The sequence below is a fragment of the Hemicordylus capensis genome, chromosome 4 (genome assembly GCF_027244095.1).
Source record: "Hemicordylus capensis ecotype Gifberg chromosome 4, rHemCap1.1.pri, whole genome shotgun sequence".
NCBI classification, from domain to species: domain Eukaryota; kingdom Metazoa; phylum Chordata; class Lepidosauria; order Squamata; family Cordylidae; genus Hemicordylus; species Hemicordylus capensis.
This window is the reverse complement of record NC_069660.1, coordinates 243,312,082-243,456,260: the sequence shown is the minus strand read 5'-3', so window position 1 is coordinate 243,456,260 and position 144,179 is coordinate 243,312,082.

Below are 144,179 nucleotides of genomic sequence, written 5' to 3'. Positions count from 1 at the left end.
GGATTCATCCGACCTTCCACATCTCCAGCAGCAGCCCCCTACCTGTTTGTCAAAAAGAAATGTGGCGAATTACGATTATGTAATGATTACCGGGCCCTGAATAGGATCACAATCCGGAATCGCCATCCATTACCCCTCATTCCAGAGTTTCTGGAGTGTCTCAAGGGAGCAACCAAATATAACAAGCTGGACCTACGGGGAGCTTACAACTTGATCCGCATGAAGGAGGGAGATGAGTGGAAGACCACCTTTCCAACCCGATTCAGGCATTATGAGCACACTGTTATGCTGTTTGGACTATGCAACGCCCCGGCAGTATTTCAACATTTCATGAATGATGTCTTTCAGGACTACTTGGACCACTTTGTAATTGTGTACCTTGATGACATTTTGATTTATTCCCTGACCCCATAGGCCCATGTCAGCTATGTTCGAGCGGTTCTGCAGAGGTTGCGTGAACACCACCTCTCTGCCAAGTTGGAAAAATGTGCATTTAACCTACACTCTGTGGACTTCCTGGAGTAGCGGATATCCCCAAGAAAACTGGAGATAGATCCAGCCAAAATAGAAGCCGTAGTCTCCGGGCAGCCACTCCGGAATAAAAAGGAGGTACAGCGTTTCCTGGGGTTCGCTAACTATTCTTGTTGTTTTATTACCCATTTGGCAGACCTGACGAGTCCGATAACCAACTTGCTTCGCTCTTAGAGCCCTTTTCATTGGGGATCCACCGCTCAACAGGCCATTGAGATCCTCAAGAAGGCCTTCATGTCGGAACATCTTTTGCAGCACCCTGATCCAGAGGTACCCTTCCTGCTAGAGGCAGATGCATCCAACATCTCAATCGGAGCCATCTTATTGCAACCCTGTCCGCCACAGGGAGCCTTATTTCCATATGCATTCTTCTCCCACAAACTCTCAGCCTCGGAATTGAACTACACCATTTGGGAGAAAGAGCTCCTTGCCATTAAAGCAGCATTTGAGAACTGGTGGCATCTATTGGAAGGCGCTCACCATCCTGTTGAAGTACAGACAGACAATAAGAACCTAAAATATCTACAAATGGCTTGTAATTTAAATCAGAGACAAATCCGATGGTCTCAATTCTTTGCCCGTTTTGACTTCTGAGTTAAGTACATTCCCAGTTCACGGAACCAGCAGGCTGATTCCATAAACCTGAGTAGTCAGCTGACAACACTCCAGCAGTGATGTCCACGGTTCTGTCGGCCTGGGCCTTGGCAGCCTCCGCCTTACCGAAGCTCTTTCTAGACCAAGTGCGACCGACCCAAACCCAGGATTCCTTTGTACAAACACATAGTCTGGCACTAAATACTGCTGATCCAGAGGCCTACTCCCCTTTTGCGGTTAGAGGTGGCCTCCTGCACTATCGAGACCGGCTCTACATCCCTGCTGGGACATTGCGGGCTGAAGTATTACGACAGTGCCACAACAGTCGGCCTGCAGGCCATTTCAGCTTATACAAGACTTTTCACCTGATCAGCCGGGACTTCTGGTGGCTGCAAATGCGAAGTGAGGTGGAGGATTATGTCTTAGCCTGCTCTACTTGTCGGCGAGCTAAGAGTACCCTAGGAAAACCTGCAGGTTTGCTACAACCCCTCCCTACCCCAGAAGGTCCCAGGAAAATAATGTCACTGGACTTTATTACCGACCTGCCCCCGTCACAAGGTAGCACTTTGATAGTGATACTGCTTGTGGTGGATCTATTCACCAAGATGGTACATTTCATACCCTGCTCAGGGACCCCAACAGCCCGGGAGACCACCAAATTGATAGTCCACCACATATTCTGACTTCATGGACTTCCCGATGATATAGTATCCAACGGGGGTGCAATTCACCACCCGGTTTTGGAAGGCCCTGTTCCAGCTCTTATACATTAAGATACATTTCTCCACCGCATACCACCCCCAGTCTGATGGGCAAACCGAGAGAACCAATGCCACCCTTGAACACTATCTCCGTTGTTCTGTCAACTACCAACAAACCAACTGGAGAGAACTCCTGTCCCTGGCCGAGTTCGCTTATAATAACTCCATTCATGTGTCTACAAACCCCATTTTTCGCAACCTATGGGTACCACCCTCATCTGTTTCCGGGTTGTTGTACATCCTCTTCCCTTGTTCCAGCTGCAGACCAATTCCTTGAGGAACTCAAAGCAGTTCATGCTGTGCTGAGGGACCAATTGACCCCGGCCAAGCTAGACCAGAAACGGTTCGCAGATCCCAAAAGACGGGCAGGGGCTCCATTGAAGGTGGGAGATAGGGTCTGGTTGTTTACTCAGTACCTTCCTCTCCGTAGGCCTTGTTGGAAGTTGGATGACAAACACCTGGGACCCTTCCCGATCAAAGCCCAACTTAACTTGGTTACCTTCTGACTGACCTTACCGCCGTCTCTCCAGATACATACAGTATTCCACCATTCGTTGCTAGAACCAGCCAGACTGCCCCACCCGTGGCAGGGGCAGGAACCCCCACCACCGCCGACACTGGTAGAGGGGGAAGAGGAATATGAAGTAGAGGAAATCCTGGACTTCCGAACCCGCCGCAGCCGTATCCAATACCTGATCCACTGGAAGGGATATGGTCCTGAAGATCGATCCTGGGAGGACACGGAGGATGTCCATGCCCCTCAGCTAGTGCGCCAGTTCCATTGCTGCCACCCTGGTAAACCTTGCCCTTCCAGTCCGTGGACGGAGGACTCTGGGTAGGGGAGTAATGTCATGGGCATGCTCGAAGACTCCGAGGAGGAGTTGGAGATTGAGACAGAGCAAACAGCAGATGTGTGTGGGCGAGGACCAGATCTTGCTAAGGAGAGTGGATCTGCCGTACAGGGAACAGAAGAAGAATTACAGCTGGGTGAGGCAGCTGGATGCACAATCCCAGCTGTGGAGAGGCACCGATCCAAAAGACAACAAGAGCTTAAAAACTCGCATGCGTAAAACAGGCAAAACTGCTGACTCAGCAGCTCTTAATTGACAGCACCAGGGGGCTCAGCCTATTTAAGACGCCTGTAACAGAACTTCCCTGCTGATAGCAACAACATTTTCTTCCGTGCTACTTGGCTGCGTTCCTGTGTTTTTCCTTGAAAGTGTTTAGACCTTGGACTGACTGACCTTGCCTCTGGATTTCGCTTTGGACCTTGTTAAATTTCGGATTGACGGACTGGTTTGGACAATTTATTCCCATAGAAGTTTGTTATTCTCCTTATGCTTCTGGCTGCATCTGGCTAAGCCCGGCAGATTTACGACAAATTGATTCCAATACAGATATTTGGGGGAATTTACTGTTTCACTGACTTCTCTCCATTTTGCACCAGGAAGGGCTGGTCCCACCTGGTGTAGAAGGGAGCAGTGTAGGTCTCCAAACACAGGGAGTTTAAATGCTCTGTGTTTGGAACCAACTTTACTTGCTTCTGCACTGGGCAGGTCTGGCTGCATGGCACACTAGTCAGGGCTGACTTTTCTAAGGCACAGTCCTTCTCACATGTAGAAATACTGTCTCTGATTAAACCATCTATATATTTAATTCTCTAAGGCATACCTGTGGCTAATCCCATGTCTGGCAGCTCTCACAAGAGTTTGCGAGCAACTGCCATGTAGCCACAGGTACGCCGGCCATGGGTGGCAATGGAAAGCGCCACCGGTGGGCAGTGAGGGGAAGCGCTGCTGCCAGGCAGTGAGGAAAAACTGTCACCATACCCACTTTTTCACAGGGTTTATGCCCCCCCTGGTGTGGGCAAGATTCCAGGGAAACTCTCCTTCTTTACCAATGGAAAAATACAGAAAACTTACCATGTGCAGCTTACACGTGAAGAGAAAACTTGGTAGTGTGAGTTGCTGAGCAATCAACATTGAGGCATGTTTGCACCAGAGTAGAACTCCGTTTTTCCTGAGTTAAAAATCCACTCAGAGGCAGGTCAAAATACAAAGAACAAAAAGAGAAAACCTTTATTCAAAATACAACACACTGCTTCAGTCTGAGGCACTCTCAGCTTTGAGTTACAGGTAAAAATAAATATTCAGTACTTTACAAGATTACTTCCAAAGATCACTCCAGCTGGTGTTTGGAGTGGCACACTTTAAAATTGTGGTTACCCAGTTGTCCAGTTGCCAGGATAATTCAAAAAACACCCCCAGGTGCAAGAAAAAAGCCCCACCGCCTGCTAAGATCATCTGGAGAGGTTTGCCTGCAGCTGCCGCCAACTTGTCTGGCGGCTACTCGGGAACGGGCCTTCTCCGTTGCAGCCCTTGTACTTTTGGAATGAGCTCCCTGTTGTAATAAGAGCCTCCCCATCTCTGGCAACTTTTAAAAAGGCACTGAAGACACATTTATTCACCCAGGTATTTAATTAGATTTATAGTTTTAAATAATTTTAATACTGGGTTTAAAATGTGTTTAATCTTTTAAATAATTTTAATTGTTAATCGATTTAATGATTTTAATTGTAAATGATTTTAATTGTAAACCGTTTTAGGTGGTATAGAAATATTATAAATAAATAAATACATATATACATACATACCTTTACAGGGTACAGAGACTTCTACAGAGTCCTGATTGGATAAAAAGGCTCAGGCTCAGTTCCTCTTTGTTACATTACAGATAAAAACATAATAAACCAATTGTAAGGATTTGCAAAAGCACAAAATCAAAAGAAATCTAACACAGGGTACCTAACACACAGTTCCCTGGCTAAACCTTTCCCTGAAGCCAAAGCCCTGGATTCCCTCCTGAACTCACCAAATCCATGGTAGAGACTTCAGGCCCCTGTAGTGCTCCTAGTTGCCACTATTGCCAGGCCAGAAAGCCAGGTCCCAATTGAGAACAAAGACCCCCTTCACTTCCTGCCTCCAGGTTCTCCAGAAGCTGCCCACCGTGTGTTGAGTGGCTGATTCCTAGAGGTCACTGTCTGACAGACAGGACAGGGTTCACTTCTGGTTCACTTTTTAGGGGAGGGGAGGGGAGGGTTGATCACCACATGAACCGTGATCACCAATTCCTCCCTGCACTATCTACATGACACACAATGGTCTCAACATTCACACCAGGCAGACTTAAGTCAACATGCCTTTCACAAACCCATCTCTCTCTATATTCCTATTGATCAAAGCTACCACTGTCACAAATAAAACAAGAAATAAGGAGAACTTTAAAAACATAGTATAATGAATCTGACTGTTAATAAGTTTCTTTAAGATCTCTGTAGTTTCTATATAGGTAAAATATAGGAATAGCCCAATTAAAAATAAACAAGCATATAAATACTTGGGGTTTTTTAAAAGGGTATCGTTAAAACCATGTGGCCTCACTATATTCTAAACTTTGCCCTGAATACTGTGCAAGAGTGACCTCTCCAGCTGATTAAGACCAATCTTGATCATTGCAAGAATAATTCTATCTGGTTGTCATGGTGGCAGAAAAACAAGGCCTGACCTCAGTGGTCAAACAAAAACGCAGTTAAGAAACTGTGTATGTCTGGGTATTCTGATAATAAAATAGAGTGTTCTTGGGAGAATATAAAAAGATTTTGAGAACAAATTATATTCTATTGTATACTTTAGGACAACATTCTTGCTGGACTTTGTCACAGATACTGCTTTTCTGAGCCTGCTACTTCTCTGAGGAAAAATGACACTTTAGTCTGGTAGCATAAAGGTAAAGTGTGCCCTCAAATCGATGTTGACTCCTGGTGACCACAGAGCCCTGTGGTTGTCTGGTAGAATACAGGAGGGGTTTACGCCTCTTCCCGCGCAGTAGGAGATGATGCCTTTCAGCATCTTCCTATATCACTGCTGCCTGATATAGGTATTTCCCACAGTCTGAGAAACATACCAGTGGGGATTTGAACTGGCAACCTCTGGCTTGCTAATCAAGCCATTTCCCCGTTGTGCCATTATATAGCTGGCAGTCCTGTAGCATACACAGGGGTAATCAGTACAAAAAATAGCTTTCAGTGAAACAGTTTGCCACATGTGGGTATAATCTACCCTACAGAAATGTATTCATTATAGAACATATAATTCATATAATGTATAAACATACTGTATCTCTTCTTATGTAACACTATGAATATACCTGTATGAATGTCAGTATGAGAAAAGAGAATTACCCAATAATTTCAGTCTAGTCTTCAAACAACAATCTGAAATTGTCAGTCAAATTTGGCAACTAAATTGAAATAATCAGGTGTTTTTTTAAAATGTATAGAGGATTATGAGGTTCTCACTCTGAAAAAAGCTCATCAGCTGGAACAATATAACCCAGTCTGCCAAAAGCCTCAGCTCATGGCCTGACCAGCCACTGAACCTTAAACAACGTTGGGTAATTGTCAACGTTGAATAAATGGGTGAATAAATGAATGAAGATTCTTTTGAAATAATATGCTTATGTACCATATATTGTTGCTGAATAAATCTATACCTTGCCTCTCACAAAATATCTTGACCACAGTTTTGTTCCAAGTTGCAGTAGCATTCTTGACAAGATCCATGGCCAAGATGCAGGCCAATCTTGAACAGTAGCCTATCAGTTGAAACCTTATTAAATTAACATTATTTATTTATTAAAACATTTTTATACCGCCCAAAACTTACGTCTCTGGGTGGTTTACAACAGAATAAAAACATTATATATTAGATACAGAGGATGCCTATTACAGCGGGCTCTATAGTGGTCTGATGAGGTACACCTGGGATGCATCCTGCCTCCATCTTCTGCCCATTGTCATTCTCTGCCCATCTTTTATCCCCATAATGCCATCGCAGGCATCAGTCAAAGGAATCGGGGGGCAATATAAACCACGGCTCCTATATCTCCTGGTACAAACTTTAACAGGGCTGAACAAATCTCCTGGAAGCACTGTTCATAAAAAAGAATGGAACACCAAAGCAAATCAGCTAAAGTATACCAAACAAGCAAGAGAAAAATGGGGAACATGCACTAGCAGACTCTATTAATTACACAAAAGCTGAAGCTTTAGGACCATATTTTGATTCTAATCACTATCAATTATAAAGGCAGTCAACTAAATGCTATAGAGAATTAAAGGCACAATTCTATACACACTTACCTGGGAGTAAGCTCCATTGAATACAGTAAGACTTACTTATGTGTAAACGTGCCTAGCATACATATCCCACAGTCTTATTTATTTCATTTACTTTAGAAATTTGAAAAATGCTTCTCAGCCATAATGGTTCCCAAAGTGGTTCACACAAGAATAAAATCAGATTTATAGGCAGATGATACTGTTCTCACAATGACAGATCTCATTATGTGTATCCAGGCATTGAAAAATATATTTCCTGAAGATTAAAAAAATGAATAAAATATGACTGTATGGCATTTCATTAGAAGGAGTAAGCTGACAATACATCTCCAAAGCTTATTATTCAGCCAGGGGAGTAGGGACAGTGGAACGGGGTGCGGGGGAGTGCCTCAGCAGCCAGGGCTGAGTGTCCCTCAGCCACCAAGGCACCCCCTTGCTCCTGACCCTCCTCCAGCCAGCCAATGAGTTTGCTAGCTGGGAGCATGGTGTGCACTCCTCTTCTTCCAGACAGCATTTCATTGAAACACTAGCAGGCTTGGGGCTTACCCCACCCACTGGCTCACTCTTATTGAGGCGGGGGGGGGGACCAAGCAAACCAGTGTTTCAGTGAAATGTTGTCTGGGAACGATCCCTTCTGGCCACTCCCTCTGCATCCACATCAGACACAGGGGGCTCGGTCTATGCCGGGACGTGGCCATTCAACCCCATTGCCAAGTTTCCCCACCCCAATCAGGGATTCAACAAACCACTGATTGGGGAGAGGAAACTTTGCAATGGGGCTGAATGGCCCTGTCCCAGTACAAACCACACCCTCTGTGTCTGATGTTGATGCAGGGGGAATGGCTGGGATGGACACAGCAGGCATGATTAGGATGAAAGTACTAAAGGGAATTGTCAGCGGGACCTTGTGCCCCAGCTGCTGGTGAGCTCCCTACAACTACATGACTGAATTCAGCATAAAGCTTTCAGGAATAACTCCCAATTCCTCACTAGATCTGGGGAAAAGGGAGACTTTGAGGCTATTCACACGACGGAGGAAAACCAGGCTAAGGGAGCCCAGCCCGGTTTTCCTCCATCATAAGAACCACTGGGCTCATGAACAAGCCCAGTTGTTCAATGGCAACTAGTCTGCCAAAGTAGCCCTCCCCTTAAATGAGGTTAGTGGAGTGAGCACTCCGCTAACCCCATTTTTTTTCGTGAGTTGCCGTGATGTGGCTGGCTCCACGGTGTAGCAGTGTGGCAACTCACGAGGAGACCCCCGACTAGGAGGCTACAACAAGCCTCCTTGTGTTGGGTGGCTCCCCAGAATGCCCCGCATACTTGTGTAGGGTATTCTGGAACTTCCGGGGGCCAGGTGGCCCCCGATTCCCATCGCTGCATGATGGAGCTGATAATCGTGTGGGTGGCTGATCCCCTCGCCCAGGGACGGCTCGGCAATCATCTGCGTAAAAGGGTAAGTTAACCTGCTCTCCCCACAGACCTGCTCAAAGCTCATCGCACTGATCATGAGAAGAGCTTCCCGATGCCTCTTTTTCAGCTGGCGAGACTCGAGTATCTTCTGTTAAGATACTCATTAAGAGCTTCTTTTTGTTATCATGACATTAAGTGCATCACTGAAATGTGCAAAAATCTTCAGAACAGTTCTACATGCCCAATGGGATGCTGGTCTATAGTCCTCCTGTTTCACACAACCTCATTCTTGTGTATTCAAAAATCAGTACAAACACAAGGCACTATCATGAAGCAGCAGAATGTATTTTAATGGATACACATTCACTAGCTCCCTTGCAAAATTAAATTATTGAATGAAACCTGCTGCAGCTGCAGCTGCAGTTGAACTTACAGTATTCATATCAGCTGTTGTTCATTCTGCTGCACTGCTGCAGTTACTATAAAACTGTATTTATTGTTCCAACTGCCCTAATTCCACACACGCTAATGGTTAGCATAGAGATGCCCATATACTGCTGGTTATTCATAGAGATAAAGAAATGCTAGGTGTGATTAATGTGCCATCTATGTATTATTTAGTTATTTATTTGTCACATATAGGTATGTAGTTGCTAACAATAACTTGAAAACATTCTACAAAGGAACCAACATATGAAATTATGCTGGGCACAGAAATGCGGAATTATTTTACTGGTCACTTCCAAAAAGAAATTGGGGCCCTGTAAAAGATAATGGATGCTGCTGAGGACCCATTTTCTCCCATTTTGCTCTGAAAGCCCCACATCCAAACTACAGATCGATGGCAATCAGTGTCACCAGCAATGTAGGGTGAGGGAGGAAAAACTGTGTAGTATTTTTAAGTGCATTTTTAAATATTTTTAAGTGCATTTTAATTCATTGAGAGCTAATGTGTTCCAGAGAACACTAGTATTGAACATAATGTTTTATGTATGGTGCTGAAGCTATTTAAAACTCTGCTTGAAAGAGTAATTGAGTTGGACAAGCCTGAAAATTTAAACTGTATTATACACCTCTTTGGGGCTTCCCTTTGAACTGAAATCAAGATTTTGTCTCCCCTCCCTTTTTTTAGATGCTTGAACTTGATTTTTCCTTCTTATTGCTCTAACCTAAAAACAGATCATGTATTTTCCCTTTGTAATCCATTCAAGCACAGGATGGATGAAAGGCCCTGTGGATTTAAAGCAATCATTATAGTTCCATTCACTTTAAGGGGATCTTCAATAATGAATAGACCAATGAAAAACTCTGTGTGCAGCCTTTAGAGGTGGGAGAGATACAATTAATACGTGTCCACAGTTCATCTGAAACTTTCATCTATTTCATCTGAAACTTTCTGAGCATCTTTAAAAGTATAACAATGACAGAAACCAGAAACAAACAAACACAAAATGAAACAGCAAGCAAAAGGCAGAGTTGAGCAGAAGCAAATATTAAAGAAACCATTGTTTTTGTGCTTTGCATTTTGCACAGGCTTCAGCCAAGGATGAAACCACACTGGCAGGTTTTTGTTTTTGTTTTTTTGCACTATCTGCTACTAATATTCACTCATTGGGCAAACCTCATCAGAGAATCTGTCCTCAACACAAGCCAGAATCTATCACGGCTCACTCTCCATTTCCTGCAAAGAGGGTGGGTTGTACATCATCTTGTCCTTATTAAAGAGATATAAACATTCTCATGATAAACGTGGACAGAAATCTTCCATCTTCCTGGCTTTGTCCCACTTTTCCATCTTCATTATTGGAACTTTTTAAAGTTTGTGAATTGGCAATGTTTCACCAGTGCACACATTGGACACATTCACACATAATGGGGAACTGGAGATGCAGGGATCTACAGATTCCTTACTGTTATGCATAAATCTCCATTGAGGAACCCAAGGTTCCACTTGGGAGGCTCCAATTTGAACCCTCGGTTTGTAGTAGGTTCCACTGCTCAAAACTGAGGGTTCACTGAGCCTCCATGACATCTGTATCTCCAGTGACTGTTGCTGGTGTCTATCTTATGTTTCTTTTAAGACTGAGCCCTTTGGGGATGGGGACTCATCTTATTTATTTATTATTTCTCTGTGTAAATCACCCTGAGCCATTTTTGGAAGGGCGGTATAGAAATTGAATTAATAATAATAATAATAATAATAATAATAAATAATAATAATCATCATCTGAGTGCAGCACTAGAGCCTATATTCAACCAAACTGGAGTTGAAGAAAGAAGTTTCTCCCTTTCTCCCTCCATGACTGGCTGTGCAGGCTGTTCTTCAAGCAAGAAGGAAGCCTGCACAACAACTTCCCCCTCCTCTCTGCAGTCTCACTGACTGCAGAGAGGATGCTCTCTCTGTCATCCAAATGCGGACAGGAGAGTGCGGAGGGGGAGCGGAAACATGGGCCAATTGGAACAGCGGTTTTGCGTGATGTGTGAATGTGGCCATTTAGTCAGACTCCTGTTTGCTTGTTAGTCTGCTAATGTCTTCAGGAGAGACAAAACCTGGCTACTTCATGACCCCAGAACCCAGCTTCTCTACAGTCTTGTTGAAACCCTTTCTCTCTTTCACTGAAAACTGTCTTTGGGTACCATTGCAGACATTCAACATTCATCCATTTATTTTCAACATACAGTACTGAAGAAGCTTCAATTTCAGGAGAACTGTGTATGCACAAGAAACATAGAAAGATTTGTTTGGGACTGTAAAATGAAACACAGAAGAAGAGCACTCCGAAATGAGGTACAAAGAAACATACAAGTAATCTTGGTTTCTTTGTGTCGGACAGTAAAAGACAAATTGAAATTAAAAATGGCAAGATTAAAAGTGGCAAGAAGTGACGAGTCTGGGGAACACTTTAGATATGTAGATTTTAATACTTTGAAACCAGCAGGGCTACTTATGAGTTAATGCCTTACTAAACAATTACTAAAGAATGTTGGTAGCTGCTCTGAGCCTTTGGGGAGGGAGGGATATAGATGTAGCAAACACATAATGGGTGGCATGATATCAAATTACTCAAAGTAGTTCCACTGAAATTAAAAGGAGAAGTTAGGCCTGGTCTAATGGGACTATTTTGAGTAATTTTATTCATGCTAGCCATTAAATGTTATGCAAATCAAATGTAATGTTTTTGAGTATAGGATGAGTTTTGCGCATATATATATCTACTAATTTGGCTTTTATAGCAATGTAACCCCTGCTAACTAGTGTAGTGGTTAGAGTGCTGGACTAGGACTGGGGAGACCTGAGTTCAAATCCCCATTCAGCCATGATACTAGCTGGGTGACTCTGGGCCAGTCACTTCTCTCTCAACCTAACCTACTTCACAGGGTTGTTGTGAGGAGAAACTCAAGTATGTAGTACACCGCTCTGTGCTTCTTGGAGGAAGAGCGGGATCTAAATGTAGTAATAATAATAATAATAATATCAACAACTTGGCTAAGAGGAACCTTTTAATATGGTGATTCTCTTTATTTAGCAGGGAAAGAGTAACTGGCCCTATCCACCCCCAGCACAGTACCTCCAATGTTTGTTGCTGGTGTCTATCTTATTTTTCTTTTTAGATTGTGAGCCCTTTGGGGACAGGGATCCATCTTAGTTATTTATTTCTCTGTGTAAACTGCCCTGAGCCATTTTTGGAAGGGCAGTATAGAAATCGAATGAATGAATGAATAAAAATCTGGCTGGAGAATAGGGATAGTTAAAGGCAGTCCATAGTTCTTTGTTTCAAACAGCTGGCCTTGCTTTTAACACAACCTGTCCAAGCTTTGATCAGGCTGGAGCTAATGAGGAGTATTCCATGAAGATTCAGCAGGTGGATATGGAATCTATGGAGGATCCAGTGTAATGTAAGGCTGGAAATTCCCAGGTGTCCCATCACCTAAATGCTGGAAAATGTTTTGTGGCACCAGAGAAACTGAAATATTTTCAGTTTATATATTTTTGGCATACTTGAAATATTTCTAGCACACATTCAGTTTAACTAAATAACAAGCTATTTTTTCAGAGATATCATCATCTCACTTCTTTGTATTCTCAGTGCTATGTCTTTCATCAAGCCATAACCGTAACAATCAATGAACCAACACATCCAATACTGTTTTAGTATCTTTTCATCAAACAACTACACAAGAGGAAGCATGGAACCATTAAAGGCTTCTTGTCTGCACTGAAGTTAAGAAACAGATGGGGTGTTCTACTCTGGGCAAAGTGCCATGTGGGAATCTTATTTACCTTGTTGCTAAAGCACTAGCATGCCACATGCGGACTGCATATCAATGGAACAGTTTTTGATAGCTCTGGAAACTGATCATTCTTCATTTAGTGATTTCCATTTAACTGCAGAAAGAAAGCCCCCTGCCTTCTGCAGCTAGGTATCTAATTACAGAGAATTGGATTAACCATAATTAGCCATTATTCTAAGTATACTTTAGAGAAAGGGCATTCCAGCAGAAAGAGTTCTGATACAAACCAAAATGTGGTTTTTGCTTTAAAGATATGCAAAACTGTAATGGAGGCTTGTCCTGAACAGACAGGTTAGCTGCTCTGCCTGCTTGCATCAGTCCTCTACTGGGTAGATCAGTCCTCTGAGGTGGGCTGATGAACTAAGTCCGGGGTGGAGGGCTGGTCTACCCGCCAACCCCTACTGCTAGACCAGCTCTCCCTAGAAAAAATAGTGCTTGAATCACTCAAATTGATTCGAGTGATTTGAGATCGATTCGTTGAAACAGCTGGCCAAGCCGGCTGTTTCATCAAATTGATTTGAGTATGTTGTGATTCTATTCTAGCTTGAATTGGATCACAAAATCCGATTTGTGCACATATCTAATGAAAACAGTCACCCCATGCTAACTTCCAGGTGTGAAGAGGCAGTCGTGTGCTTCTGAATTCAGCTTGTATTGGCTTTTTGGTATACTGTCATGAATTTTTGCAATAAATTTCAGTAACATAACTGCATTTTCCAGTGCAAATTTCTGAATTCCACAAGGTGGTATGCATGTTTTATTTCTTCAGAGGTGGATGCAGCTAGAAACAAGTGCTGCCAGGCAGTTATAGCTGCACAATCTGAAATGGTTCTAGGAGCAACATCTACTTTAGCTACCCCTATGGTCTGCTTTCTCACGTGAATATGTTCCTTTGGCCTGGCTCGGGTATTTCAATTTTGTCTTGTTCAACTATAATCCCCTTTATATGGCTATTTATTCAGTACACTTCCTACTTAGCATGGGCTTAAACTTCTTGCAGAGAGACAGGTTCTGAATGACTGGTAGGATCGGTTTTCTAAGCAATCTAGAGAAGATGTTGGATGCAACATGAAATATGGTCCAATTTCTTCATGTAATGTTTGATTTCTCCATATAATTAAAGTCCTGGCAATATTCTCTCTTTGTCTATCTCTGTCCACTAGTGGAGGGTGCAATTTTATTCAGCGTTTATTCAACATCTTTGATTTTTGAACTTATTTATTTTATTTAACATATTTTTATACCACCCAAAACTTGCATCTCTGAGCGATTTACATTTAAAATAATCTAAATCATTAAATCAATTAAACAATTAAAACCATTTAAACATTAAAACCATTAACATTAAAATCATTTAAAACCAACATTAAAAATTAAAACCATAAATCTAATTAAAAGCCTGGCTGAAAAAATGTGTCTTCAGTGCCTTTTTAAAGGTTGCCAGAGATGGGGAGGCTCTTATTTCAACAGGGAGGGCATTCCAAAGTCCAGGGGCAGCAACGAAGGCCCGTCCCCAAGTAGCCACCTAACGAGTTGGCGGCAACTGCAGATGAACCTCTCCAGATGATCTTAACAGGTGGTAGGGCTCACGGCGAAGAAGATATTCTCTTAAATACCCAGGGCCTAAGCTGTTTAGGGCTTTATAGGTAATAACCAGCACCTTGTATTTTGCCCAGAAACATAATTTTCTTCCAGCAAGCTCTTTGGCTTATAAGCGCATTCATAATAGAAAGACGTATTAATATTACAGTGAGTACATATTTGGAGGAGTATTATGTATTGAAGTAGTTTTTTAAAATTTGTATTTAGAAACCATACTCTCAAAGACAAAATAAAAATAATTAAGATGGCTTCGCTCAGGAATGTGTAGGACTGAAAGCTCTAATTGACAAATTGTACTAATTAATTGATTCATTTCTTGAATTGGTTAATTGATTAATTTATTGAATTAATTAATTAAAAATGTGGACTTCCAAATGCCTTTTAATCAGAATCGTGAAAGGTCATTGAACGTTGCTATATGTTTTTTGTCTTCTGTGATGTACTTTATTTGCATGTTTAGAATGTCTTTGCTACATTCTGATGATGGTGATGATGATAAACACAATTACTTCAAGGTAATTCTAAGATTTCTAAAGCAAGAAAGCAACTTTATCACCATTAAAAAAACATGTATTGTGCAGTGACAAACTAGTATTTTTTCTTTTCTTAGTTCTTTCAATAATGTTAGAATTCTTGCTCTATCATATTTAACTTTCTTATAAGCACATCTGTATGCAGGCAATTAAATGAACGTATTGCAAGTATACCAGGCCTCAGAGTCTGGAACAAGTTAATTAAAGTCAATCATGGGTGAGAAACACTTAGCACTGCTGCTTTCCACATTTGTCAGACATGTGAATGTGGGAAAGGTTAATTAGAATCAACCATGGGCAGAGTAAACATTAAAAGTATTTTCTGAGGTTCATTAAATTCGAAAAAATCCAAATAAGCAAAATTCAACGCTATAGCTATGACCTACATTTTTGCTTCCACTTCCTCATTCATCTCTCTTGCCCCACCATATAATTATATATGGGAAGTTCTGTTGAAGGTTTAGGGTTCCAGTGAACATGGACTTTGCTTAGAGAAAGGTCTTTTAATAAATAAAATGATGCAGCATCCATCCTCCAACCTGAATAAGACAATTGGAGGAGGAGGAAGAGCCTCCAGCCTGGATCCCTGATCCCAGTGACAGCCCTCCAGATCCCTCAGACCAGTCTGAGCTGGTCACCTCCTAGTGAGGTTCTTGTCCCATTCTTAGAACCCCCTACATCACCTACAAGTCCCCAGGAGTGGAGGCAACATTGCACCAAGGCTGAGCTTCAAAGGCGGAGTCCTTCCCCGACTGCTTGGAGCTTCCTTCCCAATGGGCCTACTCAGGAGGAGCAGAAGGCAAGCTCAGGTGCCTCCTCTAGACCAGGGCTGGCTTGATGATCCAGGAAGGGGTGGAGGTCTTGCTGGCTATGCTACAGCTCCAGTTGCACCAGCCTTTTGCTGCTCCAACAGTTACCACTATGAACTTGGGCCTCCAACTGCCTCAGCTGATCTGGGTACAGACACAAACCTCTAGATGAAAGAGGAAACAAAACTAGTCTTCAATCAAGTTTCATGAATAAGTGGAGGGTGTATGTCAGGGGATCTTCTTCAGGCATGTAAAAATTGTTATAAAGCTAGAGAAAGCTTTATCAAGCTTTTGACAACAACAGCAGCAGGAGGAGAAGAATAAGAAGTTGTTTGTTAACCGCATCATAACAAATTGTTCTCTGGGCGGCTCACAATACAACATTAAACCATTGAGTTAAAACACATGAAAGCACAAATCACCCCCCAAAACGAAAACCAAAATACAAAATACACTACAAAACAATTTTAAAATGTTTTTAAAGTCAATTTCAAATATAAAAATCAAAATTTACAAGTCCTGAGTGAACAGAAAGGTCTTTCCCTGGCATCTAAAATAACGAAGTGATAAAGCCAGACAAACCTCACTGGGGAGGCTGTTCCATCACAACAGTTATGCAACCACTGAAAAGGCCCTCTCCCTAGTACCCACCCACCTCACCTTGTTTGGTAGGGGCACTTGGAGCAGGGCCTCCAAAGAAGATCTGAAGGTCCAAGTTGGGACATATGCAGCTAGGCGCTCTTTCAGGTAAGCCAGTACCAAGCCATTTAGGGCTTCAATGGTTAAAGCGCTTCAGGGAAAGGATATTTGATGATTATGATTCTCCTGGCAAAATTCACCTGCAGATTGCATTCTGGCTGAATTGGAAGTTTTGAGCAGACAAGTTTAGTTTGACTGCATCCCTAAGTCACTGAGTCATTTGCAGGACAGCTGCATATGCCTGACAGTTCAAGGTGGCATATGATCCATGACAAAGTAATTATAGAGCAAACCTATAATGTACAAGGGTCAGGGAGAAAATGGGTCCCTCTTTCATTTATGCTGGCCATGTGCAAAGTCAAAATAACAGATAAAATGTATGGAATAACAGGATTACAAGTAAGATCTGACCTTTTGTTATTTTTGCCAGTTAATACTAAGGAGTTTAAAAAATGGACCATGAACTGGTAACTTTCATCATTATAGTCATCTGGACAACATATGTCAAATATTCAGGAAAAATTAGAACCCCATCCCTAAAAGCATGGGAGGGCAACATTTCACAAACAGTATGTAGAGATAGCTAAACCAACAAACTATTGGAGGGTTTAAAAAAAAATCAGATTTCAGCTTACTCTGTTTTCCTTAGAACCTGGGAAGATATAAAAATGCACCATCTGACATTTCACACATGTTTAGACAGAGCTGATATTTAATTGTTTTGTGAATGTCAGGTATACAGCTTGCCAGAAACTATTCATAGTTTATTGAATGTTTTGACTGGAATGCTTAAAATATTTTAATTTTTTAAGAATCTATATTTAAACATTTGGAAATGGAATTCTGTAATTTTTATTCATTTTTGCTTTTGAAGGAGTAGACTGAAAAAGAAATTGTCAAATTTGCTCTTTATGCCTAACTGGAAAAAACAGGAAAAAATAAGATCTCTGTTGATTCTGTACCTCCAAGTGAAAATCTTGTTTGCAAGTGTTCCTCACCAGAATAGCCTCTCTTTATTTTTTTTACTGAGCAAAAAGCAGATATTCCCGATATGTAAAAAGCCTTTTCAAGCTGTAATGTACATCAAAAGAAAGGTTTGAAAAGATCATATTTGAAAAGATTCAATCCTAATGCCTCTCACAATCTGCCATTGTCTTGTCAGTTGCAATCAAGAAAGAGCAAACAAAGGGATTTGAGGAGTCTGTACAGAAAAATGGCTATGCTATTATCAAGATAAAGTCAAGACCTATACTCATTTTAGAATATATAATACAGAATACACTTGCTCTTGCCCAACAATGATGTCATGATTATGGAAAAAAGACATGAGCTGAAATAAATGTCTTATAGCTTGACATGAATTGGGGGTGGGGGGTGGGGGTGAATACTGATGGACTGGAACTGAACTCAAATTTTTAATGTTTGACCTCCCCCCTTGGAATGTAGATGATAAATATTGATTGATTGATTGATTGAATTTATATACCGACTAATATAGAAGTCTCTGGGTGGTGTGCTGAATTAAAACATAATATAAAATATAAAACATTTAAAATACATAAAAGGATAAAAATCATAATAGTCCTGTTAGATTTATTGTCCTTTTCTAAGTGTGAAACGTTTCTGGCAAAAGATAGGGCAGGATACAGAATAATAGAATAATACTATTGGAGGTAGAATGGCAGGCAAAGCAGGAAATCCCAAACAACAGCAACCTCAATAGACGACAGTCCAACTTCTGCTTGAAGACCTACAGAAACAGAGAACCCACCACTCGTCCTAGATAATTGGTTACAATGTCAAGGGTGAGGCAAGTGCCTTGCCAAGTTTTGTGGTTTGTGTAGGATTGTAAAACGTAGTAGCTCAGCAGAGTACCACATTGGTAGGCACCCTGACCTCCACCTTAAGGTCAGCCCTGATTAGTTCCATTGTTAAACCATTCTTACTATTTAGAAGTTTTCCCTAATGTTCAACTGAAATCTAACCTCCTGTAGCTTAAATTCATTAGATATAGTCTTGCCTTCTGGGGAAATTATTTATTTATTTATTGTTCAATTTATATACTGATTTTCCTTAAAATAATCTCAAAGTGGTTTCCAACATAATTAAAACAAGGCATACTTAAAATGCAAAGGTACAGATGAACTCAAAAATTAAAATACATAATATAAAAGTACAGATAATATAAATATAAAAATAATCTCTTTATAAAAAATTAATAACCCATGAAATAATAATAATAATAATAATAATAATAATAATAATAATAATAATACCATCCCCAGTGAGGCACTACCTTGGTGTGGTTATGGGGCTTGCGTGCTCTGAGAAAGGTGAGAGCTGTGCCAGAGGTCCAACCATACTGGAGAGGTCTCACCAGAGGAGCCAGACAAAGTGTGCCTCTCCCACCAACAATATGGTGAGACGTAACTGGTGGCAAGTACGCAACAGGACTCAGGATCTTCAGTTGAGCAACCAGGGCTGAAGACAGCAAAGTTACTGGAAGAAACGTCGCTTAACCCCCCCCCCCCCAAATGAAAAAAATGAAAAATGCCAACAAGGAAATAATGATCTGCTATTACAAGTCTAGTCCAACTAGAAGAGGTTATTTAAAAAGAATGTACCAAATTTGGAAAGAGAAGCATCCAGATACAGAAATAACAGAACAAAGGCTAGCAGATCAGAGAAGATTCATAATAAGAAATGAAGTATTCACAGAAGTTGAGCTGGAAGAACTGCAAAGAGCAACACAGGCTCAAGATATGGAAGAAGAATTACTACCAACAGAAGAAATTGCTCAGGCGCAGGTGGAGGAAGAAGTGTTGGAAATAGAGGATGCCACTATTGCTGAACTGTTTCAAAATCAAAACCAGGCAACCTCCCCTTTGCCTTCACCTCAAAAACCTGAATGCCGTTTAACAGAAAAGCAACAAGAACTAAAGCAAAAAATAACTGAGCACATGAACCAAACAGCCACCAGGGTTCGACTTCCAGCTCTAAAAACAGCTGCCAAAAAACAACTAGTTTAGGCATTAAAAGATGTCAGTGCTGCACTTGCAGAAATAACAACCAAAAATTTGCAAGAAACAAACCAACTAATGTACAGTGCAGCAACAATAACAACACAAGAGCTCGGATATAAGATCAGTGGACCTGTAAAAAAAGAAAGTAGTACATCACCTAAATGGAAGATTAGATTAGAAAATAAAATCTCCAGGCTTAGATCAGATGCAAGTAAATTGAAAGATATGAAAGACAAGAAGCTGAAGAATGAAAACACCAAACAGTATTTGATCCAAAAATACCACCTAGATTCAAGGAAAATTAGAGAAGTCCTGGAAATAATAGAGCAGCAAATAACAGCAGTGTCAAAGAAGATTAGCAGATACGAAGCCAGAATTACACAACACAGGCAGAATCTCCAATTCCAGTCAAATCAGAGACATTTCTACCAAAGCATAGAAGGAGAAACTGCAAGAAACATAGAAACACCCAATAAAGAAGAAACAGTGCACTTCTGGGGGAAATTATGGGACAATCCAATAGATTATAATAAAAAAGCAGGCTGGATGAAAGAGGTCAAAAATGTAACCAACAAATGCAAGATCTAATAATAACACCAGAATTAATAAGTGAAAGAGCAAAGAAAATGTTGGACTGCTCCAGGCGACGATGAACTGCATGGCTTTTGGCTTAAACACCTAACAAGCCTTCATAAACAACTATCAAAACAGTTCAATCACATTTTGCAAGGAGGTGATATTGAACAATGGCTAACAACTGGGAAAACCCATCTCATCATGAAAGACCCAGCAAAAGGTGCAGTTCCAAGTAATTAATGACCGATAACCTGCCTGCCAACCATGTTCAAATTATTAACTGGAATAATAGCAGATGAAGTGATGCAACACTTATTAACTAACTAAGAGCTTCCAGTTGAACAGAAAAGAAATTGCCCGAACACCAGAGGCACAAAAGACCAGCTGCTGATTGACAAAATGATTTTAGAAAATTGCAAGAGAAGAAAAACCAATCTAAGTGTTGCATGGATAGACTACAAGAAAGCCTTCAATTCATTGCCTCACACATGGATACTAAAATATTTAGAAACAACTGGTGTCAGCAAAAACAGTCAGATATTTATTTTAAAAAGCAATGAGCATGTGGAGTACACAGTTAATAATCAATGGTGAGACACTTGGACAGGTTAGCATTAGAAGAGGCATTTTCCAAGGGGACTCACTATCCCCTCTGTTCTTTGTAATCGCCATGACCCCACTTTCACAAATACTCAACAAAACAGGCCTTGGATACCAAACATCTAAAAGATCAAGTCAAATAAACCATCTGCAGTACATGGACGATCTGAAGTTGTATGGAAAGTCCCAGTCAGAAATCGAATCACTGCTAAACACTGTCCATATATTCAGTAGCGATATAGCAATGGAGTTTGGACTAGACAAGTGTGCTGCTTTAATAATGAACAGAGGGAAAATAACAAAAACAGAAGGAATAGAACTGCCCAATGGAAGCAACATCAAGAACCTGGAAGAGAAAGAACCTTACAAATACTTGGGCATTCTCCAGGCTGATAACATCGCACACACTGAAGTTAAAAGAAAAATTGGAAGTGAATACATCAGGACAGTTAAAAAAATCTTGAAGTCCAAACTCAATGGCGGGAACACCATACAAGCCATAAACACTTGGGCTATACTGTACCTGTTATCAGATACACTGCAGGAATAATAGACTGGACCCAGGCAGAGCTAGAGATGCTAGATCGTAAGACCAGGAAAATAATGACCATCAATCATGCTCTGCACCCCCGCAGTGATGTAGATAGGCTATACCTCCCTCGCAGCTCAGGTGGAAGAGGAATGCTGCAAGTCCATCAAACAGTAGAGGAGGAGAAAAGAGGTCTTGAAGAATATATCAAGGACAGTGAAGAAGATGCACTTCAAATGGTCAATAATGAGAAACTATTCAACACCAATGAAACAAAGCAGGCCTACAAGAAAGAGCAAGTCAAGAACCGAGCAGAAAAATTGAGAAATAAGCCCCTGCATGGTCAATATTTGCACAATATAAGTGGAAAATCAGACATCACCAAGACCTGGCAATGGCTTAAGAATGGTAACTTGAAGAAAGAAACAGAGGGTTTAATACTGGCTGCACAAGAACAGGCACTAAGAACAAATGCAATAAGAGCAAAAGTCGAAAAATCAACAACAAACAGCAAGTGCCGCCTTTGTAAAGAAGCAGATGAAACAGTGGACCACCTAATCAGCTGTTGTAAAAATATTGCACAGACTGACTACAAACAAAGGCATGACAAGGTAGCAGGGATGATACACTGGAACATCTACAAAAAACACAAGCTACCTGTAGCCAAAAATTGGTGGGGCCATAAAATTGAAAAAATTGAAGAAAATGAAGATGTAAAAATATTATGGGACTTCCGACTACAAACAGACAAACATCTGCCACACAATACACCAGATATAACTGTAGTTGAGAAGAAAGAAAAACAAGTTAAAATAATCGACATAGCAATACCAGGGGAGAGCATAATGGAAGGAAAAGAAATAGAAAAAATCACAAAATACAAAGATCTACAAATTGAAATTGAAAGGCTTTGGCAGAAGAAGACCAAAATAATCCCAGTGGTAATTGGCGCCCTGGGTGCAATTCCAAAACAACTTGAAGAGCACCTCTATACCATAGGGGCCAAAGAAGTCACCATCAGCCAATTACAAAAAGCAATTTTACTGGGAACAGCCTATATTCTGCGACAATATCTATAATAACAGCAACAACATTGATAATAAAATTCAGCCATCCCAAGTCCTTGGGAAGGACTCAATGTCTGGATAAAACAAACCAGTCAATAACACCTGTCTGACTGTGTAACAACAACAACACCCCTGTTGGGTGCCATAGTTTCCCTTGCTGCAGCTTCTTCAGTGCCATTTCCTCTCATTGAATGCTGCTTCCTGATTCAGTCACATTGGAAAAGCAGTTTCGAATTGTGTACATAAATATGATTCAACTATAGTTGGCTTGTTTCTGCAGGTGTATTCTCCCAAGATAATGACTTTTATGCCATATGACATGGCTCTGCACATAGGAACATAGGAAGCTGCCTTATACCAAGTCAGACCATTGTTCCATCTAGCTCAGTATTGTCTACACAGGCTGGCAGCAGCTTCTCCATGGTTGCAGTCTTTCTCAGCCCTATCTTGGAGATGGCGGGAACTTGGGACCTTCTACAAGCACAAAAGCTTGTGCAGTACATCCCATAACATATGAAGGCACAATCAAAAAATTCCAAGGTGTGTCAGCTACCCTCCACAACAGCTACTGTGTTGCTTACAGGTAATTTGCTGGGTTTGGATGGATTATCTTCTTTGTACTACAAAACGTTTCAGGACAAATTAATTGGACCTTTAACAGAAGTAATGAATGCGATATTATCTCATTACACTTTACCGGCTTCTTGGCAAGAAGCATTCATTTCATTAATTCATAAAGAAGGGAAAGACCCAACATGACCAGAATCAAACAGACCTATATCCCTTTTAATTTAAGTGGATTGCAATTTTTTAACTTCAATCTTGGCGGCGAGATTAAGAAATTTCCTGTTTGAAATAGTCCATACTGACCAATCTGGTTTTATCCCGAAAAGACTTATGAAAGATAATATAAGATATGTTTTGAATGTAAGTGATAAAGTAACCATAACATGTACAAAAGCAGCTATGATTTTCCTAGATGCCGAAAAAGCCTCTGATAATTTGGAATGGCCCTTCCTGTTCTCAGTGTTGAAAAAAATGAACTGTGGCCCTCATTTTTTATCCTGGATTCGTAGTATATATCAACAGCAATCAGCAAATATTATTGTCAATGGATCCTTGTCTTCAGAATATATCATCAATAAAGGTACTAGACAAGGATGTCCGCTCTCTCCGTTGCTGTTTATACTTGCTCTTGAACCTTTGGCAGCTAAAATTAGACAAGAGCAGCAGATTCAAAGTATCAAAATAGGTGATTGTGAACATAAAATAAAACTATATGCTTATAATGTATTGCTTACTGTCACGCAAGTCAAAGACTCCTTGGATACATTAATGACACAGATACATCAGTATGGTTCAGTTTCTGGCTATAAGATTAAAATAGATAAAACTCAGATTATGGCATGGAATATTTCAGAAGAAGAGATAGAATACTTCTCTAAAGTTTTATGATTACAAGTAATGAAGAAGCCAATAAAATATTTGGGGATTAATCTTACGAGGAACAATAAAGATTTGTTTGAATATAGAACATAGAATAACTATGTTTCCATTTGGAAATCAATTATGGCTGATCTGGATAGATGGAAGGGGCTGACTCTATCTTGGCTTGGAAGAATCTCTGCAGTAAAAATGAACGTATTTACTTTCTTTTTCAAATGATCCCTATAAAGATAGACGACAAGATATTGATTAAATGGGAGAGAGCTCAATTCATTCATCTGAAACTATTAAAAAACCCAGGATTTGATTTAAGGTGATGCAAGATTCCAAAGAAAGAGGTGGTCTTGGAGTTCCTAACTTGAAACTTTATTATCACACCAGTAGCTTGACTTGGATCTCAAATTGGATTTTATCCCCTTACGGAAGTTTTACTTGAATGGAGGGATTTGGTCTTACTAGAGGATTGCATAATTACTTATGGATTTCTGGTTTGAGGAAAGATTTGGAGATACAACAACATACTATCCGACATACTCTTTTTTTATGTCTGGGATAATATCAGAAAGGAATACATCCTAGATTATCACCCTTGGCCTCAATACTGAATGTTTATTTCCATGAAGAAGAATTTTCTTCTAAGTATAATTTTTGGCGAGGCAGTCTATACTCCTTACAAAGTTTGGCCCAATATTTAGCTTTGAACAAATCAGTTTCCTCTGGGCAAACAACTCAACAACCATCCTGGTTCCAACAAGCTTGGATCAGCTCAATCGTTCAGAAAGAGTTACAGTTACAGGGTGGGAAACTTAGAGATTTGACTGGCTTTGAAGAATTAATCACCCAGAACACTGATCATTTATTAGGCAGAATTTACAAGCTATTACTGAAGTATGAAATGGAGACTGAGCAGATAAAAGAATGTATGATAAAATGGATGCAGAACTTGAATAGATCGATTGATATCTCTGATTGGGAATACCAATGGAAAAGGAATGTGAACTTTACATAGGGGGAAATCGAAGGGAAAATTGGTATAAGATGTTCTTCAGATGGTATATAACTCCTTTGACTGTTAATAAAATAGATGATTCTTTTTCTAAGAAAGGTTGGAAATGTAACTCATATTTAGGCTCATTCTACTATATGTGGTGGAGTTGTGGTAAAGCTCAAGATTTTTTGGAAACAAATTCATATGAAAATTGAACAAATCTTAAAAGTTAAGATTCCCTTTCTTCCAGAAATTTTTCTTTTAAGGATGATAAAACCTTATATTCCTGCCAAATTAAACGAATTGTGTTTATATATGATTACAGTGGCTAGGATTATATATGCTTCTAATTGGCGTATTTTGGAAATCCCTTCCTTAAACGACTGGTTTTTGCAAGTGTGGGACTATGCTTCAATTTCGAAAGTCTCGGCTTATGTACATGGTATATCTACTGAATCATTCATGTCTGTCTGGGAACCCTTTATAAATTATAATATCTGTTATGGTCAAACTTTGTTCCCATTTTCCGGATTTGACGTATAGTGTTCTCAATATGTAACTTACAAGAAGCTGATCAGATTTTACAGCTTTAAGAGTCTGAATTTCTTTTGTTTTGTCTTGTTCTAGATATCCTTTCCTTTACTGATGTAATTAATTAGAAAAATGAGGTTTTTCATTATGAAAAATGATTGGTTTTATATTGTCTTTATGGTGATTTGTCTCTGTCTCCTTTGGCTTACTTCTTAATAAAAATTCTTATTTTTTTTAAAAAACAACAACTACTGGATTGCTTACAGGTTAATGTGATCTCAGCACAGATTATAACTCTATTATTCTACACGATCACATCATTGGTGGGAGATGGATTAAGACCCATTGGTCTCTCCAGGAGTTTCAACTCATTTCAACATTTCATTCACCACCCAAATGTATAATTAAAGGATGAAAAAAATTCATAATTTATCACAGGATCATGAAAGATCCTTAGAGTCAATTCATATGTAATGAGTCAGTTCTGATTCACCCAGACCCGTTGAAGATAGGGTCATAGTACTAAGTGAAGACACAGTAGTAATTTCCATGAATAGGTCAAACTAGAGGTGAGATTTTTTGCTTACGAAAGTTGTCACTCAGCGTGAGAATTATTGTCCCACTTTACATTGATCATTCACATCAACAGTAGTTCATATAAAACTGCCTGATTAAGTTCACTCTTCATTTTTAACAACTCTGTGTTATGGATCTATTTAAAATGCAGTAGTTCAAGCAGGTACCACTGCAGCTGAACTGTATTCCTGTGCTTAGTTGGTTTTGCCCTGTTTGCAGGGCTGGACAATGGGATGTTTGGGGCCTCCTCAAATTAATGTGGTGCCACAGGCACTGCTGGAAGTTGAGTGGGTGCTTTCCTACACCTTCTTGGGGTGTGTGTGTGTAAAAAGTCAGGGACAGCAGGGAGCCCCTATAACCACACTCACCATGATAGCCTTGTTCCATAGCCAAACAGGAAACTGCTTTATACCGAGTCAGACCATTGGTCCCGCTAGCTCAGTAGTGCCTATTTTGACTGGCAGCAACTCTCTAGGGTTTTTCAAACAAATGTTTGAAACATCCTACCCTCCCTGCAGATGTTGCCAGGGAGTGAACCTGGGACCTTCTGCAAGCAAGCAGATGCTTTTCCACTGGGGGGAAAACAGGTTTTAAAACCATTACCTATTATCCATTTTGTAAAATCTTATTTTGATGCTAGTATAAGATCAGACCACACAATCATGTATTTTGGGTGAGGTGGGGGGAAAGGTTTAATGTTCAGCTTTGCGGTCTGCAACTCTTTGCAAAGAGTGAAATTAGGGGGTCCACTTAATTCCACCTCAGCTGCTATGGCAGTGGGGAAGCAGCTTGCCTAGGGTGCAAGAGAGGCTTTTAGTTCAAATCCCCACTAGTGTGCTTCCCAGATATATAGTAAATATATCTGTATCACTGCTGTATTGGGCAGCAGTGATATAGGAAGGTGCTGAAGTCATCAACTCATACTACCTGGGAGGATGCACTGGTCAACCACTCCTGTATTCTACCAAGAAAATCACATTGATATCTATGTGATTGCTAGGAGTCAACATCAACTTGACAGCACAATTTTTCCATTTTCTATTTTATTCCACTGCAAGCTTATAAAAGTCTCAGTTCCCCCCTGTCCAGAAAAAAGGTTGCCCCCTTCACACATTATGGTGAGGTCAACACTCTAAAATCTAGTCTACCCCTTGATTATTTAATTAATTCATGCCTTCCTTCTTCCATTCCATTCCACTCACACCTCTAGGAAGATCATAAGCAGGAGATTAGGCTATACCGTTAAGTTCTCAGGCCCAGAATAGGCTTTTTCAACCCTTGCCCCCAGAGATTCTTTTAACCTGAGTTTAAAAGAACACACATAATTGATAAATTAAGAAATAAAAGTACCTTGGACAGCACATCATAAAGCACTCCAACAACTTGCAACAACTGGAAATCTTATAGAAATTATCTCTTCTCATGGATCAGAAACTAACTACATAGTTTAGAACTCAACCTATTGATTGATATTAAATCTCAAATTGTTTGTTTGTTTGTTTGTTTAGTATTCAGTTTATACTATCTTTCCTAATGTGGCTCAGGGTGGTTTACAAAAATATAAACACATAATAGAACAATTTTAAAAACAACCATTTAAACCAGATTAAAATTAAAATTAAAACTAGATATCATTAAAAGCCAGGCTAAAAAGATGGTTTTAAGGCTCTCCTGAAGGCCTCCAAGAAAGATAATCCTCTTATATCCACAGGGAGTGTGTTCCACAACCCAGGGGCAACAAATGAGAAGGCCTGGTCAAGGTCGAAGGGAGGAGGCAGGGCTCACTCAGCAAATCTCCTGGCTCAGGCTCAGGAGATTCAGGTGGGGGGAAAGTCCCCAAGCGCTCAGCTAGCCCCGCTGTCTTCATACAAATTATACCTACAGAAACCAAAACATTCATGATTGGACAATGCTGCCTAATAAAAATAAGAGATGTGGGTGAATTGCGTCAAAACTTCCAAGGCTCAGACAATACTTACTGAAGAAAGGCTCCTCCAGTGCAGTTCTTTCAAAAATGGTGTGGTCTATGTAGGTCTGACTTTGTACGTAGTCCAGAAACTACAATTGGTACAGAATGCGGCAGCCAGATTGATCAGGTTAAACTCAGGTTGTCCCAGAGACCAATCTGGCTGCCACATTCTGTACCAATTGTAGTTTCTGGACTACGTACAAAGTCAGACCTACATAGAGTGAATTACAGTAGTCAAGTCTGGCGGTTACTAGCATATGCACCACTGTTTTAAGGTCATTTACTTCCAGAAATGGATGTAGCTGCCGTATCAGCCAAAGCTGATTAAGAAGTGCTCCTGGCTGCTGCCTCAACAGGAGAAGCCAGGGAGAGCTTTGGATCAAGGAGCACTCCCAAGCTACATAACCGATCTTTCAGGAGGAGTGTAACCTCATCCAGAATAGACAGATCTAAACCATCTCTCGGGTCCCAACCCCTCACAGTCAGTACCTCCATCTTATTTGGATTCAACCTCAGTTTGTCATCCTTCATCCAGCCCATTTACCACCTCCAGGCAGGCACTCCCAAGCTATGTAACCGATCTTTCAGGAGGAGTGTAACCACATCCAGAATAGGCAGATCTAAACCATCTCGCGGGTCCCAATCCCCCACAGTCAGTACCTTCATCTTATTTGGATTCAACCTCAGTTTGTTATCCCTCATCCAGCCCATTTACTGCCTCCAGGAAGGCATTAAGGAAGAAATGCCATTTCCTGATGAGGTTGACATGAACAAGTAGATCTGAGTGTCATCAGCGTATTGATAACTCCCTGAACCAAACCTTCTGATGATCTCTCTCAGTGGTTTCATGTAGATGTTAAAGAGCATTGGAGACAGTATGGAGCCTTGTGGAACTCCGCACTTTAGTTCTCACTTAGCAGAATAACAGTCTCCAAGCGACTCCATCTGGAATCTACCAGAGAGGTAGGAATGGAACCACGGTAAAACAGCACCACCCAATCTCACCTCCCTCAGTCAGTCCAGAAAGATACCATGGTTGATGGTATTGAAAGCCACAGAGAGACCCAAACGAATCAGCAGAATCACACTCCCTCTGTCAATAGCCAATTGGAGATCATCCATCAGGCTGACCAAGGCAGTTTCAACCCCATAGCCCACACGGAGGCCAGTTTGAAATGGGTCTAGATAATCTGCATAATCCAAAACTGCCTGGAGATGAGAGACCACCACCCGCTCAGTCACCTTGCCCAACCATGGGAAATTAGAAACAGGTCTGTAATTAGCTAACTCAGAGGGATCCAATGCAGGTTTCTTCTAAAGTAGTTAATAATAACCTCCTTAAGACAAGGAGGCAACCTCCCTCCCTCAGAGAAGCATTAATAATATTTATCAGACCCTCTCTGATAATATGATTACCGGCTGTGTTAAACCAAGTTGGGCAAGGGTCAAGAAAACTGGTTGTAGGACTTGCCTTGGTTTGCTTCTACTGCACTTTTGACATTGGCCAATAATTTAATCATGCACAGCATTTCCCCCCCCCCATTTTGCCTGAGCTCTGTTATATCCCCGTGATTATTCTGATTATTCCAACATGATCTTTCTCTGTACAGATTATTGCATATTCCATTGTATTTTATTATTTGTATTATAGCTTTGAGTAGCATCCCAGCTCAGACCAGAACTTTGATGTTATATGAACACACACACATGCACTCACGGCCAAACTGAGAAAATAACCCACATTACTTTATCCCCACAATATATTTTTGTGAACCATCTAGAATCTGTGGACTCAGGCAAGATATTAATTAATTAATATTGATTAATTGATATCTTGACCTCTCTTTAAAATCATTGTATGTTAATATATTGGGGATGAGGAGTCCTCAATTTAACTTGTGAAAAACAGTCACAACTCTATCAGGGGGTCTTCGTAAAGCAGGTACAGCTAGTATACATGAAGGTCATAGTCTGGTAGAGAAATACAAAGGCACAACTAGCTGTGAGGCTGAATTTCTAAGGGAAACTGGCTGATATACAGCACAGTGAGCTACACACTCAAGAGGAATGAAGGCTCACTGACTACACGGCACAGCACTCACCAATCCATCCCAGCTCCTAGTGAAGGTGAGGGAGACCCCATGCTGATGATGCTCTGCATAATCATTGCTGCACCCGACTCCGATTGAGAAATCATAGCACAGCAATCATGATACAAAATGTTATTGGCATGGAGTTTCTCAACCCTTTGCTAGGGGTGGGGATGGAGTGGTGACGTGGTTCTCTCCACTGTATGTATGCCACTGACTAGTGAAACTACCTGGTCTCAGACACATTTGCCAGTCATTGTCATTATAATCTTACCTGCTTTTGAGGCTGACATCCTGACTAAGGCGGTGACAGCTGGTCCTTCTGAAAAATTCAACTAACTCTGCTTCACTGCCGGCTCAGTGATGGGGGCAATTTCAATGATCACTTCCCCAGGAAGCACTACATGTCACCCAAAGATATGGTTGTACAGCCTTTAGTCCGGGACATATTTTCCAGGTGTCACAGAGAGCTTCCAGGGGAAGGGAAGGTTGCTGATATTCCCTCTTTCACATACAAGCACCAGTGCAATGTTGGTCTGGAATGCTTCAGAAACACTGGCACTACACTGGTGCTTCTCCCAGTGTTTTGTTAGGATATCAGCCAGTCAATTGGTTCACCTGTTTCCAGACCCCCAACTCACATATACTAAGGGAGCATAACTACAGCATGTCCACATTCTGCAGAGAGGGAGCAACAGAGCTGGAATCCATCCACTTGCTCAAGATTTATCACTCATATGCTTTGCACAGACAGTGTCAGCCAGTGGCCTCACATACAGTACGCGCATTGAACAAGAGAGAGGTCAAGATTAACTCTGCTCCAAGACATGGCATAATGAGAGGAATTGAAGTCATTATAGCCAGACACATAAAATACTGATTAATTAGCATTGCTTTAAGGATCACAAAGGATTCATTTGGATTACTCAAACAGAATTAAATAGAAGTGGTACTTTTTCTCCACAATATATTACTTACATGAGTTTTAGCTCAGATCAAATTTATTTCATTTTTCAATGTTTGTCACAGTTCTTAGGCAGGTGACCTCTCTTAGTTTTGTAGATGCTTTCATTCCTTCTATCACCTCATGTTGCATCACAGAGTTTAGGCTGCCATGCATACCACTAAAGCAAAGTTTTTCAAGTCTGCCTTTTTATTCTCTCTATAAAAACACCGGAAAGTTGCTATGTATTTTGTGCCTCCTAGCTAGCTCAGTGATTTCATATCTATGCATATTGCAAATTTATATCTATACCATTTAGTTGCCATGGCACTCACTGAAGAATTCTGGGAATTATAGTTTGGTGAGAGTAATGACAATGAACTATTAGTCATTCCTATCCCTCCTCACAGAACTTTTTCATTGCTGGTTTCCCAGGCTGCATTGCTCCCTCACAACTTCTTTGTGAAGCATCTTAAGAAGCATAGTATTTAGTTAAAAGAGTAAGTGAGTGTTGGGTTTTTGTTTTGTTTTTTTGACCAGTGTAGAGGGAAATTTGTTTTCAAAAGCTCTGACAACACACAGTTTATGAATATTACTAGTAATTTTAAGCCCGTTATAATATCGGGCGCTAGTTTTTTTCTTTGTTTGTGTTCTTCTTTTTGTGTGTCATCATTTCTTGCATTTTCTTCCTCTTATTGCTATTTCTTTTCCTCTCTCTCTGTTTTTTTTTTGTTTAGTTTGTTTATTATTCTTTTCTCTTTATTTACCTCTTTTCTTTCTGTAATGGGTGTGATCTTTGGCGTTGGTTTTTTGGTTTTTCCTCCTATATGAACCCCCCCCCACGTTTAAGGGCCAAATCGGCCCATGCACTTGCCCTCACGGCTGCTGCCGTCGACCGCCCGCCCGCCCTCCTAGCTGCCGAGACCTCTACAGCCCCAGACGACGTCCTTCGCTCGATCACATTTCCTATTTAGAGAAGGAGAAAGGAGCTCGCATGCAGAGCTCCTCTCTCTGCAAAGGCTCTGGCCGAACTGGCGCTTTGGGCGCAAAGGACGCCTGTTGCGTCCTTTGCATCCATAGCGCCAGTTCGGGAACAGGCTTTAAAGAGAGTGGAGCTCTGCATGCGAGCTCCTTTCTCCTTCTCTAAATAGGAAATGTGATCGAGCGAAGGACGTCGTCTGGGGCTGTAGAGGTCCTGTATGGGTAAGGAGGACTCGGCAGCTGGGAGGGTGGGTGGGTGGGCGGCCGGCAGCCGCGGGGGCAAGTGCATGGGCCGATTTGGCCCTTAATTGTTGGGGGGGTTCAAATAGGAGGACTCGGGGAGCTGGGAGGGCGGGTGGGCAGTCGATGGCGGCGGCCGTGGGGGCAAATACATGGGCCGATTTGGCCCTTAATCTTAGACAACATGGCCACCCGTGTCTGGGCGGCCGTATCTTTTTCGGCAGTTCTGAACATGCACTCCGCGCATGCTCAGAACTGCCGAAAAAGACACGGGCGCACGGGATCACACTCAAGGCTTTCATTATATAGGATACAAAAACTAGAAGCTTACTCTTTAGGGCTTGGTCTCCCTATGTCCTGTCTACATATTAGCTCTCCTGAGCAATGCTAAGCTACTATGATGAATATTTATATACTACTTTTCAGCAAAAGTTCCCCAAGTGGTTTACATAAAGACATAAGCTTCTCTCCACAGTTAAGGTCTGTTCCCAAGGCACAGCCAGCAAGTCTCTGCAGTCAGCCCTGGGGACCCAGAGCAGGCCACTAGGGATGTGCAAAACATTTCGGATACAAAATGTTTTGTACCCCAAACAGCCCGTTTCGGGTGTTTTGTAGACAAAACAAAACACCCATTTTCCAGATCCAAAAATTTTGTATACAAAACAAAACGTCCCTGTTTTGGCTACAACATGTTTTGTTGTTTCGGACCTCCATTTTGTGGTGATCTCTGAGTCAGTCTCCATTTTGTGTTTGTCATCTCTTTGAATTTCCTGCCCTTCCAGCCTTCCGATTGGTGACCTAAAGCATGGGCTGACCTGCTGACAATTCCCTCCTTGTTCCACATTGACTCTTTGGGTTCTTGCCACTCTTTACTGACCCCACATTGGCCAGGGGAAGGGTTGCTAACCCATGGGGTGCTGGGTTCTGTTGTTTCTGTGGTGTTCTGAGTGTAGATTCTCTGGCAGCATATGAGAGTGGATTCACCTACAACACAGCTCTCTGGGCCACCCCTTTCCCCTTGATGTGAAGCGATATATTTGCTGGAATTCCCATTATTCCCTATGGGAAAATTCTAAAAGATATGTAAACTTTAAAAATACACACACACAAATCAGCCCTTTGCCCAATTCCTTTGAAATTTGGGTGGTAGCTTACACCCATTGGACACTACCACCACCGCCCACTCTTTTTGCCCTGGGGCCCATTTTTAAAATCCAAATCGATTTGGATTTGGATTTGGATTCTGAAAATTCAGCTACAAAACAAAACAGGGGTGATTGGGATTCAGAAAATTTGGGTACAAAACAAAATGGGTGGTTTCGATTCAGATACAAATCAAAACAAGAAAATTCCCAAATGCACATGCCTACAGGCCACACCCCTCCATCCCCTTTATCAATCAGACTTGACCTCAACAGCTGACATGTTTGCCTGATCATTCCAGGGGAGGAGCCACTCAGCCTGCCTAGCCAATCTTAGAGGAGGCTATAGCCCCCTGTCCCCCTCCTGTTCCAGGGTCCATGATCATACTACACCATCTCCCCTTCTGCAAGACATCATCCTTTAGCCAATCCAGAGTGACTTTAAAACTTAATTTCTATGATGCTTAACTTTATGTTACCTATCTTCATTTTCCCATGTCTGAGAGCTATAGACCACCTCCAGCCTAAGAGGCAAGATGACTCTAAATACCAGTTGCATGGGAGCAACATCAGGAGGGAGGCCATGCCCTCACCCTCCGCCTACAGCTGCAGTGACCCAACTCCAAAAGCCTAGGCTGGCAGGGAAACAGCTCACAAGGGTAGGTGTTGGGGAGGAGGCAGCAAGCACATGCTCCACGGGACTTGCTGCAAATGCAGGATTTGTTAGCGGGTGGGGAGTAGGAAGAGCCCCCTCACTGCTGCCTCACTTCCAATTTTCCAGTCATTCTGTGCCCCCACTCTTTCCTCACCCCCATCCTGACTGGGCTGCCTCCTCCTCCACCTCCAGCTCTGAGTCCAACTGCAGGTCTTGTCAGAAGACTCACGAGAGTGGACTTTGGACTCTTGTGAGACTTCCAATGAGATCTACAGAGTCCAGATGGAGTGGGTGGGAGGTGAGAGGAGGAGGTGTGGGCAGCTGAGCTGATATGCTGCAGCAGCAGGGACAGGGAAAGGCAGAAGGAGCAGCAGCACAGTGAGGCTGCTGAGAGGAGAGGCAGGCTGCTTGCTCACTGCTACCACGGCCACCACCATGGGGCCTGTCCAGGCACGGGGCAATCGCCCCAGTTGCCCCGCCCTGCTATGAACTTCCCAGAGGCTGGCTTATGGTGGACCACTATGTGAAGCAGGATGCTGGACAAGATAGGCCTTGGGCCTGTTCCGGCAGGGCTGTTCTTATGTTCATATGTGCTATTTATTTATTTATTTTTACATTTTATATCCCGCTCTTCCTCCAATGAGCCCAGAGCAGTGTACTACATACTTAAGTTTTTCCTCACAACAACCTTGTGAAGTAGGTTAGGCTGAGAGAGAAGTGACTAGTCCAGAGTCACCCATCAAGTATCATGGCTGAATGGGGATTTGAACTAAGGTCTCCCCGGTCCTAGTCCAGTACTCTAACCACTACACCACTATTGAAAAAGAACCTGGGATATATATTGCAGGTGTCAATTTAATGCTCATCATACAAGGAAAAAATGCTTACTTGCAAGCCATCATTAGCACATTAAATAGTCCAAAGCACGCCAGTTCAGGAGTTATTGCAGTTACACATTGATACAAGCCAGCATTGGCCTGTAAAAGTGAAATTAATGGCAATGAGTGTTCTGCTATGGGCTCTATTCATGTAAAGCCCAGTCTGCATAGAGTTGTCTGTTGGGTCCTCTACGTGGGAGGAATTTCTTGGAGAAAATAAGTAGTTCACATACGTGAGTCAGTCTTCTGTGTGTCTGAGACATGCTGGTATATGTTCCTTTTCATTCCTTTCCTTTTCTGAAGGGAAAAGGAAAATTGTTATTTTCTCTCATACACAGGGAAGTGATCCTCCAAGAAATCACCCAAGTTTTCCTATTGTATCTGAAGAAATAGGGTTGTAAGAGGAATCAAATGACTTGAAAGTACAAAGGTTCAGAGAACACTGGCATCCAATAAGCCTGATGATTTATGAGGAGTTCAGGAGACTTACCACATTCTCCCTGCCTCTGCTCGTTTGACAAATTTCCTCTGGTCACGAAATTCTGACTCACTGTTAAAAAGCTCATTTGCGAAGCTCACCCGAGATGTGCAAATAGAAAATTATCCTGTTTACTATTCATGATGAATAGGAAACCACATTACTATAATTTCTCTTGTTAGTCACAGAATATGAGGTGCAGATTAACAATGATATCGATATAGAAAAACCTCCCCGTTGCAAAGGAACCTGATGTGAAGTTCACTTTTGCTGAAATATATTCTCAGCTGCCTTCATGCTGGTCTTTTCATTCCCCTGTCTTTGAAACATACAATAATAGAATTCTGTCAGCTAAAAGATGCATTGGACTCTTGCAAGAGCGGCTGGATTCCTTGAGGATCTTGGTGCCTGGAGTTACAGCATACCAGCCTTGGGATTCTGTTACCAAGCTTTTCCACTTCTGAACAAGAGGAGACATGCTGTGTAGCAGCCACTTGGCACAGAAACAAGCCACAGGACAGAGCTCAGGAAAGTCACTTTTACATCTCTCTGAAATATTTTCTTTTAGTAATAATAGTAATGGATTTGCGCCTCTCTCTCTCTCTCCCTCTCTCTCTCTCTCCCTCTCCCTCTCCCTCTCCCCCCACCCCCACCCCCACCCCACCCCACCAACCACAACTTCAGTCTCAATTAATGAAATGAGGAGCCTATATTATGGCGCCCCTTCAACTGCTGCAGTTTCAGAACCTTCTACAACTAAAACTACGAACCCATGTAGTACCATAGCCTTAATGTCAGCCTACCATGGAGAAGAACCAGCTTCAGATCCTGTAACCTGCCTCATGGAATTGTTTTGAGGATAAATTGTGGGGCCTAATTTTTAAATGTATTTGTGAATTTATATAACTCCCTTCATAAAAAATATATACCAGTGCAATGTGCAGAATAAATAAAACAACCATGGATGCCACCCTGAGCTCCTTGGAGGAAAGACAGGACAAAAACACAATAAATAAATAAAATGGCATACTACGCTGGCATTTGATGAAGGCCCCAGTTCATGAAATCTTATGCTAAAATCAATCATTTTTGGGTTTTGATGCAACAGACTAACATGCTCTGGAAGCTGTTACTATGTCAGAGAGACTCAGCTCTACCCCATGCCCTGAAAAGAGCCATCAGTTAGTAGCTCTCCCTCATTCTTCATCTCCACCATGCACCAAAGGCCCATTGCGTAGCACAGTGTCTGCCCAGAGCATGAACCAGGATAAATGAACCAGCCATGAAGACTGCCATTTTTATTCAGACTTTTGGCCAGTGAGCTTTCCCTTGTTCTTTTTAATGTTTAGCTGCATTTGTTCTGTCTTTATGTTTTCATTGAATTGTTTTTATTGGGGATGTGTATGAAATTGCAATTTGTGCACAGATTCAAAGAGCAGATCGGGCACCTTTAAAAATGAGAACAGGTCCATACCTGCTCCGCCACACAGCTTCCTGGTTGCTGACCACACAAATGGCCACTGTGCATTCACAGAGGCCATGTGCGAGCCACCGCCTGGGGTGCGGGGTGCTGGGGAGCAGACTGCCGCAGCAGGAAGCTGCATAGAGCAGCGGAAGAACAAGTATGCCCCTGCTCTCTTAAAGGTGCCCAATCTACTCTTCAAATCTGTGCACGAATTGTGATAAAAACATCCCTAGTTTTTATCTTGTTATTATCCACCCTCGTATCTTGGCATGAAAGGTGGTATATATATATAAATAAATAAACTATAATAAAGGCAGGTGATGCAGCTGTACATAAGCTGCTGATGCCCAGGAGCTCCTGCTGCCAGTGTCTGCCTTAACTGCCCACCTGCTGCCACCACTGGCCTACCTCCCTTTGCCAGGCTGCAATGTGTCTTTGCTGTCTAATGATATCACCACACCTGTTTTTGCTGGCATGGGGCAGCATGCTCATGCTGATAGAGTGATGTCATTAGAACATGTTGTGACCCAGAAAAGGGAGGTGGGTTAGCAGTCAGGTGGCAGGAGCCACCTCAAATTTCACCTCAGCGCCACTCAACATTGCTACACTGGTGTAATGAACCATCCTGACTAGGGATCCCCATATTTTTGAAAGGTTTGATAGGGTTTGTCCTTATGCTTCACTACGTGCAAACCCACTATGGGGGTTAACTTGTGTTGATGGACTCCCCAGAGAAAAAACCCTGTTTGTTGACCTTCATTTTTGCATGCATTAAGATCTTCTCTTTGCAAACTGAGCAGCAAAATTGAGCAGGTAAGTCACCCTAAGTGGCGCAGCAAGGAAATGCTTGACTAACAAGCAGAAAGTTGCCGGTTTGAATCCTCACTGTTACTATATCAGGCAGCAGCGATATAGGAAGATGCTGAAAGGCATCATCTCATACTGTGCGGGAGGAGGCAATGGTAAACCCCTCATGTATTCTATCAAAAGAAAACCACAGGGCTCTGTGGGCACCAGGAGTCAAAATCAACTTGATAGCACACTATACCTTTAAGCGAACTGGGCATTTGATCTGGCTGATTGGAAATATTTTCTATTCTGGTTAAAAGAAAGATTTATTCTGACCTTTACTGCTCATTTTCAAGGTGAAATGGATCCTGACTGACAGCCTGACTAAATTTACTTGAGAAAGGCCCATTGAAATTAAAAGGACAAGTTAAGTATGTCTAGACATCTGGCACTGAAAGACATCAAAGCAGGCACTAAGAGAGCCTCCATGTGGGAGGATAGTCCAGAATACGGGCTGACACAACCTAGAAAACCAGCCTGAAGGGAAGGGAACTGAATACATTCTGAATTTCCTTTTTACAAAAATATGTTGTGAAGACATGGCAGTAAGAGGACAATCACCCCTCTAAAACCTGTCTGGATCAGTGGAGGTCCCCACTGCCAGAAAACATTCAGTTTACCCAGGTCTTGCTGGCGGGAGAGGTAGATGCCACCTCAAGTTTCTCTCTTTCCTGAGAATAATCACTGCCCTCCCTATGTGCTATTTGCCCCCCAAGGACAACCACTCCAGAATTTGAGAACCACTGTGCTCAGTCCAAATCAAAAGATCCTGGTCCAAGTCCAGATCACTGGGAAACTGCAGCACAGAAATTAGGAGAAGTGCTCTATATTACTGTTAGCATTTATTTATTTTCATAATGAAGCAAAATTAAACACTAAATGGGATGTGTGCCCTCCTTCCTAAGCAGCGTGTGCTGATGATGTTCCGTGTGATGTGCTTGTGTGCCTGAGCCTAGACATGTACTTCAGCATGGGCTGACAGTGACTGAGTGGATGTCAGTGACTGAGTGTTGAAGACAGCAGATGTATCACTTGATTCATCTTGGTAATATATTGGTAAATTGAAGCACTTCCGCCTTGACCCTGCATTCCTTGCATACTTCAGTTTCCATTGAAATTGGTATTCTCATGGTGGTTCATATTTCCGTCAGTTCTGGTAAGCAAACACATTAAACCATTTTGAAAACTCCAGAGCATGTAAAACACATGTCTCCAGATCACCTTTATATCTTTGGTCAGTAGAATATCTGTATCCCATGGCAACAACTACTGCATATTTGTTTCTGCATTGTTGTCAATATTATTGAAGGCTATATTACAACTCCTTTTTATTCAAGCAATAATTTCCACATCCACATCCATTTCTGCACTGTACAGATATGTATGCAGCAAGTATCTCAGGGCTTATTTCTTCAGAGGAGAGGCAGCCTTTAAGAAAGATATTTAAATCATGCAAATATGCACTCTTTCTCTCCAGTCACATAAATTAGCATTCCCCACACAGAGCCCGCTTGTCTCTTTGACATTATACCTCTTTCATATATTCATGATGGATAGAACACCTCTGTAAAATATTAATCTCAAAACCCATCTCAGAATTCTGAACCTAAATAGGGTGATGGTGTCAACAGATACTTTTAGAGTACACAAATCTGAATTACATTAAGTATTTCTCCACATGTTTCTGATGCAATTTGCCAAGAGACAGTAGATAGCAGCCCCATATCAAAGACAAGACCCTACTAAGGAGTTCAAAGAAGTCTGCACACTGGACACAGTAAACCCCATCCCATGCTGATGCATGCTTTCATCCCACCACCTGCTAATCACTTCAGATTTGGGAAGAAATTCTCCCCATACCTGGAAGAATTGTCCCATCAGCCTTATCTCTCCATGAAGAGACTGTCCACATGATTGTAAATGCTGATGCCTGAGCATTTCCAATCATAGGGAGCAGGGACATAGGTAGGGGAGAGGGGGCCCATGTTCTCCCCTCTCACTGGCGGCCCCTTGGAGTGAGGGAGATAATGAAGAAAATAGGTGGGGGTGGAGCTGAGGGGCCCTCAGGAGCTGGGGTGGGGGGAGGTTTCTTTGGACTCATTCACTCAATTATAGCTACACTCCTGATAGGGAGAATCTCCTCTCTTTAGAGAAATGCTGTCCTCATGGTGAGGTATATTCTCATAGATGCTTACAGGTATATTCTCATAGATGTGAATGAGAGATTATGAGATATTACAGGTATATTCTCATAGATGCTTGATCACCTGAATATGGTTAGGAGCTTTCAGATTTCACAAGATTGGCTTTTGCATGTCATCACTGACATTACTTCACAGGTACAGTATTTCTGAGGGAAATAAATGTGGCCTTTGACATAGTTCAACTCTGATCACAAACAGTCCTACACAGATTTCAGAAATTTAGACCTTATCAGTGTTTTTTTATTTGTAGAAAATGAAGCCGCCTTCTGTGTCCATAACTGACAAAGAATTTTGTCAATATAATTAAGCAGATTATAAAGATTGAGTAGAATAAATATGCCATTCCCTTCCACTTGATATCTTACCATAAAGGAAAAACAACTGTCTAGTGGTATTGCATTTAGACAGGTATTGCATTTAGACACAGACATTGCATTTACCTCATGATGTATATCTTTCCATGTGACTTTTTGGTGTTTATAAGGCTTATCACATGCAAAAGGTATGTTGCATGTCCTGCTTTCTACCTCAGGAATACACATCATACACTTTGTAATTATCTGATGTTTTCATTCATGGCTTTCTGACTGGTTGCATTAAAATCACATGGGACACTCCACCTGAGCAGATTCTGTAGCTGCCAGAGTCACTGATTTTGCGGGGACTGAGGTTGTTCAAACAACCCAGGATGGTGGGATGGGGAGGACTGTGGTCTTTCTACCAGATTATTTTTCAAGCTGCACAACCCATGTGGTTTGCATGCCCATATGAATTGTGCTGCCCGGAGCCATGCAGCCATTTGAAGGCCTGAGGAAATACAGCCTGGCCACCAGAAATCTCACAATGCACCATGAGCGGAGTGCAGTACATTGGGGGATTTTTCTACAGCAGGACTCTCTAGCCACCTGGCTCTGCAGGCAGCCCGAGCAGACACAAAGGGTGCACTTGCACCGCTCTACCTTGGTAATAGCCCGGGGTGGGTGGACTTTTGGCTACGCAATGGGACAGCGCTGGGACTGGGTGCTATCCTGGTGCTCCACATGAGCAGCCCTACCTGGGGCTGTTACCCTACCTATCTAGGCATTGTCTCTATGATAGTTTCTTAAGCCTTATTCAGATGTTAGTTTTAAAAGACTGTACATGAGTACAGCTATCCAGAAGCACACCAGAAGTCCCACCCAGTCATTCACCCCCTCACAGTGTGTCACCACACTCCCTCACATCCCCTCATGGTTCCGGCAGCATCCATCTGAAGATGCAAATGCTTTAAATGTGATGGCAGGCATTTCCATGTTTGGGAGATGCCCCAGCCTCCCAATTAACAGAAATGCCTGCCATCAAAATTACAGCATTCACCTCTTCAGATGAATACTGCTAGAACCACGAGTGGTACCTGAGAGATGGTGAGTGACATGCTGGAAAACAGAAACTCTGGTGCACTTCTAGATGGCTGTACTCATGTACAGCCCTTTAAAACTAATATATTAACAGGGCTGTGCTTCACTAGCATCCTTTGTCTAACTAAGCAGTGAGCATAATGGTGTTATTTTATTAGGTTCCTGGTTATTTATTTAATTTATTTAAAATATTTATACACTGTCCCTCCAGTACATTACTGCTCAGAGCGGCTCACAAAATTTATAAAATAGTTACAATATACATTCAGACTAATAAAATTAACCAAATCAAGTTAAAAATCCAAGCTAAAACCACAATCAGAATCAGCTTTTAGAATTTCAAATTAAATTCTTCAAAAAACTAAAACCTAAGTAGTATAAAAACTAATGACTAAAAACCTACCAGATAGAACCAATAGGCAAGACATTAAAAAGCCTCTTTAAAAAGATGTGTTTTGGTTGTTTTTTAGGTTGGGGTTGGGCACCAAATTTGGGTGATAGGTAGGTCCCCATGGGTGCCACCTACCACCTAAATTTCAAGGCAGTTGTGCACTTGGTTGATATTTAATGATTTTTATGTTTGTACTGATTTTGTATACAGTGGTCCCTCTACTTACGAAATTAATCCGTTCCGAATGCACATTTGTAAGTCGAAAAGTTCGTAAGTCGAAAAGCGGTTTCCCATAGGAATGCATTGGGAACTGTTTAATGCGTTCCGGAGCCTAGAAAAAAGACCCAGACCCCCAGTAAGGCTTGCAAACTGCACAGGAACATTTCTTTTCAAGAATAAACAGGCAGTAAACAGGCAGGCAAGTCAAGGAAACCGCATGTAAAATTCGTAAGTCGAGGAAACCCCATCTAAAAATTTGTAAGTCGAAAAAACCGCATCTAAAACCGGATCTAAAACTGCCGTTTGTAACTCGAAAAATACTTATGTCGAGTAGTTCGTAAGTCGAGGGACCACTGTATTTCCAACATAGGAAATAATGAAGATTTGAAGTCGCCCTATGCTAAACCTAACATGGATCCCTAGCTTTAATTAAAAATAAAAACTCTAGTCCTTGTAGAAGTGGAGTTATGGAGCAAAATGTGTGGTCACTATTTTTCAAACGTTTGTATTGTTTGGTATAAACTTTTCCTTATAATGAATCCCTATGAAGATTCATTGCACACCTTCACAAACACACACACATGCACACACTGCGGTACTTAGTGTGTTTTTAAGGAATTTTTGAAGTGTTTAGATTCTTTGGTGTCTAATAACTTTTCCTCATAATGAATCCCTATGAGGATTCATTCTATACCTTCATTTCTTCTGTTCGTTTTGACTGTCATTGGACAGTGCCAACTGTCAACTGCCGTGTGTCAACAACAACACACACACACACACACACACACACACACACACGACTCACACATGCTGCAGTACTCAATTTATATTTTAGGAATTTTTGAAGTGTTTAGATTATTTGGTGTCCATTACACACCTTCATTTCTTCTGTTGATTTTTACCCCACTGCTTTGCAGATGGGGGTGGGGAATTAGACATCCCATGTGCCAACTACCCCCCAACTCATAAGCCACTGGGTACTCAGTTTATATTTTTTTAAATGAAGGCTGGTAATCTGGGGGGAATTAATAGGAGGGATCTGAATCTTGAATCAATACAAATCAAATCTGGCATGATTTTATTTGTACCCAAATCTAGCCAATGGACCACAGGGGCAATTTGTTCTGTCTCCAAATTGTCTGAATCAGCTAGATTTGGGTACAAATCGATTTGTACCCAAATCAATTTGCACATCCCTACTAGGGAGGTGCAAGGAGATCAAGCCAAAGCAGGAGGCCAGCAGGAATCAGGACCAAGGATTGGGTCTCAGAGGAGGTTCAGAACCTGTAGAGCTCCAAGTATGGAAGCTGTGAGGCTGTGTGCAGGACATCCATCCAGGGACAGGAGGATGTTGCTTCAGCAAGTAGTGGTTCTCAACTCAGTCTTGAAGCTGTCTCTAGCTCCACCATCTCTCTTGCATAAGTTGTCACATTTATCATAGCATGTTTTCATGGACTGCCATCTACCATCAGATGCATGAAGTATATTAGCATTACTCTACCTCATATTATACTGTAATGTCAATAATAATTAGTTGGCATTTGTTATTATTTATCCGTATAAGGATTTATATCCTGGCTTTCAACACCCAAAGGTGTCCCCAAGGCAACTCACAACAAATCAATGATACAATAATTAAAATACTTAATAAGATAAAATTATAAATTAGAAAATGAGACATACCACATAATTTTTTAAAAAAAACTGAGAAAGAGAGGGTAAAAAGAATGAAAAATTCAATCCAATTGAAATGCCTGTCAAGAGAAACTTAAGTATGCAGTACACCGCTCTGGGCTCCTTGGAGGAAGAGTGGGATATAAAATGTAAATAATAATAAATAAATAATAATAACATAAAAGCATCTTAATTAGGTGGCTTAACTAAACTTCATAAAGAGGGGACTAGACAGGCCTTAAGGGGTAGGATTTCCCATAAAATCCTTATGGAATTTTTCTTAGTTATATCTGAGGGTATAACTAAGAAGGTCTCCAAAGATGGTGGAACATGAAGCAGAGCCTCAGAAGATGAATAGGCAGACATACGGGAGTCATTCGGGGAAATTCCTTAAATATATTGGTCCCATTGGCCTGGAAATGAGTAACAAAAGGAGGCTGAACAAAATGGGAACAGCAATTTCAAGGTGTTCCTGGCCATAGCTGCTATCTAACTGTCCAAGCGTACACTCAGATCGAGGAGCAGATCTGCCACCCGCCATGTATTCAGCTTGTAAATATATACACTCATGTGTAAAGAAGGAGAATAGCAATTGTAAATGGTGACTCGAATGACCAGGAACATTGCGGCAGTAACAAATTACGTTTCCTGGCTTAATCAATGTGTGTGGGGGAACAAATGAGAGTGTTCTGGCTTGCTATGCCCCCAATTGGGGCCACTCTCTGGCCATGCCCCTAGGCATCTGTGTGCTCAGCACTTGTCTGTGGAGCAGTTGAATGTGGAGAAACTTTCTCCTCATGATTTAGAGCCCTAATTCTTTTGATTTTAAGAATTATTAGGGATGTGCATGAATCAATTTTTTTTATTAAATTTGTACTCAAATCAAATAACCCCAGATTTGTTTTGGGTAGAAATCTGGCCAGCTAGCACAGGGGTGATTTGTTTTGTCCAAAAATATCCCAAAACAGGTAGATTCGGGTACAAATCATTTTGTACCCAAATTGATTCACACAGACATTAGGTGCAGGTGGTGATTCTCTCAGCAGCAGGAAGGAGGTGAAAAGAAATTATCTTCTCTTTTCCTCAATCAGGAAAGCAGGAACAAAAAGCAGAGAATCTAATCCAAGCAGCAGGCAGGCAAGGCAAAGCAAAACTCCTCTGGCTCTCTTTCTCTCTCCTCCCACTAAGCAGAAAGAAAAAATGGTGGCTGGGTGCCTCCTTAAGTACATTTGAGAATCCCTCCACCCTTGTCCCTTCTTTGACCAACTCCCCTAGCCAATGTGGGGTCAGTTCAAGATTTGAATGGAAATGAGCCAATCTGGAACCAGGTGGGAGGTGGGATTGCCACCCAATCATTGCACACTGTAAACCGCCAATCTGAAGCTTGGGAGGGCAGGATTTTCAAAAATATTTCCTGATACAAAATGGAGACAGCAAAAGAAATCGTCACAAAATGGAGGTCTGAATCTGAATTTTTCAGGTCCAAAATCTGGGCAATTTGTTTTGGATCCAAATCTGGCCAGCTAGCACAGAGGTGATTTGTTCTGTCCACAAATTGCCCTAAACAGGTAGATTTGGGTACAAATCATTTTTTACCCAAATCGATTTGCACATCCCTAAGAATGATAAAGAAATGCATTAACATAATCTTCTGGTTTTCTCATTCATACATGATTTTACAATTTTTTCAAGTCCAGGGAAATTCTTACTTAATCTGATTACAATTTACTGTTTTGCCATAGTCCCTGGGCAACATCACAAACTTGCATTGTGTTCTGGTAAATTAATCCACTCCTTGCAAATGCTGTTTTGAGCTCTGCTCAACTTTAGGGGGCTGTCACCGCACCTATCTCTTTGATGTCAAGGAGAAAGCTATTGTCTACCACATAAGCAATCTTAAGCCACAACATTTAACTATGCTGGAAGGTCAGTTGTTGTCCAAGGATATGTCATCACAACACTTTAATTGACTTAAGAGAAATTTTGCTTTTATCCCTCATCCTTGAAATATAATAGTACCATCTGTTCATATGTGATAAAAGCAAACTGCTGTATTTTGTCATTGTGCTGTAAACAGTAAAACATGATCAGATTATAGTAATATATTATCAGTTATAAAAATATGCTTCTTTGTCACTGCCACCATTTTAAATATAGGTATTATTTTGAAAAATGTTTCATATATTTACCAAAAAAAAAAGTATCCAGAAATGTTGGTGCAGTAAGAATCTTCAGATTTTGGTTAGACTTACGTAGGATGAACTCTCTAATACAGTCAGTCAAGTCTTTCCCAACATGAAAGTTCAAAGAATCCTGCTAGATTTTTAAAAAACCAGACAAAAACCAGCAGGGTCTCTATTTAGAGCACAAAGCTTAACAGCTCAAAATACTGAGATTACTACACAGGTTATACTAACCTTGATAACTTTAGGCAATTAAAAATACTTGGAAAGTTTTTTAAAATCTGTCTTCACATGCCAAAAGTGTTATTTCTAATTCTTTCCCCAGAACAATCAGCATAGTGGACAAACTACATTAAACAAATCTTTTTGTCTTGATTTTTAGTTATTTAAATAGCTGCCATTAGAGGGTGAGAATACCTGTTCTAGGCCTTTCTAGTTTATGAAGAATACAGACTTCATCTCTTAGCATCATACTTGTGCTGCTTAATCTAGAGTCAGTAACATAATACTGTGTCCCTAATGTATCAGGGATGTGGTTAGCCAATAGCCATGCTTGTGTCTCCTGCTGTTTTGTTTAGCTAAAGGGAGATAATCATTTCAGCACTGGAAGAGAAGCTGTAGAGGAAGCAAGCAGTTTTAAATGAATTACATAGAAAAAAAGTTTTTAAAAGCAACAGTCTCGCAAAATAACAAGGCATTACTGAAGAGTGGAGGGAGGAAAAGACCTCAATGATATTTGCTACTTTAAAAATGTAGGTTACCTCACACCAGCTCTGTCATGCTTAAATGGCACAGTGCTTGAGTGAAGCCCTCATCCACTGACCAGCACACATGTATAAAACTTTACTACAAGAAAAATAGCAAAATACTGCAAGCATGACTAGAAATTTTTAGCTCTCATCACTAATGATGTTGCAGAGATGATCCAGTAGGTTCTTGACTGTTGTCCTTTGCCATTTATGTAATCACGTTATACTGTATCACCATCACAACCATCATGCTAGCTAGTTTAAAAAATGTTTTTCATCAGTGAAATATGGCTGTTGGGTCCAAAGAAAATGAGATTTTCTACAAACAAAAGCATTAAGAAAGTCATCAGGATCTCTAGAAGTAACATGTTTGTTGCATGAACTTTGAGTTTCTGGAAAGATCCCTATAGAGATTGTCAAACATGAATACTTTATCTGAATGTAGAGAATTGACTAAATTGAACATGGGATGAATTTAATCCGAAGTTCAGTATTTAAGATTGAACAAACCAAATTCTACTGTTATCTATATTAATATTTCGGCAAAATTGCGAAGTAGTAAAATCTATAACAGAAAAAGTGAGGAAAATTAACTAAGAAAAAGAAAACACTTTTTCCATTTATTTCTATGAATAATCAAAATAATCTACAGCTTGCTAGTTATTTACAACTAAGTTATCTAATAACAATAATTTGCATGTTTAGATACTTTTCATGAAAATATCCTCAAATGTGTTATGAAGAATTCCCAAAATGAAAAAGTGCTACATTTTAATCGCTAGGAAACATCATTACAAGTGTTTCTCATTTTGCCCCTTTGCTAAGTTAAAGCCCTGAACAAAGAGGCTATTCTCACAATCACCCAAAAGAGGGCTAAGGGAGCCTAGCCCACTTTTGGGTGATTGTGTGCTGCAACAGGAGCCATGCAGCTCCTGGCAGCAAACCTCACTAAGTACCCCTCCCCTTAGATGAGGTTAATAGAGTGAGCCTCCATTAACCTCATCTTTTTGCTCCTGTGTTGTGACACACGGGTAGTAGACCCCCACCCTGGAGGCTGCAAGCAACCTCCCGGGCTCTCCAGGATGCCCCGTGCACATGCGCAGGACATCCTGGAACTTCCAGGGGCCACACAGCTCCTGATCCCCACAGCCCCCCGCTGGCTCTGTGACAGGGCCGGCAGTCGTATGGGTAGCCAATCTGGCTGCCCAGGGTTGCCTCTTGATCATCTGTGGGTCATCTGCAGCTAAGCCCGCTCTCCCCGCAAACCCCCTTACAGCTCTTCACACTAATCGTGTGAAGAGCCGCAAAGTGTTAATTTGGCTGTCAGTATTTAGAAAGGGTTTTGTTTGTTTTTTAATATCCTCTTGGGGCTGAGTGGTAGCTGGGAGTCTGACAAGGTATGTACGTACGTACGTACGTATGTATGTATGTATTTAACACATTTGTATGCCACCCAAAACACAAGTCTCTGGGAGGTTTGCAACAAATGGAATTTGTCAGCTGAGAAAACCATTTCCCCCCAGTTAAGGGTGGGTTCTTCACTTCTTTCTAGGAGGTGACTCAGGAGGACTATCTTGGAATAGATTGCCGACAGGGACTACCTGTTTCAGAACTTCCTTTATTCTACTCTGTCTGCACAAGAAAAGCTTGTATGAGAATAGGGATTTGCATTATATGCAGTTCTTTAAACCCAGCCCTGAGTTGTCTTGGAGGGAAAGTCTCTCCAAGCATCAGGGCTGGTTTGCCCCCTTGATATTGATAATGGAAGTGGAAAGATTTCCAATAGGACAGCAGGGATTTTAGATGGAATTCTACTGTTTTCCTTTTGAATCCTTTTGAGAATGCCTGATAGTGGTCATAGTGTTACAATATTTTTATCAGACTGATACAATTGCATATCCTTAGTATTTAGTGTCATACTACTGTTGAAAGTGGAGATTCTAAATAGCCATAGTGACTTTACAACACTCAAAAATATTATGGTCTAATAGGTTCGCTTTCTTAAAATCATTCAAAATGTGATTCAGAGGGGGGAATGTGAAATAAAATCAGGAATAAGACTGATTTGTTACTCATTTTATCCAAGGCTAGTATAACTATCTGACACACTACTGCAATTAGAGATAAACAGTGGACTTTAACTTGTTCAGATCACAAAAAGGTCACATTCAGCATGAGTGTATAGTCTCATAAATCCCAATATAGGCCAACATAGTGCAAAGTTTCAGAATTCAAATAGATTGTGGTTTGAAAGGCAAAGTAATCCAGGCCAAGAAAATAGCATCTCTCAGACTGGAGTATTGGTAGTTATCTTGGATCCACAGAATAGAAAATATAGACCCACTAAGGTGATACCTTTATTGGAACCAGAAGGAGGCCCGTACCATGCAGCAGAATGAACCAAAGGCAAAACTTGCTTAATGAATGTACAATTCTTCACATCAGTTGGGTAGTGATGTTCAGATGTATAGCTTGTGATATGGGATTCAGATGTATAGCTTGTGATATGGGATTTATGGATATTCACATTCCTCAGAAGTGGCCATCCTGAGGCTCACTAGCTGTTGTGGTACTACAACTCCTGCCACCATCCCCAACTGCAATAAATCGATGATGGAAGTTGTAGTATAACAACAGCCTCAGGTTAGCCAACCCTGGCAGAGCTAGTTGGCTAGATAGCTAATTGACAGATAGTTAACATAACATTGTGTATTCTGTAGTTTATAATAATAATAATAATTGGAATGCTAAACCAAATCATTAACATAACATTGAATAATCTGTAGTTTAAAATAATAATAATTGGAATGCTAAACCAAATCATTAAGAGGGGAACTATACTTATTTAAAAATGAATACTGACTGTAATTGTCTGATGGTTTTCAGGAAGAGAGCATCTGCTTACTTATAGAAGAGAAACATATGGTAATATAATGTGAAATGTGTATGTTAAATATGGTGAGAAATAAGCACACATTGTATCAAAATGACGATAGTTATTAAGGATGTTAAAATAGTAACAGAGAAAACACAAGGAAGCGCTTGAACAAGTAAAAGCATTTTTCTTTTCTGATATTTTAGCAGGCTATAAAGTGAGAGACCACTCAGATGTCATTTATTACCAGGTACAGAGGTAGAATTGGTTTTATTTATCATGAAGATCCGGAAATGGTTTCAATGAGTCATCACTAGATATTAGCTGAGTCAGTGAAAAATTCCTTTGGTTGCCCCAAAATTTCATATCAGTGCTGCAGTAATGTGATGATTATCCCACAGGAGAAGCTCACTGAACAGAAATGGGTTGAATTCATTAGCATAGCTGTAGCTGGGCAAACACATTGGGAAGACATGGGACTGGGTCTCACAATCCGTGAGACCCGGTTTGGGGCGGTGAGCGAGAAGAGCGGGCTAAGCCCGCTCTCCCCGCTCACAAGCGGGGAGGGAGCCCTGGGCAGCCAAATCGGCCACCCACATGATTGTCAGCTCCGAGACTGAGCCGGCGGGGGCTGGAGAGCTTAAGGGCCACGCGGCCCCCGGAAGCCCCAATATGCCCTCTGCGAGCACGCAGGGCATAGTGGGGAGACCCTCTGAGCTGGGAGGTAGCTTTTCGCCTCCCCTCCGGGTCTCTACTTGTGAGTAAATGCAGCATGAAGCCATGCCGCGGCTACTCACGATTAAGAAAACCAGGTTTGCGGAGCGCTCGCTGGTTTGGGGGCAGGGGTTCTCGAGCGGGTTACCCACTCCAGAACCACCGGGCTCACAGCCGAGCCCGGTGGTTCCGACAATCGGGAAAAATCAGGCTAGGCTTTCCTAGCCTGATTTTTCCCAATCGTGGGAATAGCCCCACGGTCTCCCTGCCTATTCCAGGTTACCTGTCACCTCCCCTGTTGCCCTGCCCCACTAAGCATGCAGTCTCTGTGTGCTGCCAGCTTGTTAAGCTTTGCTGACAGCATGCACACTATAATAATGTCCTGGACTGGGCCTGGTTGAATTTAAGCCCTAAGAGACGGTTCAGACGTACAGTTTAACTACAACACTAACCGGAGTTAAAATCCTTAAATGCAATTTGTGCCATAGACATACAGCTAGCTGCCACTAGCCTAACAGGAATAGAGGGAGAGGGGAACCCCTCTCTGGCACTTGGCTTCCCAGACCAAAACCAGCCAGCTCCATGGCCAGACTGTGGGCAAAGTGTCACCACGGAACCCGTTTGGCCGCGATTGGCTACAATTTCTAGTGGGGTGTGACTACCATGATCATGCATTTTCGAAGCGCCCCACCCACCCTCAGCAGGGGAAGCCTATTGGAAGCCCTATAAATGCTCTGCAATGCCAGCACCGCTTCTGCCAGTCCATGGCACCACCATCCCAAAGTGGCCCAGCACCCCGAAAACACCATGCAAACTCTGATTCCCAGAGGGTTTGGGGGCATGGGGGGTGTGTGAAATCCTGTTTTCTTCATGGGAGGGGAGGGGAGAACCCACATTTGCCAGAATGGGATATGCAGATGGAGCAGGGCAAAGGATACTTGGGGGGGGGTCCTGTCCCACCATGACCACGGGAGATGTCGTGAGGGGAGACCCTGGCAGGGCCATCCCAAAGCCACTGAAAGCAGCTTGTAGCCCATGGGCTGACCATCTCATGAGAGGGACAGTCTACTGGGGATATGCCTGAACCTATTAAGGTGTTATTCCCCACCCGTGGACTGTGAGCTCAAGAGCTGAGTCGGCCACCTAACCACCAGGAAATCCAAGGTGGCCTCACTCTAGTGGGCCCCTTGACTATCCTTGAAGAAGAAAACTTTCCTCTCCCCTAATCCCTCTTCTGCATTGCATGCATCCCAGAGGGCATCCTCACACCCCATGTTCCACAGCCTGGCTACACACCTGGCCGTGAAGTGGGCCAATGAGACAGCACATCCACTCAAGTTTAAAAGTTTCCAGATCCAGTCCTTCTGAGCATCGTATGTAGATGAGCGGGCATGGGGAATGTAGAGAGAGGACACTTCCCCTGCTCCCCTGGCCCTGGGGCACCTTGGTTGACTGCAGATGCCGCTTGCGATGGTGCCCCTGTGCAAAGGTACAAATGGCCAGGCAGGGGGCTGGTTTCCCAGGCATCTCATCCACTGTCCCTGGTAGCTCCCAGTTCCCAATCCACCCAATCTGCCATATGCAGATCCGCAAGTGTGGGGATGGATGGGAGTACCCCTGCTCTCTGGACAACACTGGAGAGGGGTGGCCACTCCAGACCACCAGAAAGGGTCCACTTGTGCACATGTCTGTGTGGGCAGGCAGGGGGGCACAGGATGGTGCCAGCTTGCCTGTGGTCCCCAAGACTAGGAATGTGTTCCCCAGGATAGCACTCCCCACTGCCCCAAGCCTAAACCATCCTCACTCTATTCAGAGCACTCATGGCCTGACGCTCTTGTGAGGGAGGTATTAGGCGGAGATGAGGATGTTTTGCCATCTGGCATCATGGAAGATTTGCCCAGGCAACTCATTTCTCTCCTCTCCACTCTGACTGTCTTTCTCATGCCTGGCCACCAAGCCCTTGGTCGGATGGAGGTTTCCTTGAGGAAGGATCTCAGCTGACTGAAGACTGTCTTCGGTGACAGGACTGTCCTCGAGCCAGCCTCTATGGGTATCCACCCACAAAAGCAGAAGGGGCTGAGCTCCCCTTCCCCACCCTTTCTTGGTTAAAACCTGTCTGCTCTTGAATCCCTTCAGGGGGGCAGCCTTTTGGACTCTGACCATAGCACACTGACCAAAATCAAGTGCAAGCAGAGTGCGGGCAGTGGGCTGTGGAGCAGACCCTTCCAGCCTTTTGAAATTCCCAGGAAAGGACTGACATTGCAGTATATGTAGATCTTGAGGTACAGAGACTCCCAGGAGTAGAGTCACTCCCACCCCATCCCTGGAAGGGGCTTTCACCTCTTGTTTGGTGAAAAATAGAAATTGGATATTCTGGAATCTCTTCAACGTGTCAGCCTTTCAGACCCCATTTATTGCACACCCACCAAAACCAAGCGCAAGGATGGTGCGGACAGTGGGCTGCAGAGCTGCACCTTCCAGCAATTCGAAATTCCCAGGACAGAACAGGGCTGGCATAGCAATATATGTAGATCTCAAGGCATGGAGATTCCTGGGAGTACAGAGCCCCAGTTTCCAGCCACTCTGTGTTGGCTGTGTCATCTGTTGGAGGCACTGGATATGGGTGCACATACCAGCATTGGTGGGAGGGTTGGCAGGGTGCAAGGTTTGACAGGGGTTTGGTAGCAGTCACCAAGGACCGCACTTGCCCAAGTGCCTGTACCTGCAGTTTGTTCTGCTTGATGTTGGGAATTCTCTCTCTGGTAAGAGCTACCCTTCTATTACGGCAGAATGCACAGAGGCAAAACACAGGCATGTGTCTGCCCAGGTATGTATGTATGCTAAGAGCAAAGGAAACTTGGAGTCAGTTCATAGTTTCAAATCAATATAAGGAGTCTTTATTGGTGAACTCCATTCTAGATAGGAAAGTGGAGAAATAGTATCTCTAATGTAGCTAGCTAGCTGGATGCAGACAGATGCTGTCTGCATCTTTGTGCACACATGGTGCAGAGAGAGACAAGCATGCGTGTTAGGGAGAAGAGGAAGGAAGTAAGGAAGGGAGGCAGGAAGGAAGGAAGTCCCTGAGAGGAGCAATCTACATATCAAAGGGATAGTGTCAGAGCAGTAGAGAGGAGGAATGACCAATGTCTTGACCCCTCTAGCCCTCTGACTCACTAATCTGTGAATGCCTCTGTCATTGAGGCATGAGACAGCGCAGAGTCCTTCACTTCCAACACTTGAGCATCCTCTCTCGCTCCCCATAGTCGGCCAATCTTGTGATAGGGTGGCCAGTCCGTGGGCAGACAAGCAATTGTTTTGCACTCTGACAACCCACTGCTGCTGCAATGGCTTCACCTTAGGACTGTCCTACTCACGAATGAGATTTAAGGAGCAAACATCCCCCCCAGGGAAGGGGCTGAGCCCCCCCCCCTTCCCCACACTTTCTGGGGTAGAGCACATCTCTGCTCAGGTAGGGCACATTTTTGGATGCAGAAGGTTCCAGGTTTAATCCCTAGCATCTCCAGGTAGGGCTGGGAAAGACTCCTACAATTACTTGGACATGCATGCCTGCACTTGTGTAATGGAGTTTCCTTTGAAAACCATACAAGCTCCATTGTGCAAGTGCAGGCATGCATTTCTGAGTCATTGCACAATTGCCCTCTTGTGCAATTTTGCTGGGACTAGATTTTACATATGCAGCAACCCCATCAGAAGGGAAATGCTGGCATTAGGCTGCACATCATGTCAGCCACTATTTTAGCAGGAGCTTGTGCTGAACATAATGTAAGTTCTTCGTACTGAACGATGCCAATGTATTATTTATCAAAACTGTTGAAGTGGTTGTATAGAAGGAATCCTTTGCATCCATGGAAAATTACATGCTTCTAACCTTTCTTGCAAAGGAGTCCCATTAAACATGATAAAATGCCAACAGACAAATTTAATTAAATGCTTATCTAGTCTCCTCTAAAATGGGTTATAAATGCTCTGGGGGTGATATGGGCTTCCACTGTTTTTAGAGGCTGTAGAAGCATGATGGATTTTCATGTGCAAATTTAAAATATGTTCAAATGGGAGAACAGAGATCCACAACACTAAAATTTTGGAAGCTTTCTGTTGAAGTTCTGCTATGGATAGTTTTGCTTACTGAGTTCTTAGAAACATGGAAGTAAAAATATGAGCTTTTGGGCCAACTAAACACCATGGATTGGCAAAGTATACCCACTTGCAAAACCACTGAAGCAAGCCAAATAACTTTGTGAGTTCACAGTGTGCACTTTATTTGCTTCATACTTTGGTATTCAAATCATCTCCACCTGTTCAGATGAATCAGAGTGATAATGTTAGATGAGGACATTTTGCAGAAGTTAGAGACATGTAAGTATGATGTGTGAAGTCTCTCCTTTGAGAACTTTGAGTCCCATCTCAGATTTTTTAAACTTGGAGCAAAGTTATTTCTAACTCTCACCTGTTTGGAACAACTTCCTTAAGCTACCCTATCTGGACTTCCTCCTGTAGGTCTCATCTTCTCTTCCCACCTGGATGAAGTGGCTGACGTGTCATAGCAAAGGTAGGGTGATAGAGGCACCTATTCATTCATTCATTCATTCATTCAATCAATCAATTTCTAAACCGCTCTTCCAAAAATGGCTCAGGGTGGTCTACACAGAGAAATAATAAATAAATAAGATGGATCCCTGTCCCCAAAGGACTCACAATCTAAAAAGAAACACAAGATAGACACCAGCAACAGTCACTGGAGGTACTGTGCTGGGGTGGGGAGATAGGGCCAGGTTATTCTCCCCTTGCTAAATAAAGAGAGTCACCGCGTTAAAAGGTGCCTCTTTGCCAAGTTAGCAGGGGCAAAGCCTGTGCAAGTCATGTACATTTACATTGATTAAAATAATATGAAGTTAGGACAAATACATTTCCTTTCTTTGCCCTTTCCTCACAGCACCTGCACCACTGCCCTTGCAATAACTATCAAACTACACAGTCATGCACAAGCACAATTTTTGGCACCCAGGATGGCAAGGGGCACTTCCATATGGCAATGGGTCTTAGGAGGAGAGACACTGAACATCAACTGAGAAATTGTGGTGAGGAGGTGGTGAGTGGCTTGCTGGGTGGGTGGGAGAAGGGACAGTGAGTCCACCAGAGAAACTGATGCCGTGTTATGTCCGTGCAGCTTCTCCTAAAGCCTAGGATGGATCTCATGCAAATTAATTGCAGCTGGTGTTCTTGGGAACTGTTACCTGCCCAGAAAGGCAGTGCCTGATGAAGCTACATGACTGCCACCTTTGGTTAGGAAAAGTGACCTGCGTTTTATGCATCCAAACTTAAAAAGAAGGAGGGGGGTGGGTTTCCTGTATGTAGTTTGCGATTGCTGCATTTAAAAGGGCTTCTGTGAGGACTCCCCTCAATAGCGATGGCAGTGCTAACCCATACTCCGCCATTGGGTGGGAGTCTACAACCAGCAAGTGGACTCTCACTAAGGGGGAATCTGCTTGCCACGTTGGGCTTAAACATCCAGAAAAATGGCTTGTTGCGTCTGGCTGTGAGATTCCCTTCATTCCCCTTGTGGGTGTCCTTTTTTAATCTCCCTGAGAAAAGACAAACTGTCTTCCCCAGCTGGGCGACTTGGATTGCGCCCCTCTCTTCGAACTTCTACTCGTAAAAGATAGACTGCACAAGTGTTCCCTCTAAATTTCCCCATATGTGAGCAGAAAGAGTTTTGCTCTGGGCATCAGTATCAGGGCAGTGAGTACACACATTCATTCAGAATGGGGCCTTCCTGAGCGGGATCTAAAATTAACTAAGTGGGCATTGCACATGCACATTTATTTATTTATTATTTGTTCGATTTATATACTGCTTTTCATTAAAATAATCTCAAAGCGGTGAGACACGATCACACCTTAATAGGAACACCACACTGTACCTGGCGATACCACCCCTGCCTGTTGGGGACCCCCCCCCCACACACACACACGAGTACCCAATCTATCTTGGATTGGCAATGGGGGAAAGGGTTTTTTAGGAAGGGAAGGGAATGAAGGGACAATTGCGTGCATCACTCCAAATAAGTGTTACCCAGTTCATCAATAATTTGCCTTTGCTGGAAAGCATTCCACTGCACTAGTCTTGGAAACCTCCTAAAAAGCAGGCCAGGCTATACATTTAGAATGCTTTTTAACAAATTCTCACTTGCAATTGTGGTGGCTAAAGCAGTCAATTGTTACCTGCCCACCAATGTTCCCTCTCAGGCATGGGCATGTGTGCACACTCACTAGCTTTCTGATCTGTACACAGTGAATTTCATATCTTTCTGAGGTCAAATCAGCATGGCCACACTCTGAAAGAATGAGTGCACACACTGCCTTGGTACTGTCATCCAGAAAAACATCCAGAAAAACATGCACACAGATACAAACAATTAAGGGAACTTGCTGTCCATGTCCACTGAAAACTTGCAGATAATGTTCAGCCATGCAAGGCACCCATGTAGTGCTGGCTAACCAGACAAAACATGCAACACCTTTACAAAAATGGCATCCTGGGCAGGTGCACGATTGGGTGTTAGGTAAATGAAAGGGTTCCTTGCGCGTGTGCCTCTTCTCCTTCTTTAATTAGAACCTTTCACAATGTTCTCAATAGGAATTGTAAATAGTGATCCTGCATGCTAGGTAGCGCATCAAGGGGTACATTGCAGGTTACTCACCCAATCCTAGCCTTAATCCTTTATGGCACTAAGCACACCACAAACCAACCTTCCTCTTCTTCAGAGCAAGTCAAGCTTGACTGTCAAAACACTTGCCTTTCAAATTTCAGCATGGGAGGAGTACCACAGAACACCTGACTTCCTAGCTTTCTACGAAATGCCAGCACAGAAGAACCACTGTTAATAAGCAGGTTCAGAGACAGCAGGTTCAGAGACAGAGACAGACATTGTATTTGTACAGCAAAATGTTATATCTTTAATTGACTGAATAATAAGAAGGTTGTCACAGGTGGAGCTACTGCAGGTGTATTCCTGATGTAGCTTTGATGGAAATTCAGCTGTTCAGGGGGATAGCATCTGAGTTTCTGTGATTTAAAAGCAGTGTGCTTTTCCATCACCGTGCACCTGTCTGTTGGGGTGCTGGAAGATGCTCCCAGGTGTATCTTGAGAATACGCCTTTAGGGGTGTGTATAAAACGGGAAACCTGGTTTGTCTCTAATTGAACTGCACTCAAGCCAAACCAGATCCAGTCCAGTTTTGTGCACACTTGAACCAGGCCTCATTCAATTCAAACCATGCCCAGTTCAGGGTGGGTGGGTTCAAAGCCATACTGGTAAGGGTAGGCCAGGGGGCCATACCAGTAAAGGGGAAGGGGGGACCAGGGGGCTTAACTAAAGAGAGTTGGGGCAGGAGGAGAGTTAAATGCTCAGAGTGCATAGGCCATTTTATTGACCTCCATGCTTGCATAGAAGCCTGAAATGGGCCTGAAATGGGCCCATAATAGATCGACCTTGCTCCAGTGGGGTGTATGTGTGTGTGAGTCTCATCTGCCACCCACACACACCCACATGGCCACCGCGGCTGCCACCTCCAGCTACTTTAAGGTGAAATTTAATTCTCCTCCAGCCCCAACTCACTTTAGCTAACCCCCCTGGTCCCCCCACTTTCCTAGTTTAGGTTTGAGCCAGTTAGAGCCAAACCAGGCCCAGTTCGGCTCAACCTGAGCCCTGGTTCACACAACCCTACTGCTCTTACTGCCTGTGCTTCTCTGGTGCTGCTCTGACTGCTTTCTGCCGGAATGGGATGGGTACTGCTCCCCTGTCTTGCTCCTGCATCTGGCCACTGCTGCTCTTATTTGCCTGAGGGGCTAGCAGATCTGTATGGTCCAGCAGCAACACATCTCCACTCAACTCTCAGATATTCTGAAGGATGCAGCAGGCCACTATGATCTTCCTCCACCTCTAACAAGGTGTAGAAGGCATGCCAATGGGACTTCAGCCTCCCAAAAGCCTACTCCATGACCATTCTTACCTGCTGTGGTGGAAATTGAAGTTCCTCTCCATGGCGCTCCAAGGTGCATGGTAGGGGATGATGAGCCACTTCCGAATGCTATATCCCTGGTCTCCAAATATCACAGGCTTGAATGGAATACCACTGACAATTACGGGTGTGCATGTAGAAATGAAGGTCCCAACCCTTAACTTTGCTGCAAGAGAGGACATCCAGAAGACTGAGGTGTCGTGGCTTCTTCTGGACACCCCTGCATATACATCCATCCCAGACACCCATGATACATCCATGACATTTTATGTATGTATGTATGTATGTATGTATGTATGTATGTATGTATGTATTTATACCCAAACTTACATCTCTGGCTGGCTAACAACAATGCCCTGTGGAGTCCATCAGAGCTTGCAGGGTCACACTGTAGTAGTGTTTATGGTTGTAGTACTCATCATGGCTGTGAGGGAGTACCAACATTTTGACGTGTGTACCGTCTATACACCCCAGAAGGCCTGGAAAACCCTTCATCTGGAACCCTGCCATCATCTCCTGGGGGTTGTCCACCTGAATCATGTCCAGAATCTGGTCCTCATTTATGTCCAGGAACAGCTCATTCAGCAGAACAACTTCATGGAAAATCTCACATGCTGTGGAGGTACCCACTGCAAACAGGTTGCTGAGTGTCAGATAGTTCACATTGTAGACCAACTTATGCAGCATGATGGTCATCCGCTTCTGCATGGTGGTGTCCTGGAGGTGGAAAATTGGCTTCATTTCACTTTTAAGGATCTCAGAGATCTGTCTGGACATTCTGAAGCTGCCCATAATCAGCTGGTCATCCCACTCTGACACATCTTCTGTGGACTACCAGGTGTTGAATCTTGCCAGTGCCCACTAGGGATGTGCAAAATGATTCTAGTTCAAAATTATCCAAACTTGAAACAGCCATATTGAGTATTTCAAATTGCCACCCAAGAGTTCAGAATCCACCCAAAATCCACCCAAGAGTTCAGAAGGAACTCAAATGTGAAATTGCTGATCTCCTAGCAAAAACATGTAACTTATCCCTACAATCAGGCTCTATACCAGAGGACTGGATGGTAGCTAGTATAATTCAAGGATTTTCAAAAAGAGATCCAGGGGGATCCGGGAAACTACAGGCCGGTTAGCTTAACTTCTGTGCTGGATATATTGTTGGAAATTACCTCCAAAGGCCTGGCATATGTGCCTTATGTGGAGAAATAGCCTGATTGTGACCTCACCCCTCTCCCATTACCCTACTAAATCCCCACTTCGAAGCATTAAAAAAAGACTTGATGGCCAAAGAGCCAGGAAAGCGAAACAACGGTTGTTCAACAGTTGGTGCTTATAATCCCCCCCCCTTTCCCCTTTCCCCCGCTTCCCTTCTCAGCTCTCCCTTGCTAGGTAGACATGCTTTGTGGATAGGTTACAAGGATTAGTCTTTAATTACCAGGACCCAACATTCATTTTAATTCCCTCAAGTAAATCAACAAAAGACTTTGCTGATTTGATTCCTTGTGTCTCCTAATGCATCCACTGGCCAAGCCCTCCCTGATTTTGACAGCCCAAGGATGCACTGGCACATCAAAGTGATCCCTTGGACTATGGCTCAATAGCACATCAACACCTTGGTGCACTGGCACAGTGGCGCAATCTTTTGAACCAAGAAGTCCTACAGTGCTTAACACAAGCAATGTGAAATATAGGTGGGACATAGGTGTGAACAGAAACCTCCCACATGAAAATAAAGCCACGTGCAAGCTCTCATTCTTGTGATGTAAGGATGGGAAAACTGAGAGTGATAAAGATGTGTGCGGTCAGAAATGTGTTAACTTATTTGTTTAACCCTTGTGCACAAAGCACTGCAGTGATGAATTGATGGAGACCTCCCCTGCTGACTCTGTCTTGCCCTCCTATCCTTTTTTCCCTCAGGAACACACAAGGTCCAAAACACAAAGGGGAAAGCAGTTTGCTCCAATGTGGCTCTGTCCCTTTAAATGTATGAGCTGTAGGGACAAAGCATCCCTGTTGCCAAACAGTGGCAGGAGGAGTAATGAGATGTTAGAGGGCGGAGCATCAGCCCCAAGAGGCGGCCACTCTAGAACTGATGCATTTCTGGGCTACTCTGAGCTGACCTCTCTATGGTTGCAGGAGGAGCTTTCACATAAAACCCAGTTATAGTGGCAGCAGAATTTAGATGACACAATGGTGCTTTCAAACCTCAGGTTTCAGCAGCACAACTCACTATAAACCAAAGGTTCAAATTCATTTTTGGATGCAAAAATGGAGCCCCGGTTGGGTGATGAAACCATGGCTGAATGCATTCGGATGATCATAAATTCAAACTTATGGCATGTTTACCTCCAGTTTGGTGTTTTGTCTGAATGGGGACATATTATTCTATTCTTTATCTAAGTATACTATTAGTTAGGGAGAGAATCAGGAACATATGACTCTGGCCAATTACATCAATTGAACAGCAGTAGTCAGTTGGCATTTTGCTCCAAAATTGTGTGCTAAGTTTCTATAGAATAGAAGCAGCCTAAGAAATCTGTTTGAGCAGCGAGAACTTAGAATTTCAGTAGCCCAAACATTAAAGGTATATAACCTGTCATCCTAGACTCCTAGTCATCCATGCTGGTGGAGTGAGTGTGTGTGTGTGTGTGTGTGTGTGTGAGAGAGAGAGAGAGAGAGAGAGAGAGAGAGAGAGAGAGAATGAGAATTTATAACAATAATCCAGGGATATTTTTAAATTTTTCCTTTCAGCTTCTTTATGTATTATTCATATACCATCTCCCAGAAGGTGGACCTGGCATAGGAGCCTAACCTAGCCATAGAATTTGTAATCTACAGTGTTCCAGTATGTTTATGAGCACCGTATACCCTGTTGCCATGATTCACATACTATCTTCTGCAGTTTTTTCCCCACTTTCCTCTCCAAACTTTGAAATCTACAGTTGCTTTCCCTATATTTGATATCAAGAGGGCATGTGGATGACACTGCAAGCTCTGTTGATTATCTGAATGAAAGATCAAACAATTTAAAATAAATTACATAAAATAACTTGGCAAAGAGGCACCTTTTAACGTGGTAGTTCTCTTTTTTTAGCAGAGGGAGAGTAACGGGCCCTATCCACCCCCAGCACAGTACCTCCAGTGACTGTGGCTGGGGCCTATCTTATATTTCTTTTTAGATTGTGAGCCCTTCGGGGACAGGGAGCCATCTTATTTATTTATTATTTCTCTGTGTAAACCACCCTTTTGGAAGGGCGGCATAGAAATCGAATGAATGAAAGAATGAATAAAAGAAGGAAAAGGAAACAGTCAACTATTCATTGACTGTTTTTTTAGTCATAGCTGTATGCAGGCATTTCATTAATTCAAAATGGACAACTTCAAATGACTTTGTCTTTAGTACCCAAAAGAGAGCCTAGAAAGGAAACATTAAGAATGGACTCACAGACAAGCAAAGAGGTGAGTCATATTTGCCCTGAGTTAAAATTCTGGTCTTTGATGATGGCTATAAATATTTAACAGTAGAGTAATAATGATCTCACCTACGGCACATATAAATATGCAAAAATTAGACCAGATTAGTTTTGGATTTTGGCATCTCCCCTCTTTACAATTAAAACTTATATCAACATGTCTCAAACATATATTAAAGCACAGTCAGTCACTTTAGCCAAAATCTATTTGTCTAAACTTATGCAGCCTTTCCCACTTAGTGATTCTTGGATATTTTATCAATATCTTTGGCATAGGATTTTAAATAGGATACCATTACAATTAAGAAGTACAAGATATATATTTAGTCCAATTGCCTGCTCCTATACCAGAGAAAGTCTTGCTGTGTTGTGCCTTACCAAAAGACAGATACTATGTGAACATATGTATAAAGATATATTTGTTTCTGCAGACTTCGCTTCTAGAGATTTTTGTGAGCAGTATGCCTTGCATGAAGCAGAATGTCAAGGCAGGATGTGCTGGCTCCATACAGGAGCAGAGTAGAGGCAAGAACAAAATTTCAGTTTCAGGGTCTACAATCATTTGACAAAACTTATGCATGTAAAGCCTGTGTGTGTAGGCTTTCACACTTTCCTTCAAATGCACTTGCAGGTCAGCAGCTATGAATGGGGATGATTCCACTGCTCCCTGTAAATGCATGTAGTTGAATGTGCAAAAAGGGCTGATGGAGAATGGAAAAAGGCAAAAGTACCTGTGACCACTCAAGGGTGACTGGTGGGGGAGGGGCTTTGGGAGGCTGGGAAGAAGACCATGGTGAACTGCTGGGCCAGCACCTCAGGGTCGTGGGGTTGGATGCTAATAAGTTGGATGTGAGAGAAAAAACTGATACCAGCTTAGGTATCTCCAAGTCTCAGGTATCCCCAAGCGGAGACCCCCCAAGTCTGAGTTCACCTGGGTCCAGGAAGAGGGGAATGAGCCAGGTACTCCCTCCTGCACCTCCTAAGACCTTGAGTAGTCATTGTAGAGGAGGAAGCCAGAGGAGTCAGGAGGAAACAGATGACCTGTTAATGGAAATGGTCTGAGGTGATTGGCAAACACCCCTAAATTTTGGGGGGCTTTGTGTGGGAAATTAGCTAGCTGGGATGGAGCAGTCCCATGTCAGAATTTTTTTGTGCAAAATTCTGGTCCTGGGGAAATGAACTGACAGAGAAGTTGAAGTTCAAAATAAAGGAAGGTTTTATTTGGGGTTCAGGGGTACAGCAAAATATGAGAGTTGATTAAAGCAATATTACTTATTACTTAAAACAATTTAATAGTTGATTAAAGCAAAATAAAGCAATACAAAGATTAACCAAATACTTGCAAAGAGGCAATTTAGCTGAATGTTTGAATTAAATGACTTCCTGGCTGGCTAGAGAAAAGAAGGCTATAGAGAAACAGGTTATCGGATTTAAGAAAGAGCAGGGATAGGGAGAGCCCAGAGGGGTGCAGGGGCGTAACTACCATTAGGCAAGGGGAGGCGGCTGCCTGGGGGCCCCCACGCCTCGAGGGGCCCCGCAGAGGCAAGTCACATGACTATATATTGTGAAGTGTGTGTGTGTGTGTGTGTGTATCAGTGAGGGGCCCATTTTAAAATTTTGTCTCTGGGCCCACTCCAGCCTTGTTACGCCCCTGGAGGGGTGCAGTGAGAGGCGCAACTGAAGGACCTCTTTCTTCAAGGGTGGAACCAGTTGGCCGCAGAGAACCAAAAGCAGCTTGGAGGTTAGGCAGCAAGCGTAAATTGAAAAGGTGTCTATTTTCGTGCAGCCAGCTTCTTGTCGCAGTGAGGCAAGCTGGGTAGATTGGGCCAGCGAGGAAGGCTGATCTGGAGACTGGAAGCATGAATGGCATGAAGAGCATGACACGGTCTAGTGTTATGGTGGATGTCAAGTCTATCGCCCATACAGTGGGTGACTCCATGGTATAGAAACAAAATGAAGCACACTGGTTGAAGGACTCAGGGCCAGTTATAGCCCCAAATGCACCCTGAGGAAAAATACCAGCTGCTTCTTCTTCCTGAGGAGAAAAATTCTGGTGAATCTCAAAATTGACTGTGTTTGCTGTGCTGGAGTACAACACAATTTGAATGGGTCAAGAACAACCTGTATGTAAATGGACTAAGTGGACGATCCAGTAAACCAATCAGTAATTTTAATGAGCGCACCTCTGAGTTCCTATTTCTCACTTAGCTCTTTTGTAATAGCAAAGGGAGTTGCATTCACAGTGCCTTATCTGGCTTTTCCTGCTGAGGTGATTAGCATTAGCTTGTTTGAGGCAATTGCAGAGGAGGAGAAGTAAAGGGTAAATCTTTGGACAGAAAGACCATGAAAGTGAAGTTAACTCGCAAGCTAACTCTGGTCTGCGTAAACATTCCCTAATATAGGAAAAGGCGTGAGGCTAATCCCCTTTCAATGCGCGTGGAAGCTGTTGAATCTGAGGGCGACCATCCCACTGCCTGCTAAGTGACCTGTTCCCAATGTTCCAACAAATGGGGAGCCCATGATCCTGTGAGTCTCCTGAGCATGTTAAGAGTGGGAACTAAAAGCCTGTTGTCCCAAACATAAGCAGAGAGGCTTCTGGGAGCCTTCAGAATAGCAGTGCTGGCAACAGAACCAACAACCAAGCAGCAGGAAATCAGGTACTTGAGAGAGGCCAAAGGGGGCAAGCTAGTGGACCTCCAAGACAGACACCACTCACTGTGAAAGAAGAGGGGGACCAACCCATGATGTAATGAAAGGGACCCCAGAAGATGAAGGCAAGATGTAGTCATCACTGCTAATAATATATTTGCGATACATACTTGTACTGGTAAGTTTGACTACACTTTTGCTGGTAGGCTTTGTTAGTCAGACATTTTTTTTAATTGGAACATTCTTAAATTTATTCAATTAAATTCAATACAAATTTATAATACAAACAAACAATACCGACATATCAAAATAATCATGATTTGCAAACTTCATGAATAGGATCACAATTATCTCCATTAAACTCTATATAATAAATATTTTTTTCCAAATATGACAAAATTGTGATTCTTTTCTCTGATCTTTCATTATCTTTACTTTATCTGAAATTTTTTCTAAGATTGCCAAGGACTATACCTTTTTATACCATCTCTCCACATTTAGATTATCAACAGTTTCTATTGCTGTGCCATGATGGCTTTTGCAGCCAGAATTAAAAAGATAATTAATTCTTTATCTTTAAGTTTAGTATTGTTTCCTGCAAAAATATGTAATAAATCTAAATCTGGAGAATATTCTACTCTTTGATTCATTATATTGCTAATTTCAACAAAAAAATTCTCCCTAAAAGGTTTAATTTTCTCACAAGTCCACCATATATGATAATATGTACCTTTCTGCTTACAACCCCTCCAACATTGTATGGAATTTTGTTGAGAAAATCAAGCTAATACCAAAGGTGTTAAATACCAGTGATGTAGAATTTTCCAGTTAAGTTCTTGAATAGAAGCCGAGATAAAAAACCCTGTCCTCCATAATAATTGCCAATGCGTCTCCTCTATATTTTTACCTAGATCAATTTCCCATGCATTCCTCAAACCTATTGGGGGATCTCCAATCTCTATTTGTATTAATATTTTGTAAATGTTTGAACTTATCAGGCTGATCCTGATAGCTAAGTATTAATTTCTCAACATTTATAAATAAACGAGTAGCTGAACTCTCAACTCTACTATCCATCAATATGGATCTAATTTGAAACCAAACTAGCCAAGGTATTTGACATCCCATTTGTTGTTCAATCTCAACCTTCTTATATAACCTCTTATTTCTATAGAAGTCTCTTATTCTATAAAAATCTCTTTCCTTCAACATCCTCAAATAGGCCAATCCATATTTGTCTGCCCCAGTATCCAGATATGTTAATAAAGGTGTTAATGGAGAAATATCTAAAAATTATTTGTCTTAAAATTCCTTCTGATTCCTGTGCCTCTTCTATTTGTATCCACTGCTTTGATACATCATCCATTATAAATGCAACCATATGACTTAATTGGGCAGCTTGATAATAATGTTTTAGATTTGGAAGTCCCCAACCGGCTTGTTATTGAAGTCTATATACTGTATTGTCTTTCTATTTAGTCTCTTTTTTTATTATTAAGGTTAAACCTTTCAATTTTGTTTTGCCATAACCTTAATATTTTATCTGGGATTTCTACTGGAAGTGATTGAAATTGACATAATTGACATTTCCTAAGAGCCCAGAATCCTTTCTGCTGGGAATAACGCAAGGAGAGTTTTCCACAAGAAATTTAACATTCTTCATGTATGCAACCATGGCGGCCAGAATAGTATATGCACAGAAATGGAAGGACAATGAACTGCCCTCAAAAGAAGATTGGCTGATAAAAATTTTGGAATATGCGGAGATGGCAAAACTTACAGTACTGATAAGAGATCAAAATTTGGAAGCTTTTAAAGACGATTGGAAACCATTCTTACTGTACCTAAAGAACTATTTTCCTAATATTGATTGTTCAACAGGGTTTGAAATTCTGTAATATTAGCAGGTTGAGTAGACTAAAATCAAGTTTGGTAAGCTATAGGATATATGTTTTGAATTATTATAGCAAGGGTTAATTGTATAGTTAGTGATTCGCGCTGATTGGTGAGTTGGAAGTCAATTTTTTGTTTAATGTTTGATGTAATGAGATTTCCAAGATATTGTTAAAATCAATAAAAATTTAAAGCCAAAAAAAAGGAAGTGATTGAAATTAAAAAAAATTAAGTTTAGAAAGAACTTTCATTCATGTAGTCATCACTGCTAACAATGTACTTGCAATACATACTTGTAAGTTTGACTGCACTTTTTCTGATGGGCTTTGTTCACCCAGTTATGTTGAGCACCTTCCATATTCCACTCTTTTATGTGACAGTTTCCCCCTCTGGGGAAGAGGAGGCCACAGTACCCATGCAGTATACTGGTAGTCTCCATTGTCTGGATAGCTACAGAAAGGAGAACTGCATTTGGGAGTCCAGGGAATTAGATGGCTCACATTGGATTAGAGGGGGTTGAAAGTGCTCACATTGAACTTATGCCCACACTGAAATTTCAAGAAAGTAGCCTTAAATCCATATCAGCTTCTTGTAACTTCTTTCTTAGACAAGAGTGCCAAACTAATTGAGTGAAAGGTGGTGGTAAAATCTGTGAAGAAGGAACAAAAGACTAGTTTGAGGAATTATTGTTATCTTCAAAATGTAATAAAGGAAATGCCTAAGACTTAAAAGCAACTTGGCTTCGTAGGCAATTAATATTCAAAACGTTAACTTCTGATCATTAGGACAGAAGAACTCATTCTTCATGGTTCATGGTGAAACTCTAGGAAAAAGCAGCTTTACACTTCATGTGATCAAAGATATTTAAATGTATTGGATTCTGAGCAAATATATCTATAACTGTATTGAATCACAATAAAGCGGGTGCTAAAATCCATATAAAATCATATGTGCAGAAGTACCTCAAATAAAGCCACAAATATTAGACAATTGTGTTCTTAATATAAATCTTCACTGTGATGTTTGCATTACTTTTTGGATTGTAGCACATTGGAAAATCCTTTTTTAAAACCTATCTATAGTAATTAGCAACTTTGTTATGTGTCCCAAATGACAGCCTCATCCTAATCAGGAATGTCATTAGAGGATCCAAATATGCTAAAATTATCTTTTGAGTTGATTAACTTTCCACCTCTCAGACCTGACGTGAAATGAGAATCCAATTATAATCTCTCTTTCAGTTTGTAGCTCTGATACAGTATATGTCCTTAAATTACTCACAAGGGAATGGTGCACAGGGATGGTGCTGAATGACAAATTTCACAAGTGTCACACATGCTGTATAATGATTATTAAATTGTATTCTCTGGAGTGTTTTCTGTACCATCTGGGGTGGTTTCAGGCATTTGGAATTCCATTTCTATTACCTAGTCACCATGGTTTCAGACAACTAGAGTAAGACCATCTGTAAATTACTAAATGCCAGCCTTTGTGTTATTTCTTTCCAGTCCTATCTATTATATCATGCCCTTCAGACCTGCACCATTAGCTAAAAATTAAAGTACTACATTTGCATAAATGTTTATGTGTTTTACTGATGATTTCTCTATTTCTAAACACAAAATGTCCCCAAGAAAACTGTGAATCCAATCCTTCATATTATAGGTTAATTATAGCAGATAAGGCAATCCCTTCCACTATTTATAATCTTGAGCTATTAAATTGATTGTGAAAGTTCTAAGTATGAAAACATTGATGGATTTTAACAGGAATGGCCTAAGGCTGTAAACCCGCCCACTTACCCAGTAGAGGTGAAGACCTGCTCTCCCTTCCTCCCATGCTTGATTTGAAAAGGAAGAAGTGTGGGGCAAAAGAAGACAAAAGAAGAGTGGTGGGGAGGAGAGTGGGGCTCTAGTCCCTCACTCTCCTTTCTTCTCCTCCCTTCCATTTCTGGTCCATGCAAGAAAGAAGGAGGGAAGAGAAGGATGGGAGGTCGTGGGCTACAGCATCTCCTCATCACTCTCCCTCTCCTTTTGCATTTCCATTTCCCTTTCTATCCTCTCCCTGCTTTTCACATCCAATGAGCATGAGAGGAGGAGGTGTTGTTGTTTTTGGTGCAGTTTTTATATAAATTCTAAGAGCAAGTATTTTGGAATAACCTATGATGACCTCTATGTAAAATGCAGTCAAATAATTAAATGGGCTTTTATGGTCAAAAATATAAAAAGGAAAGACTTTTAAAAAGTTTCTCAAATGTAGCAAGGGTGGAATCCTTGTTGGACTGGGAGCTGTTATTACTTTGGGATACCCAGCAGTGTTGGCTCAAGGCCTCTGTGCACCTGAGGCAGGGTACCAAATGTCACCTCTTTGTAGGCACCTTCCTCCCCTTCTTTTTCCTTTTTTTTTAAAAAAGCGGGGGGCTTTTTTACTGGTGCTCCAGTAATCTGCTGCCTGAGGCAACCTGCCTTATCTCACCTTTTGGAAAGTCCGCCCTGATACCCAGATTAACATTTCACTGTGGATATGCATTTGATCCTTCCCTGCTATCCTGCTGCATGAGGATGCATATTCCTATCTGCATTTTAGTGTGGATGCTGATGCACATCCCCATCCTCAGTCTACATCCACTAGTGTGCACACTTACAAGAAGACCAGGACCTAAATGCTGAAGTATGAGCTGATATGTGCTGCAGTATGAAGGGAAGCCCACTGAAATTCCCCTTAGGCCTCATGTGACTACACAGAACCACACATTCTGCCTAAGACTATCACTTTGCTGGCTTTTACATTATGGTTAAATTTTAAATTATATACAAATGGTTTTTAAATTGGTTTATTTTCCAACCATTTTTCTTACCTTAAAGCAGCTGCAGATGAAGATAAAAGTCAACTTTACATATATGTCATTTATTTTATCTCTCACAGAGGCTGACTGCTAACTTGCTGTCTTCTGGGCCCTAAAATTCTAGGATGCTGGAAGTGATATTTGAAAAAAACGGAATAACAGTTTTCAACTGTTTTCAACACTATGAAAACATGTATCCATGTTTAGGGATGTGCAAACTGGCTCAATGTCGAGCCAATTCAACATTGAACCGGTTTGGTTCAACGGTCCAGGGTCGAATCGAAACACTCCCTGTTTGTTCCAACCCTGGACCGAAACTCCCCCCCCCCCCGAATGTTCAGGGGGTACATGGAAGTTTTACAGTGTAAAATAAAATAATATTTTTTTTTTACCTTACTCCCTTCCAGGGAGTTGCTGAAAGTGGTGGGGGTGTTTGTGTGTGTCCTTGGATGTTCCCCCTCCCCCCACTGGCTTTACTTATGTCCCCCCTCCGGTCTGTTCGACTGCTTTTTGGCCAGCTTTTGGCCTGTTCCTGGAGGCCATTTTGGAGGCTGCGCACCTGCGTGATTGGCCATGCACCTCCACAGCTGCTCAGCCTCCAAAATGGCCACCGGGCTGCCGGGAGAAGGCTGAAATGCTGCTGAAAAGCAGCTGAACCGGCTGGAGTGGGGCATAAGTAAAGCCAGTGGGAGTTTTTTAGAGGACCTGGTTTGAAATAGCAGTTCTAAATCTGTGAAGCTGAACCAGCTTGTGATCTTCATTTTGAAAAATATTAGAATCTCAACAAATATATTTAAACTAACTTTATGTCAAATGCAGATGTCATATTACATTGTTTGAAGTCTCACAGCAACCAAGTTACTAGATCTGGCAATTGTGGTGTTTGGGGTTAATCCATTCCTTGATCCAGGCCAGCTTTTGAATGGTGCTTTAGTTACTTTTATTCCAGTCCTGGAATAGATGCAGGGCTAACAAATAGCCAGCAGCAGGAGCACAGAATGCAGACTGCACTTGCCTCTCTTTAAATAATATCTATCTCATTAAACCGTTAATGTTTCTGATTCAACTCCACTTTCTTGTCCTTGTATACTACAACTCTTTCCTCTGTTCAGTAATCAGTCCATTAACCACAATGTTTCTGTGAACCTTCCAGTATATGACATGAATTATTTGTATAACACTTCTTAAGATTCTTTTTGTAGAACTAATGAATATACAGAGAAGAGAACCACCTGTTTGATTCCCAGAGGCAGATTCTGGTGACTCATAATATATGTGAGTGATTTAAAAATATTTATGGCTTCTCAAGAAAGCAAATGTCTTCGCTAAAGCTATATAGTTGTGTCTGCTGTAACTTGCTCTCTTGATTTATACCTACTCACTGAGTACAGATGAGTGATCAATCTTTTGAATTAAATGGCTTTACAAAGGAAGAGCTTAGAGGCAGCAACAACACGATGAGCCTATTCACACAAGCAGCCTAACCTAGGCTAGGACAGCCCAGGCTGGGTTGGGCTGCCTGTCTGCAGTGCCAAGATTGAGCCTGGTGCCGATGCTGCCCTTCCCTTCACCCTGATGTTTCACCTCAGCTTTAACCTTAAACCTGGTGCCAGAGTCATGTGTATACTGGGGGTGCACACAGCCCAAGCATACACCGAGTTGGGCAACAGGACTGCCCAGCTGAGAGAGGATCCCTGAATGCACCGTGCTCCTGGCATGGTGCAATGAAGGATGCTGGAGGACTTCCTCCTCCGGCTCTCTGCTCTGCTGCTCACCATGGCATCAGTCGTGTGCCACAGCGAGCAGCAGAGAAAACTGGAGAGGAAACGCCTCCCCCACCCCCCAACAGCCCTCACCGCCTGCCAGTAGGTAAGGTTGTGTGCATGACCTTCATATTTTTAGCGTTTGTTTCCTATTGTATTTTGTGGCCATTTTGCTCTTTCAAAAAGCAAATTTTGGCAGGGGGTCAAGCAGGGGATGAAAGCAAGCCAGTCAGGAAACAGTGGCTGACATCCTGACTAATCAAGTGTGTGTGCTTTGAGCCTCTGCAGGCATGCAGTGGGAGCCGTTGTGAACTCCCCCACTGTTGGGGGTTGTGATTTTTATCCCCCAGTTAATTAGCAGAGCACTATAGAAGCTACCCACTCCAGTTACAGAGCAGAATGCAGAGTTTAGTTCTTGCAGCTATTTAGAGAAGACACAGGGAGATACTTGCAGAACTAAATACTAAGTATTTATTGGTGAAGTACACTTTGGATAGGAAAGACCTAATCCTAATCTATAGGGAGAGGGGGGAGGGGGGGAGGGAGAGAGGGAAAGATGTTTCCATTTGCTCTCTATGAGGAAAGGAAGGGATTCTGAATCAGCACAGGAAATACCTGAAGAGTCATATCAGGGGTCATAGAGTAGAGACAGGTAGAACAGAGAGGGGGAGACCCAGTACTCACTATCTCTACTCCCAATGCCCCTAGTGGTCATTAGGATAGTTGGTGTAAAAGGTTGATGCACTGGAACTCCAACAACCAGACCTCTAGCAAATGTGCTGTTGTGCAGGAGTCTTAATACTTTTGCATGCTGCCCACACTCACTGAGCATCTTGTTGGGCATGGCTCTCTGCTCCAGAGTTAAAAAAAAACTGCCTTCATTTGCAGTGACCTTTAGGCCCACATCAGGTTTTGGCTCTTCTCCTCACCATCAAGAAATTAAGCTCCCTGGAAACATTTAGTATTACACACATCCTCTAAAACTTACTTCCTTACTCAGACACAGAATCTCTCTCTCTCTCACACACACACACACACACCTCCACATCTCTGACAACTTTTTAAACGGCAGTTAAGACACAACTATCCACCCAGGCTTTTAATTTTAATACTGCTTTAATAGTTTTTAACATTGTTTTAAGTTTTAAATTATTGTAATGTTTTTATCCTTTTATTTTGTTTTGTTTGCGTTTTATTGTAAACCGCTCAGACACACACATTTTGGGTGGTATACAAATGTGTCCAAGACAGACACACATATAAAAATGAGATGCAGAGTACCCAGGTACAGGGGGAGCGGGAGCATGCAGGCTAGCCATATCGCCACTGCTGTAACTTTACTCACTTTTTGAATGACTGAAGAGCAGGGGTCTAACTGTAATAAGACATGTTCAAAGAACATGAGAAGCCTGTTCATGAGGAGCCACTGAGGACCCCTCACTTATTGCCCACTGCTTCCACCAAGTCCCCCGATCCCCTCCATTGCCATGTGGGGGCTGGCACTAGCCCTTCCGTGGCACCCCCTGCTTTGCGTCCTCTACCACCACTGCTACTGCCTCCATCCTCCTCCTCTTCTCTCGCTGCTCCCATTGCCACCTCCCCCATTACCTGGGCAGCTCTTGGAGTGGTGAACAGGAAGCTGGCTTCCTCTCTCGTGTGAGTAAGAGCTGAGAGGAAACATCCCATCTCCCTGCTTGCTGCTCCAAGAGCCAGCTGAGTAATAGTGGTGGGAGTGGCGGGAGCAGTGAGAGGATGGAGGAAGGAGGAGGTGGCAGTAAGAGGTAGCAGAAGGGACGGTGCCGAGGTGGCTAGTGTCGACCACCATAAATGAGTGACAGGGGAGAGAAGTAATGAGGGGCAAAACACAGGCTACATGAGATTTGCATGATATGCAGCATTAAGTCTCTGTAATGCTCTGCCCTGGGGCTACTGTAGACCCGTAAGAAGCCCTGAAGCTTTTTCAGGCAGTGATACCGCAACTTTACTTTGGGAGGTTGGGTGTGCGTTCACATATCAGCCAGATTTACCCGGAAGTCTGTACAATATTTCAGAGGGCACTTCTCACATGATTCAGGTTTTTTCCTCCATATTGGAACCTAGCCCAATTTATGTCCGGGGTAAAAAAAAATCCTCTTTTTGTGTTGGAGTATTCATTATGCCCAGAACTCACGGTAAACCCAAAGTAAAGCCTGCTGTCTGAATAGCCCCCTGACCTTGTTCAGAATTAACAGTTGCACAAACAACTTCCATTGCAGTGAATGGGGAAAACTGCAATAGCACTGCTTATGCAACCAGTGCTTCTGAACAGTGTGGGGGCTGCTTACGATTCTGCAGCAGCCCTGGGGCAGACATGTAATGCTGTGCATCATGTAAGCCACTGACATTTGAAAAGCAATTTCAGGGTTCATTCCAAAGATAAACTGAAATTTGAAGCATTTTTCAGGATTCCTCCCAAGGAGAAACAATGGAGAAATTTCTCAGATGTTTTCTCCACATCTCTGCTATCCAGCTTGGATTCAGAAATGCAAGAGCAAATTTCACTAATAGAAAGTTGGCTCTCCTTTTTTGGACTCATTTTGGTGGATTGGTTTGGAAATAGATGGAATGGTTTGAAAATAGGATCTCCCCAATCCTTACTAGGGATGTGCAAATGGATTTGGGTACAAATCAATTTGTACCCAAATCTAGCTGATTCGGGTGATTTGGAAACAAAACAAATCACCCCTGTGGTCCATTGGCTAGATTCAGATACAAATTGAATCATGCCTGATTCGATTCAAATCGATTTGAGATTCGAATCCCTCCTATTAATTCCCCCGGATTTCCAGCTTTCATTTTAAAAAAGAAGGTAAGCTCTAGCCCTTGTAGATGTGGAGTTATGGAGCAACATGTGTGGTTTTTTTACAGTGTTTTTCAAGTGTTTGGATTCTTTGGTGTATAATAACTTTTCCTCAATGAATCCCTATGAGGATTCATTACATACCTTCATTTCTTCTATTCATTATGGCTGTCTTTTCAACAGTGCCAACTGTCAACTGCCATGTGCCAACTACACCCCACTCCCACCTGCAAGGCAGTGAGGTACTACTCAGTTTATCTTCTAGGATCCCCCCCCCCCAGTGTTTAGGCTCTTTGGTGTCTAATAACCTTTCCTCATAAGGAATCCCTATGAGGATTCATTACACACCAAAGAGTCTAAACACCTCAAAAATTCCTAAAATATAAACTGAGTACTAACTGAGTACTACCCCCACTAACTGGTGGGAATGTAGTTAGCATATGGCAGTTGACAGTTGGCACTGTCCACTGCCAGTCTAAATGAACAGAAGAAATGAAGGTGTGCAATGAATCCTCATAGGGATTCATTATGAGGAAAAGTTATTATACACCAAAGAATCCAAACACTTGAAAAACAATGAGTGTACATTTTTCTCCATAACTCTACTTTTACGAGGGCTAGAGCTTAGCTTAAAAAAAGAAGAAGCTGGGAATCCATTCTAGGGTTAGGATATGGCAACTTCGAATTCCCATTGTTTCCTATGGCAGAAACATTCAAAATCAGTAAAAAAACTTAAAAAATCATTAAAAATCAACCAAGTGTCCCACTGGTTGGGTGGTAGGTGGCACCCACAGCCACCTACCCACAACCCAAATTTGGTGCACCTAGGACCTTTTTAAGTGGTCCAAATTGGTCCAAATCTGAATCGAATCAAAGCAAATACAAACCGAATCTGGGGTGGTTTGGAGGGGGTAGATCTGGATACAAAACGAATCAGGGGTGATTTGTTTTGGGCACAAGTTGAATTTTAAAAAATCAATTTGTGCACACCTCTACTCCTTACATACCTGCTCTGAGAGAAATAGATCATTACTTTGACAATTTGCATACAAAGTGTAATAATTAAATGAGAGAAACTTTAAGTACACAGAATTAGGGAAGAAACAATGGGTCCAATTTGAAAGCAATTGGTTTCTCACCAGGTCTTTGGCCCTGGGTGAATAGGAATACTTATTTAAGAAGTAGGACTATATTTCCCACTGAGGTCTCTTATTATTAGGGATGTGCACAAAAATAGTTTTGCTGGCTCAGCTTGAATCCAAACTGGATTTGAGCCGACCCCGTCCAGTTTTGTGCACATTGGTTCAAAATGGCTTGAAGCCCTACTGGTAAGGGGAATCCAGTGAGGATTCCCCTTTTCCAGAGGGTGGGCAGGGGCACTTCGCTAAAGGTAGAGTGGAAAGGAGGGGGTAAGCATCTACTTGCATGGGCTGATGTGGCAGCTACAGTGGCAGCTGTGGGGGGAGTGTTGGTGTGGGTGGCTCCCCCTACCCCTACTGGCCTCCCCCAGAGTAGGCAAGGCTGGGGGCAGTCCAGTTTGGGCCTTTTTCAGCCCAGTTCAGGCCTCTGTGCATGCATGGAGGCCATTTTACTGACCTCTGTACAGTTACAGAAGCCATTTGCATGACCATCAAATTTGCAGCTCGTACACCCACATGAATGCTGCAGCAATGTTCTCTATTGCTGAAATCAGAAGCTGGGGCCTCTGCATATTCCACAATGCATTGCATGAGCAGTGGAGTGGCCGCCCTCAGTATTGCAGCAGCTCTGCTCTGCCTGGCCCCACTTTCCAAAGAACTCTATGCTAAACATGGCTGCCAGCAGCCCAGGAACAGTTTAAATTGTGGCGGTCCTGAAGACAACCCTAACAGAAAGGTAGTATGGCTTACTTTGTCTCCTACCTCACTTTTACCTGGGTAGTGGATCTTAGCTACCCGGGTTTGGAGAGGCTGGGTCTAGATAGGGACCTCCAAGTTTCCCAGATGACCACAGATTCCTGAGTTAACCCTGTCCTATCCAGGAATTTGTGGTCATGAGAATAGTCTCAGTGGCTGACTATGTAATATAAAAACATGGACAGTGATATGCTTCCAGTCTGCTCAGAAAGGTCTTTGTCTCATTGTCTTTGCATTCATCCAGTGGTACCTGTTTCATGAGATTAGCTGGCTGGCTTTGTGCTCTTCAGAGAGGAGATGTTAAGACTGATATCTAATGCAAGCCGCTTCCTTGATAGAGGATTGTATCTGGGCATGAACACTTTCCTAAAGCACATGGAACAATGATGTTTCCATTATTTATCTTTAGACAATAAGAGAGAGCTACTGAAGTGGTGATGCTTTCACAATGGTTTACATTAAGAAGAGCAGTTTATACTTTTTTATGGATGTCCATCTAAACTGAAGAAAAGGTAATGCATCTCTCACAGCAGATACATTTTGCTTACTTCTTTCCTCTAAGAAAGCTCTTTAAGGGGAAAAAACACTAGTGCCTTCCTAACACTTTTTTTTTTTTTAAATTATTTTTTTCTAGGCAAATACATAGTTAAATGATACTCGGTGTGATTTGTCCTATTCATCACATTTCTCTGCATGTGTAAATAGCAGGGCTATGATTTTAACAATTTCTAAAATTTGAAAAATAAACTCCTGGAGATGAAAGCATCATATCATCCAGGATGTATTATTCTGGAACAGTGCACACTTCTTAGGTTGTTGCTTTAAATGTCCTTACATTGTCTAAATAATGCAACACTGGCAGTTTGTTCTTGCTGTATGTTCAAAATATTTTACAGAGATGTTTTGTTTTCTTCATATGCAACCAGGTGCTCAGAAGTGGGTGAATATATTTGGATCACATCATTTATCTCTCCTGAATATCAACAGACAAAAGTCTAGTGCTGCCGCCACCTTTCAGATTTATGTCTGGAACTGTATAGGTTCTGAAAGACAAAGATAAAGGATTCTAGATTTTAAACAATCAAGAAAAACAATTTTGACATTATCACTGCCATGCATCTGACCCAAAGACAACCTTTGCATTGCAAAACAAAAGCAAGGCAAAGCAGGTGAGAGGCATCGATGTCTTTTTCAGGCACTGATTTGTGGAAATGTGGTCCAAACATGCCATTCTGCGAAGAACGTGCCTCACTATAATCATGAGAAAATGTCACTGAGTTTGTGCCTTTTCTCTTATTTTATTTTGCAATAAGTAGAGATGTCAAAGAAAAAGTCTCCCAACTGTGAAGATGCTCTGTCAGCTTCAAGAGAAATATCAGCAGTTCTGCCAGACTTCATGATTTCCTGCTGCATCAGTTCAAGCCACTTCCACATTATGCTTCAAAATGGCTGATAATGTGATGAAAAGTAGTGCTGTCTTTACTCTATTAACATATCAAAAAACTCAAGCAAAATAAGCTGTAAGATGATTCTTCCAAGACACATTATTGCTTTATTTTGGGCTCTAGTCCTTTTTTTTTTTTTTTTGCCTTATTAAAAAACCATGTGTTTTGAATGTCTGAGCGTTATGAAAACAATTCATCTGCTATTCTAGGGTAACACTGAGAGATACACATTCAGTCATTCAGAAGTTATATTCACAATTTATTCTCAAGGTTCAGCCTCTTTTACAAGCAGGGCAAGCAGTTTATTTTTAAAATGTGCATCATTTACTGATGTATGACTCCCAAAGCATCTAAGGGGATGATCCTATATACACATATGAGGGAGGAAGTCCCATTGAACACAACAGAACTTACTTCTTAGGAAACATGTATAGGATGACTCTGCCTTTACACAATGGGATAATTTGAACATTATAAATAAGATTTTTTAAAAATGTTTGACACAACCAACTCTCTAACTGGAAGCAGCACATCAAACTTAGTTCACCATTTTATCTGCAATATTTTATAGATACGGAGAGCTCTCCAGAAAAATAGTAGCTGACATGATGCACAGCACTATGGAACCATGACACTGTGCATGGGACTGCTGAGGAGTACTAAGAAAGCCCTGATATTGCAAAGAATGGGCAGTTGCACCAGCAGTGCTTCCACAGGTTCACCCATTGTCATGAATGGGGGAAACTGCAAAAGCACCGCTAATACAGCAACCATTCTTATCAGTGTCAGGTCTGCCTTAGGAATCCACTGCAGGATGCAGGATGCAGCAGGATGCCTCTGAAACACTGCATATCATGTCAGCTACTTTTAATCCAGAGAGTTTTCCATAGAAGGGATCTGCACGGAACTGGTGAGGGGTGGCTCAAATATGGGACAGGATACCTTTAAAGGTGGGGAAGGGTTCTCTTACCCCTCCCACTGCATTTCCCCTGCTGGCGCTACACTTCAAAAGGGTCTGGCAGGGCGGCAGCGTACTTCCCTGCTGCCCTGTTGCCTTGTTGGACCAGAAGTGACTGGAAGAATAGGACGTGTGTGCACGCACATAACGCTCACTTGTGCACATGTTGGGGGCACACACAAAGTGTGCATCTGCATCTGGTACTTCCTGTCACTGTCAAATCGCTAGCATTTCTAAGAAAGGCTAAAAAAAGGCCCCTATCTGAAACCTGGGATTGCTGTTACCAATTAGGGTAGATGACAATACTGAGGTAAATGGACCAGTGGTGTGACTCCGTATAATATAGCTTCCTCTCCAATGCTAACTAAAAAAAAGTTTTGTAATATCATGAATAAAATGAATTCCACATGGCAATTGTTGTATGTAATGGCTTACTGAGTGACGCAGCAATCATATGGTAACAATGGGCCTTATGTGGGAATAATGAAATATAAAACTCTATAATGTAGTTCATGTGGGTTGTCTCAGAACTGTGAAACCCACTGTTGAGATAAGATTGTGAGCTTTGGCTCCAAGGCTTTCCCAGATACCAGCCTTAAAAACTAAACTAAACTATGGGTGCAATCCATATTCCATGCTTCATAGAGTAGGGTGTGGGGAGGCATGGAAGATGGGAAGCCAAGAAAGAATATGTGGCTGGGGATAGAGGGGTAATGTGGCAAAGGAAAGTGATTGTCCTCCACAAGAAATTTCCCTCTCATCCCTGCTTGAGGTCAGGCCTGTAGATTAATAGCAGAAGGTAGCTATGTGTGTAAAAGTATTGGGTTAGGGTGAAGGCAGAGAGGAAGCAGGAATTTTCTGTGCTGGAAATCCTTTTCCTTCCAGCTTCCTTCCTCTGCCCCAACTACACCTTCACTACACCTTCATGTCTCCACAGATGTGAATTTTGTGCCCTAACTTTGTGCACAAAGTTGCATGGAAATGGGAGGTCTGGATTGGGCATAGGTGGAGTTTTACAGCGTCCCTGTATTGAAAAATATATAGCCTTCATGATCTTTAAGATTATTTTATTTTATTTTATTTCTCATATTTATTGGCCACCCCAAACTTCCATATCTGGGGGGTTTGCAACAACATAAAACAAATTAATGAGAACCTTAAAACAATTTAAAACCACAGTCAAGTTAAAAAGCTTGGGTGAAAAAATGAGTCTTTAGGGACTTTTTAAAAGTCAAATAATTATTTATGTTATTATTTATTACTATTTTATGCAGAATTTCTATATGAACAACTAATCCTAATAGGAAAGGGAAAATGATCATAATATCAAGCAGATGGCACACAGCCTGTGGCTGAATCTGCATATGTCTGGATCAGAGCAATAAAGTCTACCAGGATGTTCCCTCAGCATCCCCCTGAATGCATGGAAGGACAACCAGTTACTGGGATGGCCCGGAGCAAGGGGTGGTGTAGTGCACATAGGGTGCCAGCCACCCCAATATCCACAAGCCCATGGGTACAGGGTTTGGTTGTTTCTGAGCTGTTCTGAACGTAGATTCTCTGGTAGCACATGAGAGAGGATTCATGGTGTGTCATTGAAAATCTCATATGCTACCAGAGAATCTACACTCAGAACACCTCAGAAAAAACAAAACCCAGTACCCCATGGGTTAGCAACCCATGGGGGTGGTTGGCACCCTCTGTACAATACACCACCACTCACTCTGGGCCACCCCAGCACCACCCCCCAGTGCAGTTATGAGGCTGCTGAAACCTCCATTGTTCCCTATGGGATGAAACTAAAGATGCATAAACTTCAGAAATCAATTTAAAATCAGGCCTTTAGCTAACTCCTTTGCAATATGGGTGGTGGGCAGGCACCCTTTGGGGTGCTAATGCCCAACCCACTGCTCTGGCACCCTTTCTGCCCCAATTCTGCCACAAAGACACACAAAATTCAACAACTCCTCACTCCCCCAAGCCTATGCTCCACTGCTGCAACACCAGCTCCACGCTCCACTGCTGCAACCCCCAAGCCCATGCTTCACTGCTGCAACCCTCAAGCCCATGCTCCACTGCTGCAACCCCCAAGCCCACGCTCCACTGCTGCAACCCCCAAGCCCATGCTCCACTGCTGCAGTCCCAGGCCCCACGCTCCACTGCTGCAACCCCAGATCCCACACCTCACTGCTGCAGCAAACGACAACTAACAGGAACATCAAGTGTGCCCTACTCTCCCTCCTCCATGCAAGCAGTTCTTATCCACAGACATTTCTTTCAACACATCAACAACAATAGCAGAGCTTTACAAAGAACCGCTTTCCAAAGCAAGATCACACAAATGCAGCAGAACAACAAACTATCCTAGGTAGGCAGGCAGGCATTTGAATAATTTATTATTATTATAATTATTTCTTGTTTACACAGTCAGACAGATGTTATTGACTGGTTTGTTTTATCCAGACATCAAGTCCTTCCCAAGGACCTGGGATTCCTGGACTTTATTGTCAATGTTGTTGTTGTTATAGATATCGTCGCAGAATATAGGCTGTTCCCAGTAAAGCTGCTTTTTGTAATTGGCTGATGGTGATTTCTGTGGCCCCTATGGTGTTGAGGTGCTCTTCAAGGTCTTTTGGGACTGTACCCAGGGCGCCAATTACCACTGGGATTATTTTGGTCTTCTTCTGCCACAGCCTTTCAATTTCAATTTGTAGATCTTTGTATTTTGTTATTTTTTTCTATTTCTTTTTCTTCTATTCTGCTATCCCCTGGTATTGCTATGTCGATTATTTCAACCCATTTTTCTTTCTTCTTGACTACAGTTATATCTGGTGTATTGTGTGGCAGATGTTTGTCTGTTTGTAGTCGGAATTCCCATAATATTTTTACATCTTCATTTTCTTCAACTTTTTAAAATTTTATGGTCCCACCAATTTTTGGCTACAGGTAGCTTGTATTTTTTGCAGATGTTCCAGTGTATCATCCCTGCTACCTTGTCATGCCTTTGTTTGTAGTCAGTCTGTGTGATGATGATGATGATGATGATGATGATGATTTACATTTCTATTCCACTCTTCCTCTAAGGAGCCCAGAGTGGTGTACTACATGCTTAAGTTTCTCCTCACAACAACCCTGTGAAGTAGGTTAGGCTGAGAGAGAAGTGACTGGCCCAGAGTCACCCAGCAAGTAGCATTGCTGAATTGGGATTTGAACTCAGGTCTCCCCAAGTATGCTGGGCTCAGGCAGATAGAAAGGCAAGCATGGCATCTTGGAAACTTGAGTTTAGACATGCAGTGCAAAATTAGTTCTTTCTCTCTCTCTCTTGAATGAGGTAGCCAGAAAGGCAGAAGCAAGTGAGTAACTTGTTAATGAACTGAAACAAACTCCCCCACTCCACCCTCAGAGCAATCAGCCCAGACAGAGTGGAAACAGTTTGTTAGAACTGGCAATGGATAATCAGAATTTCTTAGCACATAATTGAATCACAATAGAACACATTCCAAGGAAATGAGCTTCCTCAGCAATGCTGTGCCTACTTTTTGCATATCTTATCTTCAGCTAATCTCTTGACATACACTCACTGCCTCCCTAGTTGCTGCAGTCAGGAGACCAAAGCGCCGATGAACAAAACAAAACTTCGGCTCTGAAACAGGGTCATTTTGATTTGTATATTAAAAAATTTGTTTTTAATTTTTTCATTTCGATTTGTATACAAAACGTATGAAAATGCCATTTTCGGACACAAAACATTTTGTTGCTGAATCAAAATGCACAAGCCTAAAATACAGAAAGATCCCAATTGCAGAGAGACTTTGTCCCTGTGACACGGGGGAGATAGAAACTACAGAACATATACTCCTCTTTTGCCCCTTTCCAAGCTTATATTTCCACTTCTTTGCAAGTACCCTGGCTGCCCAAACCATGTCTACAACACCCGGCCTTCACATTTAACACTGCCAGGTTCTGCATGGCAGCGTGTAGGATCCGCTGGTCGTGACTACCAGGCCATTCCCTTGCATCAGCTCTGCAAAGTTTTAAACCACTGACTTTATTAATTATTATTATTATTATTAATTCAATTTCTATATCGCCCTTCCAAAAATGGCTCAGGGCGGTTTACACAGAGAAATAATAAATAAATAAGATGGCTCTTATCTCTCCAATGTAACTGGTAGAATTTTGCACACTGCAACCTTCACTTTTGGACTCGGTAGAGAAGAGATTGAATGTGAATGCATGGCAGTGAACATGTGTTATTGGTCAGATTCATAATTTTGGAGTACTCTTGTCTCCACAGCTGTGATTTGTGCATAAGGATACCACAATACTCAAAGTTTATTAAAACAGGTTTTGCATGCAGCCAGAGATATGCTGAATGAATCTCAGAGCCCATTCACATGACCGAGTCGGTGACGGGGCAGGCATGCAGGTGGGGGAGAAGGCAGGGTTCAACCTACCTTTCTCCAGACAATTGTTCTTGCTCCATATGATGTGCAAATCACACACCCACATGACTGGTGCTGCCGGGAGCAGCACGGATTACTACCACGCTGCTCCCAGCAGTGGAGCAACAGAGACTGGGACTCGTTATCCCAGCCTCTACATATCCCGCAAGGCATAGCATGACAAATGTGGTGTCTTTTAGTGTTCCTATCTAGATGCGTTATTTTATATGCCCTGTTTTAGCCACTACTTTTTGCATTTTATATATTTCAAATTTTATATGTTCGTAATTTTCTAAATACAGCTGTTTAAAAATCTCATAGCTATCCTCTTTTCTAAGGATAGCAGCTTTATAGTATTATAATATAGCTTTATACTATTAGAGTAGTAATTTTATAGTAATATAGTTTTGTGCTCTGCTGTTCTATCTTATTTATTTTATTTATTTATTGCACTTATGCCGGTCTTGGACTGTAATAAAGATGATAGGTTGGTTGGTTGGTTCAGTTTATGCACATGCAGGGGGATTCTGTGTAAATCTAGGCCTGTGAGAAGTCAAGTGGCCTTTTCATCTTCAGTTCCTAGTCAGGTTGGTCTGCATGGGACAGCTGCTCTAAGTGCACAAGCCTCCTTTTATATGCAGAAGCTTAGCAGGATCTGAGTAATTATAAATATGGTTCATTATCTAAACCCATTTCAAATAAGAATCAAGACTCCACAGAAGTTGCATGTACTGAAATCCTATTCTCAGAAGAACAAAAGTATGATGTTAAAGACAATTTGGCTTAGTAGGCTTTGATTTACTTGTTTATTTGGCAGGAGAATATTATGCTCTTTCCATTTCTATCAGCAGCTGTGTTAGGAAGCGTTAGTAGGTATTAGTTATAGTCGCTTATTGCTGCTTATATTCCAGGTGGTTGTAATCCCTGAGGTTTCAAGGCAGTGAAATATGATGCCAGACATACATTCTAAGTGTGCTGCAAATGGCTTGATTACACATTCTCTGCACTGAAAAATCTCAAAATGGCTGAAATACAACCCTACATTCAGACACAGAAACTGCACCTATATTTTGAAATTTAGAGTGCAGTGAATGTGTTCATTCTGAGAAGATCTCTGACTAGCAGCCTCATGTGGAAGAAAGCAGTCTTGCATATTCCCAGGTCTCAAGCTGCTTAGAACTTTAATTATTTTTCTGTATTCTTGGGGGCAATGTGACCAGCCAGCTGGTCCCACTTTTGCCTCAAGTTGGAGAGGAGGGGACTTTAATAACCTGTGGCCTTCTCATAGTGGATCACCCACCAACTTCGCTCCTCCCTGGGAGTCCAAAGCAACCCACTCGGTCACATCCCTTCTCATCCTTGGTGCTTAAGCAGCCCTGTGCAACCCTCATATTTCCCTGAGCATCTTCCAGCTTCCTGTGGTGCTTTCCCAATTTCTGGCACCAATCCCTGTGCTTTCTGCCTGCTCTCTTTCCTCTCCCTCCCTTGCATTGCCTGTTCCATGTTTCCCCACTGCCTTGTCTCATCACGCTGCACCTTACCACCAGCAGAGATCACACCCGGTCCCCACACCTGCTGATTGTGAGCTCCATAAGTGTGCCAGAGAGAGCACATTCTACTCCCATCCTGTCATCTGTGGCAGCATCATTCTGCTCTGCTGGCTCAGAACCTGGACAATGGTCAACAGAGACACTTGGAAATGTGTTCAGAAATGAATCAATAGCCAGTGAAAATGTTGTTAAATACTGGCAAGATGGTCTCTATAGCCTGTGTCATTAGGAATGCAACAAATATGTGGTCAAATCAATTCCATTATTGTTAAAATGTCCCAGCTATCTTCATCCTTAATTTAAATATGCCTCATTTTGAATGGGTATTATTTCACCTGTTTTATGCATCCTTGGCAAAGAAAATGCCTACCGGCTTTAGTCTTCCAGAGGGTGGTTTTTTCATCAGCCTCTTCTTCATAGAGAAAGAAAAACTCTCTTGTTCATAGGAAATGTCCAACAAGAGACACATTTATGGGTTTGTTTACTCAAGATTTATGTCTGACCTCTTGAAAGGATCTGTAAAAGATACTCATTTTCAGAGTTACCTGCTATGCACATTACATAGAAATGTTAGCACTGATATCTCTATTGCTCTGTCAGGAGGGCAAGTAATAAAAAGGTGACATGATATCACAGAACCTTTAGCACAGGGCAGAACATCTCCAACTGTTAATCTTGTAGCCTGAAAGGCTCTTATTTTAGAACATGAAGGATATAGATGTTTGATCCAGAAGCAGGTTCAGAAGCTTCTCTGATCCAGGAGCTCTAATGGTTATTAATGAGAGCTGTCAGATGTGCATCTATTGGCAAAGAATGAGTCATGCTGACCCTACAAGACTCTGATTAACAAGGGTTTTTCTTGTCTACATCTTCACTGTTCAATTGGCAGCAGGATAATGAAATATCAGTGTTTACCTGCAATAGCCATTAGGGCAAACTAATGAACTGGTTCTGGACTGGTCATCACCTGCTTTCTCAGTCAATAATACTGTTAAGGTTTCAATTTTCATCACTGTAGGTCCCCACAAGTTAATTTAGAGGCTACAAGACCCCAATTAGCTGCTGCACTTACATACCATGTGACAATAACTTACAGCAAACCTTCTGTTCATTAAGATGCCACATCTCATGAAATTCTCTTCCTCAGAGTCTAAAGGATTGATAGATAGTGGGAGCAAGCAAGAAAATTGTTTTAAGTAGACTACCTTTTAAAGAATGTTGCTCACTCTCATGTTGACAACAGCTATGCTTGCTTTTTCTTCCTCAGTTCTGAAAACGGTTTTCACTACTGGAGCCTGCCTAGTAAAATGTTGTGGAGCCAAATACACTGTGATAACAGCAGTCCATAGATTTGTCTCAATCCAGAATTCTGTGCTTACTCTGGAGCTTTTCCAAACAGAGATTGAATGCAGCTTTGCAACACTTAGGCTGCCGAGGGAGTTCATACGAGGGAACCAATTACAGCGATGTCAGGATGGTGACAGAAGGTACCGTTCATACAGCCAATGGCATTATTCAGCTTTGCTCCTGATGATTCACAGTTACTGCACACTATATCCATTGTCCCCACACCCCAGCCTCAAAGAAGACACAGACAAACTTAGGTTGGATAAATCGATTCAGCGAACTGCGTGTGGATAAAACTCCAACAGTGCGGGCCTAACAAAGACCGGCTTCAAACAATAATGTCCCCCTTGTGCCTTAAATGGGCAATACACGCTGAATCAGGATAGAAGCAGGTAAAACCTGCTTCATCTCCTTCATTGCCAAATCCAAGGGGTCAGGGCAACTTCTAGGGCTTCACACACCCCAAGTTATGAAGCCTTTAAGGTTTGTGAAGCCTTAAAGGGCTGCAAAACCTCTAAGGACTGATTGACCAATCTATCCATTTTAACTGCCCAAGGGTGCTCACTGATCTGAAAACCCTACTAGACCTCCACCCAGCCTGCACTGTTACTGCCACCAAGAAAGGTCAGCCTAGCTTTGCTTTCCTGCCCCATGACCCTCCAAGACTGCAGCAAGCCTCCTTTGAAGATTAGCCAAATACAAATCACAGCCGGCAGTGGACAGGTGTACCCCATCAGAGGCAAAGAATGCACGATATCCAGTTGCAGGATGAATGTTTCACCTCATGCCAGTGACAGAGGCACTCTTATGCCTGGAATTCGGGGCCAAAGTCCAGGGCCTCCACAGCCCCTCGGGGCCTCCAAATCCACTTTAGTCTGTCCTAAGTGGTATGGTCAACTGGAGGAGCATGATGATACTTAATTTGCAGGGGTGGGGGCCTCCAAAGGCCTTTAGGTCCAGGCTCCAAAACTACCTAGGTGCACCTCTGGCCACTGCATGCTTACCCATGGTCACATTGACCTTTGATCTGGCCTTTTCAACCCCTTGTAAATTCTGAACCCCCATCCAAACTCTATGCTGGCACCGCTCGGCTCCTTGGTCAACTGTACAAAGCTTTCCAGCAAATGATGGCAAACAGTCAGGAGACAAGAGCTGGTCTTGTGGTAGCAAGCTTGTCCCCTTAGCTAAGCAGGGTCCACTCTGGTTGCATATGAATATGACTTGATGTGTGAGCACTGTAAGATAGTCCCCTCAGGGGATTAAGCTGCACTGGGAAGAGCAGGAGGTTCCAACTTCCCTCCCTGGCTTCTCCAAGATAGGGCTGAAAGAGACTCCTGTCTGCAAACTTGGAGAAGCCACTACCAGTCTGTGTAAACAATATTTAGCTAGATGGACCTATGGTCTGACTCAGTACAGGGCAGCTTCCTATGTTCCAGTAGAAGTCCCTGGGCCAGCAAAATGATAATCATCTAAAAAAATGTGCGGTGGACACGCAATCTGCCGTCCTGCTCAGTGCCCACTCCAAAAAGGTGCTAAATTCATCACACACGAGACAGATCAGCCCATAGGGAGTGCCCTGTCAAAATAAAATTTACCTGCAAAGTCAAAGCCTAGCAGATCAAAGTCTAATGGATTCACGGGCAGGAGGCAGACTCAATGTCACACTTTGCTAACAAGGCCCCAGGGTTGCGCCCCCTAACCATCCTAACTGCCTTGTCAAAGGAAGTATATTGCACTGAACAGAGATGTTTGGGGATCCCATCATTAACTGAAGACCCTTTGGCGTAAGAAAGATGGTGTATTAGGCAAAATTCAACAGGAGTCTACTTCCTTGTTGATTTTCTTAAACACCACAGTCTCCATCCTCAGCATTGGCCACAAATTGCATGCAACGAAGGCCACCAGAAGGGAGGATGAAGGGATCCTAAACTTATGTATCCCTGGATGATAAATGTCTCTCAGATAAACAGCAGACTAGCGGTCTGGGTAGTCAACCAAAAGTTGACACAGCAGCCCCAAGTTAATTGGGCTGGGGCCCTTTTTCAGAGACAGGAAAGGGGGGTTGCCATTCTTTTGATTGGGAGGGCAATTCCTGTACCCTGCATTCCAACCCTTAGCCCAGCTACAGGCCGCACTGAGGTGCTTGGCTCCGCAGAAGCCACATGCATGGCGGAACCTACAAGGGGACCTCGTGCAGTGCCCCCCGCTGTTAAATTTCCAACATACGTGGTGGGGTTGAACTCACTGCTGGCTGGTATTAGAGGGATTGGCAAAGGAGAAGGAAGGTCCCTTGGACAGGAGGTGACCACTGCCCACCCGGTTGCCATCCACGGGGAGTGATGGGGACATTATAAGGAGCCACAGCTCATTAAGAGGGGCAAGGGAAGGTGGGGTCTAAGCTCTCACCCTGAAATTCTTGTCATAGCATGCCAAGACGTCCCCACAAAGTGCATGACAGCTCGGTGAATTATATCCATATACTTCATCAAAGCTGGGCCCCTAGCAGGCTGCACCCTAAGTATAACACCCATGTAGATCCTAAAGCCTGACAGCCAGTTATTCCAGGTCCTTTTGACCAGCTTGTGCTTAGGTGCTTCTTGCTCCTTACCAGCCTCCCCTTCTTTCTGCTTAACCTCGGGCTCCCAAAAGAGCAGGCTGAAAATATCTACATACTCCCTCTTTTAAAATCTTGTCCTTAGTAGCAGGCAAAAGATGATCCCCCAGAGGGAGGCCCATAGCCCCATATGATAAATGCTGGGGGCAGGGGACCACCCATATGGGATAACCCCCTTCAGAACCTGTGGCTGATGTTATGTTGGCCCAAGGAGTAACCCCCCACCATACCTGCCATTGGCCATTGGCCATAAATAAAGTATCTACCTGCTCTGTCGTCCTCTGTGATGTAGAGCCCCCGCCTCCGGCATTCCTGGAAGTGATGCAGCAGCCCAAGATTGCATGGGCGTGGCCCCAAAGGGGTTGTAACTCCACCCCCTCAAAAGGAGGTATCAGCCAGGGATACATAGGCCACTGGCCGGCACTGTCCATTGGTGTGTCTGTGTTTGCATCACTTGCAGAAGATGGTGTAGGCTGCTCAACCAGTGAAGGTTCCATTGGGACAGGCACTGCAGACGATGGGACTGGAGGCTTGCTGGGTAGTGGTACAGCAGGCGGCTATGATCAGGCCTGGTAGGCTCTGCAGGAACCGATGTGGGTTCACCTTTTTCCTTCTCCAGAGATGCCAACATATCAGACAAAGATTTTAACATTCCACCCTTTCAGTACCCCTGGTACGCTTCATATGTTTAGGGGACACCCCTGATGAACTGGTTCCCTTCTCTAGAGGGGCCTTCTTCACATTCTCCAGAGCCTCCATCCTCTGAATAAGTGCCCTAATCTGAGCCATATCTGCCTTATCCTCAGACTATGAAGACTGAGGAGCAGGCCTTCTAGGAGGCTTGATGGGGTGCTCCCCTTTCTTTCCTTGCACCTTCTTTGGTGGCATGTAGGTGTCTATGCAAGAACCTCTCCCAACAAAATAGCTGTCCAACGCCAGTCCACAAACCCCCCATAGCAACTGTTCAAAATGCTATTTAACTGTTCACAGAGTGATCCAATTAATGCACACAAGCAATCCCGGCCTGTGAGAAAAGTAGGCCCAAACAAACACAAGGGGTAGCCTAAAATGCTGACAACACCCCCTACCCCTTTAGTGCCCTCTATGCAGGGCCACAAAACCCAGGAGGCACCTAGAGGTCTGCTGCCCCACTGCTGTCCTTTGTTTTGGGCCCATCAAACCCCATTTCCTGGTGGAAAAGGCCCTCCCTGTGCAGGGCCACCACTCCGAACAAACCATCGCAACCAACGCAAACAGAATCTCGCCACGTCCTGGCATCTGCCAATCCATCGTCTCCCACACCAACATCACCAAAACTAAGCAGCGAAGGCTACTCAAAGACTGGGCCTCACTTGGCCCACGGTCCAGCTACCACAAACGCTGCTCCCACCAGAACGCTGAGAGGCCTAAAGGCCACATGGCCAAGAGGGAGATGCTACAGTGAGCTCCCTACCTGAGCTCAGCTAGAATCGAACTGAAAGTTGGAGGCAGGGAGCCACAAGAGCAGAATGCAAACCCCACCCACCCAATAAGCCCTGACCAATCGGGGCTTTTCCAGAGGCTGTCTGGTAAGGGGGTGGGACAAATATCCATCCCCCCGGAGGAATGATGCCTAAGGGTGGGACATCCTTAAAAAGTAGCACTTTGGTGCAGTACTCAAAATGACTTTAGGCACTTCCTGTCACCATAAAGCTACCTGTCTGAGAAAGCTCCTGTGAATATTCTGTGTGGACAGAAGGTCTTCCCAATTCATTTTAATTGAGAGAGTGAATCTATATGTACAAAGGAGTCCTCATGTTGACTTGCTTAATTGGTACAGGATAGGGGTGTGCACGAATCTTTTTTTTTTTTTTCATTTCAAAAAACATTTCTCTCATTCGCTACCAGAGAATCTACTCTCAGAACACCTTAGAAACAACAAAACCCAATGCCCCATGGGCTTGTGGGTTTGGGGGTGGTTGGCACCCTATGTGCACTACACCACCACTTGCTCTGGGCCACCCAAGTGGAGTTATGGGGCTGCTTAAATCCCCATTATTTCCTATGGGGGAAAAGCTTAAAGATGCACAAACTTCACAAATTCTTTTAAAATCACCCCTTTCACCAATTTATTTGAAATCTGGATGGTAGCAGGCACCCATTGGGGCACTACCACATGACCCACTCTTTTGCCCCAGAAACCCCTTTTCTGCCCCAGATCTGCCCCAAAGACATGCCAACTTCAAAAATTCTTTAAAAATCACCCCTTTGCCCTTTTAAAAAAAAATCTGGATGGTAGCTTCCTTGCACCCATTGGGCACCGCCACCCACCACAACCCACTCTGGGCCACCCTGGTGCCCCCCACATGGACCTATATGGTTGCTGAAATCCCCATTATTCCCTATGGTAAAAAGCTTAAAGATGTGTAAATCTCAAAAATTCTTTAAAAGTCAACCCTTTGCCCAATTTCTTTGAAATTTAAGGGGTAGCTTCCACCCCTTGGGCACTACCACCCAACCCACTTTGGCCACAAAATAGAGGTCCAAATATTCAAATTTTTCAAATCTGAATTTGGGGTGATTTGTTTTGTATCTGAATCTGGGCAACTGAGGACAGGGGTGATTTGTTTTGTCTACAAATCACCTGAATTGGCCAGATTTGGGTACAAATCATTTTGTACCTGAATCGTTTCACACATCCCTAGTACAGGAGGCTTGTTCACAGTACTGTTAGCTGCATAGGACAAGCATCCAAAATCTTGGGCACAATACACAATAAACAATTCACCTCCTCAAACAGCAAGTGCTAATTGACATGGGCATTCAAGTTCATGGAGGTCTCAAAAGACTTGTTCACACAACTGTTAATTGGGTAGGACAAATGTCCTACTCAGCTTTGGGAGCTATGCATGATCCTGATATTCGGTCATATATGAGTAGAAAATCAAGGTAGGAGGTGGGGAGCATGACCATCTGCTACCCAGTGTCATCTGGGTGGGACAGTTTTCCCTCCTACCTCATTCAAAAACTGGAGACAGAATCTGAGTAGGTCATGCTTCTCCTAACCAGCCGTTCCCCCTTCCTTCTCCAACCCCTGAACCCATCCACTCCTGAATCTCCTCCATGCTCAGGATCTAGAAACATTCTATGAGTGAAAAGCGCTTTTCTGCCAAAGATTTTACTTTTAAACTCCACAAAGCCCTGAACCCATCCACCCACAAATCTCTTCCATGGTAGAAAACATTTGGAAACATTTATGAGTGAAAAGCACTTTTCAACCAAAGATTTAACTTTAAAACTCCACAAACCCACCCGGTTGGTTATTGCTAGTGCCCCTATGTGTTTCTTATAAAGATTGTGATCCCGTTTGAGGAAGAGAGCCATCTTTTCATTCATTTTCCCATGTAGAACTCCTTTTCTTTGAAAAGTGGTATACACAATCCAAATTACAAGATAAAAACAAAAACAAACAATTAAAACACTTTCACAGAATAAAAACAATTAAAAACAATTCACAGAGTGAAACAAAATAATTCCACAGGATAAAAACAAACAGTTTAAAATTAATTTTAATTAAAAGCCTGAGAAAACAGGTGTGTCTTAAGGGTGTTTTAAAAAAGAAATCAAAGATGGAGAAGCTCTTATTTTGATAGGGAGTGAATTCCCTGGGGCAGCTACAGAGAAGGCCCAGCCCAAAGTCGCCTACAGACAAACCATAACTAGACCTCCCCAGTGGCAGGGTTCATGGCATATATAATGGCTCACATACCATGTAGTCAGCCACCTACTAAGTGACAGGTGTGTTCACTGCTTCTGCGGCACTTTTAACCCCACTGGCACATCTTGTGAAGGAGGAAAGGCTCTGTGCTTACTAAGGAGTGTGCACTCACATTCCTGCCATGACTTCCATTGGGAATAATGAAGGTAGCAGCAGGAGTCTGAGGAACAACTCCTTAGTAGGCACAAAGTCTCCTTGCCTTTGCAAACCACATCAGCAGGGTTTAAAGTGCTGCAGAATAGTGATGTGCACGGAACTGCGGAGCACTGGAGTGGCACTGGTCCGGCACTGGGGTGGGGGTTCCTTTAAGGGCTGGGGGAGGGTGTACTTACCCCTCCCGTCGCTTTTCCCCCTCCGGCGCACATTTTTTAGTTAGCAATTGGGGCAGCAGGATTCCTCCCTGCCTCCCCTTCCCCTACCCGGCTGCAAAAGGCTTCAGGAAGTCTTTTGTGTGTGCGCATGTCGCGGAGACGTGACGCGTGCATGCACAACGTGCACACGTGCAAAAGGCTTCCTGAAGCCTTTTGCAGCTGAGCAGGGGAAGGGGCGGCAGGGAGGAATCCTGCCGCCCCAACTGCTAACTAAAAAAGGCGCACAGAGGGGGGAAAGTGGCAGGAGGGGTAAGTACACCCTCCCCCACCTTTAAAAGAACCCCCACCCCAGTCCGGCTGAACCTCGAACCGCCCATGTCCAGACCGGTCCGGAGGCCTGTAGAATGGCCTCTGGACCAGTCTGTGCACATCACTATTGCAGAAGCAGTGAGCATGCCTGTTGTTTAGACAGGCAGCTCACTGCACAGAATGTGAACCAATAATAATAATGATATACCATTTTTGGTGAATTTAAAACAAAAGAATTTTGAAATATTTGGGGAAAGTGCTGACAAATCCAAACCTTAGTTATTTGTAGGGGTGTTTACGAATCAAAATCTGCGATTCAATTCAACTTCTAATTGAATTGCAGACCTCTGAAATTATTCGTCAAAAGCAGCTGGCTTGGCCAGCTGCCTTGACAAATCACCCCCGATTCAACACAAATCAATTTGGGTGATTCAGATGCCATTTTGAGGCCCATTTCCTTGGGAAAACAGGCCTCAAAATGGCACTTTTCCCAGAGAGAGCTGGTCTACCAATTTGGATTGGCAGATAGACCAGCCCTCCTAGGTGGTCTGATGAGCTAAGTCCAGAGCAGAGGATTGGTCTACCCGCTGATCCAAATTGGTAGAGCAGCTCCCCTGGTTTTCAAGGGAGAGCTTGTCTAACAATTGGGATTGGCAATAGACCAATCCAACTGCTCATGTGCGTCAGCCCACCTAGGAGGGCTAGTCTACCCACTGATCCCAATTGGTAGTCCAGCTCCAGGACTACCTGGAGGTAGTCCAGGTGCCTACTACCTCCAGGTAGTCCAGGTGCAAAGAAGCACCTTTTTGAGGCCCATTTCGCCAACAAAACAGGCCTCAAAACAGTGTCCTGATCGCCCAAATCAATTTGGGTCAAATCAGGGCTGATTCTATTCAACCCCGAATCTGGCCCTTTTTTTCAGGGTGATTCAGTTTGGGGTAGAATCATCTAATTACTCCCAATTCAATCTGATTCTATTCCTGGCTAATCAAATTGTGCATCCCTAGTTATTTGTAACATGAGGGAACTGCAAGCAAAAACGAATTTTTACTCTTATTACAGTTTCTTTCTCTTGGGGTGCTATGAGGCATTGAACAGTTGTTTCTCAAGCATGTTCAAACAGCAAGTTTCCTGGCCAGTCTTCCATGCTAGCATTCTTATTACAATCTCACACAAAAGTTTCAGAAAAGTGATCGCTCACTGGCTTTCTACAATTAACAATAACAAAAAAGGAGAGACTTTAGCAGAATTATTTCACAATCCTGCACTTTATATCTTTATGAATTCAGGTTAAAGGTAGATTTTTTTCTTGAGACTTTCTTAACAGGGAGTGGCTTCATAGTCTCAGATGTGCATACTTAATCAAGTTCACGCTCTTTCCTTTCCTTTGGGAAGGTGTAGTTTCAATAAATCTAATTTACTGTAATAGGCATAATAAGTCTTCTCAGTGCCAAGAGCCATCCATCTGGAGACAATTACCTATACTATTTACTACAGGGCTGCAGCTATAGGTCAGGTTATAACTGAATGAGAAGGAGGATTCTGGTTGAATTTTTTAACGCACGATGTTTTACACCATCTAAAATACAGATTTGTGATACATTCTAATTAGCAACCTTCTGGTAAGACTGCTGTAGCAGTTTCCTGCCCTGAGCAGAGGGATAGACTAGAAGACCTCCAAGACCCCCTCTGTGTCTAACATCCTATGGTTCTAGGTAGATGTTTGAGGGAACGGTGGATAAATAGGAACATAGGTAGCTGCCATACAGGTATACTGAGTTAGACTGTTGGTCTAGCTAGCTCAGTATTGTCTTCACAGACTGGCAGCGTCTTCTCCAAGGCTGCAGGCAGGAATCTCTCTCAGCCCTATCTTGGAGAAGCCAGGGAGGGAACTTGAAACCTTTCGCTCTTCCCAGAGTGGCTCCATCCCCTAAGGGAGAAATCTTTACAGTGCTCAGACATCAAGTTTCCCATTCATATGCAACCAGGGAAGACGCGGCTTAGCCAAGGGGACAAATTTATTTATGCTACAGAAAAGCTAAATTTGTTCTGTAGAGTTAATTATATTAACAAGGAACTTTTAATGGCCTTATGGAAAAGATTAAGTTCTGCATTCTCCAATGTGTGAAAATCCCTTTCAAGACACAGAATTTGACTAAAACAGATCATGATGTTAAGTGTGGGCCTGGCTTGATATTAAGTGATTCCTAATAATTCTTTGAATGCTATTTCTTTGTTGATCCCAGTGCATCAAAACAGGATTTGCTTATTTATTTTTTAATCATCGTATGTTGGTGTAAATGCATAAACATTCACATTTCAGAGAAGCTTCACTCTGAACCAGTACTTGTCATCAGATTGTATAGGAAATGGCAAATTACTAATTTCTGGTAGACATAGAATTCTTTCTCCATCTGTTTGACATCCGATGACTATTTCTATCCAATTCCTAAATCCCTTATTTGATGTTTTTTGATTACAAAACCTCTGGGATGTAGCACTGGATATCAGTCTGAACATGACTTTTGCTAGATATAAGCAGATGCAGGAGTCAAATGTTTCCCTAGCATGATTGTGCCTTTTTGGTATTGCTTTTCTGCCCTTGGCAGTGCAAATACATTTTAACCCTTTCCTTGCCCCAGTTTGAGCACTGCCCTTTTGAGAACTGTCAAAGTACATGTTGACACATAAGGAAAACACTTGACATCCCCGGGTGGTGATGGGTGCTTTCAATCACATATGGCATCCTGGGGGAGGGACACCTCCAGGGACGCAGCAAGTTGGGACGAGGGGGAGGTTGCTGATTGGCTTGCTGGAAGCAAGAAGGAGCAATGCCCTGTGATAACAGATGGCATGGTTTGTCTGTGCAGACTCCATAGCCTAGGGCACTTGTGATGCAAATCTTTGGGTGCTGATGCATCTTGCAACCACTACCTGCCTGGAAAGGCTAAGAATGGTGAGGCCTTATGACCGCCAACTTTGCCCAGGGGGAGTTATCTGTGTTTGTGTGCATCCAGGATTAAAGTCAAGGGGGCAATTCTGCACATCCTTTGCGATACCTGATGCATTGTACCCTGGGAGTCAGCACAAAGGCATTGATTGCCCATGGTCCTTAGTAATGGGGCATTTCTCATGTGGTTCCTAAGCCACCTTTTCCAAGCCCCCCTACCTTTCCCCCCAAGATGCTCCACAAAGCAGGCAAGCTCTTCCCCATAACCAAGTAGGGCTCCCTCCCTCAAAGCTCTCAGGTTAACTCTGCGTTCAAATGCTAGTACAGGCGGGGCATCAGTTGATAGGCTGTGCACACCCTCCCCACCTGTGTTGCCCGTGCACATGGTAGGCAGTTAAAGGGCATTAAAAAAATTGAAATAGGCACACAACACATTGTCTTGGCAAAATGTTAGAACTTTATTTGTTTATTTTTCAAAAGTGGAAGGGTTGCAATGGGCATGGCCAACACAGGTGTCTCCTGGATTGCTCCTTTTGGGGACCACAGCTGCACCCAGTTGTGGCACCCAATCTTCTCCTGATTTAAGAGTGGTGTGCCCTTCCAATGCCATGCACCTGCCCGCCTTGCTGATGGCCCAGTGGAAGATGCTCCCAGGTGTATCTTGTGAAAGCGGCTCTTACTGCCCACACCCACCCCTGTTGCTAAGCAGAAGCGGGAGGTGAAAGGAGATGGCAGGGGGTGGGGTGTCAGCTCCAAGAGGTGGCCAGTGAGAAATGTGTTTGCCCTAGAACTGACACATTTCTGGGCTGCTCTGAGCCAACCTCTTGATGGTCTTGATGGGAGGATCTTATGCACGAAACCCAGGTTTCGGTGGCGGCAGAATTTGGTCAACATAACACCAAACCTGAGTTCAGCAGGAAACTCACTATAAACCGAGGGTTCAAATTACAGTTTGGGGTTGAAAACTGACCCAAGGTTGGATGACAAAATTGTGGTTTCATGCATTCAGATGGCCACAAAATTGAACCTCTGGCACGTTCACCTCAGGTTTGGTGTTATGTCCAAGGGCAGCCTCTGTCTGCAACTTTAACTCTTGAATTGCAGGAAGCTGAATTACAAGAAAATATCATCACAATGTCTACTCCTGCGAAATTTCAATCAGCTGATGCACAAATTGGGTCTCCTCCACTTAATTCAAAACCTCAAGCCCTTTCTCCATCCATGGCTTTGAATGCTGTTAATTGACTGACTCTGAAGGCTCCTGGGCTTGTTAAAGTTATTTCTTGGAACAATGCTGGATGGCAGAATAAATTTGTAGATAACTGCTATGAACAATATTTGAAAAACTTTGATATTATTCTTTTGCAGGAGACATGGTGTCAGGATATTTATTTTCTCTATTTGTCAGGGTTTCGTTCTTATGCCATGCCAGCTGCTAAACTGGGATTGTATGGGATAGCAAGTGGTGGGTTATTAACCCTGATTTCAATTGATACTGAGGGAACTATCCAGCAGAGGGACTGGTCTGATAATGAACATATTCAGGTAGTACAGATAGACAGTAAATTCCTCTGGCTAATTCATTGCATTAATGTATATCTCCCAGTGGGCAAGAATTTAAACCAATGGTTCCAGTTTTGTTCTTCTTCACAAAATCTTTTGGAGAGATTCGAGAAATTGTTTCCAGATGCCAATATTTTACTAGCTGGTTATTTTAATGATAGAATTGACAAGGACATAAACAGTTTTATTAAGAAGATGCAGATCAAACCCAGATAATGAGTGGTACCTGCAATGGTCTTCTATAGATAAGATGTTAAACAAACAAGAAATTACTCTTTTGAATCTGGCCTTTAGATTTGGGTTGTATAACCCTAATGGCATCAACTATGACTGCTCAAGTGGGTATTACACCTTTTAAAGCACCAATGGAGCCATTGTTATTGATTCCCTTTTGGTTTCACCTGCTCTTTTTTCTCATGTTTGTACTTTTGACATACATAATGGAACTGAGAGTGACCATTTGCCTTTGGTTCTGACTTTTCTGGTATATAAGGTGCCTCCACAATTTGGAAGGCATTGTGCAGGTTAAATATTGCCTTAGATGGAGTCTCGATCTCTGTGAGAAAATTTCTATTTTACTAAATTCCCAGCAGATGCTGTATTAAAGGTGCCTTGCATTGCGATCTAATTCAAATAGCTATGATATTTATGTTAAAATTACTTGTGTATTAAATTCTCACTGTAGGTCATATCCAGAGGAATTACATAAAGAAGGGTTGGTTTGATCAAGATTGTAGGTCCAAGAGACAAGCCTTAAGGAAGCTCCAGAGGAGAGTTAGGGAGGATAGGTCAGATTCCTCAGGTCAGTTACTAATACAATTTCATTCCCATTGTAAACAGCTGTTAAGCTCTAAGAAATGTGCCTATTATAATGATCAGTGGTATCATATAATCCAAAAAATGAGAGCGAATTTTGGGAACTGGTGGCAAACAATACTTATATGTATAATACAAGACCCAATGCATATATTTCAGCAGAGGACTGGTTTCAACATTTCTCTGCTATTATTTATAGCTGTCTTCAGACTAGTGAGCCAACAACAGAACATATAGATACTGACACATTACTAGAGTGGCCAGTGGTCATGGAATTACAGTGTAAACAGCTTATCACTGTCTTGACCCCTGGAAAAGTTCCCGGAGAAGATATGGTGCCTCCTGAGGTATATAAGCTGAATGCTCATTGGTGGGCTCCCATTTTGGCTAGACTCTTCTCAGAAACTGATAATACTTGTGTTATACCATGTAATTGGAAACAAAGCATTATAGACCCAATCTTCAAAAAAGGCAATAGGCAGGAACCCACCAACTACTGCCCAATTTAGATATTTCCTCCAAACTATACTCTCAATGTCTTTTGAATAAACTGGGAGGAATCAATAAAACTTTTCTATCCAGAGCAGGCAGGATTCTGGAAAGGACATAGCATGATAGATCATTGTTTCACCCTGAAGGCCCTAATTCAGAAGTATACCAATGGCCACAAAAACCAAATTCATGTCACATTTATTGGCCTTACATCAGTTTTTGATTCTATTGACAAGTCCAGACATTGGGAGAAACTTGTGAGGATGGATATTGATAGATGACTCCTCAGGTTACTAATTGAATTACATTCTGATATTAAGGCCAGGGTGAGAGTGGGCCGACAAGGATCTCTATGTGACCCCATTCTACTGGATAAAGGAGTTAAATTGGAGAGAGGTGTTAAACAGTTTTGCCTATTGGATCCCTTTTTATTTAAATTTTATATCAATGACATAGTATTGGTAATTGAATCAATAAGTGTTTCTTTCCTCCTTCACTTAATGGCTGTAAAATTTCAATTTTAATGTATGTCTATGATGTAGCATTTATTTCCTATGCTGAGATTGTCCTTAGAAGAATGCCAGCTAGACTGGCTGATTATTGCAAAAGGGAGAAACTGAGGATTAACTACAACAAAACAAAGGTAGTAGTTTTTGGCAGTAACAATATCAAACACACATGGTCAATTAATGCCCAACAATCAATCAATCAATTAATGCCTCCTTTAAATATTTGGGTGTTGCCTTCCATAAATCCCTCTCTTGGAAGCCACATCGCAATGCTATTCTAGTAACTGCCTGATGTTCTGTGAGGGCTATTCTGAAGTTCTTTTACTCTAAAGTAAAAGTAGACTGTGCCATCAAGTCGATTTCTAATCCTGGCACCCACAGAGCCCTGTGGTTTTCTTTGGTAGAATACAGGAGGGATTTACCATTGCCTCCTCCCACACAGTATGAGATGATGCCTTTCAGCATCTTCTAATAGCTCCAGCTATTAAAATATTTCAGGACAAGTGATAGCACAGTTGTTGTGTGGTGTTGAGATCTGGGGGTGGGATGAGAAAGTTGTTGTTCAGCTGGAAATCGTTCAGAACAACTTTCTAAGAAAGATTTTGGGCCTCCCTCAGGGCACTCCCGCTACCTACCTAAGAGTTCACCCTGCACTGCTAAGATACTTCAAGAAATTGGACACTCCCAGAACATCATTTAGCCAAATCTTGTTATTTATAAGAACTGGAATCAATGGACTAAATTCCTGCCTTGTATCCTAGAGTTGTTTTCCCTGCCTTCAATGAGAGAACTCAGACATAAGAGTAAAGAAAACATTAGAGACCTGCTCCTTGAATGGGATGCTTGCAGAGATGCTGCCATAGTACAGCTCTCAAGGTTTTCAATTTGGTACTGCTATTATAAGAAACATAGACGCTCCTTGCGGTACCTGGTTGATCTTACCTGTGTATCACTGAGGAAGGCTTTCACAATCTTACTTTTTCAAACTATGCCCTTAACTATGGCTTAACTTGAAGGGAGATTTAATAAACTTCCAGTGGAACAGAACCTTTGTCCTTGTGGTGCTGGCCAAGTGGAGGATATTCTGCACTATGTCTTTTGCTGTCCCTTCTATGATGTGATTATGGAAAACACACTGAGACAGATTGTAGGTAAATTTAAGGACTCAGGTGTGGAATGTTTGATTTGCCTATCCCAAGTGATAGCTACCAAGCTGCCATGTTTGCCTTGCTTTCTTTTAAACTTAAAAATTTACATCTATGCTTTGTTCCAAATTGTAGTGCTGGTCTCAGCTTAGGAACATAGGAAGCTGCCATATACTGAATCAGACCATTGGTCTATCTAGATCAGTATTGTCTTCACAGACTAGCAGTGGCTTTTCCAAGGTTGCAGGCAGGAATCCCTCTCAGCCCTATCTTGGAGAAACCAGGGAGGGAACTTGGAACCTTGATGCTCTTCCCAGAGTGGCTCCATTCTCTGAGGAGAGTATCTTACAGTGCTTACACTTCTAGTCTCCCATTCATATGCAACCAGGGTGGACATTGCTTAGCTAAGGGGACAAGTCATGCTTGCTACCACAAGAGCAGCTCTCCTCTCCTTAAGGTCTAGAATTAGATATAGAAATAGCTTAACTAATTCTATATCATTATTTGCTGAATTTTATTGTATGCAGGGTTTCGTTTTAACATTGTTGTTATTATTATTTATTATTATTTATTTACACAGTCAGACAGGTGTTATTGACTGGTTTGTTTTATCCAGACATCGAGTCCTTCCCAAGGACCTGGGATGGCTGAATTTTATTATTAATGTTCTTGCTGTTATGATAGATATCGTCGCAGAATATAGGCTGTTCCCAGTAAGGTTGCTTTTTGTAATTGGCTGATGGTGATTTCTGTGGCCCCTATGGTGTTGAGGTTGTTGTTGTTATTTCGATTTCTATACTGCCCTTCCAAAAATGGCTCAGGGTGGTTTACACAGAGAGATAATAAATAAATAAATAAATAAATAAATAAAATAAGATGGCTCCCTGTCCCCAAAGGGCTCACATTCTAAAAAGAAACACAAGATAGACACCAGCAAAAGTCACTGGAGGCACTGTGCTGGGGGTGGATAGGGCCAGTTACTCTCCCCATGCTAAATAAAGAGAATCACCACGGTAAAATGTGCCTCTTTGCCCAGCAAGGGTTAGTGTTGTATTATTTTAAAGCTGTATTATGACCAGTGGTTACAACAATAAACTTACTACGACGACAACAATGACAATGACTACATGCAATACCTAAATAAATATTTCAATCCACAGACATGAAAAATTGCTACATTAAACTGTTCTAGCTCTCCATCTTAATCTGACCTTCTTGTGCATTTGGTAATGGCCCATTCCTTTATCCTGTTATGAAATCTGCATACTTCCAAAATAGCTTGCATTTAGAATTCTCCACCACTTCTTCAATATGCCCCTGAGCACATGGCAAAGCAGGTGTTGCATCAATGCCATAGCATGCCTTTTTAACAAGTGAATGTCACCAGTACACAGCCCTTCACTAGGGATTCATGTAAGGAATCCCAGATAAAGGGAGATTGTTTCTTGGTTTTTAAATGACCAAATAGAGAAGCAGATTTTAATCCTGAATCATTGGCAGCAACTGAAAAAGAATGTTTGAAGATGAGACCTGAATTATAAATATTAAAATAATGGTTTATTTTTGAAGGGGCTTCTTTGGTCCCAGAAGCATTCAGGTGTTGTGTGCCATCTCCATTCCCCTCCCCTGCCACATATTCTTTCTTTGACAGAATGAAGGAAAAGCAACATCTGCTAGATTTTCCATATTTGATTAATTTTAAATCTTATTAGCAGAAAAATGAGCTACCTTTCCCAGAGTGTCCTTGATTCATATTTTTTTAACTAGGAGCACAGCAACAATGATAATCCAATTGCTAATCTCCCATTCTGAGTTCCTGTGAAGATGGTGGTGTGCCAGAGGCACAAATGTCTGATTATAATAGATAAAGGATAGCCCAATTCACACCTCAGGTAAGATGACTTTGATTTAAACTGATTTAGTAGGAACAAACCAGATTAAACAAATCAGCTCAAATCAGTGTGGAAAGCAGAAAGGCAGGACAAAATGTTTTTAAACAAATAAATGAATGAGTTTAGCTGGACTGTGGGGAAAGCTTTCCCTCGCTTTAAAAAGCACCTCCACATCTGAAAGTGCCTTTTGCTTCTGAAATTCCACTCGGTTGCAAAAACAGTTTTCCATGTGGCATGAGTGAGAGGTGATGGTGTGTGAGAGAAAAAGGACCAAAGGCCCTTTGAGCATATGAATATAAGTATAATTCTTTGGATCCTGTATAATAAATATCTTTGCATGAGTGCAATCTTTAACACATCAGCTCTGAATACAACAAAGAGGAACTATGATATTCAGAATCATGTTGCCTGTCTCACAAGGTACTTGGACTGCCATCACCAGAGAGAAGCACAGTGGAATTCAGCCAGTTTCCAACCAATGGAGTTGCATCACAATAAATTATTCCATGCATTCCATAGATAACATATAGCCCTCCTGGACTCAGCTGCTTATCCTGGAAAGAAATTGGCAAGCAGTGATAAACGTTGTTGGTGACTCTTGCATATATTGCTACTGCCAGCCTTGAACTGTTTGATCAACTCTTTCTAATATCAATGCAGTTCAATGTATCTGGTCTAATGAAAAGTTTATTTGGCTGGACTGAATGGAACATGAATCTAATATGTAGAACTGGACATCAAACTGCACAATTTCCAAACAATTTAAGCAGGGAGCAACATAAAATATTCCCCAGTAGAGCACTGTAATCATGTTTTATGGAGATAAGTGCAAGGTAAATGACACACACAAACAGTTATTTATTTCATATTTTTGCATACTGAGCTAAACACTTCACAAGGCAGTGAACATGTTAAGCAATAAAATAACACCAGGATGCAGTCAATAAAAAACAGAAGTTTAATAACACATTTAAATAGGAAGCATAAATGAAACTAGCAGAATCTATCCACTAGAAGCCAGGTGAAATAAAACTGTTGACCTACATGATGCACAGCGTTAAGTTCCATAATGCTCTGCCTTGAGACTGCTGTAAGCAGTCCCAGCACTGTTCAAAACTATCTATTGTGCAAGTTTTCTCCATTGCAACAAAATCACTAGTTCTGAGCAGCACTGGCACTGCTTAGCAATAGCAATAGCAATAGCACTTACATTTATATACCGCTCTATAGCTGGAAGCTCTCTAAGCGGTTTACAATGATTTAGCATATTGCCCCCAACATTCTGGGTACTCGGAAGGATGGAAGGCTGAGTCAACCTTGAGCCCCTGGTCAGGATCAAACTTGTAACCTTCTGGTTACAGGGCGGCAGTTTTACCACTGCACCACCAGGGGCTCTTGTCCATAGTAGTCCATAGTCCTTAGTAGCCCTGAGGAGGAGTGTTACAGCAATGTAATGCTGTGTATCATATGGGCCATTTAGAAAACCTGCTTAAAACTCAAAAGTGAGGGCCCAGTATATTTTTTAGGGAGAGACTTCCACAGAAGCTGCATCACCATTGTTCCTGACAAACCAAACTGCCAACCAGCATCCGAGTGACTAGAGAGCAGGGCCTGATGAAAACTGGTACTATTACCATTTGGAAAAAGCAAAGTAGTGAAGTAACCAGAAACTACAGTATAACAGTCTTTCCATCACTGCCCTGTCATGCTCCACTTGAGACAAATATGGAAATAGAAGACAGCAAGCTGGCTGGCCCCATCCAGTACAGTGGAGGTTACACTCTGTACCAGCTGAAATTTCTGAACCATCTTTAGGGTCAACCCCACAGAGTGTATTGCAGCAATACACAATGGCTGCATTCACACATAACATGAAACTGGAGGTAAATGGGGCAGAGGTTTGAACTCCATTACATCCGAACCTGTTCAACTGGTTTGCCTCACCAAACATGCCTCACGAAGTGGCCTGCAGTTCCCTCACCAAACTCCAATTTGAACCTTCAGTTTGTAGTGAGTTTTGCTGCAGTAACCTGAGGTTTGTTGGCAGCAGCGTTATGTCTGAACATGGTTCTGGAGCCACAGTCATAGAGACATGCCCAGGATCTCACCCACTCCATGCCAGCGGCACTTCTAGCTGACCACCTCTCCAAGCACTTGCCCCACCCCCGTGTCCAATCCAGTAAAGCAGATGCCCAGTAACAGGGATGCCACCACGTCTCAGCCAAAGCTTCACAAAGGCATGCCCTCTTCCCACTCTACCCCTTGCTCCCCTCTCCTGGCAATCAGGAGAAAAAGGGGGCGGGGCAGAAAGATGGGCACTAAGCTCATTGCTCTCTGAAAATGAAGCAACAAGATGGCAACACTGGCAGGGCAACACCATCTGAGAGCTGGGACAGAAACCCATGGCAGGGCAGTGATAACCAGGGTTGGGTTGAAAAAGCAGCCCCAACCAGGCATTCTTCAATGGGTAAGGTCTATTTTTGTGCAATTGTGTTGGGGAAGGGAGGCCCAGACTCTTCCACTTGGGGGTGCCTGTGCAGTCCCTAGGCTTACTCATGAGAAGGGCCAAGCAGCAGGATCAGCATTGCCCCAGTGAAAGGAGCAATTCAACCTGCCATGGGGATACCTCTTCACAACTCATGAGAAGAACATGTGGGGACAGGGGCGTCAGGCAGAAACTCTAACAATATGTGATGACAATCTCCTTCTCCCATGGACTGCTCTCTCATGAGAGTTTCAGGCCATGGGGACTGGACGACAGATGCCTTCCAGCCAGGTAACTCTATACAAGCAAGCTGCAGGGATGGGTACCCCAGCAGCAGCTCTCCCTGTCTTGGCTACATGAAGCAGGCAAAACATGCCATCTGCCAGCCCATCTACCCATTTGAACATATCCACCTTTCCTTTTGCCAGGAATGGCGACCCCACTCTCCTGGTGTCACTGGAATTTTAACTTCCCTCTCCCATGATTCCCCGTGGCAGCAGATCAGCATATGGGGCAATGCCGGCCCGAACCTGGGAATTTTAAATGAGAGTAAAGGTCCATCCCCGTTTCCAGTGTTTCCTCAGTCTGCACACCCAGCTACATCCAGACACACGGAGCAACAAAGTCTTCTTTCGATGTGTGAGAGGCTTCCCTGGAGAAGAGGGGGTCACTTTGCAAAAGTTCTATCATTAATCAGAGAGAGCAGGGGCCCCATGCAAGAGAGGCCCCTTTTGTGGGTTAGCTCAATTTATGAGTGTGCAGTCCGACAAAGACCATAGGCTTTGGCAAGCCTAAGGTCCTCCTCACTGATTGCATGTGGGCCATTCTGAAAAGGCACAATCACACTCAGCATGCCCCCTTCAAGATCATAGCCAATGACTGCTGCTCTAGTGACGTGCTGACACCTTCCCCACAGTCTGGCAATGCAAGCACTATGGAGCTTGCTGGACTGCGGTCTCCGAGGACCAGGAAGAGGGAGAGGCTTCCCTGCTCTGAAAACAGAAGTTGCTGGACTGTGGTTGGATTAACATCTGCGGTGTGGTTCACAGAAAAATTAAACACGGGTCCAGTGACCTCCGGTTTTCACATTATGGGCCAACAACATAATAGACATGCTAAAGTGTATTTAGTCACTTCTAGAATGCAATACACTCTGTGTATTGCTACAATACACTCTATGTATTGCTTCAATACACAGTGAATCCACAGACTAAATAAACTTTAACATGTCTATTATGCCATCCATGGATCACTGCTGGTTGTTTTTAATCTCAATTTCATTATCTCATCCCTCAGGCTGGTGCACATGTTTTCTTCCTCCATACACAAATGTTATCCTCACAACAACCTTGTGAAGTTGGTTAGGCTGTGAGGTAGTGGCTGGCCTAATATTACCTAGTGAGCTTCATAGCTGAGTCAGGATTCAAATCCAGGTCTCCCCAACCCTAGTCTATCAAGCTAACCACTATGCCATACCAGCTCTCTTCATATATGGTTCTTTTACATTAATAAATTATAACACAGAGCTGAACTTTAAAGCATTTATAAATCTCCCAAGGAAGTTGCTGTACAGGGCTATTGACCACGAACAGGAGCGATGACTTCATTAGCAAACTTTTCAAGAGTTGCCTTCCAGGCATAATGAGCAGCAGCAACCTCATTCATCACCACCACTGAAAAGCCTAGCATTTGAGTCATCACAGCAGCATCTTGTTCACTGAAGAAGGGAAAGAAAACTCTTCCATTCAAGAATCAATGAGAGAGTTCCAACACTGGCTATGGCTAAGAGTCACCAGCATCTGTATTGAATGATCCAATAAGTTAACTCCAAATCTCACCCAGGGAATAAGACAATAAACAATGGTTGATTTCAATGGTCAGTGTATCTTGAGGTGTTAGTGTCAGGTGCTCAGGCCTGACTGCTGACAAGGGACCTAAAGCACACAGACAAATGGCAGCCACTGTGGCAGGGTTAGCTTGGTAGTCTCTGTGGAGAAAAGGCTTTCCCTTAAGCTTTGGCCGGAGTCTTCCTGTTGTTACTGTGTTTTAGACTCCATTTCACTGAAGCCAAACAAACACATATGCTCTTTCTGTATCTTTCACACCTGGCCACCTGGAAAACAGTTGTCATCTTATGATGCGTTAGGATTCCTTGATGCCAATGGGGTAGCCCCTCTCTTGCCTTTGTTTCTCTGCTGCAGTTCTGACTGGCAATGCTTGAAACCATTTCCTAGGGCTCAGAACACTTCACACATGCATAGTAACTCACCAAATCTTGTTTGCTAAGATTATCCTCATTTTTCTGTGTCTTGGAAATGTTAAACAGCAGTATAAGCCAGATTTTCAGTGTAAAAACATTTCTCTTTCATGTTTTCTCTATAACCCTATGCAGATATTATGATGAACACTCATACGAATGTACAGTGTATCCAGGATAGATCTGTACACAGGTACAATTACTCACATGTTAAGCTGAACACAGGTACAGTAGTAACTTCCTATCTGTACCATGCATTTGTGGGGCTTTTACACAAGTTCACTTTTAAAGTGAAAGCAGTTACAGTCATTCACACAAAAACCTGACAAGTGTACAGACTCTGTATCTGTAAACTTGTACAACACATGACCATCTGAGGGAGGTTTGGGGGAGGGAAGAGCCCACAAGTGGTTCCCAACACACGAGCAAAGGCTCCATGTGTCTCTGCTGTTAGTTAAACTACTCTAGGGTGACTGGTGAACATCCCAAAATCTAACTTTTGGGCTCACGTGGGGACTTTAGCTCAGAAAGGAACAGTTCCACTTTAGTTTTAATTTGCACAAAGTTGTGGACTCAGGTAATGACTGGACTGAGACAAGATTTAAGTTTCAAAATAAAAAGAAGATATTTATTGTTGGGTGGAGTACAGAGAGAAACGTGTGGTTACAGCAATATTACTATCCAAAAATACATTCAAGTGCAATGAGGCATTTTAGCTTAGAGTGTTAGTTCCCAGATGGGCAAGAGAAAGTGGCTTTTAGAGAAGGGGGGGTGGATCTAAGAAAGCGGAAGAGCTATAAAGTTTGGGCCCAATGAGGGGAGAAGGCTCATATCACCTGATCTGGATGAAGGGCTCCGGGGACCACCAATGAACTTTATTCCTCAGGAACAGGTCGGGCCAAGAAGGTTGAAGGGATTAGTCATTAGAGGTGATTCTAGGATGGTGGTTCCTCCTTAGGCCCAGCTTCCTAAGTTAGCTAGGAAAACTGGGCAGATCAGGCTGGGCAAGAAAACCGATCTGGAGAGTGGCACGGATTACTGAACACTGCCTTCCATGGTGGCCGGTGGACAGTAAATCGCCCACAAAGCTGATGGTAACTCCAAGGTAGCCAATGTGTAGAGAGCATGCAGATCACAAGGAGCATGCCAAGTGAAGTGTACAAGAAAGCATGCAAATCCCAGGGAGCATACAGGATCATGTATTTGGGTGTCCTTATATCCAAATACATATCCTGGGGACAAATTCCAATACCCGTTGCTTCTGACAGGTGTGTTGGGAGAGACCTACAAGAATCCCATTGCTGCTGATCTTCCTTCTTGAGTGTAACGTGGGAATTGCCGATGTATGCCAAGGCTTTTGTCATGAAAACAGAATGCACAGATGTGAGAAGGGGCATCTGCATAGACAGAGAAGTCCATTAATCTAATCAGTATTTATAATGAGTTCATATTTTATGTCTGTATCACTTGCTCAGCCTCTTTTGTGGGGGGGGGGGGGATTTACCTCTGCATGCCTTATCTGTGTTCTTCCTGTTGAGCTAATTGGCACATTAGCTGGCTTTTATCCTTTTTGTGAAAGGAGGGAAAGACAAGGCAGTTCGCCCTGAGCACAGAGTGGCCTTGGCTTGTAGAGTTAACTTCTGGGGTCAACTTAGGATGTTAGGGAGGGCATGCATCTGCTCCCCTTTACAATTTGCTTGTTAGGAGACAAATCTTGGGGCAACTGGCCTACTGTCACTACGTGACCGCTCCCCAAGTGTATAAACGCAGCGCTCATGATACTGTGAGGCTCCTGAGCACATACAGAGTGAGATCTCCTAGCCTAGAAACTCAAACACAAATGAGGGGGCTCCTGGTAACCAACAGACAAGGCTTTGTTAGCAAGACTGCTAACTCATCCCTGAGATGACCAACAATCCTGACACTTTTGGAAGGGAAAACAAAGCTGGGTCCATCTGTATCATAGAGCCCCGAGGCTAGAGGGGTGAGGCAGATGAGATCTGCTCCCGTACTGAGGTATAGCAGCAGCTCCCTTCTACCTGGATCCTCTAGTCTTGTTCTCTCCCAGCGGTTTCATGTAGATGTTAAACATCAGAGACAATAAGGAACCCTGAGGGACACCAAACAAAAATTCAGAATTTGAAGAACAATAGTCTCCAAGGGACATCATCTGGAACCTGCCTGAGATGTAGGAGTGGAACCAATGCAAAGCAGTACCTCCCACCCCCCGTCCCCTAAGACACACCAGGATACTATGGTCAATAGTATTGAAAGCTGCTGAGAGATTCAAAAGCACCAACAGAGTCACACTCCCTCTGTGGATTCAGTCTCCAACCCATAGCCTGCCTGAAAGCTAGTCTGAAATGGGTCTAGATAATCAGTTTCCTCCAAGACTGCCTGGAGCTGGGAGGCCACCACCCTCTTAATCACCTTGCCCAAACATGAAAGGTTGGAGACAGGCCTATAGTTGCTTAACTCTGAGGGATCCAACAAAGGCTTCTTTAGAAGAGGTCTAATAATTGCCATCTCAAGACAAGGAGGCATCCTGCCCTCCCTCAAGGAAGCATTTATAGTCTCTACCAGGCCATCCCAAATAGCTTGTCCACATCATCAGGAGTCACAAACTGGAACTGATCCAGCCTAACCACACAAGAGGAGTCACTGGACACCTCCGCATCAGACACTGCAGTAATTGTGGTGTCTGAATCAAAGTCGGCCCTAATATGAGAGATTTTGGCCATAAAAAACTCATTAAAAATGTCACAGTGGGTAACTGGTGGTTCTAAATATTGATTCAGAAGGGAGGGGGCACATACTAGCCCTCTCACAACCCTGGACAACTCTGCCAGACATGAGCTGGAGGATGCAGTACCAACAGAAAAGAATCACTTCTTTGCCACACATATTGCCTGAGCATAGATCTTCAAATGCACTCTATGCTGTAAACTGTAAGATTCAAGTCAAGTCGTTCTCCACTTGCGCTCCAGTCATCTACCTTGTCGCTTCAATCCCCGTAGTTCTTCCGTATACCAAGGGGCCAATTTCGAAACGAGTTGGAGAGGATGCTTAGGAGCGATCATGTCTATTGCCCTGGTGAGCTTGCTGTTCCAGTTATCCACCAGGGTGTCAACAGGATCATCAGCAGAGCCAACATTAAAGCCTCCAAGGCTTCTTGGAATCCTGTTGGATCCAAAAACCTTCTCGGGCCATGAGTCCAGCCTCAAACAGATGGTGGTCCATCCATGACAATGGGGAAATCACAGTCCCACCCATGAAACACCATCCTGGTCAGAGTGAAAGACCAGATCAAGCATGTGACCAGCAACATGCATTGGTCCTGAGACCACTTGGGATAGGCCCATTGTCATGGCCACTATGAACTCCCAAGCTGCTACAGACAAATTGGTCCCAAAGTGAACATTGAAGTCCTTCACCACCACCAGAAGCTGGGGGACTCCAATGCCAAACTAGAGACCAGGTCCATGAGTTCAGTTAGGGATTCTGTTGGGCAGCGGGGTGATCGGTACACCAACAGAAGTTCCAGTCTATCCCTCATCCCAAAACTTAAGTACCCACATTCAATATGATCTGACACTTTGATAGGGATCCTAGTAAGGGAGATATTATAGACTACAGCCACTCCACCTCCCCGCCCACATCCCCTTACCTATTCCTCAACAGAGTACCCTGGAGGGAGAAGCTGGGACCAGACTGGGCCACCAGCATCCCCAGCCAAGCATGGCTGTCCTTAGGGCATGGCAAGCAGGGTGACTGTCCCAAGCCCAACTCTTTTAACCCCCATTAGAATTAATTGGAAGGGGGGCCCACACTGGCTGATTTGCCCTGGGCCCCACACCCTGCCAGGGTGCTCTAAGGCCAGCCCTGCAACCAAGTTTCTGTAATAACAGGTTGGCCCCTTCATCCAGAATAAAATCATGGATGTTTTCTGACTTGTTCTGCACCAGCCTGAAATTACAAATGAGCTAGGTGAGGTTCTGTGGGTAGTTGGCACTGCTCCCCACGATCAAAGAGCTGGCAGGACAGCCGGAAGGGGAAACAGCTATTAAGATTTCTGATTTCCTTTCCCCTGTTACGGCCCGCTGACTTGCCAATGTTCTTCTATTCCCCATCACCACCAGAAAAGCCACCCCATAATCCAAGAATACAACCCCTGTTTCCCCATCTCTAGACCAACCCAGACACATTGAAAACCAATCTCACCCAGGACTTAATTAAAACCACAATAATAGAAGCTCAGTTGGAATGTATACCAAGAAGGAGGAAAGGTATCCTCCAAGAGGACACTATCATGGCTAACTAGTAGGGAAGCTATAAAAGGGAAGAAGACTTCCTTCAGAAAATGGACATCCTGCCCAAATGAAGATAAATTCTGGCAAAAGATATGCAGAGGACAATAAGGGATGACAAAAGAGAGTTTGAGGAGCATATTCATTCATTCATTCATATAGTTAGCTAGTTAAATTTAATTTATACCCCACTGGTCTGTGAGCTGGTTCGGTTCAACCAGGTTCAACCCATTTCGAAGGCTATGCTTGTAAAGGGGAATCTAGTGAGGAAGGATCCCCCTTTACAATAAAAGAGGAACCCAGCCTTTAAAAGGGTTCTAAGGGTGGCCAGGCAGGTGGCAAGAGGACACCTTACCAGCTTTGGCAGTGGCGGTCAGCAGTGGCTCCTCTAAACCCCACTGGCACTCCCCCACAAGCAGCGCAGCCTGCCTCTGCCCCACACTGCTGTGGGGGGGGGAGTGCTGGCAGGGTTTAGGGGAACCACCACTGCACCGCCACTGGCACTGTCACCAAAGCTGGTAAGGTGCCCTCTCACCACTCTCCGAGCTGCCCTTAGAATCCTTTTAAAAGCAGGGTCCCCCTTTGCTTGTAAAGGGGAATCCTCGCCAGATTCCCCTTTACAAACATAGCCCTCATACCAGATCTAACTGAGTCAAACCATTCCGTATTGGACCGGTCTCGGTCTGGTTCAAACCTGAACTGGCCACCATTTTTGTTTGATTTTTTTTAGGCTGGTCCAATTCGAGTTCGAACCGGTTAACGAGGCCAGTTCAAATCGAACCCAGTTCAATTTGATCTGGTTCTGCACCACCCTTCTGAAAGAACACCTAGTTCTGCCTCTTTTCCTTTCCAGCAGGTTCTTAGCTTAAACATTTGCACATTAAGAAATATGTTGGGTATGTCGCAAAAAGGAATACCACATACTGACATTAAACAGAATAGTCTATGATAAGAAAAAGTAAGTCAGTTACAAGTTAGAGAGAGCAACAGAGAAATGCATAGGAAGAGAATGGCCAAGGTTTCTATCACTCAGAGCAACAGAATATCATGTTCCTCCAGTATGGTGTTTCTCAACAAGTTTCTTTTATTGCTATATATTGTCTTGTCTTGCTGAGCGAGTTCTGAGTACAAATTACTTTTATTCCTCCTAGGCCTCCTTCTTACATCTAAGATCAGCTGATACTCTTTAAACCCCAGCACATCACTCATACTTTCCATCTCTGTTATCAATATCTAAATAGCTAAGACTTTTGGTGAAGGTGCGTAGCTCAGTGGTAGAGCATGCTTTACATACAGAAAGTCTCAGGTTTAATCACTGGTATCTCCAGTCACTGTAGACAATACTGATTCAGATGAACTAATTGTCTAATTTAGTGTAAAGCAGATTCATGTGCTCATAATATTCACATTTTTCTTACTGCACCCTGTAAATTGCCACTACCTAATTATTAGCCCTTGCATCTCTCCACTGATTTTGCAAAGTTTTCTTTTACTTGCCCAAATCAATTTCACCCCTTTCTTATGTGCCAGCTATGTGCACATCTTAACAGGTTACAGTTCAGTTAACACAGATGTGCACTAGGGATGTGTGAGCTGGCTTGCTTTGAGCTGGACTCAACATCAAGCCAGCCCAGTCTGGGTTCAGGTTCGAGTTAGTTCGGGGGTGGGGATGGTCCGTGTTTGAACCAGACCAACCCCCAGTTCAAAGAACTGGCTCACAGGCCGGCTTGGGGGGTATACTTGTAAAGGGGAATCCAGCGAGGTTTCCCCTTTACAAGTACAGAGGGATTCCCTAACGCCGTGGTGATGCACATGGCCTCCATGTATGTGCAAATGTCACAAAAATAGCATCCACACATGCGCAGAGGTCCAGATGGGTTGCAGCCAGCCCAGGCTGTCATTTAAGAGGCGAGCGGGGGTGGGGTGGAGGAGCCACCACCAATGACTCCGCTGATGCAACTGCCGCAGCCACCTCTACCTTCCCTGCTGCCCGCAATTTAAAGGTAAAAAGTAAATTTTCCTCTTGCCCCCCTGCCTTTGGATAGAGAATCTCCCTGTACTTGTAAAGGGGAATCCTTGCTGGATTCTCCTTTACAAGTATCTCCCCCCCCCCCCACAAGCCAGCCTGTGAACTGGCTTGGCCTGGCCTGGCTCAATGGCCAAACCAAAGCACACCCAGTTTAGCCGAGCCTGAGCCCGGAACAGGCCAGGTCGGTTTGAATCTGGTCCAGATTTAAACTGAACTGGTCTAATGGCTAGTTTGCATATCCCTAATGTATACAAACCTATGTTTGAAGACTCTGACTCACTAAGTAGTTCCAATATTGACATTTGAGCTCATTCCTATCTCTTGTGTAAAGGAACTTGAGAATTATGTCTTCCTTCAAGAAAGCACTTCTGTTTTAAAGGTAACATGTTCCCAAGAATGAAATATGAATTGTATCTGAGCTAGCAGGGCCGTTGAGATCAGAACTTTGCCTGGAATGTGTTTGCATAAGTGTCCTGGTCAACGACTGGACACCAACACAACCATCTCACTTGTCCGGCCAAGGGGATCAGAAATTTACTTGCCTCACAATCAGCTATAGAACAGTCTTTTGTCATTTCCAGCCTCAGAATCACAAATTTATTTTTTTTAAACACCAGATTTTTTTCATTATTAAATAGATCCAACTTCACAAGTCAGGAGGTGCCACTCCCAGAGAAAGCTCCTGCTCAGACATAAACTGACAGCTGAATTTGGGTTCTCCAGCTCATTTGGCAAGTAGAGGTAGAAGGGTTTGTCCTGGGTGGAAGGCAGGACTTGCACACTGGGGACGTCCTTCATAATTTTGGCCTCTGTAAATAATTATCTGCTGTAAGATGTAAAGTGTGCTTTGGTTGTCTGTGTACAACAGAAGTTGATATAGAGCACCCTGTTTCTAAGTTCTCAGTGTTCAGATGCCTCCTTTCTTGGCTCCACTTCACTATGTTCTAATTGCCAAAGAGAAGAGTCTCAATGCCAACAGCAAACAAGAGGAGAAACAAAAAGAGGAGAAACTCAAGTATGTAGTACTCTGGGCTCCTTGGAGAAAGAGTGGGATATAAATGTAAAATAATACTAATACTAATACTACTAATAATAAAAAACAACAACTATCAAAACAGTTCAATCACATTTTGCAAGGAGGTGATATTGAACAAAGGCTAACAACTGGGAAAACTCATCTCATCATGAAAGACCCAGCAAAAGGTGCAGTTCCAAGTAATTATAGACCGATAATCTGCCTGCCAACCATGTTCAAATTATTAACTGGAATAATAGCAGATGAAGTCATGCAACACTTATTAACTAACAAACAGCTCCCAGTTGAACAGAAAGGAAATTGCCCGAACACCAGAGGCACAAAAGACGAGCTGCTGATTGACAAAATGATTTTAGGAAATTGCAAGAGAAGAAAAACAAATCTAAGTGTTGCATGGATTGACTACAAGAAAGCCTTTGACTCATTGCCTCACACACGGATACTAAAATGTTTAGAAACAACTGGTTTCAGCAAAAACATTCAGATATTTGTTTTTTTAAAAAGCAATGAGCATGTGGAGTACACAGTTAACAATCAATGGCAAGACACTTGGACAGGTTAGCATTAGAAGAGGTATATTCCAAGGGGACTCACTGTCCCCTCTGTTGTTTGTAATTGCCATGACTCCACTTTCACAAATACTAAACAGAACAGGCCTTGGATACTAAACATCTAAAACATCAAGTAAAATCAACCATCTGCTGTACATGGATGATCTGAAGTTGTATGGAAAGTCCCAGTCAGAAATTGAATCACTGCTAAACACTGTCCGTATATTCAGTAGCGATATAGCAATGGAGTTGGGACTAGACAAGTGTGCTGCATTAATAATGAAAAGAGGAAAAATAACAAAAACAGAAGGAATAGAACTGCCCAACTGAAGCAACATCAAGAGCCTGGAAGAGAAAGAACATTACAAATACTTGGGCATTCTCCAGACTGATAACATCACACATACTGAAGTTAAAAGAAAAATTGGAAGTGAATACATCAGGAGAGTTAGAAAAATCCTCAAGTCCAAACTCAATGGCGGGAACACCATACAAGCCATAAACACCTGGGCTATACCTGTTATCAGATACGCTGGAGGAATAATAGACTGGACCCAGGCAGAGCTAGAGACGCTAGATCATAAGACCAGAAAAATAATGACCATCAATCATGCTCTGCACCCCTACAGTGATGTAGATAGGCTATAACTCCCTTGCAGCTCAGGTGGAAGAAGAATGCTGCAAGTCCATCAAACAGTAGAGGAGGAGAAAAGAGGCCTTGAAGAATATATCAAGGACAGTGAAGAAGATGCACTTCAAATGGTCAATAACACGAAACTATTCAACACCAATGAAACAAAGCAGGCCTACAAGAAAGAACAAGTCAAGAACCGAGCAGAAAAATGGAGAAATAAGCCCCTGCATGGTCAATATTTGCACAATATAAGTGGAAAATCAGACATCACCAAGACCTGGCAATGGCTTAAGAATGGCAACTTGAAGAAAGAAACAGAGGGTTTAATACTGGCTGCACAAGAACAGGAACTAAGAACAAATGCAATAAGAGCAAAAGTAGAAAAGTAGCAGGGATGATACACTGGAACATCTGCAAAAAATACAAGCTACCTGTCGCCAAAAATTGGAGGGACCATAAAATTGAAAAAGCTGTAGAAAATGAAGATGCAAAAATATTACAGGACTTCCAACTACGAACAGACACACATCTGCCACACAATACACCAGATATAACTGTAGTCGAGAAGAAAGAAAAACAAGTTAAAATAATCGACATAGCAATACCAGGGGAAAGCAGAATAGAAGAAAAAGAAATAGAAAAAAAAATCACAAAATACAAAGATCTACAAATTGAAATTGAAAGGCTGTGGCAGAAAAAGACCAAAATAATCCCAGTGGTAATTGGCACCCTAGCTGCAATTCCAAAAGGCCTTGAAGAGCACCTCAACACCATAGGGGCCATGGTGGTCACCATCAGCCAATTACAAAAAGCAACTTTACTGGTAGCAGCCTATATTCTGCGACAATATCTATAATAATAACAACAATGATATTGATAATAAAATTCAGCCATCCCAGGTCCTTGGGAAGGACTCAATGTCTGGATAAAACAAACCAGTCAATAACACCTGCCCAACTGTGTAAACAAAAATAATAATAATAATAATAATAAAAACGGGCTGTGGTTCAAAATGGGCCAATATCCACCTAGGAGTAAGACGTCCTTGCAGATAATTATTTCATATGATATATAAACTTTGCCTGGAATATTTAGCCTCATTCAATTCATGTATATCCTTCAACCTACTTCTGAGGTGTCCTTTTTCTTTTATTTGACAGTTTGTGGAATTATTGTTGTGATTGATTCAACCCTCTTACCCTATTTTTTGATAATTTTGACAACCATCATTAATTCAGAATTCTCATTTTATTCTGGGTTTAGACTCCAAAGAACTAGCTGGAATATTTAGAAACTATAATTTATGAAAGTATGAGAAAAAGACTCTTTACATAAGGACACATTTTTCAGCCCCCAGAGAATCTATCTAATAGGCAGCTGGATACATTTATTATATGTAGAGAGCATAAATGTCATCTCTTTTAGGGGTGTGCAGAACCAGTTCAAATCAATTCAAACTCAAACTGAACCAGCCTCAAAAAAAAAGTCGGCCGGTCTGAGGGGCTATGCTTGTAAAGGGGAATCTGATGAAGATTCCCCTTTACAAGCAAAGGGAGATCTTGCCTTTAAAAGGCTTCTAAGGGTGGCCGGGTGGTGGCAAGTGGGCACATTATCAGCTCTGGCTCCTCTAAACTCCGGCGATCCCTCCAGCAGCACGGCAGCAGTATCGTTCCAGCCTCCACGCATGTGAGGAAGTCACACAAACGGCCTCTGAGGTTGGAACTGTGCTACCACCACTCAGGCCATGGGGAGTGCCAGGGCTTAGAAGACCCCCAGGTGCCACCAGTAAGGTGCCCTCTCACCACCACCCTTAGAAGCCTTTTAATGGTAGGATTCCCCTTTCCTTGTAAAGGGGAATCCTCACTGGATTCTCTTCAGACATTATTAAGCAAAGCCCCCTCATGCTTACAGCTTGGAAAGCAGGGAGGAAATCCTGCCCCCAAGCTGTCACTCCCTCCCTCCTGCCAGGTTTGCACAGTTAGGGTATTGTTTTTCTGTAACCGTGATGGCCCGTGCTTCCATGAGCAGCAACCTGGATCACCCAAGGTTGCCATTCAGGGAAGCGCCAGCCATCATGGTGACCGCACTTTCCCCTTCAGACATGTAGCACCTTAATTGTGAGCATCCGACAGCAGGGAGTTACAATTCCAGGGTGCACCTTTCTGAACTGTAAGAGTGAGCAGGGCTTTGCTTAATAGTGTCTCAAGAGAACTTTGGTCTTCTCCTTTTTCTCCGTGGCCTTTGTGTTTGCAATGACATTTACCCTCGCCTTACTCCCAACCATTATTTTTGTAGAGTGTGAGCCCTTTGAGAACAGGGATATTAATATGTTTTTTGTAATGCTGTAAGTTACTCTGAAATCATGGGACAGAGCAACATATACATCAGGCACATATCTATAAACTTCCATAAAGGTGCTGCTGTTTGTTTAGGCTGGTAGATGTGGTCAAGGAGTGGCATTCTCTGCTGGGGGTAGAGCATGAGACTAGAGGGAGAAAATGGATGGATGGATGTATATTATACATATCAGCTGATCATCAGATGTTCCTGTCAACTGGAATACTATTATCATAGCTTGTATCTAAAGCTATCATTGCAAATAGACAATTCAAAGCAACAGGTTGTAGGCAGAATCTACTTTATCCAGACCAGTTACAGTACCAATGATAATTACCAAATAGATAATTTACAGCAGCAGTAGCAGCAAACAGTTGTAGCAATCCACTTTATCATGGTGAAAGAAAGATGTTGACACTAACTTTCAAAGAAACTGCCTAAAAACCAGGAAGAGGCATTTGGCTCCCCCCCCCTCCCCACACACCTTCCCAGGATGCATGGGCATCTCAGACATGCAAAACAGGTTTTTTACTTCTTACTCAGCCCAGCCTGAGGATATGTGAGAACCGCTGAACAGATTGGTCCCTGCTCTGTGAACAGATGGTTTTTGCTCGAAGATCCCTAAGGCACCACAGGGTCTCCTTGTAAAACCAACATTTTTTTTTTCCATTAATGCACCAATTTCCCCCTCCTTTAAAAAATCTTTGTCTTTCCAAACTGAAGGAAAGCCAAACAGCAAAAAGCAGAAAGTGGGTGTGGGGTGAGGGTGGCAAGCTGTGAGCAAATAGGAGAAAGAAAACAAATATTAATTACATATTAATTGCTGGTTACAAAGAGCACTGGGGGCAATTTGAGGTTGGAGAGAAGAGCCTTGCAAAGCCTTTTGGCTCTTTCTGTCCCCACCCCACCTTGCACAGGTTAGCGCTGCTGGCTGCACTCCTTACAGCCAGGTCAGCTCATTTTTCACTGCAGAAAAGGCTGCAGGGAACTGGGAGGGGCGCCACAACACAACACCACCCCTCCCCTTACCCATTATGCTGCTTACCTTGCTCTTTATCCAAAGTGTTCATCAACAAATAACAAATATTTTGGATGGATGATCAGTATATGTTTTAAAAAGCAGGCAATGCCCAGAACTGTGCCAACAGACAGCTCTCCTCCTTCTAAAACAACTCAAAAATGGTGCTTGCTCGATTCAAATCCAAGCAGCCCGCCTCCATTGCTTCCCTCTCATTGGTTCAGCTCCTTCTGTGTGTGTCTCTCTCTCACTGGATTAGCCATAAAGACTCTGCTCCCTTCAGGAACCAAAGGGCAAATTCTGATTGGTTCTCTAGAGTACTGAACATTCAATTTAGGAATGGACTAATAATAATGAGGTCAGTTGAGGGTGGTGCAGGCTGGTGACCTCCATGAGTCAGCGACTGAATGGTGGGGGGAGGAGGAGAGCAATACATCGAGAAGGGATGCTGCAAAATGCAAAGTGGGCAAAAGGCAAAGTCTGCAACACCCCTTCTGCCCTCATTAAGTGGCCATCTCTGGCAAGAGGGTAACAACTGGCACCTATAACCACTTAATATACTTCTTGTGTGACTCCTTGTAGGCAGCGAATCAAACGTTAGGCAGCACAAACACAGACATTCTATAAACCACCAACCAAACCTTAATTTCCTTCCTTGACAGGGAAACTAGCATGGTGGATATCTCCTCTTCAAGAAGAGGTTTGACTGCTGTATAGGAAACTGAGGTAGTAGATCCATTAAGGAGCTTGTTGTGACAGATTTTTAAAAACAGGTAATTTCTTCTGTTCTTCCATTTCTGCCTTTACAATTTCCAATACTCAGTTTTGTTAAGCTCCATTTGACAACTTTGTGTGTTATTGTTTATTGTATGTCACACAAGCCATAATTAGACAGAATGACTGATATTTTGGACTTTGGTTACAATGAGTGGCAACTTCAATTAAATTTCTCATATATTCTTTCACTATCGCATTATTGTGTTTAAAAATATTCTGCGCCAGTCAAGATTCAAGCATCTTTATTTGAAAAGGCCTGAGGGACAGGAGAAATTCTAATAAAAAGATATTGTGAAATTTCAGGTATATTTTCCCCCCACTGAACCTTTGAATATGCCAAACATGTTCTGCAACAAAGGATTCTTTTTTAAGAATCATTTTAACAAACACAAATACTAATCCAATGTTAATAAAGAAATCCAGTCCACTGGAGACATATGTATGTAGTAGGCCTGTGCCCATGAAAAATATTTGCTTCAGGAGCTATTTTGGAGGTTCAGAGGAGGGGTTGGTTCTCTTCAACACTTCAGCTGCACATTGTGTTTTGCTTCCGTCTGATCTGGAGGGTTACTTTGCTTCAGAGGCAAACCTTCAGCCATGCAGCTCTTCAGAAAATGTCTGGGAGAAAAGCAGTGGGGGGAAATATCTACTTCTCCGCTCCTAGAAAAGGGAAAGAGATATAGGAATCCACCCCCAGGAAGACTGTCAGGGGGTCTCCTGTGGTAAGTTGCCCTTCATCTTTCCTCCTCTTTTTCCAGGGTACAGCCCTTCAAAAGCAGCCTGGTGTTGGAGTTTTCCTGGTCATGACTCTGAAGATCCCATCAGAGGAGCCCACCCAAGCATGGAAACTGGGTCCCAAGGACCATCTCCTCTCCCATATCCTTCAGAGCTGGAGCCAGATACACCCCCAGAAGAGTCTGGGGACACTGCAGACTTGGCACCCCCCAGCAGTGCTTCTGCCCCTTCCTCATGGCAATCTCCATCCCTCCCAAGTCCCTGGGATCAGAGGTGTCACTTCACCAAGGAGGAACTCCAACTCTGAAGACAGTGCTCACCTGGCTGCTTCGGACCTCCTCTGGATAAGCCCTATTCAGCAAGAGAGGGAGGCTGGTCTTGGAACCTCCTCAGGAGCAGGGCTGAACTGAGGAGCCAGGAAGGGGTGAAACTCTCACTGACTACATAACCCATCAATTCACATTTAGTCCAACAGCTCCACCAGACAGCTTGTTATCCCAGCTGCTTTGCTGCCTCAGCTTTAGGGGTGTGCAATTGGATTTGTGGTTGAATCAATTTGGGTTGAATCAGAGGCACTTCACAGTTTCGATCTTGAATTGAATCACCCTAAAAATAGAGGGCCTAATTTGGGGTTGAATCTGGTGATTCAAATGCCATTTTGAGGTCAATTTTGCTGGAAAAATTGGCCTCAAAATGGTGCTTTTTCTTGAGGAAATCTGGTCTACAAATTGGAGTCAGCAGGTAGATCAGCCCTCCACTCCGGACTGGTGTACCCACCAACTCCAATCAGTAGACCAGTCCTCTCTAGAAAAAAGCGCCGATGCCCATTTCCCCAGCAAAACAGGCCTCCAAATGGCTCTCAATTGATCCGAATCAATTCAGGTGATTTGTTGAGACAGCTGGCCAAGCCGGCTGTTCTTGATGAATCAATTCAATGGTTCTGCTATTTGATTCAATCTCAAATTGAATCATAGAATTTGATTTGTGCACACCTCTTCCTTGTTGCTTCATGTGACCCTGGTATAGACCCAGGAGCCCAGAAACAGAGATATTCCCCACTTCTGGACTCCTTTTGAAGTGCTGCACCCTGGAAATTGACAGGGTGGGAGAAACGGCAACCATCATGGGGAACCTTCGGGTAAGGTCAGAGGATCACCCATGGGTGGGTTGCCCTTCCTCCCCCTCCCCTGATTTCCAGAGTCCAATGTTTCAAAAGAAGCTCAGGCGTTGAGCAGTGGGGAAAGTCTCTGCTCTTCATTCCCTGGATTAGAAGTGGATCTGAACTTAACAGGGTCAAAGCTTCAGATAGATTTGCTTTGCCCCACTTGGGATACTGTCACTTCAGATCTGAAGCAAACCTGTCTGAAGAGTTTTGGTTTGCTTCTAAAACATCCAAAGTTTGCTTCAGTTCTAAACATCCAAAGCAATTTATAACTCTAATGTTTATGTGGAGAGGTGGTGCCTAAATAGTTGTGGGGTAGGGTTATGTGTCTGTTGGGGGGCTGACCCACGTATATGTATGAGAGTGCTCCTGGGGGGGAAAAAGCTTCCCTTTAGCCATTACAATTGTGAGTATTGTGACATGCTTTAAAAGAGCCGTGGGTAATTTAGGGTAGATATTATTCAAGGTCACTTGTTACCTCTCACCCATTTCAAAGACCTTTCTCTACTCATTATCATAATGGCTAACACAGAAGCCAGTATCCAGATTAAGATTTGCTCAAGTGGAGCACGGGGGTCAGACGTGGAGGGCAGCTTTGGCCAGTTCCCGCATCCCTCTGCAGTCCCCCCTTCTTCTGCAGTCCCCAATGCCCACTGAAAATGTATCCCTCAATTACAACTACATTGTCATTCATGTTATATGTTTTATAAACACAAAGTATGTTGCTTATACTAGACCTATTATTAAGATTAATTAGATTTTTGTCTCAAAAAATTTGCCCCTTCTCACAACCCATGAGAAAGGGCTTCAAGGGGCAGGGGAGGAAGCCTCAAAAGCTTCCTTCCCCTGAAGTCCAGCAGCTGGGACTGGCAGATGATCCAAAAATGGAGCTAAGGGAGAGCTTGCTCCCATAACCTCATTTTTAAAGGCAGGCTCTGGAGGCCGCTTTGCCACTGGGAGCCATGTGGCTCCCAGTTGTTCTGAGGATCAGCCAAGATTAGGATTGGCTTTTTTAGCCCAGTTTTGGCTGATGGTCAACAGCCTCTCTGTATTTGTCATAAATACTGCAGTAATGGTCTTGACAGAAATGGGGAGATCGCTTGCCTTCCTAAGCTTGGAAGATAAGCTTCCAACTGCTCATCAAAAATGGAACTATATTCAGTTTATAATTTGCCACATCAATTTCTTTTTCTTTTTCTACATAAATCAGTCAAATATATTTATCTGCCCTAGATGGAGTTCACTTTTGATATTCTAAATTATTTTTCAATTGTATTTGAAAATGCACAAAATTACTCTCATTAAGGTTATCAAAATTCCATGGCTGCAATACAAGCTTTAGCTTTATTGTACTTTATTGTCATAGCTTCCCTCTGGGAAACTTGGAAATTGTAGTTGTGTGAGGGGATAGTAGCTAGACCAGATTCTCAAGCTGCTTCTATGGTATCTGTTCTTCATTTATCCACTGTTACATAAACATGAGAAAAGAGACCTCATGAGTACAATTCTTTAAGCTTTAAAAATGTGGTAAGTATTGTTGGCCCCTGGAAACCCTCTTTGGATCCTTGATTTTGAAGACTCCAGTTTTGATGGAATATTCATGCCAACATCTTACATGGAAATTGATTCCAAAATAGACTTTCTTTGATCTTCACCAACCACATGCAGCTATTTATTCAGTAAACAGGTGGCTGCATCCCATCAACAAGCCTATTTACACATGACCAAATTTTCCTAGAGTGAGTTCACTCACCTTGGATAGTTTGGCTGTTGGTATCATGCTGCCACAAATAAGGGGGATTTTTATCATACATCCAGTACAGATGTATCATAAGATGAGTGCTAGAAGGTATGTAAAATGATCATCCACCCAACATCCAGGCATGAAGCATGAAGCATATACGTGTACATGAATGTGTGTTGTGTGCTGGATTGAGGATGCACACAACACACATTCCATTACACTGTACCTATTCACCTCTATGTGCAGATATGCAGTGTGATTAATGTGTAGCAATTCATGCTGGATCACGGAGAATACATTAAACATTTTTTACTAGAAAATCTCATGAAAGCCCATTTATTTGGCTTGCTTATTGGCATTTTATGAATCCTTAAACTACAATGTCCATTTTGAAAAGACTATGAGAGAGAGCCAGTGTGGTGTAGTGGTTAGAGTGCTGGACTAGGACCGGGGAGACCTGAGTTCAAATCCCCATTCAGCCATGAAACTAGCTGGGTAACTCTGGGCCAGTCACTTCTCTCTCAGCCTAATCTACTTCACAGGGTTGTTGTGAAAGAGAAACTTAAGTATGTAGTACACCGTTCTGGGCTCCTCGGAGGAAGAGAGGGATATAAATGTAAAAATAATAATAATAATAATATGTTTTGAAGGGCTCAATATCCATAGAGAATGGACATTGGGGGAGTATGCTGGCAACATTTACAGTATGTAGCCAAGCCTGGTTAGAAATGTTTTTAACCTTCTTACATTATCCCCTGCGATACTTTCAAAATAAAGGAAAGGTAAATATATATAATAATTCTGCTTTCATCTATGGTTCAGTAAGTATTGGGTAATTCCACTGAAATCTGGTGCATCCCTGGTATGAATAGAGGATTAAGATTAAAAGCTGTATAAGAAGCTGCCACTTCTTTCTAGGTTTCAACATCAATCGGATGATTTGCTGGTGAAATTTTTACTTGGAAATAATGCACTCTGCATCTCTCATGTTGTAGCAAAATTTTGTTACATCGCAATTAGAATTCGTAGTTCATTGATTGATGCTAAAGTTAATGATTAAGTTAATGTTGAATGCTGGAATAATGTTTATTGTTTGTGTTGTTTTGTTTTGGTCATTGGCCATAACTAAAGTATCTTAAAAGCTGTATAACAATTCCATCGGGCAAAAGATGACCAATCTGTGACTATATAGCGACTATATTGTTGGGTTTGAATGTTGGCAACTAGGTTCAAAGGGCTATTCAGCCCTTAATAAAACTGGGCAGCCTTGTGCAATTCAGAGCATTCCTCATTCTAACCTAGCTCACAGGATTGTTAGAAGATTATGTATGTGGCTTTGAATTCAACTGAGGAAGAATTGGATATACATTTATTAAGCTTATATAGTTCCACACAGAAGGACTTACAACATGTTTATACGTTCCCTATAGAGGAATAAAAAATTAAAGAGAATCATAAGGAAGTAGCAGTGTATTGAAAATGTATCTTGGATGACTAAAGGAATTATTTTAAGGCACTTTAGTACAAAAACAAGACATATACCAGCTAAAAACATTCACCCACAGGATTGTTAAATTCAGATGGCCATTAAATACTCAAGCAATGTGGAGGAAGCAACAAAAAAGACTTTTATGTCACTATTTCATTCTGAATTAGCAATATTATGGGCTAATGTATGCAGCAGATGAGTCATCCTTGCTGAAAGTTTTTGTCTCCATTGACTTTCTCAAAGCTTCAGTGTTCCATATTTCCTTTACTAGAAAATGAAAAGAGGAAAAAATAGTTGAGGTGACAGCTTCTGGGTAAAAGAACCATTAGAGTTCCTTGCTTATCAGTATAAGTGAGTTGCAAATGACAATTTTGAGGTGCCTGACAAAGATCAGTTTTTAAAAATCTTCAGGAAGAAAAGCATGGCTAAATAACATGCAGAACACTTTCAAAGGGATATTCTGGGTTTTCAGATGAAGTTTCTGATCTTTGCAAAAACAGTTCTAAAAGTATCAACCATTTCTACAGAATTGCATCTATCTATCTATCTATCTATCTATCTATCTATCTATCTATCTTATAACAAAATATGTTTGCTTTTTGCTTCTATCTCTGAACAAACAGAAAAGTAATCTTTTGTAGACTAGAATGTTATCTGGTGTATAATTAATTGCTCACTTGTACCACCTTGTGGAGGAACAGTATTAATCAATGTTTCTAATGGACATAGGAAAGCCAAGTCAATTATATTAAAAGGTAGAGGCAGCAATGATAAGCTTTTAGTTTCTTTTCACTTGTTTTGCTATTAAGGAGGCAGTTTTTCCTCAAGTGGCCAGCAGCCACCATTTTTCTCCCTCAAAATGTCTATGGAATAACTCTGCATTATCTGAGGGGTGATATGAGGAGAAAATGGTATCGGTCAGAGGGAACCACCATGTTTTTCCCCCAAGAGGCCCCTTGGAATTATGCTACATCATGACAACCATCATTCTAGAAGAATTCTGGGGGAGAAAAATGGCCAGAACAGGCCATCATGAGGACTACACCCACAAAAGGGGGAAATAAAGTACAACAAGTGCAACAGACGGTTTCACGGTACACCCGCTATCCTCATGCCAGATGTCAGTATTATCAGCTCTGACAGCACTGTTAGATGGCTAGAGGGAGCAAGAGAGGGGGTGCCAGCTCAGATTCTCCAATAGCTGATCCTGCACCAAATCATCAATTCAGCAAAAAGCTAGTCACACCCTTGAGCAGATCTAGCAATCCATTGTCTAGATATTAGGATTTCCCCTCAAAATCCCCATGCTCCATGAAATACCATTAAAATCTAGAAACAAAACAAGGAAAAAGTACTTACTACAAACAAAGTATTTTTGCTAAAGTATTTGCTAAAAGCACAAGACAAATTTTTTATCATAGCGAGTCCAAAATTACTCTCCGTGATCATATTCTTTCATATAGCAAAATGATAAAATACTTTAAGGAATGGAGAAATTGGCGGGTGACACATCATTTAAAGACCTCATTAAAAAAATAACAGGGGTATCAAAACTGACCTAGCTTGAAAATATTGATAATGTAACAGGGCTTATGTTTCATTTATGTTTCAAGTTCTTGTGATCACAGTTCACAAGAACTTGAAACATAAATGAAACATAAGCCCTGTTACATTATCAATATTTTCAAGCTAGGTCAGTTTTGATACCCCTAGATGCTAAGAGATCATTCAGATAGGATAAGAATAGATTTTTTAAGCTCTATTCTAGCAGAATCAAATGGATTGTTGGGGAAATTACTCTCCCCCCCCCAAAGGACTTGTATGACCAACTGGATGTATGGCTTGCAAGGACATGGATCAAGCATGTTCAAATGTCTCATGTGGATGTGCCTTCAAAGCAAATTGCAGGCACTGGAATTGCAACCAACATGACAGTTCTTACATAAGCCGTATTGAGAACCACACAGGTTTCATTAGGCTGACAACATAACTACTGACCTTTTCTGTTCAACAGAGTTGAAGCTTAATTAATGTTGTAATCCAAGCAGAATTCTCATCCTTTTAAAAATGTTTACTTATCAGTTGGTGGAACATCATCATGCTGCTTATATACTACATATGTTTGTGGCCAGTCTTAGGAGATTCAGCAATCACATAGATGAAATGAACACGTTCCCACTCAACTTGTGACCTGCTAAGCCAAAAGCAGCTCTCCAGCTGTGTGCGTGTTTGTTTGTTGAACACAATAACATTTTGTAGCCCCAGTTGGCAGTACAAACAGGAAATTTACTGAGTCCCTGGTGGGTCAGCAAACATGGTTGCTAGTCTGTGTTTGACCTGGTGGGTCATAAATTGAACAGCTCTGAAAATAAAACAATTTGATCCATCCCATGCGGCATTCATCCCTCTTTACCCTTGCCCCATCCCTCTCTCCCCCATAATCCACTTTCATCCTCATTGTCTATTTTAGATTGTAAGCTCCTCAGGGGAGGAACCTATTCCTTATGTATGAAACTCTGTACAACACCATGTACACTGATGGTGTTGTAACAACAACAACAACAACAACAACAACAACAACAACTGCATGTTATCAGCTGTGTCACACCTTGGGTAGAACTAACTGGTCTGATGCTGATTTGAATCACCCTGATAGATTAGCCCACACTTCACAGTTTGGAATACATCATCCATAAACAGCTCCATTTCGTTATGTCTGAGCAGCATACTAATATATTCTGAAGAGAGACACAGCACTGGAGTAACTTATTTTTTGCTATTTGTTTGCCTGCTTTCATTGCTGTGAACTTAAACACACAAAGGGCAGCTTCACACATAGCATGGAACCTGAGATTGTTGCAAGAGGCCACAGCTCAAGGAGCATGCAGGAACCCTACTTCCAGTTGTGGCAGGGTGTGTCATATGAAACCATCGATCTCGAAATATTCTGCCCTACTTGCAGCACAGAACTGGACATCTCCTACTACTACTACCACCACCACCACCACCACCACCACTACTACTACTGCAAATATTTATAAATATATTCTACTCTTCAACCAAAGTTCTCAAAGTGGTTTACATTGAAATAAATAAATAAATAAATAAATAAGAAAGATGGCATCCGGTCCCCAAAGGGCTCACAAACTAAAAAGAAACATAAAGGTAGACACCAGCAACAGCCACTGGAGAAATGCTGAGCTGGGTTGGATGGGGCCAGTTGCTCTCCCATTGCTAAATAAAGAGAATCACCACTTTAAAAACGTACCTCTTTGTCCCCACATCCCAGTCCCAAGGAGCACGCAAACACAATAAGCTTGGGCAGAAGGGGCCAAATTTTTATTGTCATGGTAGAATCAGTGAACTGTGTGAAGCAAACTCCACCCCCATGTAGTGCGGGCCTAACCAGGCCGGTTTTGGACATTGCTGTCCTTGCCTATGCCCCAAAACGGGTGACACACCCAGGCTGAGGATAGAAGCGGAATAAGCCCGCTTCATCCCCTCATTTTCAACCCGTCCAGGTCAGGGCAACTCCTAGGGCTTCAAACCCCCAAAGCAATGCAGTCTTTGTGGTATATGAAGCCCTGAGCTGCCAAGCCTCTAGGGACTGATTGTCCAACCCACCTTTTCCAAACTGCCCCAGGGTGCTCACCATTCTCAAACCCATGTGCACCTCCACGCAGCCCGCACTGCACTCACCACAAAGGGAGATCAGCCTAGCTTGGCCTTCCTCCCCATCTCCTCCAAGATCACAGCAAGCCCTCTCCGCAGGTTCACCAGGTACAACTCACAATTCACCGAGGACAAATGAACCCTGTCGAGATGAAAAGGTTGTGGCAATGAGTGTACGATACCAGGTTGTGGGATGTAAGCACTCCCCTGAGCGACGACAGACCAGCTCATGGCTGTGTTCAACTTCCTTTAGGCCCTTTTGATGCCCACGGGGCTCAAGGCCCCCCTCCAAACTCTATGTTGAAGGCAGTCCACCCATACACTGTGTATCTCGGGGACCCAATGGCGAATGGTGGCAAAGTCAGAGGGGGCTTGCTGCAACAAGGAGAGCCCAGTTCACTTTCCCAGGTCATTCTCCCCTAAATGTACCACTAAAACTTCTGGAGGTGGCCTGCTAGCTAGCTCTTCCCAGAGCCTTGGAAGCAGCTGGCCCCACAACATTCCCCACATCCCAAGCCAACCCATGGTGGCGTGCTTCCCCAAACCAAGTTGGGCGCTGATCGGCAAGGTGCTGGCTCACTTGTGGGCCCAGAAAACCAGGGAATTGCTGCAGATTAAGGCACGCACGGGAGCCGCTGCTCTGCCAGCACCTGCCAAGGAATAACAGTACACATTGATTAGCGAATATACCGCAGAAAAACCTTGGACCTCCAACGACCAATGCACTTAATTTTGCCATTGTCTAAGCCCAGCTGGTGGGTGGTGGTGGCAGCACTAATCCGAAAGGAGTGCAGGCTAAATAGGTGTGCCAGGGTAATGAGCACCTTCCACAGAACAGCCCAGAATTGGTATTGTGTCAGAAGCAGGCCATCAGAGTGCACAAAAAGGCACCCCTGCATGTTGGGCCAAAGTACACTGTACTGCCGCAGCACCTGTACCAGGCATAGCATGTCCTCCTCTGCGAGAGCCAGCTCCACAGCCCCTGACCATCCTGATCACCTCATCAAAAGAGGTATACCGTACTGAACACAGGTGCTCTGGAATCCCATCGTTAACTGATTAGCCCTTAGGGTAGGACTGGTGGTGAATCAAACGAAACTCGCCGGGCATCTTTTGGGGGATCATCCCCAAAGGAGAGTCCCACAAATTAGGAAAGGGAGGGCTGTCGAAAGGCCCAATACCCTACCTGCTGCTACTTCTTTTCCCATTTTATGTAGCACCACCTCCTTCTATGGGTGTGCATTTTGGAATTTTCTTGTTTCAATTTGTATCCGAATCGAAACACCCCCGTTTTGTTTTGTACCCAAATTTTCTGAATCCGAATCAGCCCTGTTTTGTTTTGTAGCCGAATTTTCTGAATCCAAATCGATTTGGATTTTTAAAAAGGGTCCCAGGGCAAAAAGAGTGGCTGGTGGTGGTAGCGTCCAATGGGTGGAAGCTAGCAGCCAAATTTCAAAGGAATTAGGCAAAGAGCTGATTTTTTGTGAATTTTTTAAGTTTACACATCTTTAAGAATTTTCCCATAGGGAATAATGGAGCTTCCAGCAAATGTATCACTTCAAATCAAGGGGAAAGGGATGACCCAGAGCGGAGTGTGGTGAGTGGTAGTGCCCAATGGGGGCAAGGAAACTTCCAGAATTATTTCAAAGAAATTGGGCAAAAGGCTGATCTTTTGTGATTTGATGAAGTTTACATGTCTAAGATTTCTCCCATAGGGAATAATGGAGGTTTAGGTTTCAGCAGCCCCATAATTCCACTTGGGGGGCACTGGGGTTGCCCAGAGTGAGGGGTTGTGTAGTGCACATAGGGTGCCAACCACCCCCATACCCACAAGCCCATGGGGTACTGGGTTTTGTTGTTTCTGAGGTGTTCATTGTAGATTCTCTGGTAGTATATGAAATTTTCAGTGAAAAACAAGAATCCACTCTCATATGCTACCAGAAAATCTACACTCAGAACACCACAGAAACAACAGAACCCAGCACCCCATGGGTTAGCAACCCTTCCCCTGGCCAATGTGGGGTCAGTAAAGAGTGGCAAGAAGCAAAAGAGCCAATGGGGAACAAGGAGGGAATTGTCAGCAGGTCAGCCCATGATTTAGGTCACTGATCAGAAGGCTGGAAGGGTGGGAAATTCCAAGAGATGTCAAACACAAAATGGAGATTGACTCAGAGATCACCACAAAATGGAGGTCCAAAACAACAAAACGTTTTGTAGCTGAAAGAGGGACGTTTTGTTTTGTATACAAAGCTTTTGGATCTGGAAAATGGGTGTTTTGTCTTGTCTACAAAACACCTGAAACAGGCTGTTTTGGGTACAAAACGTTCTGTATCCAAAACGTTTTGCACATCCCTACCTCCTCCATGCCCTTCACCAAACATAAATTGTTGACCACTGATGCCTAGAGGATGAGGGGATCCTAAAACAGTCACAAGGAAGTAGGCAGCTGCCCGTTGGTCCGGGTAACCCGCCAAAAGCTGCATTAATATTTCTATCCTAATTGGGCTGGGCCCCTTTACCCGCACCTGGTCCGGGGAGGGCTCTCTTCTAGTTGGCCGCACGACCCCTAAACCCTGAGCTCCAGCCCCTTGCCCTACTACAGGAGGAGCTGGGATGTTTGGCTCTGCATAAACCGCAGGCGTGGCAGAATTTACATTGGGACCTGGAGCAGTGCCCCCCACTATTATACTCTGATTGCCACGCTGACTCCTCAATGGAGCCGGCCCGGCCACTACCGCGTCTCCTCGGAGCCCTTAGAAGGCCCTCCAATAGCCGCCGTGGGTCTTTTCAGAGGCCTTATACGGCCCTCTGAATGCCACGCCAATTCCTCAATGGAGCCGGCCGGGCCCCTGCCGAGTCTTCTCGGAGACCTTAAAAGGCCCTCCGATTGCCGCTGTGGGTCAGCCATGTGGCTTGGAGGGAGCGAGCGACAGAGAGCTCTAAGCTGGCCAGGCAGAAAGAGGCAGAGGAAGCGAGGGAGCCGAGTGAACCATGCACGGTTCCCGCCCCCAGCCTAGCCCTGACCAATCGGGGCTCTCCTAGGGACTGTGCTGGGGGGTTGTGGAGATTGAGAGTACAGGACTGCCCTCTTGTTCCATTTCTGTATTTCTGTTCTAGACTGATGGTAGACTGATTGGTATTGGTAGACCAATACTCTTAGGACATTCCCTTCTTCTTTGTTCTCTCTGTTCCTTCTTCTTCCTTCCACCATTAAATAGCTCATACATGGTGCAAACCTTTCTATTCAAGTCTGTAACTTCTTCAAATAAACCTTTACTTGTTCTAGACTCTAGACTTTACACAAATGTCTCCAGATCTCCTCCCTGAGCTCTCTTCTCATCAAACTGGGTTTCTCTACTAAATAAGGGGCTGATTCAAATTCTCCCCTACAGACCAGAGGTCTCTGCCAGGCATCAGCCCCCTTCTCCCACCACCACAGGAATGCCTGATGTCAAGATCTAGAAATACTGCCTGAAAAGCTTTCCTTCTCAAGATCAGAGGAGGTAGAATAATGGGTGATATGCATGCACTTGGCAAAAATAAGGGTTAAAAAACCCTCTAAAACTACTTCAGGATATCTCAAGTTCAACACATGTTTCTTCAAACAATGACCAAAGCTGATGAAAAGTTCAGTCCTGTAAGCCTTAGTGATGAATCATGCCAACCAGCTTTACAACCAATAAAAGGTAAAATTGAAAATGGAAATCCAAACAAAACCCTGCATGGGAAATATCCAGAAAGCATTAACAGGGGAAATGTGGATATAATATCATCAGCGAGATGTCTAATAATAGCATGCCAATATATAACAGAAATGAAAGGTTTTATCACAGCTATCTAAGTCTGTGTGATTGCTGCCAATAACTCTCAAAATATATGCTAAAGACCTCAGATTCAGACCATCGCAATAAAGAATATTTTAAACAAGAAAATGCAAAGATGACTCAAAACCAGAAATCTATTACTTCTAATCAGGTATAGCCATGCAATGAGTTAATATACCACAAGTGGCAGATTTGAGGGCCATTCAGAGGGTGGCAGGATGGGTCTCTGCCCCTGCCACACTCCACCATACTCCACACTAGCCACACCATCATCACTTCAGCTATATATCATGGAATGATTCTGTCTCTGAATCCTTTGTGGATTGCAACTGGCAAGCAACCTAATTCCAAGCATGTCCAGTTTCTAATGCGTAAATCAGAAGGTGGTTTCGGAATGGTTTTCCTAATGGGATTCATCACTTCATCTACCTACCAGATTTAGCCACACCATCATCACTTCAGCAAGTTGTTACTGCTCTGCTGGAGAAGGGACTTGCTGCTCACACCCACTCCCAGCAATGCCCTCTACTCCATGGGAGGGTGGACTCCCCACCTTGCTTGGCCCTGCTGTGCTTGCTCTCTCCTTCTTCTGCTTACATCCATCCGTCACCTGCAAGAGACAGGCAATGGACCAATGTTAACTGGAGTTAGCAAGCGGGTAGCATTAGCAAGCAAAAAAGGGACATGTTGCTCGAAATTGATGTGAACAAGAAAGAGATCCCTTCCTTGATAGCTGCCTTTACCCCTGCTAACTGAGCAAGGAGGCATCTTTTTAAAGTGGAGATTCTCTTTATTTAGCAGGGGGAGAGCAACTGGCCCTATCCAGCCCCAGCACAGCATCCCTCCATTGGCTGTTGCTGGTGTCAACCTTATGTTTCTTTTTAGATTGTGAGCTCTTTGGGGACAGAGAGCCATCTTATTTATGCATTATTTATTTTTTCTATATAAACCACTGAGAGAACTTTGGTTGAAGAGCGGTATATAAATATCCATAGTAGTAGCAGCTTATGTCTGATGGAGGAATGCAACCTGGAAGCAGCAACCAAAGAAGGGACATGTTGCTCCCTCTTCCTGTGAGCTGGAGGCAAGCAGAGTTTGCCCTGAGAAGGGGAGCAGGAAGAGGAAGAAGGGCAGCAGCAGGCTGTAGCCCAGGGCAGGGCCATCAGGGGTCAGGGCAGCACTGTGGGCCTTGCCTCAGGCATCTATCTACGTGAACTCTGTTTCTAATAATACCTTTATTACTAGCTGGCTGCCCTGTTTTGTTCAATACAGAATATCTTGCCTGGCATAACCAGATTGCAAAAATCACTGATTGCCCACTGGGTCTGCCACATGAACTAACCTACTCAGAATGGTCCCACTTAGTACAAATAGAGTTTTGACCCAGTTCTTGAGAGCCACATCTTGTATTGGGATAAATCTATTTTATAGAACAGAAGCTAACAGATTACAACAGACCATTCATAATGCTAGTGGGGAGGGGGAAATTAAAACAGTATCTAGAGTAGATATTGTAGTATCTCTCAACACAACACTGAAAAACTGAAGACGACTTGGAAATCAAATGTGCCTGGAACTTTAGCACTGTTCATTCAGTCCCTTCCCCATATTAACTCGAGATGATATTTCAAAAACCCTGAAGCAAAACTTGAGAGAAATAATATAATCATTCTTATTAAACTGAAGAAAAAGCTGTCATTTTCCTGACTTGCCATATATCAAGAAAATTCTTAAACAATTATTAATACTCCTCACAGAGGTCGGGGGAAGCTTGGCAAGAGGTTACTCATCAGAGTAAGCACTTCAACTACGGAAAAGAGATAGTAATGATAAAATAATAAGAATGGTTTCTCAGTATGCTGGCCCACACTCTCTACAGCAAGACTCTGCCTCCATAGGGAGTCAGGACACTAGTTGTGTTTCAATGCTCTTTTGCAGCCCAGTGCACAGAATCCTATGGGGGTTTGGGGGAAAAGGTTAAACATTTGTTTTAAATTGCCTAATTGCCCATTTCTTTTGTGGGTTGGGTGGTAGGTAGCACTCATCATGCCCTACCACCCAACCCACTTTGGTGTCATTAGGAGCTACCCATGGGTAACAAGGGGTGTTTCAAGTTCCCCATTGTCCTCTATGGCCAAAACACTTGTTCCATCAAAATAGCCGGCTCGACTGCTGCTTTCATGGAATGTTTCAGCCATTTTGTGTTTCATTTCAAGCTCGAAACAGAACACAAAATCCATTTCGGGCACATCCCTACAAAAAACACCCACTCTCTGTCTACAGCTTTTATGTTAGACACTATGCACAAAAAGTGGCTACTGTTTCAAGTCATTCAAATTATTCATAGCCAAAATAAAAAAAGTTGGATAGAGGAAGACTTCATTGAAAAATCTGAGCATATGAAATATTCATTTGTTTTGATTCAGTGCTACAAAGCTTGGTTACGTTAAATGAATGAGATGCCAACATCCTGTGGGATTTCGTAGGTCTTCTGGGCTTTCACAGACCCTTGCACTGAAAATTACGTATTAATCATTCTAATTCTCCTGTGCATTACCCACATTATACTGGAAAACACCATTCTAATTCTCCTGTGCATTACTCACATTATAGTGGAAAACACCATGCAAAAGTTTAGGGAACATGTTTAAAAATGGCAGGAGCTGACATCCAGACTAATATAGTGTTGACCAAAAAATGTTCTGCATGCACACTGGGGGAGGGGCAATTGTTTGCAGATGTCCCCTTCCCTCTACAATTTGTGCCTCTCAAAAATATGTTCCTGAGGGCCCCATGAGGGCCAAAAGCTGTTTTAAGTCATTCCTCAGGTGCTCTGTTACCATTCAACACCATTGGGACTGCCTGTCATGTTGCACAACAGCCCTGGCAGGTCCCTAACACCGACTTTCACATTGCAGAATGTTGGCCATTAATTTTACTTCCAATAAGTATGCATCCAGGTGCTTAGGAGAAGGCACAGAAAATCCCCCCATGTACAGTTTCTACTTCATCTGCTCATGCTACATCTTAGTTACTTCTAAGGTGTCCCAAATTTCATGGCAGCTTTGAGAGAACATGAGAGACTGAGGTGGAAAGGGAGCCCCAAAGAAACCTGAACCCTTCTATACAGAAGTCCCAAGGCAGGCACAGATTCAATGTCTGCTCCTTCGGATCTCAGTCATTCTTTCTTCTAAAATCCCTAATATATTTGTGTGTGTGTGTGTGTGTGTGAATGAACAATTACCGGAAATTTTGAAAAACATTTACATTTTAGTAATAGTATAAACTAGAGTTTTTGTGACCATTTTCCAAGTTAGAAGAATTGATTAAGTCTCCCCCCGACACTTTCCAAATTCATTTATTTGCCTTCACGTTGGAAAATTAGATGATGCTAAGATCGAATGCAGGATGGGGGCTGATCTCTAAGGGATGCCTTAGTGTTCAATGGACTTGGATTTAATTTATATACTCAGTTATGCTGATCTCCTTGATAAAGTCATGGTACTATTTATTACCATGTACAGTCTCTAAGCTTTTTCTTGAGACTCCCGGGGCAGTAGATGGGATTTCTAATAAATTCCTTTTTTTGGCAACCTATCTCACAAGAGTTTGTCAACAGCAGCACCAGAAGGAGACCATGGCAAATCAGCACCTTTTGGTGACACAGTGCAGCAATCACAGTAGCCTGGGAACTCATTCATACTGTCATTGTTAATTAATTATTGCCTACAATTTCCTTTTACATTTTAATCTTATCACATTCATGTGTTCATTTCAAAATTAAGCACATATGTCATGTGGTGGATAATGATATAGCTGTATATGCAGATTTAGCCACCTAATGGCACAGCAGAGAAGCAATCTGCCTAGAAAGCAAGAGGCTGTTGGTTTGAATCCCTGCTGGTGTGTTTCCCAGAACATGGGAAACTCCTATATCGGGCAGCAGCAATATAGGAAGGTGCTGAAAGGCATCATCTCAAACTGCATGGGAGAAGGCAATGGTAAACCTCTCCTGTGTTCTACCAAGAAAACCACATGGCTCTGTGGTCACCAGGAGCTGATGCTGACTCGACGGCACAATCTTCATTTTAATATACTTTAATATAATATAATATACATTAAACTTTTTGGTTGTTTTAACTAATGTTTTACTTTTTCTGTTTTTATTTTGTTGTAAACTGCCCAGAGATGTATGTTTTGGGCAGTATAAAAATATGTAAAATAAATAAAATAAATAATATGCAGATTTAGTGGTTGATATAGAGAATTTCAGGGTAGAATTTCATATAACCTCAAATAATCCCTGGCTACATAAGGTCCTTTTTGGGCCCAAAATATTATCTGAATTTGCAAAGTCACTTGCATGGTATGGATTGGATGTATGTTGCCCCAGAGCATTTTAAAATAAACATTCCCACTGAATCATTGTTTTGCTTCATGTCTGACAAACTGCAGCTGTGATCCAGAGAGCCTGGTTCTCTGGCTGATAGCGTTGTACATAATCTTCCTTGCAGATTCCTCATCAGTAGTACTGAGAAGGAACCCCCAAACTCAGAAATATGAAATACAGTGGACGCTTTTACAGAGAAAAAATTGGTGAGCAGAAAATGGAAAGAACAAAAACATTTTGCCATGAACTAAGAAGAGAGAGAGAAGGCGAAACGTGGCTTCTATGTGAGAATTCCCTTCTTGCATTTGTAGACTGAGTACAGGGGGTGCAGCAGTGTCTATATTGTATCTGCATTGTGAGGCTGACAGGTCTGGGAGGCTTTCAATGTGATCCCCATGGGCAGGGGCACACTCCTCCATTCACGTTGCAGCGCAGCTGGTATTGCTCATTCCCAACCACTGTCCTGGATTATTAATGCATGTGATTACATCTAGGCTGAAGCCTGAGCCTATGGGCATATACAACTGTTGCATATACAACTCTTTATGCAGTGTAAAAGCAGTGCAAAGGTGTCAATATGTCAGGCACTGTATTTTTTTTACTGTATTTTTGATTTTATGATGTATTTTAGTTATGTTTTATATTGGTTTTATTGCAACCCGCTCTGAGACCTTTGGGTATAGGGTGGGCTAGAAATTTATGTAAGTAAGTAAGTAAGTAAGATATCTCAACAGGAGGCGTCTAAATGGAACCTTTCATGCCCTCTTCTATATGACTTCTTACTCATTCCACTCTGATATTTTCACAGTAGCTTTTCAAAGTGAATCGAGGATTAAATGAAAGTCTCCTCACCATTGTTATACAGTACATCCTCTGATTTCATTATTCATGTTCTCCTTGTTTGATCTTCTCCTTGAAAGCCATGTTGGGGGAATCCTTTCTGAAACCATTAATCCTATGTTTTTTCATGGTTACAACTGTTTGCAAGTGTTGCTTCCCTCCTTTTGTTGTTGCTTCAATGACAATTTTTCCTCTGGGCTTCATTTTTCCTTGAGTGATCCTAGCCAATCAGGGAGCACATACAGGAAGTGACATTACAACACTGTAGCAAATCAAATTCAACTGCATGCTGACATCACCGAGGGTGAATGAAATCTATTAGACTGAAGGTAATCCTTCCTGTATTGGTCAGATGGGTTATCCAAACCAGTAAGGGAAAACTTCATGAACTGAACAATTTGTCGATCTTTTTGCAATAATCCCAAACAAGTACTAAAAGAAGAAGCCCCCTTTTTATTCTGATGAAGCCTTTTGCAAAATTCCATCCTATCTTGCATGGGTCTTGAATGATACGGATTATCTGGACCCTTCTCAATCTGGCTTCTGCCCTGGATATGGGACTAAACTGCCTTGGTCACTCTAGTGGATGGCCTACACCAGGAACTAGACAGGGGGAGAGCTCAGAGCACCCATGCTGGTTCTGCTGGACCTTTCAGCAGTGTTCGATACCATCAACCATGGTATCCTTCTGGACCACCTCTTGAGTATGGGAATTGGAGGTACTGTGTTGGGGTGGCTCCAGTCCTTTCTTGGGGAGAGGGTCCTGAAGGTGGTGCTGGGGGACTATTACTCAGCTACGTGGCCATTGGACTGTGGGGTCCCGCCGGTTCGGTTTTGTCCCCCATGCTGTTTGACATCTACATGAAACCACTGGGAGAGGTCATATGGAGATTTGGACTGAGTTGTCAGCAATATGCAGATGACACTCAGCTCCATCTCTCCTTGTCACCATATCCTAGGAAGGCAGTGGATGTCCTGAATCGGGGGCTGGAGGCTGTGATTGGTTGGATATGGGCTAAAAAACTGAGACTGAATCTGGACAAGACAGAGGTAATGTTAGTCAGTAGGAGAGCAAATTGGGATGAGGAGATTTTACCAGTTCTCGATGGGGTTGCACTCCCCTTGAAGGAGCAAGTATGCAGCTTGGGGGTATTACTGGACCCAGCTCTGCTTTTGGAAGCTCAAGTGGAGGCAGTGGCCAGGGCTGCCTTTGCACGGCTTTGGCTAGTGCACCAGCTGCATCCCTTTCTCAAGAAGGCAGATCTGGCCACAGTTACCCATGCCTTAGTCACATCATGGCTGGATTACTGTAACACACTCTACGTGGGGCTGCCCTTGAAGAATATCCGGAAACTGCAGCTAGTGCAAAATGTGGCAGCTAGGGTTTTATCTGAAACTGCCTGGCGGGAGCACATCACACCCATTTTGAAAGAGCTGCACTGGCTACCAGTTTGTTTCCAGGTCCAATTCAAGGTGCTGGTTTTGACCTTTAAAGCCCTTAATGGTTTGGGTCCAGGATACCTGAGGGACTGCCTGCTCCCAAGGGTTGCTGCCTGCTTGACGAGATCATCTGAGGGGGCTCTGCTCCAGGTGCTGACAATGAGGGAGGTTGGGTTGTCATGCATGTGGTTGCAGTTGCAGCCCCCAGACTCTGGAATGCTCTCCCGATGGCTATTTGCTCCTCGGTCTCCATCACCGTTTTTAGAAAGTGCGCTAAATCTTGGCTTTTTACCCAGGCTTTTATATGATTGTCTCTACTATTGTCTCTTTGTATTTTGTACAGTTTTTATGCTTGTATTTTAAATCTTTTTAATCAGTTTTATTTTATATTTTAGCTTAATATTTTAATTGTGCTATTTTTTTATAGCCTTGTGTTTAATTTTTGTGTAAACTGCCTTGGAATTGTTTTAATGAAAGGTGGTATATAAATTTAACAATAAAATAAATAAATACATCTTGGCTAAGCACTTCTAACAAAAGTAATCTTTTTCTTTTTGCTAGAATGTTTTCTTTCTCCTTCCCCCCCTGTGAAATATTAGATGACTCTTTGGGTCGATGATGTTCTACCTGAATATCATTTGCTCTCAGCACAGCCACCTTCTTCTCTAGTGTTATAAGGCTTTGATTGTAAACAAGTGTGCATTTGTGTTTACATGCATTAGTAAAAGGGCTAGCAGTTTGCAAGCATATTAATGTCTTATCTTGCTGTGACTAGACTTTTTTCTAGCTCTGTGAGGTCTCATTCACCATCTGTTTCAATGGGAGAGGTTTTCTGGGACATGAATGGATTTTCTGGTACATGAATGAATTTTTCCAAGGCTTGGGATTACTTATTTATTTTTGGTAGTCTGGAGGTCTAGAACCTACCTGCAGTTTGGGAGGTCTGGAACCTACCTGCAGACTCAGCATACTTCTGTCTTTCATAGTTTGGTCTGGGAGTTTTGTGTCAGTCAGTCAGTCAGTGAGGGCTTGCAGTTTGCAAGCATATTAACATCTTGACTTTCTGTGACTCTCATCTTTTTAAAATCTCTGTGAGGTATCATTTTCCATGTTTTCCAATGGGAGAGTTTTTCCAGCTTTGTGATTTGTTGTTGTTCTCTGGGGAAGTACCTGCAAAAACAGAATGTTTCTGTCTTTCATGGTTGGTCTGGGAGTTACATGGCAGTGAGTCAGTCAGTCAGTTCATGACCAAGCAGCTTTATATTATAGATATACAGGCACTTTATTATGAAAAAGTATGGAATTTTAAATATTATCATCCAAAAAGTTATTTCAATGCATAAATATTTTTCTAATATCTTAAGAAATTGGGATGTGACACTTTCTTTCCCTTCTGCATTAAGGAAGAACTGGATAAATACGCAAATACCTTTCATTCTGTTTCCATACTAACATAATACAGGCATCAAGATCTGGAACCATGTGACTAATTTGAATCATTAAAATTAATTTTGCTATTATTGCGCTCGCTCTCTCTCTCTCTCTCTCTCTCTCTCTCTCTCTCTCTCTATATATATATATATATATGAATGATTATTTGTTTCTATCTCTGAATCCTTTGTGGACTGCAACTGGAAAGCAACCTAATTCCAAGCATGTCCAGTTTCTAATGCGTAAATCAGAAGGTGGTTTAGGAATGGTTTTCCTAATGGGATTCATTAGATAGGCACCTGAGATGGTTGTAAGTTAGACGTTTGACACCAAGCTTGATAACAGAACAATTTCTCCTTCATAAGATTTGCCTGTGCAAATTAAAACAAACATTTTTCTTCTGATAGCCTGTTGGCTTGGGTAAGGAGTCAGAATCATTATATCAATAGGGATGATCTTTCAAACTGGAGGAAATGGAAGCAGGCATGAGTGGGTAATTTGGGTTTCATTATGCTCACTTAAGAAAAATATTGTTCCACTGAGATCCAACCAATTCAGTTCATGAATGCTGAGACAGCAGTCAACAGAGGCTTACATACCATGCAGCCAGTTGCATACCCAAGATAGATGCAATCTCACTGGCTGAATGGAACTTACCAGCACATGGACACTCCTACCAAGAGCGCGGGAGGCTCAGTGCATTCTAAGCATTGCGTCAGAGCAGCTGTGGCCAACCTCCATCATTCCCATCATTCCCAATGGGAGATGCTTGCAGCTGCTCTGACCCAGCACTTAGGATGCATGGAGCCTCCCTGCCATCAGTAGGTATTTCCACACACTGGTGGATCCCATGCAGCCAGTGAGATTGCATGGGTGCACAGCCGGCTTCGTAGTATGTAAGCCCCTATTAGTGGATACAGTTCTCAGTATCAGAATCTATAAACGTTATTTTTCCTGCAATGATAATTAACAAATAATTAACTTAAATGCTTTGCCTCACTTGCCAGCTGATTGCTGACATCCAGATTAAGTCACTCATGAGTACTCCCATTGAAATTAATGAAAAAATAATGAGTAATTTAGTCAAGATATCACTCAATGTATTTTGAGTTACACATTATGAACATTAATACAGATAATGGTATTAGAGAGAAAGGTGACAACTGGTAAAATCTTTCTTTGTTCTCTTTAAAAGAGCTATTCTGCATCTCACTCATTTATCTTAGATGGTCCATTGGTTATTATGTGTTTGCTAATAGAAACCCTGCTCTGTGCTTTGTTTACAAGTCACCCAGCTTTATAAGTCAATTTTAAAAATTTAAGTAGCTACCAATAACAGTTTGCTACTAATGAAGCAATTGCTATTCTTCATTCCTCTTGGGTGCCTTCAAATTTAAATCAGTCTACTTTGGAATGTATTTCTAATGATGTTTGTCAAATAACATGACAATCAATCACCACATTTTTCTTAAGAAGCAGATAACAGTATTCTACCTACCATGCAAAAAAATGCAGTAGAATGCTTACAAGTAGTTTTAATTTTCTTTTAAAGACCTCTACATCCTTAATTTCCATTGGTATTTCCATTAGGCAATGCCCTTAGCCCGATTTTGGCCAATCATGAGAATAGCCTCATTATGTCCTTTCATGTATTATTTCACTATTATAACCTAAACTCTTGAATGATTTACTTTCTTACTTACTGTTGAGTTAAGTGCTCCACTTCAAGTGAAGGTAGCCTTGATTCTGCCCCAGGACAAGCCATGTGCCCACAAACAAACAGGACATAATAAATACCATTGGTGGAAGGCACCTGATGTCCCTCCTGATGTAGGAGGATGAGAGGAAAAATTCCCTTGAGAGAGAAAGACAGCTGGCATCAGTCCCATTGCCCAGGTGATGGGAGCAAGGCCACCAGAGCCCAAAGAACCAGAAGTATTGCAAATCAAGAGGCTCCACGCACTACCGATGTGTAGAGCCTAATAGGGTTCTGTGGGGAGAGCTCGATCACCCTGCAGATGATCAGGGGGCTAACCCTGGGTGGCCAGATTGGCCGGCCACATGATTACCAGCTCCGTCATGGAGACGTTTGGGGGTGCAGGGATTGGGGGCCACCTGGCCCCCAGAAGTCCCAGAATGCCCCATGCAAGTGTGCGGGGCATTCTGGGGAGACCCCTGATGCAGGGAAGCTTATTTTAGCCTCCCAGTCAGGGGTCTCCTCATGAGTCGCCGTGCACACAGAGCTGGGCCATGGTGACTCATGATCACAGAAATAGGATTAGCAGAGTGCTTGCTCCGCAAACTTCATTTTAGGGGAGGGGTATTTAGGCGGGCTAGTTGCCGCTGAACCACTAGGCTCGCCCGCAAGCCTGGTGGTTCTCACGACTTCTTGAAAGTGGGCTGCACTCCCTTAGCCCACGTTTGAGCAGTCATGAGAATAGCCTGTAAGAGTAGCTCCCATGAGCAGGGGCTTTCCCTTGCTGTAACTCGGAAGGCTTTGGGGACTTATAGAAGGTTGACTCAAAAGGAGTTGAGGAGACCATGCTGATGTCCAAGAACACTGTGACAGGAAATAGTGCTGGAAGCTGAGCTCTGCAGTATAGAGGGGCTTGGGGAGTGGCTTAACTCTACCCTCACTCCCACATATGTCTGAGGACACAAGGATAGTGGTGGTAGCCAACACTTACATTAGAATTAAACACAATCAAATTTCAAAAGGTTTTTTTACTCCCAAGGTTTCTCTGTGAGTAGTTTTTATTAACAATGAAGTAATCCTTCATTGACATCTACCAATATATTAAGATTCTTTCCTCTATTAAGTGTTCAAATATGCTGAAATTCTTTTATAAAATCTGGAGCAAAAACCCTCTCTCCTTCTTTGACAAAGATTAATTCATTTTTTTAAAACAAACAAACCCAAGCATTCTACACATTTGTCTTCTGGTAGTAAAGTCAGAAATGCATAATCTGGCTGTGCAGCAAATATTCTTTTGTGACTTACTCATTGCTAAACTTAGAAATGAGACAATTCGGATGCTAAACTCCATCCTACTGTTCCTCCAAAACATATTTTTAAAGTTATAATATTGGGCATTCTACTATCTTTTTGCTATCTGCATGTCTCATTAAAAATTGGATGTATGGTGATTAATTAGCACTGATCAAATACAGCAAACCAGGACTTTTAGTCTTTCCCACCAGTAGTTGTAATTATGTCAATAGTGTTATAAGTAAAAAATATGGCTTGGAAGCAGATATAGGGATTATTCAGATATAATATGGAATGTCAGGAGCACATTCCCCTATTCCTTGCCCACAGAAGTATTCTGTTTCCGATTCTGCTTAGGAAAAGGCCAGGATTGTTTGTTACATCCAATCCTAATGCAGCTGGCTTATTACATCCAACCCGAGTTATCCTGCCTTATTCTAACCACAACTCCAAATAAACTAGGATCTGAACCCATGATTGAATCTGTCCATGAAAAGCTAACTAAATACATCAAACAGAAGGCTCTTCTGCTGATCATATTTTTTCATATGAACAATGACTAAATTAGCTGTATATATAAGGCTGGATTGCCAACCTGTCGGCTGGGCTGGTTCGTTTAGCAACACATTTCTATAACACAGCTATGAAGATTCCATCATGCCATTACAGTATATATTTCTTCTCAACCTGATATCAATCAGTTTCTTAGTATGATCAAGCTAAATTTTAATTGAACATTTTCTCTCTGAATCTTTTTTGATGGTCAAAACCAGGGGTGTCAAACTCAACTGAGTAGTGGGCCAGGTTTGATTCCAATGCACCTGTGCAGGGCCACACTCACCTCACTCCAGCTTCTCGGACCCACCTCACACCACCTTCACAAACCCACCTTCTCACACCCAGTTCGTGCCTTCTGTATTCCTCCTGCTCCCTCTTTCTCTCACTCCTTTCTTTCCTTCCTTTCCTTCTCCTCTTCCTCCCTCCCGTGACCTCCACTCACTCATGCAGGGGAAAGCACTTCTCACTACCTTCTGACTTCAACTTCCTCCCCCTTCCTCTTCCTCTTTGCCTCATTCTCTTCCTCCCTCTTGCCTCTTCCCTCTTTCTCCGTCCCTTGCCCTCTACTTACTCATTCTGTATTCCTTCTGGCCCTCTTTTTCCTCCACCCTATTTCTTCTATCTTTGTTTTCTTCCTCCTCCTCCCCACTATTATTTTCACTTTCCTCCTTTCTTCCTCCTTTCTTCCTCCTCTCTTTTTCCTCCCTCTCTCACCCTCTGTTCACTCCTTCCATCTCTATCCTCTGTTTGCTGAAGGGTGCCAGGGGATGGACTGTGGAAGTATGGACAAAAGGAAAAATGCTTCCTTCTGAGTGTAGGGTGAGGGGGAGAGAGAAATACTGGTGGCGGCAGGAACAAATGAACCAATAAGCCAGCCAGCTACAGCCAATGGGAAGCAATGTCACCCCTTCAGCATGGGACGGGGTGGGGGAGGAAACACTGATGACCGGGGTTGATGCTCAGGTGCTTGGGAGCTAGAAAATTGAGTGCTACAAGTTGGACTGACCTGCAGGCCAGCAGTTTAACACTTCTGGCCAAAACATCATCTAAAATATATTATCCTCAAACTCTGTATAATTTTGCCCTTGTTCACTGCCCATCTTGGCAGCTGCTTTGGCATGTTAAAA